At 39.4% G+C, this 144,179-nt stretch overlaps 1 long non-coding RNA gene across 2 annotated transcripts; it reads right to left on the bottom strand.

Moving 5' to 3' along the window:
* Positions 1-30,701: 30,701 nt before the first annotated feature.
* Positions 30,702-92,409, bottom strand: LOC113956997. Of its 2 annotated transcripts, XR_003531047.1 has the most exons (4): positions 92,384-92,409; positions 32,571-32,720; positions 31,644-31,709; positions 30,702-30,791 (listed from the first exon to the last, which is right to left on the bottom strand). It is a non-coding gene; the product is annotated as an uncharacterized LOC113956997 (long non-coding RNA). The 2 variants fall into 2 exon arrangements; XR_003531046.1 differs by lacking the exon at positions 30,702-30,791 and having other exon boundaries at positions 31,563-31,709.
* Between the last annotated feature and the right edge of the window lie 51,770 nt (positions 92,410-144,179).

The following is a 144,179-nucleotide window of genomic DNA, read 5'->3' on the forward strand; positions in this document are numbered from 1 at the left end:
GCAGTTGCTATAAATGGGAAGGGGTCTCCCTACTTACTATTGGAAAGCAAGTTCAAAGTGGAACAGAGATGGATTAATGATGAGTGACAGCTGGAGAATCACCAGCTTTCTGAGGTGTCTTATTGCCAGAGCATGTGTCACATCCATGTGTGCGGTGGGAGAGTTTAGGCAAACCAGCTTTCATTAATCGAATACTTAGAAACACTTAAAGAGCCCTAATTGTAGAAGAGTTTCTCCTGCCAGTTAGTCTGTAGGCACAGGGTCTCTATCCCAATGGAACAATACAGGTGAAGACAGGAAATATCAGTGTTATTAATGAATTATTCTGAAGTATCTGTAAATTCTCCTTTATGTGCACAGGGAAAATGATGCAAAAATATGTAAATGACTTGCTCAAAAGTCAAATGGGAAATGAGTGGAGAAGGGAAGGACCCAAATCCCATGAATCAGTCACATTCTTCACACTCAAACCATTTATCATCTTTCAGATATCATTGTTATAAGAAGAAAAAATATCTGTACATAAAAACCTCTGCATAAATTAAACACCACCAGTGGATTCTTAATTCTGAGAAGAAGTATTTCAAGAGTTTGCCCAGCATTTCAGGTCAAGTTATCCTGGGTATAGCAAAACAAGCTGCAGACACACCTGAATAGTCACCAAGGGACAATGATTACTTTTTTCTTCCAGAAAAGAGCTCAGGCATCCCAGCCCATGGAAGAAAAAATGTGCTAAAAATCACCAGGACTAGGAGAGAAAGAAACATAATATGAGCTTTCTGTTCTAAATACCTGATAAAAAGGCAAGAAAAGAAGAAATCAGAAGCTTCCTAAGCTTACTGGGCAGCAGAAGGTTGTGATGATTTCTGTGCCTGTGATGCCAAGGCGGTTGCTTTGCTTTCTAACAAGAGAGTATTATATTCCAATTAAGACAAGATAAGCTTATTCCACCTGTCCTTTAATGTCAATAACTCAAAACTGTAGTGTATGGCAAACTCCATCCACACAATGGGGAAGCTGCACCTGCTTAAACATCAGGTCGTTAGGCAAAAAATCTTTCAGAATGCACCTCAGATCTTGTTTCAATAAGATGACTGCATACTTCACTGGGTGCTAACATTTCAAATATATTTGCAAAGCAGAAAAGTGTAATATTTCAACACTTAATCATGTGTCTTAGTTATCAACTCAAGCCTTATGTTACAATATTTTAAAAAAATAATTAATTAAAGGTAAGGAGTCAGAATCATGTACTTTTTTTTTTTTTTTATTAGCTGGTATTCAATGAATCCATCCACCTGTTCAAAGCAGAGGCTGAGCAAAAATTTCCTGTTGGAATAACAATTATGTCTGTCAAGGAAACAATGGTTCCCCCTCTCCTCCTTTTGTTTAGCCCATGCTTTCTGTTCTGGAGTGAACGTGTACTATGTAGTCAACAAGTCCAGTAAGTATCATTTGCAAAAATTATGCCAAGTTAAAAACAGCAATAAGAACAAAAACTAATTTCCACTTCAACAGCTTGAAGGTTAGGTCGGAGGTGAAGCAATGCAGACACTTGTGTTTGTAAATATTACTGAGCTCTAATATGTAATGAAGGTTGTATTTTAAAACTCAGGTAAACACTGTTCAAGAGAATGTCCCACTACATAACTGTTTGAAATCCACAAATAACGAATGTGGCTTTCAAAATGGAGAAGAACACAATCTATCTGAGGGCTGGCCTGTACCTTTGTTCAGTCCTCTATAGATCTATCTCTCTCTGTTCCTCCAGCTTTGACAATCAGTAAGCAATTTTCTCTTTCGCAGGAGGGTTTCTTCATGGCAGTGATAAACATCTTGCCACTTATATCAGTGAGATTCTTCATAAGGAAGAAAAACCTTATACACCATTCTCACTAAGCCTGTTTCCATGTACTAGGATCCTAAGGACAGTGGTAGTGGTTGGAGACTGTAAACAGCCTGTAATATTTAGGAGCAAGCCCCTGTGATAATAATTTAATAACTGGACCATGTTTTCAAGAGAAAGACCAGAAACTCGCAGTAAAACATGGTAACTGACTTTCAGCTCAACATCTAGAGTTTCTACAAGCTGGGTATCTGCAGGCTTTGAATGTAACTTTCAGGAGACCTGAAGTCTGGCTCTGTGTGAAGGGTGCCTAAATGAATTCCTGAGGATCATGCACACTGCGAGACAGAGGATCATGGGCACTTTTCCTGATTGTCCTCCCCAGCCGCGCATGTGTACCCCCTTGTTCTTTGAGGGTTTCCTTTTCCCAAATATGTGCTACAGGTACAGCTCTGCAATTCTGCCTCAGAGAGTACCATGGCCAAGGTCTATAGATTTTGCTAGGCTAATCAAACAGCCACCACACGAAGAATTTTTGCTGGTTAAGGCATGTGCAGAGGTTACCATGCTCTTCCTCTGCCTCAGAGCAGTGTCTGCGGGCTTAGTTTGGATCACATTAGTGGTACCTTGAGCTAATGCTGTACTCAGAGGGAGAGAAATCCACTGATATGATGCTTTCAGTAGCATAGGAACAAGAAGCTCTGCCCAGCAGTAATTCCCAATGTCCTCACTGCCACTGCTTCTGTGGCTGACCGTGGCCATGGACATCTGGGCCATAGTAGCTAGGTCAGATCAGTATTTGTTACAGGCAATCTGCCTTAAAGTGTCTGAATTTTCACACAGGCTAGAAAGTGTGAGCAAACATTTGCAAATGAACCCCCTATAGATCCTAGTCTAGACAAAGCCAGTGAATGTATGTTTAAGTTGGATTTGAACAGTTGGGCAACCAGCCAAGCCACTTCTTCTCTATTTGTAGCAAACTGTTAAAAATAGGATAAGGTTCAGAAGGCTCAGATCTGCCCTGCAAAAAAATCCCTACAATTGAGGAATTTCTCTCCCCAACACGTTTCTATTTCTATTGTCAAAAGGAAAGAAAAACTAATAATGTTGGGGTTTAATAGCAGAATATCCCTGACATACAGAAGGTCCTTAGATTTTGATTGGGAGATTACAAGGTAGGCTGATGTTACCTGTGCGTAGTAAGTGGTGCACAGTAAAATCATAACTGAAGGGCTGAGGTAGAGGTCAGACACGCCACAAATAAAGAAAAAAAGGGGGACAGGAGAGCTATAACATCTTTCATTACTCTTTCACCCTGCAGGGATTTAAGAACAGCAATAAGTAAAAACGTTTACAGCTGTCCACAGGTGAAGGGTTTTCCATCACCAATATAGCTATATTTTACAGACCTGATAAGTTTAGGACTAGTGTTTTTAAATGACCAAAACTGGTCCAAATTTCAGCCTTAGTATCTCAACAGAAGAGCAAGATCACTGTCTAAAACAGCAACAACAATGAAAGTAGTAAAATACTCATTACAGGATCTGATTTGCTGCCTGGAATACTTACTATTGGTGGCAGTCAAAAACAACAAAAAAAAACCCTACCCATTTTAAAATGGCAACTGAGTTCTATAAATAACCATTCCCTGTGAGACTTTTGAAAGATAAGCATTCAGTTTACTGAAAAAATTACATACTTTTCTTTTTGTCACCAGAGTAGAGGCAATAGAGGCACACACGAACATACCACATTCTGTCTCAAACACTTCCCTGGAGAATTTTCAGTTAAGTTTTTATTCTACAGTTTTTACAGTCAGCAATGATACCTAAAGCACAGGAATAACACAGTTTAACTTAAAGCTATCAGGCTGAATATCCACTCTTGATCAAAGAATCTTGAATTAACTTTAAAAATGAGTGAATTCATATGGAGTTTATGGTGCAGAAATATGTGGGGAATGTTTGGATGTCATTTTCGTAAGGACACTTCCTATAGTAACTGAAGCCGATATAAATTGAATTATGGAATATGAAAGTCCTTAAGGTTTATGGCAGAGTTTGTGACTACTGATAGGAAGACAAAGAACTTGAGATAAGAAGTGTGTCAGCAGCACAAAGGTTAAGTGTTATGCATTTTGATGTAAAATTAAAATACAGTATTTTCTGCAAATATTTGAATTCCATTGTAGGTGAGTAAATACTGGGTTTGTATTAATTCACGCTGGAAAAAACCCCCTTGCCTCTTTGACATTGAATAGACTATATTACACTATAAAGTTTTACTGCTTTTATTTCTTTTGCCACTAATATTTTTAGAATTTCATAGCTATTACACTGCCATGCTCCTTGCACTTGAAAATATGTTCTGTGGACTGATCCCACAGAATCTGTTAATGCATTTCACTCTCCTGAGTTTGTTCATTAGAGCAGTAATTACTTACAGGAGCAGAGCTTTCCTCTTCAGGTCCTAAAACACGCTACTCTACTCTAATTAGGTTCTTTGAAGCTAGCACATTCTGTAAATAATTCAAATGTATCTGATTCATGAAAACAAATCCAAATGCCTTGTAAATGTAATTTCGTACAAAACAGAGATTGGGATACCAGTTCCTAGATTTCTTTCTCTTCTGAAACACTGTGGCTGCAACAGGAACTGATGCTCCATTGGGATCTTTCAGAGCCAAGACGTGTCCTGGTTACCCAGGCTTCTCCATGCCAGCATCAGTCAGGGTACAGCTTCAGCTTCAGAAGCAAGACAGCAACTCTGTATTAGTATGGGTCAAACAATCTCTCAGCTTTAATGTAAAATTCATACTTGTATCTAACCATTCCTGAAGGAAAAAGGATGCATTTGTCAAGCAAGAAGATTAGCTGAGGTTTTTCAAAAGGCTTTGAGATGTGTGGTGAATTTAAAGGAGAGGAATAAACCTTGGACGCTTGGAGACGTGAGGTCAAGTGTCAAGGCAAGTGTCAGCTGAATGCTAAGTATGACTACTGGTATTGCATTTAGTTACCACAGGAATAGGTACTTACTTTTGAAATAAAAGTGGAGAGATATTTAATGTTGGTGAACACAGTGCCTTTGAAAGACACTACAATGGAAACTTTGACTTTCCTTCACCCCTAAACAAATGCACCAAAGGTACCAGTGAAATGCAGCAAAGGTAGCACCCTGACTAACCCAGAAGTGTGCTGCCGACTGACCCTGAAGCAATTTCAAAGGCAGAAAAGTTGCTCATTTCTATGGCCCACCTAAACTCTGACTGGTCTATTTAAAAGGTGCTAATGAAGATTACAGTAGTGGTGCTTTTTTGTTGTTGGGTTTTTTTCCCCCCATTTTTTTTCTTGTCTTCAAGCCAGTTCCTGCACCAGTATGAAGCAGGTAATCCCAATTCTTACATAGCACTAAAATATTCACAGAAAAATAACAATTTGTTGTTGACATCAACTTGGACATGAATACCATCTGCTTCTCTTTCATGTTAATGGGACCATTTGTGTGCTTACAGCTATATGTGTTCATATGTGTCTCAGTGGATCAGTTCCACTGAAGTGGAAGATCTTAAAGATCTACCTGAAAGATCTTGATTCAAATACGGCTTTTCTACTTTCTGCTCTTCTGTTATACAGCAGCTCCTTGAGAAGGCAAAAAGTCCAAGTAGGGGTGATATCTTCTAGGTATTAAAAGTGAGTATAGAAAGTATCAAAAATTATATAGTAAAGTGGAAGTTACAAAAATTCTGATACATTGTTCATAATGAAAAGAGAAATGTGATAGCTTAAGATACCTTATAAAAATTGAATGGAATACTGCATTAAAATTACAACTCCATTTTAAATTCCATTGACACATTTTCATTATTTAGACATTTCTAAGCCTTTACCTCAGAGATATTTTTTTGTGGTCATGTCTTCTGAAACCATGCTTACCCACTGCAGACCTGGTGCTGATACCTTTTAACTGGTGGGGATCTCAACATTAGTAGATATGTGAGTGTGTTTGGATATGCTTTATGCAATCAAAGTTTAAGGGAGTAAAAGTGTACAAAACAACAGTAGAGTTTTTCATTAGAAAGACAACCCTAACAAGACAAAAAAATATTTAGTGGTTAAATTTTGGAAAACAGATAAAATGTTTCCTTACATTCGGTAAGGACCCTTCTGACTTTCTTCTGTGACCTCTTTTTGAGGTCCAACCAAGTTCCCACATGATTAGGAGCTTGAGGACTACCAAAAAAGTCCCCAGTAAGAGCTACCTGCCACACAGGCACACAAATGCACAAGAGCTCTGAAATGCATTTTTTGAACTTCTTTTACAACACTAAGCCTGTCTACTTTGTTCAGCTTCCCATGAAAAGGACAGCTGAAGCACATAGCTATACAAGAAATTCTTACTACTTACCTCATCAACAAAATCACAGGACAGATGAGTTTTTGAGGCCTTCTATTTATATCCTAAAATCCTCCTTTTATTCAGTCCAACGAATAAACATGCATGAACGTGCCCACACCTGTAACCTTGGGAATAGCTGGGGAATTTGCCACTGTGTTTGTGCTTACGCTTCTGCTGTGCTGTGGGCTGGATGCTGGCATGTGCATCAGCCATGCTTACCACAAGGAGGGGATAAGAAAGATTTTGCAAAATGGTTTGGATCCCACAACCTCAAAGCTAAGAGCTGTCCCTGCTCTGCTACCAGAAAGACAGTGGTTGGCACAAATAGTAAGGTCATCTATGGAAAGGAAAGCTTGCAGTAGAATTGAGCATTCTAAACATAATGTCTTAGAAATCCAATGTTGTCTGTTTAAAATCAGCTATGTTTAAGGATTTGGTGAAATATAAATAATTTAAAAATGAAGCTGACCAATAGCTGCAGTATATAATTTTGCCATTTTCTGTTAAGCAAAAAAGAAACCAAGTACATAATCTTGTAAAATAGCAGGAATTTAGAGTCTGATAAATTATTAAAACCAGCTAAACAGATAATGAAAAGCAATACACGAATGATCTACATTTCAAAAGCTGAAACACAGTCACACTGCATTTCTTGCAATTAGTTTTGCTGTCATGCTCAACCTGTGCAGAACTTAGGAGATCCACTTTTACACTTTCCAAGTACTTATTTTACAAAAGGCTGTCTCATTACACAGCCAATTAAAACGATTTGTTTGTTCGTGAGGGAATTTAATGTAGAGATTAGTTTTCTTCCAATAGATACCTTCTGCTAAGAAGGCAAATTGGTACAACTTTATAATTGTGCTAGTTCCACTGGGAGCTACAAAGAAGTTTGTGAAGCTGATAATTCTTTAGTGCAAACGAACAAACAATAAAGACAAGCCACTTATAAAATTTTCCACTGTGAAAATTCAGAAACACTGTAGCATCCCAAGAAAATGTAGGACATTAAAACCCCTAAGATTGTGTTATTATCATATTTATTGTATTACTTATGTTATAATATTTGTTATATTATTATATTAGCATATGAATTATATTATCAACTTTATTGTTGATGCATCAATGAAGTCTTTGTCTTGAGAATTTTAAGACCAACAAATCAATATTGCAAAACCTTGTTCTTTCCCAAGCAATATACCAATGATGCTTTGAAAGTTGTCACAGTGACAAAGTTTTGGGCTCTGTATCCCAAATCAACTTGTTAACCATCAAAGCCAACCTGGGTATAAAATTCAGTAACTTACACGACCATGTTTTAAAATTGCAAAGAAAAACCTACAGAGCCTTATAGCTTTTGCTTGTAATGAATGTGAATAGAAATTTTCTATGAGGCACACAGAGCAATATGCACCCCACACAGTGTAGCCTGTTCATCAAAACTGCAGTACATACAAACTCACAGATTAAAGCATGAGGCACAGAGGGAACAGGAGGAACAAGACTGCAGCTTTTTAAAACTTAAGCTGAAACCTAACTGTAATGAATGTGGGCACCATTTCTGAGGAAAAAATAAGGGTTTCTGTAGCTCACAGTGGAGTTGAGTTTGGCATAGAGGCTTAACTGGTGGTGTTGTTGCAATAGAAGCATTCATGAAACTCAGGTCTTTTTTTGGCTCTGCAGCTTGTTTTTCATTTTTTTTGGGGGGGTGAAAAAATAGTGGAATAGGGGCCATCAATACGATCAGAGACAGACCTGATCTCCCAAAGCTGGTGGAGAGATTAATAGTTGTTGTTGCAGACCACATAATCCCAGAGCAAATGCTGAGAAAGCCAGACATGAAGGATTTGTCATCATCCTTCTGAGCACAGGTGAGTCTGTGGCAGTGGCAGCAAACTACGTTATGGATACCATAATTCTCATGCAGCTATCAAAGGAATGAAAAAACATGGGTGCTGTGTGCAGTGCTGGGGAGAGGATGTGACCCCTGATGGTCCTGACAAACTGTATTTATGGGTGACCAGAACCTCATACTCTTCTCTCCGCGACAGTTAGCATGTTAGTAGAGACAACAAAATAAACACAAGTACTAAAAAAATAAATACTAGTACTGAAAGTATTTCCCTTTCTTCCCTTCTCCTTACCCATGCAATCCAGCCCAAAAATGAGGGAAGTGAAGGACATCTCCAATGGTTCTGAGGAAGAGCTGCTGCATACCTGGAAGCTAATCAGAACTCCAAGGGTAAGACACAGGTTCCATTGCAAGTGATTCGGTGGCCAAGACCTGAGGGTTTTCTCCACGCTGCAGTACTAAGTAGAGAATTATGTTTCCTCTTCTTGGAGGCAAAGGTTTAGTTTATACCGTTTGTTTTAGAAGATTAAAATTAGGAGCTAAAATGTGATGTATGCTCATATACCTCCAAAAGTAGGAATTTTCTTCAGGGTATTTAAATTGAGTCAAGCAGACCTCCTTTTATGGCCACAAGTGTGTGGAGCTGGCATTTCCCTTACCTTGTGACTTTATCATCTTTCAAGTCATTGCAAAGTTGCAGTCAAGTATCACAAATCCAGAAGCATGTAACATTGCATTTTGGCTCGGTAACTCTACGAGGTGCAGGGAAAAGATGGTTTGCTATAGTATTTGAGCTATTTTCCTTTGGACAATACATGCCAGTTTGAAACATCATTATTATTCTTATTGTGGATAAAATTAGAATTTAAGCTTGTAAAATATATGGCAGCAGCTGATGATATAATAAAATGAAGTTTTGGAGCTGATGAATAGTTTATACTGTGGATGCTCAAACAAGATAAAGAATGGAGTTAATGCTGAAAAAAATGAGCTGGATACATCTCATTAAGGGCTTACTGCTGTATTTGCATTTTTGTTTAATACTCAAATCCTGAAGCACTGCAAATGAGCTGTAACTTTGCAGTCTTAAAAAATGTATAAAGCTTAGATAAATGTCGATGCTATGCAAATAGTCAATCAGCAGCAGGCTACTGGGCAGCCATTAATGAGTGCTGGGAAGTTACACGGGTGATCATAAAAGACCTTTCCAGTAAGACTAAATGCCACAGTGATGTGTAAGTTCCTTCTGCTTCTTCCCTTGAATTTGTCATCCAGGATATACGAAGTAATCTGAAGTTATGCCTTGTTATTTGGGGAAAGTTGATGTATCTGTAGGTGGGGAAATACATGTAGCATTGCAGTTATGTAAAGAAGAGACAAATAGTATAATTGCACAATGCCTGAATTATTACAAGGGAAAAGAAATAACCTTTTCTATTATTTCGAGTTCTTCATCATTATCAAGTAACATATGAGTATCTCCTGCATTCATGATCATACTCAGATCTAAAAATGACTCATCCTAGATCAGATGAGACAGTTGCTCATTTACACCCCAGATTACAAAAGCATTTTAAAAATCATTCTTTCACTATCCATTTATTTGTCTTCCCTACATGTTCTTATTGGTTGTTCGTTATGAAAGAGATTTATAGTTTAAAACTCCATCTTATTTATCCCCTTCCTTTTAATGAGTAACTATAAAATAAGCATCATTTTCCTAATGTGCATTTTGAGTGTCAGAAATAGGCAATTTAAATGTGAAGCTTCAAAGGGCTATTAATGCTGCAATTTAGTGACAAAATATCTCTCAGTTTTCAGTGCCTCTTGCCACTTTTCTTCATTTCAGTGATTTATTGTATTATTTCTCTGCCTGTAATAGTTAGTGCCGTAAGTAGCTGGTTTATTTTTGTATTCCTCCTCACATTAATACATTTTGGTATTGGGTAGCTCTACCCTTGTTTGACAATCAGCCAAGAGGAACACAACATAAGCCCCACATTGTGCCAGGCCCTTCGTAACACCTTTTTGAGATTGAGTCTCCATTCACTGACTGTGTATGACTCCTGAATACTAACTTGGAAAAATTCAGCCTGCCATAAATGGCTCCAGTCTCACCAGAGAGAGCCAACCACTGCTTTCTTCCCCTGACAACAAGGGGGAAAAGCTGTCACAATGACTAACGTGAAAACCTAAGCAATGATAGAGATTAGAGGGTTTCTTGATGACTAGCTCAGCTTCATCTGTTCTGAAGACTTTGGAGAGGATGAACTCTGTCTCAAGAAAAGCACTGTTGCTCAGTGAGTTTACCAGTCTCTTCTCTCAAATATGCTACAAACACAAGGAAGTTCTTAGTACTTGGTGTGTGGCAGGCACAGTTTCGGGGTGCTGGATTATATGCCTACCTGCATGAGGCACAATGTAAATTATCCAGCATCCCGCTGCTATTTGAAGATATTGAAAGGTTGTTGCTGTTCTTAATACGTACTCGAAATCCAGACTGCACCAACCATGCGTTAGATATACACTTGTGCTGAAAATGTGTTCAGACAGCTTTATACAAATGGGTCTTTTGTGAAAATGTATTGTGGTGCTCTGAAAGCTGCAAAAGGACAAACTGTGCATGTGAAAGCTGTTTCATAGTCTTCTCTTTTTCTCTTCCCTGACTTCAAAGCCTATAAAACAGTATAGGTACCCTCATCATATACATACTCTGTATGATGCAGGGATTGCTTAGCATGAGTGTTGCTATTTAGGGCTGAGGAAATAAACCCCAGAGTTGTGAGGTACCTATCCTAGTGCTGTACAGCAGATCTATTAAAAAATTCCCTTGCTTTGTGCCCTAATCAAATATTGCTAACTGGCTGACACAAACTAATTCCAGTGATGGTGTCTCCACAGACAGCTAAATTGACTTAACAGCAACATTTTCCCCTGCAAAAAAATATCTACAAATTGCTACAAATTTGTTCCTGAGTTTGACTTTTGTGTCCCTGTGGATCACAAGCTCACTTTTGTTGAGATTTTGTCCTGTAGTTGAAATGTTAGCAGAAATGCAGGAGTCCAATTCTTGGGGATAAGTATAGGGAAAGAATAGCCCCCACCCCCCCCTCCCCCCACCTGAACATCTAAAAAGCCTGGAGGGTTATTTCTAGAAGAGGACAAAGCTGTTACCATAATGATATAAAAAACAAAAGATGGCCTTATTGGGAAACTGCATGATTTATTGTGGTCAACAACTCATTCTGATACCACAAGAGCAAATTTTCTTACAGCTTAGTGTTTCTTTTTCTTTTTGTAAGGATAACACCCCATCTACCTAGCAGATGTGATGGGCACGTGTCTCATGAGTTGTTGGGGGAGATAATTGCTGAAGTAAGTTCCCTCAAGGGAAAACCAATGCTGATGTACCCAGAAAAAACATGTGCCACTATATTTGTAAATCTACGCAGGCCTGTCAACTTTATTTCTACTTAGATGTAGGTTTGTATGATATTTAGCATTGGAACACACCTTTTTTTATCCTAAACTACCTTTCTCCCAGTAGAAGCAAGCCCATCACTTTAGCAGGAGCATCCTCAAAGCCAAACCTCTCTGGAGACTGTCTGTGTAGGAAGATCGTTAGTGTAGCTCCTAGACTATGGATTGGGCAATGCCATGGAATGGGCCTTGTGTGAATCTCCCAAAACTTCAAGATCCTGTGTAAAACTTGGGTCACCCAGGAGATGGAACACACTTGCCCAAGCACACTTTACAGATGACGAATTTTATAAGACCATATGTGCCCAGAATTCTGCCATTGTGACTCCAGGTTATACCCACCTGCTATTCAGTCTCACATCAAGTTTTACTGTGAGAGGACTTAAGTTTGCGTAGAGCCTGAAACAATATCTTGAAAAACGCATTCTCCACTTGAAATAAAATAAAAAAATACCAAAATTTTCTAAGAGAAGTATGAAATGTCACTTCACTGAATGAGTTCACCTGAAAGAACAGATCAACCAGAAAATTGTTCTCTACATGCACCTGAATGCTCTTTGATTGCCACAGTCAGTCACAGACCATCACATTAGTCTTTGAAAGAAGAAACTGCAGACTGACTGCAGAGACTTGAAGACATTAGGCCAGCAGGGCTTGGAGACACTCTGAAAGTTTCTCTCCTTGCTCATATGATGCGGCACTGCTGAGGATTTTGCAGTTTAGCTGACCACAAAGAAAACTGTCAACTATTTTTCCAAGTGCTAATCATGACACTTTTGTGGAGAATAAAAGAGGGGCATAATAGGAATGAGCAGTGCCCTGGAACAGGAAGATTAAGCTGACCCATCTGAGAGCATCATTTCAGGCACACATGCAAGGTCCATGAGTCTGGGGTGCCCAGTTCTTCAGGCTGGTCCTTCTGCACAGCAAGATTATCTTTTTGCTTCTCATTTGAAACAGTCATTTATCTTTTACTCATTTTAATTATATGGTAAATTGGTAATTTTCTTATTCTGTCATTTTAATTTTCTTTGAAGAGACATTTATTAAAGAAAAAGCTATACAAATCATCCTCCTGTAGCAGTGCCCCTCAGGAAGGGAGCAGTCTTTTTCCCTTTGAGTGAAGTTTGCACAATGTTCTAAGAGAAAGGTCTGAATAGCTCAGTCTATTGTATTCAAAAGCCACATGGACTGTTAAAAAACATTTCATATTTTTACCACATTTTCACCACATTTTTCAGTAGAAAAGGCAAATCTGGAAATAAATGTGGAATGATATAGTTCAGGTTTATTAAGTCTACTTGACCCTTATGTCATATACTGACATTTTAATTTTACTGCCTGACATTTAACAAATCCTTAGCAGTCTTGAAAAAGCCAATGATTAAAAAAAAAAAAAGACGTCTCTCTGCATAGTTAACTATATGCAAATAAAATAATTAGCATAATTTTTTGTTTTATCGTATAAAATTGTTTACTATGATGATTTTTAATTGCATATTCAGCATGTATTTATCTACAGCCTTTTGACTTGCTGCTTGCCCCATTTATTTAAACAGTGGTTGTTTCTTTAAATAGGAAATAAGAAGGAGAGACCACTATAACAATAATTTATAATATTCCTAACATGTATCAGACTTCTTCCTTCTTCACACTACTGACCTGGAGAGCCTCTATTACTGGAATGAAAGTACTATGATGCCTTTGCATTCTTCCTCCAATAGGATCGTGTCCCTCCCAGCTATTTGCAAGAAGTCCTATAGGAACAATTATGAAATACTCTCATTCATTTGGCACAATGGCATATGAAAATTTCCTGCAACACTAATTACTATGGTTGCAATCTTTAGCCAAAAATGTCAGTGTCTAGGATTTAATTAGGCTGCAGCAGGATTTTAAAACTGACCTTCTAGTTTAGTTAATTAATTCACCAGTTCATTTTTTTCTTTTTTTTCTCTTTTTTTTTTTTCTTTCAGAGAATCCTGTCATGTAAGTTTTTAGGAGATTTTAATTAAACAGAACACACTACTTCCAATGCTAGCAGGATATCTAAAAGCAGCTGTTAAAACAGTTTTAGCAAATAAAGCAATGAGGTCAAGTCCCTATTGCTTCAGAATGCCCCTCTAGCCATTGCACACAAGTGCTAAGTCTGCCACCCAGGTATTGGTGAAAAGCAGTTTGCAAAATGTAGAAGTGTAATGAAGTTTTTCCCCAATTAGCTATTCTTCCCTGTGCTTGCATCAGCACTCTTTGCTGAGATTGGATTTCTCTACAGGAATCTTTTACAATATTAATTAGAGATGTATTTGAATCAAAATATAGGAAACAAAACAGTGAAATTCTTGGAAGGATTGAATTGTTCCAATATCTCCAATGAGTGTTTGAGGCTGGTTTCTCATTCAAACTGGAAATCTTGATATAAATTCAGTTTCAGAGTTATACAGGCAGAACTGCAAGAAAGGGGGGGGTTTTTTGTTCAGTTTTATCTTGACATGAGCCAAAATATGCCTTTTATTCTATCCTCTTTCTTTGTGACAGTTACTCTGCTGAGAAGTTACACATTACTCTTTCCTGTGGAGAAAATTAAAAACAAGCTATCTAGCAGTCCCAGCTCTGTGGCACATTTCAGCTACTGAACTGTGTCATACTGTTTTAAAAGAAGAACTATAGTACATCTCCTGAAATGGAAGCAGCTATGGCTTTTTAGGTGCAAAGGAATCAATAAAAGGATGAAAAAGTACATGGACATGCCTGAGACTGCTCTTGACACGTGCACCCAGACACAATTACGAGCGCTACAGTGTACCATAATGGCAGGGGTTTTACAGCTAGGATTTAATCACCACGAGCACGGATGTTACCAGCTAACCCATGCAAATGAACCTTGAGCTTGTGCAAAATGAAAAATTTCGGATGGAGCCATTAATTTGCTTCTGAAAACGAGTGTATTAAGTTGGGTGAAACACTTTAATAAAATAATGCAGCTTCCAGTAATCGCCCTTCCCATTTTGCGGTGTTGACATACCTAGAAGGAAAGAAGACTAGGTCTGTAATAAACCTTGAGCAGTAAATTGAATTTCTTCTTTATCAGTGGTGTCACCCTGGAAGTACCATGTACCCCACTGTCAGCCTTTTCTGTTGTGCCGACACAGGCCCTTCTTACTCCCCTTTACTGGTTTTGTGTTCAGCTTCAGCTTTGGTGTGTTCCTGTTTCTTTTTCCATAGTTCTACACTGTCTTTCTGAGACATTTTATTTGGGGATTTAAGAACACTTTTCTTTATTTTTTCTTTTTTTTTCTCCAAAAAGAGAAGAAAGCAAGTGAATTCATCTGAGTCACTGAGTCTGACATACTCATGTGGAGATAGTTACCACATCCTGGGCACTTTTCCAAGACCATTTCTAAGGCCTACCTGGCAAACTCCAAAGAAAAGGATGAGAAGCTCCATGTGAGACAAGGCATATCTACCTGTGGACCGATAAGATTGACTTGGCTTTTCAGCAGCACTTCAAAAGCTGAAGGCTCCCTGCTAAGCCCTACTGCATGTCTTACTACGTTTTTGCTGTGTGACTTTGCTGGATGAGCTGATGTGTCCTCCTAGCTCTATGGTTGCATGGGTGACTGAGCATCTTCCAGAAGGTCCTAATAATCCAGTGATAGACTCCCAGAGAATTTCACTGTCACTCTTACCCAAGCCAACAAAGTCAAGAACACAGCTGAAACTATAGTTAACTTCAAGGAACTGCCTTTTTGCAAACCTGTGACAACCTTTAATCTCTATGGCAATACTGGTGGTGGATTTCTAGTCATTGGTCCGCCCTGTTTCCCCCATATCCTGGATGAGATAAAGGACTTAAGGTACGAGTAGAAGAATGGTATAATTTTCATAGTTATCACCTTGCCAAAAGCCCCAGTGATATATAATCCCAGAGCTATCACCTGGGATAGCTCATCAAGCCACTAGGATGAGCAACAGCTACATCAATGTATATCTGCAGTTCAGACTGCCTGTATCTGTCAACTTTTCATTGCAGAGAAATGCTCCCCTTACAAGCACAAAATGCTACTACATTACAGAAGCAGAAGAAATGAGACCCCATTCTTTAAAGGAGGCCAGGTTGTTGGAGAGGTGATGAATGGAGAGGAAAAAGCAGAGTTATAAAAGAAGCAAGATTTGAAGGAGGTGAGAAAAGAAAATATCAGAGAAAATAAGTTTGGGGAATAAGCCCATTTAAATCTCAGAAAAAAAGAATCACAGCTTTGCAACACCTTCTCCATTGTTAATGTTGCTGATATGAGCAAGTAATACACACTTGCAGAACAGAAAGCCCATGCTACCCTGGGCTTCATCAAAAGAAGTGTGACCAGCAGGTTGAGGGAGGGGGATCTGTTCCTCTCCTCTGCTCTTGTAAGACCCTACCTCGAGTATTGCGTCCAGCTCTGGGATCCCCAGCACAAAAAAGACATGGACCTGTTGGAGTGGCTCCAGAGGAAGGCCGTGAAAATAATCAGAGAACTGGAACATCTCTCCCATGTAAAAAGCCTGAGAGTTGGGATTGTTCAGCCTAAGGAAAAGCAGGCTCTGGGGAGATTTTTGTTACAGCCATTCAATACGAAAAGACTGAGGGAGACTTTTTACCAAGGCCTGCAGGGACAGGATAAGAGGTAATGTTTTTAAACTGCAAGAAACTTGATTTAGATAGGATATAAGGAAGAAATTTTTTACTGTGAGGGTGTTGGGATGCTGGAATAGGTTGCCCAGAGAAGCTGTGGATGCTGCATCCCTGGAAGTGTTCTAGGCCAGGTTGGATGGGGCTTTATGTACCTGATCTGGTGAAAGATGTCCCTTTCATGGCAGTGGTGTTGGACTAGTTGATCTTTGAAGGCCACTTCCAACCCAGACCATTCTATTATTCTATGGTCAGCAGTTTGATGGCGAAATGAGGGCCCACTATCTTCAGTAGAACGTAGTTCATCACTAGTGAATTATGAATACCATATCACTCACTTTCCATAAAAAACCTCTCTTGAATATCATGAAATCTCCCAAATGCAGGAACTCATTTCAGTTGCTCCATAATTTCAAGGAATGTGCTTTTGATGTTGCCCCATTATTCATTCATCAAAAGGAGCTCTCTTTACAAACTGCACGTGCCTGCTTTCATTTCTCAGCAGTGAGCTTGCCTAAAGACATGAGTTTCTCTTCAGATATATTTTTTTCCTCATGTTGCCGGTCTCTTCCTGCATCACTGTGTGATGCTAAGCTCCATTGCAAGGACTACCAAAAATGAGATGATCTCTCTCTCCTATTTTAACTGGTTTAACTACTGAACACACACTCTTGAGAGAGCTGAAGAGGCTTTTTTTCACACATGGCTGAAAGTGGCTGCATGGTTGCAGTGTTTGCTGACTCTCGGTCCTCAGCAGGGGAGGGTATTTCACAGTTCACATGTTTAGCTGAATGTTTCACAGGTAACATCACTAAGTTAAAATCAAATAATTTCTTTCCCTTTAAAACAAGTACTGCAGGGAAGTTACAGCCTTTCTGTTGCATGGTAACTGTTGGCCATTTAACAGTTCAAAGCAAGTTCTGAATAACATCAAATATAGACTTTGTTTATTATTATACAGTAAATGAATGGGTTACTGTTTCCGTCTCCGACTAGCAGTAATTACTTGTGAAATGAAATTAGGTTTACAGGGAGCTAGATTGAATACCTCATTTCTACAATACCATTAGCAATTTTGACTTTGCATTGTACAATATATGTTCCAAAGGCAGGATTTCATTTACCTGAACATATTTTAGACTCATCAAATTAAAAATCAAACAAGCAAAAGAAAGAAGAGTCAGTGCATATTTCATAATATTTTTACTTTTAGAAGCTCCAAGGCTTTGAAGAATTGCCTGAAATCATTAGCCGATTTTCTCATTACCTTCATAGTGTGGAAGGAAGTTCCCTCTCTACCACCTTTGACTGTCTACAACTTTATCACAAGGGACCCAACAGAATTCCTGTACTCATAGTTGCATTAACTTTCATATCCCTTCAGTAGCTTGAGGTACTTGTTCTGCCTTCAATAAAATCACTCCTTACCAATCAATAAAAACCACAGAGAATATGAATCTTTCAAAATCAATATTATGTACAATAATCACACAAGTATGCTAGCGACAGCCAGAGCGTCAAAGCAAATCCCAGGACCCATGATCTCAAACCCTCCAGAAACTAGCAGAAAGTGATGCAGTTTTATTCACTTGTACTTTTGTGTGAGCCAGTGTCAAGATTAGATGATAAGTGGGTGTATTAACTTCTCAGCCTGTTCCCTCAGCTTTCACAAAACAGGCTCCAATAAAATGTGAGGATTTTCAGTTTGATCAAAAACTTTCTACTGCTGTCTGCCCATTGAAATGGCAGAGTTCAGACAAGGTGGCAAAGAACAAAACAGTGTATGTGAGTGCTAACCTCTCACACTAGCCATTAGTGGTACAAGGATAATTCACGAGGCAGCCCTACAGAAGTAAAAATTACAAGGCTAGTTAGAAATGATTGCTAGAACACAAACTGAAAGCAGCTTGGAAAGTCCACATTTGGCAAGAGGTGGAGTTCTTGTCTTCTTCATAACATTTTTCAGTCATATTACAAAGTTAACTGGTGGGCACTCTAGGGACTGCACTGCTTCCTAAAAAATACATCAATGTAATGTGTTTTTAAGAAGCTTGCAATCTTCAAATTCCAAAATATCAAATGATTTCCATGTAACTGTACAACCTTTTCAAATACAGAGGCTTTTCTTAATCCGAGATATTTGCAAGCTATGGCTGGATTTTTTAAAGTCTCTCTTAGTGCTCATTCTAAGGTCCACACTCATTTAAGTTTGTTTTCCTGCAAAGAAAGTACCAAGACTTTGACAGTAGGAAGTAAGGAGAGGTAAGGGTGACTGGCACAAAAGTGTATGTTTTCACATCTGTCCTCAGTGTTCAGCAGTGCTTGTTCTAGTCTAGCCTCAGTTTCTGGTGTTCTTTCTTTCTATTGCATTGGTGCATAAAACTGAAAGACCATGTGCATAACTTCGACCTTCCTTGATTTTGACTATTTCCTAAGTACAAGAAAATGCAATGGACACCCTCAGCCACCCAGTCCTCCATGTGCTGGGGAAGCATAACTTCAGATGAACTTCTAAACTGCATTGCCATTTCATCCCTTTAAGTGTGCTCAGATCTAGGAATATAGACAAGCACCTTACGAGCAACCTGTTCCACTTACTAATCTTCTTGCCACCACCCTCCTCCTCCCCTGTTTTTTTTCCTGGCAAATACAGATTTCTACTTACATCTTTACAGAGTCACAAAAATACATGGATTACATTTAGCTATTTCAAACTGAACATGCTGCCCAGAAGTATGCTGAAAAATCCCTTCTGGAAGGTGTAAGAAGATTTACATAAACAGCAGCCACAGCTTGGTTATTCATGTATGTTGTTGCCCAAAACTGTAATGGAATAGAAGCAAGGTGAGAAATGGAATAAGAGAACATTTTAAAAATTAAAAAAACAATAAAATTAAAAGTACATCTATATTGACATTTCAAAGCACTACATTAGAGCTCAGGCTTATCAGTAGGAAACTGGATACACTGATATCAAACAGCAGCTCTAGCCTGTCAGTCAAGAGTTCAGCCAAATCTTGTTTATAAGTGTGTGCAGTTCTTAGGAATCCTTTGTTGATAAAGTGAGCTTGGATGTAGCCTGCATTTCCTGTGTCCTTGGCCTCCAAGGAGAGTGATAAACGTGTGAAAGAAAACTTTCCAGAATTAAAAACATCTGCCCTTTGATCATATTTCTAGACAATCAAGCCAGAGAAGATATAAGTCAGGTCAGTCAACAGACTAAACATGGATGCAATCAAAACACAAGAGGACGGGAATCAATTTGAAAAAGTAAGCGATAAAAGGAAATAAAACTTTAGCATGCTGACAGACTACTTTATCTTTCTAATCCACCCGAGGCTTTCTCTGCTATTTTCATTGTTCTTAGGCATTTCTTCCTATATTATCAAACCTCTGTTTGCATCTTCCCCAATTTTCCTTCTCGTTTCTTTATTTTCCAGGTATTTTTAAGGCCTCTGCCAGAATTTTACAGACAGGAAAGATTGGAAAAGATACACTAGAGAAGCCAGAGATATAAGCCTTTAATCAGCAGGAGGGTAGGTTTTTCTGAAAGAATGAAAATCCAAATAAAACCTAACTTTTGCTCAGCCTTGGACATTTGCAGTTGTCTTATTATCTCAGGGCCTTGCTCTCCTACTCAGGTTATTTTGTGGCCTGCACTACAAAAAAAAAAAAAAAAAAAAAAAAAAAAAAAGCCAGGCAAGCAGAGATGAGCATCCACAGGGGTCTTTTGACATAACCATTTTTCTCTCTCTGCAGTTTGGGGCTCCTCTGTGAAAAGTATCCCTATTCATTTCCTTGGTAGAATTCAGGACCTGAGAATTTGCCTTATTAAAAGTTCTCAATTTCATGCAACCACAGTTTTTAGTATATATATATATATATATATATATATATATATGTACTGATTTAATTTCTTCTTCAGAAATATGGAAAGAATAAACCTGAGTTAAATATGCAGGTAAATAAATCCTGAACATGAAAAAATATGAAGGGAGATCAAATCTCTGAGAACAACTGCCTGTCAAAACAATACTAAAGAACTTTTTTATAAAGAAGAAAAAAAAGAAGGATGCGAAACTTCATTTGTCTCAGTTCGGTTTTCCAGCTCACAGTCACACTTTACTGCCATATTACCATGTAGATAGAGAGTGACAGATCTGTAGACTGGATAAATAAGATTTGCAATTAAATCCTCATTGAAAAAAATGCCAAAATTCACCAGCAGGACTCTTTGCAAAGAATTTCATCATTTTTTAACCAATTCTAATGTATGAGGTGACAGATGGCCCCAGATTCAATACAGGGTTGCACTGGCTCAGGGGGCTCTGCTTGTTCACGGGTAGCAGCTGAACTCGCTGGGAGGTGCCTTTTGTTTTAGTGGGTAATGCTTCATACTTGTGTGAGTGTGAGTGTGTGTCCCTTTTTTTGTGTCACACCCACGTAGTGGCTTGAAAATGATTCCTCACTAGGTTTCCTTTTTGTACCATTGGCAATGGTTTTGTAATCCACCAGTTCTTTGGGGAAAAGGCTTGCATAGCTTTTCCATAATGACCTTCTTATCTGTGCAGCCAGCAGCAACGTTGGCAATGATGGAAATTGGGTTTATAATTAAACTAGTGCTCCCTCTATTGGCTGGATGTCAAAGCCCCAAATCAAGGGCTTGCATAGCCAGGGAATGCATTGATTGTGGAAGAAAAAAAAAAGTGCGACAGTTGTCCTGCAAATGAAAATTAGGTCTCAAATAAGCACTTTAACTGAGTGCAGCCCAGGGACATTTAAAAAAAAAAAAAAAAAAGCAAACAAAAAACCCCCATCCAAGACAAAGAGATGTATAATTCTGACTCTTTATAGAATATGATTTCTCCTTTTTCGAGTGTGTATGCCAAAACTCCTTCCCCTCCCTGTACATTCACATCAGTTGGAAATAATGCAGAGATTTTAAAGTTTACCTAGCAAAGAAGAGAAATAATTCAGACCTTTCATGTCCTAATGCTGATGAATATGCAGTGAAGTATGAGAACTGAATTTATTCTATGTCACTTCAGGCTGTGCCCAAATTCAGCTCAGAAAGGTTTCAGAAAAAAACCTCAGCGACTAGCTGGGCTTTCACGTAGCTCCATAACTGCCAGAGAATGCGGATAAATAATACATACAAATAAGGTTAAACAGGAAAAAAATGTCCCTCATTCAAGTTGAATAAGGCCTGCACATACAGTCCACTTTGCTTAGGTTTGAGGGTTCTACTGTCTCAGTGGTTTCCCTCCACAGTTACAGAAGAAGAATGAAGAACTTTACACCAACCAACTAAATAACACATCTGGAAACTGATGGAGTATTTTGGATCCCTGTGTTTATCTCACTCACATTGATGGAAGGTGAGTCAAAAGAGTGTAATGAAGTTTTGCCCTCTGTGTCCTATTATGACACAGTGACAGAGAGCCTCATTATTACCTTGTTCTGTTTACAAGGATTGGACTAGACTTTTGAAAAACTGTGATTAACCAGGTTTTCCACAGAATGCTGAATATCTTCACTAAATTACAAATCTTATGTTTCAGAAATAATGCTGTTCTCTATTTCAAGAAAGCCAGTATGTATCAGCTCTTTAATTAATTACTTACCTGGTGCTCTGTTGCAAGATAAATACATTTGGGGTTGTATTATTAGCAGACAACATTATCTTGCATGCAGCCCGTTGGGTTGTCAAGCACTGCTTGCATTAGAGGAGAGTGTTTCTACTTGTTTGGCACAATGGAGTTTAGGATATTTTGAACTTCATAAACCAAAGGGGAGGCAAGACAAACCAAACAAAAATGCCAAGATGTGCTTCAACTAAGCTCAGGAATTCCTTTAATCTTACCTCTCTGTAGGACACTGCCACCTGCGGAGGTGTTCCTTGGCAGGGTTCTGGCACTGGTTTCTTTCCAGAACCTCTGACCTGCCAACAGTGTGTTACACCTCATTGGATCTTGCTGGACACGAGCTACATTCTCAGCTAAATCCATTCTTGAAGCTTGTTGACCCAGCTAGCGCACTAAAAAGATGTCCTTCCTTCTCTAAAGACTGTTAAATTTTTTTCCCTTACTCCATATTTTTTTCCCATTTCTCTCCTATTAAAACTATTTATCACATCAGTTTCAATCTCAGACTGTTTTGTACTTGCTCCCCTTATAAAACCAATTTTCCTTATTTGCTGCTGAAGCCATACATGCTGCCAGTCCCTACCCCTACCCTCACCACTGTCTTTGGTGTCAATCTTTTTCTCTGTTCCCCATGTGTTACCTCAAATACTGCTGAAATAATTTCTCACATTTCAGGTACCACAGGGAAGATCAATACCAATTAGGAGATCATATTATAATAGAGATGTATTAAAATTTTTCATTCTTATAGGCCAATTTTATTCCCACTGAAGGGTAAAACAAGGCAACAATTTAGCGACAATTTCCTTTTCCTGAAAAGGGCTATATATCAAGTTAGCTAAGAGATTAGCAGGGAATGCTGCATTTGCCTACAGTGAAAATCGTATTCCTTCCCATCAAAACACTTGCTCTTAGTTACTTTTGGATATAGAACAGCACATTAACCTGACATTGGTTATGAACTGAACATAGGAAATGGCTTATGTAATACATGGCTTAGAACCCTGAAAACCTTTGAGAAATTATTTTAATGAATACCTATGAGGCTTTTTGTTATCTTTATTGGAAAAATAATATAATCATAGTACTGTTTTCTTCCTTCTGCACAAATGCAAAAGTCCTGTTTACTTCCTTGGGGTGCAAATCCTTGGCACAGGATTTGACTCATATTTCTGTCAATATGGGCAGGGAAGACAAGATACATAGTTACTAAGGTTTTAAGCTTGGATATGATTTCAGAAAAGTGTCAAACTCTGCATCAAAATGCTCAGTCAGCTCCTCTTGGAAAGATACTTGCCTTGTTTTCAGTAGGGAAGTCATCTGCGGAGATTACACGAAAAAAAGGACAAGGAGACAGGTATGTCTTCCACCACCAGGAGGGGCCATAGCTGCAACCAAGAGCATGACCTCGACTAGTACCACAGCCCTGTCTTCCTACATCAAACCCAAAAATGACTTAATTTTTCTTTAATCTCCTTTCCAAAACCCCAAACCAACGAATTTGCCTGCTCTCTCTCCTCAAACTCTCTTTAATGGAGAACCTAAAGCACCCAATACTATCCCTCTGCTACTAAGAGTGCCTCAGAATGCAGAATAGAGTCATAGCCCAGAATATGGACAGGGGATGCTGTTTACTGGAAATGAAAGAGGGGGGCTGGGCTGGGGGGTGAGCTTTTCGCAGCCTGGTAATAAAAGGTAACTGCATCTCCGCTGTTATCAGGAAGAACTATTCTCTAACGCAGATGGATTCCTGACAGTGTTTATTCTGGCAGTTTGAGTTTAAAATAATGATCTCAGACTTTAGTTAAGTATTTAACAAACAGCAAATTAAGATTTTCATTCTCAGAGAAATTGCTGGAACAGGCCTAATTTCTGGTCTGCCAATCAGACAGAGCAAAAACATTGAAGGAATAAATTGCTTTCTCCCATACTCCTGCCCGCCTTCAGACAGGTAGACCCACCATTCCAGGAGAATTTGCTTCACCCATGTGTGTCCTCCAAGATGGGCACTATACTCCCAATAAAGGCCATTCTTTTGTAACATACAGTACCAGTTGTACATGCAGCCATGTTTGCACTAGCCCAGCAGCCCCCTTTCCCTCTGCTCCTAAACTGGAGCTGACTCCTTCCTCTGGAACTTTGTTTTGGTACCTTTGCCATCATCACTGCCCATGGCTACACCAAAATAACAGAACAGAGACTTAGTTTCTGGTTTACTAACAATTTGCATTCTCCCTCTTGAAAATCAGTTCTTTATCCCTTGTTTTTGTTTTGCTTGTTTCTTTTATTTTGTTTAAACAGCCCTGGTGGCAATTTTGTCAACTCACTTGTCTCTTTCCTCAGAGCAATTCTTTCTTTTGTCTCCCCTTCTACCCCCTGCCACAGCAGCAATGTGTTGCTCTTCTCAAGTTATCAAAACATGTCCATGTCACAGATCCGGAACTCTGTTCTCCAAAAAAATGCTGTTGAATTTCAACTGAAAATGTGCAGTGGGCAAGGAAAGAGCCTGGACTGCGGTGTCAGAAGGCTTGAAAGCCTCATTACATTTTCATTGCATTTCGTAAAGCTACTACGCTGGGAGGGCAGAGCTGGGATGGGGACAGAAGTTGATGAAGTCTGAGCCTTAGAAAAGTGCAGCATGTCTGGTGCTAGACCAGTCCATCTGGTGGTTCAGCTTCTTTATGGCTTGCTGTGAGACAATCATATGGCTCTGTTTAGGCATGAAAAAAAGCAGAAGACAGAGAATCGCTGCTGTGCTTCAAAACATGGTGCTGCCTGACAGTCTGAGTGTCACCCCAACCTAGCAGGGCTAAAGGTAGAGGTCAGTGAGAGATGGGCAGCAAAATCTGAGTGGGGGTGAGAAAGCAATGTAATTTTCTTCACTGAGACACAAGATTCCCAGTTGTCAGTTGGACAGCTGTTTTCCCCCTGCAAATGACTATTAACAGTTGGGGAGAATTCTCGTATAAAAAGAATATAAATGTTGATTCCCGCTTCGGCTGTGCTTGGAAACTCCATGTCTTCTGATTCCTTGTCAGGCCTCCTCTGCACAGGCTCCCTTTTGCCCCTTACAGAGACAGGGGCAAGGGGTGTGATTGCCATGCTCTCAGTGCCACTGATCGCCTCTTCATTGCTTTACCCATGACTTCATCAGTGTTCAAGCCTTTGATTTGCCATGCAATTCCCCACAAATATGCAATAATCAAAAAATCCAACAGGCTTTGCAGAAGTTTCTAACCCCACTACTCTGACATATCGAAGTTGCACAAGAAATAAATATACACTAAAATGTCTAACTCCTACCTGCTTCTTTCTGATTCAGTTTCCTTACCAATCTAATGTAACAGACTCTTTAAAGCACTCAGAAAGCATCTTTTCTTCCATCCCTGGGGCTCCTTCTCTTCTTGGGCTATTAAATAAACCTGTCCTCCATAGAATCACAGAATGGTTTGGATTAGAAGTGACCTTAAATATCATCTGGTCTCACCGTCCCTGCAGTGGGCAGAGGCACCTTTCACTAGACCAGGTTGCTTGAAGGCCCATCCAGCCTTGGCCTTGAACACTTCCAGGGATGGGGTATCCACAGCTTCTTTGTGTCTCATCTTCTTCATGGCTTCCCAGTGGGCTCCTTTGTTCTTAGGAAGACTCGTTTAAATCCCCCACTGTGTTATGAAGCTATAAGTGGACTGACTTTTTTAAGCTGGCTACCATCTGACCAAGAATGCTTCATTTTAAAAATAAGTTACCAAAATGTAACCTTTCTCCACAGTCAGCCCTCTTCTTTGTCTCTGAAATGTTCACAAGCTGAAGATGAAAACTCACTGGAGAAGGTAAACAAGGCTCTGACTCAAAGCGTGAGTTGCATGACGGTTATATATAAATAATTATGCTATTAAGTTTGCAAGCAGTTCTGACTAAGAAACAAAACAGCAGGTATTACTAGAGCAACAACAGAGTAAGTAAATATAGAGCATTTTGTTTAAAAAATTATATAGAATAAAATAAGAATTAAAACCCCCAAATTAATTATGTTTCAGCACTTTTCAGTAGGAAAAAAATTATTAAAAATGTCCCAGCTATTCATTGTAGTGTTTTCTGTTGTTTATTAGTATTTGTTTTAATTTCTTTCAAATCACAGAATGGTTACTATTTCTAGAAAAAACGCCTTAATTTCTTGGTAAGTACTTTTTTTTGCTGTTAAAAATGTCTGACACTGACAGTCTTGTTCGGTGAGTAATAGAACTAAAATAATTGATAGGGCTGAAGAAATGATCTTGCTTGCATATCTCGATTTTTTGTTAAAGGTATACGCTGTTTTCCAAGAGCACTGATGTAAGGAATAGAAATGGAAATACAAAATGCTAGACTAACACTTCTAAAACCATCATTTCAAAGACAAGCCTTTTGGATTTTATACATAACTTTTAAACTCTGTTCATTCATCAATGACCTCCAGGAGTCTGTGTTTTTAAACTATGGAGGGATGGTAAAATATCATAGGCCTTAATATCATTCAAAGACTGGTGGGTATAATATGTTACAGAAACTGAAAGAAATTGAGAGCGAGAGAAGAAGAGAGAGAAATACAGCTAGGATCCTTGCCCAGTTTTGCACTGATTATGTGAAGGACCAAGAGCTCCTTTGGGTGCTGCCTCTGAGGTAAAGAAACAGTCAGTAACTGCCTGGTAACTATCTGGAGAATTGACCAGGACAGCACAAAAGGTGTCATCTTGCATCACGAAGGGAAGGATTTGTTTGTGATAAGGCCACTGAGAAGAGGGACAGAAGAAGAACACACATCTAAATCTCATAGAGACTATATAAACTCTATCATGGTAGGGAGGAATGGACAGGTACATTCAAACCTCCTCTAAGTCAGCAATTAAGGAATCCACAGAGATGCATTTGTTTTCATTATAGTTCTGTGTACACAGAGATTTTGCAAGGGTGGTGTCAAGCTGCAAATGAAGAGAAAGAAAGAAGTTTCTTCTGAATCTTGTTTCCCTGTTCCTGTCATTTACACAGTTTGAACCAGCTTTCTCAGGGGGAAATTGTGCTCAACAGAAGAATGGTACACTCTCTTCCATCCCACACTTCTAAAACAACATGTTAGATGATAGGGATTAAAAGGGTTGAAACCCTGAAACTTTTCTATGTGTAAATACTCTTCAAAATCTAGAATCCAAGAAAGGACTGAAAGATATTTTTCTTTTCTTATTTTTATTCCTTCCAAGTGAGTTCTCTCATTAATAGACCAAGTATAAATAGCCTACACAGTTGGCTCTGGCAATTTTCAAAATATGATATAAATAAATTTAACTTCATAATCTCATGATAAGTATGACTGTATGAAGAAATAATAAATTATGCACTCTGTAAGGCATCTTCAGAGGCTGTTGAAATATTTTATTGCTGTAGAAAGATTCATACTATCTATTATGTGAGCAGAAAGGGGAAGATTCCTTTTCTTCTTCTTCTGTGCCCTACAGAGAACACAAACCATTTGCAACAGTCCTTTCTTAGGTAGCTCAACTTATTTTCTCTGTCCACACTGGGGTCGAACACTTTGAGTTTGGCCTGGAGTGGGTAGGGACAATTGTCAGGGACCAAATGTTGTTGGTTTCACATCTATGATGTCTCAGAACCACATGAGAGAGAAGAGCATGAAATATTCTAGAACCACATGAGAGAGAAGAGTATGAAATATTCTGATTAAGACTGAAAAAGTGTGACGAGGTTCATTTTAAAAAAGAGAGGTATAAAAGAAAACAAGGGGGAAAACTGGCAGGTTAGGAACAGAGAAGCAATGGGTATAGAGGTAGGATGCAGAAGATGAAAAGTTGCAGAGAAGTCAGTCAATCTCCACCCAAGTTTTCCACATTTCATGGTATTTTTTTGTTCATTAGCAGAACTAAAACCTCAAACCCAAATGTGTACATCCTTGTGATTGTTTTCTTCCACAGACACTACTGTGACTACTGTCTCCAGAGGTATGTTTGAACATATTAAATAAGTTAATATCGGGTAACACTGTTTAATTGGGGCAGCAGAAGCAGCACAGACAACAGAATGGCACAGACAACTAAGCATTTGCACAGATTTTCAGGCAGGATTTGCAGCTCGTAAAGCCCATGTTGCTGTGAATGCCCTTCTGGTGGCTTCAAGCTACTTCTCATGAGCATCAGTAGGGGTAGCCCAGGCAGTCAGCCCTTAGGCTTAGCCCTGACACCACAGCAGAGCTTCTGACTCTTCTGAGTACAGTCACACAGGTCTGTAATGCAAACTGCAATGCTCTAGACCTCTTGTCCTCACCCAGCACAGCTAGTGAGTTAGGATTTTTTCATCCCTTACCAAAATTAACAGATTGCAGCGACCTCGGGGTTAAACTGCTGCAGTTTTCAGACAAATTCACAGGATTCTTGAGAGGTGGGCATGGAGGGGGCAAAGACTTCTCCTATTGAGATAAATGAGAGAAAATATCCTGATTTGATCAAGAGCTGTTATGATGGAAAGTCCCACACGATGGACTGCTTCCCTACTGTGTTCATATCTACATAAAAAGTCATAAACATCCACAGATCTACTTGCTATTGTATGATGTTATATTAACTATATTTCTAGACATATACATATATATATACACAGAGAAAGAGATATAAATATATACATTATGTGCATGTTTCTTTCTCCTCAAAATGATTAGAACCAAGGAGTGGACAGATGAACAGCTGGTTCTTGATTAATCCAGGATACACGTGTGATACTTACAGGGAGAGAAAATAGCACACAAAATATGCCAGAATTCTGACCTTTCTCAGTTTTGTAGTATCTTCTAGGTCTTTTGGGATGCCTGGATGGAAGAAGTGTGGTGACGAAAGCCTTCTGTCATCTTCGTCTGGCTGACACGCTTTTGTTTGGTCATCCCCAAGAAGACTTGAAGTTCATCCTTTTGCCTGCCATGGAAGATTCTTACTCTGCTTGGAGGTGAATGTGACTGCCTCATATTGGTTGAGTCAAATATCCCAGTAATTCAACCACCCATATGATCTACAAAGGACCCAGTGAACACATCTCATGTTTCTTTATAAAATTCTCCAATTACACATTCCTTCACACCAAGTTCAATTCATGCTTAATGAAAAACATTTCCAAAATCAGGACTGATCCATCTAAGAAACACATCCACTAAGTTTCTCATCAACCACTAGAACTGTATGAGTGAAAAGCCATAGTTTTAAAGTGATATAAATTGAGGATACAAGACTATCTGGCCAACCACTGGTTGTAGGACCTGCTTCTGAAAAAAACCCAGACTGAGCTGTACTGCATTTAAATTTAATCTTTTTAATACAGTCTTTTGTGAGGGACAGTACTGGTAAATAAGGCAATCAAGGCCCATGTATGGGGATGAAGACAAATGAAAGAAAAAGTAAGAGAGAGAGATATTCACACATGCAATATTTCTTTCCTTGCATCAGGAAATAACAGGGGTCTGTTATCATGGGAAAAGCTACCCACCTCACAGTAGGTATCTTAAGGCGGGATTTGTTTCTTTTCATTACCACATGTCCCATCCATTTCTCCACTCCTAATACAGTTAAGTTTTCTGTTTCATGTTGAACACATCCTTATTTTGTCACCTCAGAGCCATTTTGTAACATATGGTCTATTAGATGCAGATGTGCAACAGCTTATATAACTTAAGACTTGCTGGAGTACAAAGACCTAGGTATACAACAGATGTACCAATGAACACATGGATGAATGTGCTGTGGATACAAAATGATGATGTTACTTCTCAGAATCACATTTATTCTGCTTCTCCTGTGGACTACACACGTCTTCTGCTGGCAATACATGTGGCTCCAGCCAGCAAGGCTTCCTCATCCAAAACTAAGCTTAGATCTTCTTTCCCCCATTACTGCAGTGTGATTCCCCCTCCTACACCTCATTTGCACAGGGCATCTACATGTTTGTCTAAGCATTTCATTAGCATATTCAAGACAAACCCCTAATAGACTTGAATGTGATACACACAGATGTAAACAAATAAGCCTAGACAAGTAAACACAAGTATACCTGTGCGGTTTGCAGCAGGTTTTAAACAAATTCCCAGAAAGAAGATTAAAGTTCATGACACCTTTAGCTGTAAGAAAGTGAATCGTGCTTGTTAATCCCTTCTAGCAGTCCACTCTCCCCTTCAAAGGCTGCCATGTTACTTATGTCATGAAGAGAGCTTCCCCAAAGGAGTCTCAACTGTAGCCTTCTGCCAGATGGAGCTATTCCAGGAGTCAGATATTATCTCCTGGCTTGTGCTCCTTCACTCAGCGTGGGTAGTGCAAAGGTGATGGAGCTACTCACATCCAACAGGTAATTGAGGACTCTCCATGTGGTATAATTCTGCTATGAATGAGTTTACTCCATCTGCTTTTCCCTCTGATGTAGGTATGGGGGCATGCTCAAGGCAGTCTGAGCACAGAGCTTGGTATGTTGGGCTCCAGCAGTCTGGAGGGGACTGAAACTTACAGAAAAGCTTAGACTGGTAGAGAAATGAAAATATGCCATGAAGCAGAATGTCCAGGCAAGTAGTTGCAAAGCTGTCTTGAATATTTACTAGAATAAAAATTATTTGTTTCATGGACTGGGAAACCAAGGGTCCTTTCACCCCTTCATCCAGCTCTACATAGCATGACGCCCATAGGCCTACCAGCCTAATACCCCACCACACACAACACTTGCACCACTCCCATCCTTCCTCCAATGGCGTCATACCTCATGTGTTTAAGATGCTTTGACATCTCTGAGACTGCAATTGCTGTGTCAAAACTGGTTCACAAGTTCTTAGGGAGCAGGGGCTGACAGATAATCCAAACACAAGGGCATGATTTTCTTGGGACTTCTTACCTGCATGAAATCAGAAACCTTTCTTGTTGTCTGCAGTTACCTTGCACATAGTGTGACAGAAAGCAGCCTCTGAGGCAGTAGTGAGTCTTTTGTGAGCAAATCTTTCCTATTTAGCATCCTCAATGGCTTTACCACCAACAGTTTAATCACCTTAGAAAGCCATGGATCCCTCTGACAGTAAAGGACACTACCTAGAATTACCTCATCTGCTTCTTCCTGTGGCTATATTGTCAGACATTATCAGCAAATATTTGCTTGTTATAGACTGTCATTTGGGGAAAAAACATGCCAGTCTTCCTGCCTTCCAGGTAACTAATGCTTTGTTGTTTATCCAGCAAAGACCATCTTGCTCAAATTGTTCTTTCTGTGTATATTGCTCATCCAGACAGGCTGACAAGTGACAAGCTGCACTCACAAGCACAAGTAATTCTGAGTATATAAAGGAGCAAAACCTTTGTATTTCAAATGGCACGAGTTTGTTTTCTCATTGTCCCCATCTGCTTCTTCCCATCTCATGGTTCATACAGAGGGTAGGGTAGGATGAATATTTCTGACAATGAAAAGCCTTATTGTTCCTAAAAGAATAAAACCTCTGCTGTACTTTCAGACAATGAGGGATTTTGGAGCAGGAAAATTCCATGCATTTCAATCACTCTTTCTCAGGTTCAGTATAAAGTGGTAAAAAGGTTCTACCTAATGCTTTAAGCTTCAAGTGCAAATTCACTTTGAAAATATTAAGAAACATTCTATACTTTTGAGAAAACATCAGACTTGAAAACGGGCAGAAGCCTTTATTTTATTTGGTCAGAGTAAAGATAAAGGTAGGTGTTCCAACTGAAATGCAGACAGTACCTGCCAACTTTTATGCCGCTCTCTGAAAAGCACTGAGGGATCACAGGCTGAGACTGCCATGTAAAGCTGCAAAACAATGTTAAATATGCATTACTAGAAAACAATATTTTCAGTACAGTAATGTGTCTAATGAGTGGTTTAAACATAATTATGAACTATAACAATAATAAATTATACAAGAAATATCAGTTCTTAATTAATGGCCTATTATTTTGGTAAAAGTGCAGCTGCTTTATACTTTAGGTGTATAAATTAAGTCTGTCATAAAGTATGGTTACATTTTTCTAATATTTGAGCATTGTAAAGGAGCCTCCATGGCTAGGTGTTATTTTACTTTTTCTGTTCAAATTTAGATACTTTTTTTTAAAGCAGCAGATGAAGTAGGCTCACTCTTAAACAACAGAAACCTTTTATGTTCATATATATGAGACATAAACAACTGAGAATTTGAAGTCTTTCTAGCAATCAGTATTAATATGAATCATGCAGAAAAGTGTCTGAGTCTATTACACACTGTTCCTCTAAACACCGACCGTGTGTTAGAAAAGCTACTTCAACTGCATTTCGACCTCAAAGTCATTTGCTGAAAGATAAATTATTTTGTTTCAATCCTTAACAACTAAGAACCAAAAATTTATTTGAAAGTGGTTTGTGCTGGCTTAAATACTGATGTTTTCTCAAAAACATGAAAACGCATGTTGTGCCTTTCTCCCATAAGGTTTGGCTTTCTCGTGCTGTAATTCACAGCAACATATAAGCCTTTATTTCTTTTCCTATACAGGGAGTCGTGTAACTCAGAGTGTTTTCCTGTTGTGACTGAGAAGATGAGGAATTATAAAAGACTAACACTACAATTTAACGCTTCAGAGAAACAGTGTATATCATTACTCCTCTGTAGCCAAGCACACTAATTAATATTTATTGCACCTGTCAAACCAGTAGCCGTGGTCAATCCATTGCTGCAGCAGTTCAATGGGAGGCTGGGCACCATATTTCTCCTTGGCAGGCATGTTTAGGTCATCAACAAAGACAAAAGCCCTTTTCCCCAGCGGAGCACTATAAACCCTCTTCTTTCTCCTGCAAAATTAAATCATTAATTTTATTCATGTTAATTTTCATCTTACTTTGAAAAAGCAGCAAAAGAGAGAGAGAGGGAGGAAGAAGAAAAGAAGAGAAGAAAGAAGGGAAATCACACACTTTCAGGGGAGCCTGCCTGACATTATTATTAGAACCAAGTCTTTTGGAATCCATGACCTTTTATTTTTATCAGATGTGCCGTAAAGGTCACAGAAACATGGGGAGGACATAGTTATAAATCCACATGGAATTTAATCAAAGGTGGCACGTTGTTCTGAAGTAAACAAGCTAATAAAACTATTCCAGTTTAAACTAAGAAAAAAAAGGAAAAGAAAAAGCCTTTGTTAAAGACTGTCAACAAAACTCTGATGAACTTGAATGTATCAATGGAATTAATTAGGCAAGAAGGACTATAATAAGCGAATTTTGGTGTTGCACCTACAGTAGGCTCTTTGGCACCCCGAATAAAATGCTTTTATTTCTAGTCCTGGACCTTGTTCCAAAGCATGTTGTGGTGCACAGTGTGCTGCTGGGGAGATGCATTCACTCCAGCTAATTACAAGACAGTGATAACTTCAAGTAAAGGTAGCTACAGAGCAAATTGCTCCAGTTCTGCCTGCCTGTACCCTGATTACACCATGAACACTTGTAACACTGTGAAGTAACAACACAAAGGGAAGAGAGCTGAGATATGACACCCTGTATTTCTGCAAGTACTATGACAACAAATTTTAATTGTAGGCTTGGTTGGGGAGTCAGAAAAAGAACAGTGTGCTCAACTGTGGGTACTGTGTAAACTAAGGAGTCGAAAGATATTTGTTCAACTTTTTTTCAGGCTGGATTTGTGCTTAGTCCCTGGGAAATGTCTAACACACCTAAGACATGGGAGGATCTGGCAATGCAAGGACAGGAGGCAGTGTTGAAATGCCAGCTACCAAGAGCGAAAGTGGTAAAGCAACCTGAAAACCTATTGGTTAGAAGAGGAGTAAAACATTTGCTGTTTTTGGAGATGCAGCCCAGTCCTTTACGAGTCCTTGCAAACACTGAATCAGATGCCAAGACTTATAGAATACATTATAAAATGGTCAGTGAATAGGTGTTTTAATGTTATAGATGTATATTAATAGCATCATGCTTCTCCCTGCAAAACACCGTGAGCTGGGTTTTCAGTAGATGTACAATACTCAGAGAAATAGATAAATGCTTTGAAAATCTTGCTGGCTGTCTAAATAACTCTTTGAAATAAGAACTGGCTGTCAAAGCTACTAAGGTACATTTGAAAATCACTTTAGCAGTTACATGACTCAACAGATGTCTACATACCTTAGGAAACACAATCCTTTATGATTAGGTATACAAGTACAGATGTATAAATATTTTGTCTCTTACACTAAGGCTTGTTATTCAGATGGGTCTAGATCCACCAGTAAGATTTAGATCATGCGACACAGCTTTTAGGCACTCTACCTTCTTAAGGAAACCACAACCCCAAGCTGGATGCTTGAGGCTTCTCCATATAATGAGAAAAACAGGTTCAGAGCCACCACCTGCCAATGCTTCTATACAAGGACCTTGTCCTCCAGGAGACTGCAAGTATCAGAGCAAGGCAAAATCCCACTTTTTAAAGGAGAGTTAGGCACCCCTCTGCTCTCTTTCCTCATAAGCCCATCTAATGGCTTACTGCTTAATACAAGAAACAGGAACTGTGCCAACCCCAGGAAAATGCCTTGGGTAGGCATTTCTCAGCTCTCTTGAGAAATGGCATAAACCCCTGTCTGGGTGGAGGAGTGTCCTGAGCCTGGGCCCTCAGCTCCCAGGAGGTAGGCATGGGCATTCAGGGAGCCAGACTCAGAGCAGGGGAGGCAGTCTGCACATGCTGGGGGTGCTGAAATGAGCACTAAGTGCCGGCATCTGTCTTGTGAGTCTAACCTATATTTCTTGGCTCTTTAATTCCTCTGCAGGGTTTATTACGTGAGGCTGGTGAAATGTATCAAGAACTACACTGTGATCTGACTGTGGAGAGAAGCCATTTTCCCTGTGCAAATAATTATAGAACTAATTCTAGGGTCTTTTGTCAGCTGTCTCGCCTCCCTTAAATGCTGTTTGATGGTTGTAGTGCCATAAAATGGGTCCAAATAATACTTGAAATTAATACAGTTTGATTTAGATGACCATTTATTTTACAGCCCTAGTTAAAGTGTCAGGGAGATTTAACAGAAGATAAACTTTGTATTTGGCCCTTTATGCTAGAGTAATTCTAGCAGCTCAAAGCCATGTTTTGAGGGCCTAGTGTTAACAGTATTTTCCATTTTTCCTGACAAATGGACTGTAACTTAGCCATCAGTTAATTACTGACAGATAGAGGCAATACATCAGATACTATTTGTTATCAGAGAATCACATGAATTGGATGCAGAAAAGGCTTCTTATGTCATTCACATACCTACCAATATGGAGCTGGTTTGTATTCTATATATCTGTACAGTTCATTTTACATGACCTAAGAAATGCTGTCTTCATTGTTTCTCCTGGAGTCTATTCATTAACAGAAGTTTTTTTTCTAATACGCAGCTTCAATGTTCATTATCTCATTATGCTTCACAATGAACTGAATTCAGTGCTTTCAGCATATAGTCATAATTTTTACCTATCAGCTGGAAGTGTACTCTACCATATGAAAACGTCAGAATTATCATACAGCTACTGCCTGATAAAACATTACTCAAATCCTGTAATGTTTTCAAATCTTGAGCTATTAATAATTTAACATAATTAATTCAAAACACTTCACTCAGTGTGAACCAGAGAGAGACGATGGGGAAATGATGCATATTCCATCTTTCAAGGGTGGAATTAAATATGGAAAACAAGGAAAAGATAAAGAGCTGCCAACACTTACTTGGAGTGTAATTCACCTGTTTTGAACTTGCTATAAATTTCACGTTTCTAAGATTTTCAACTAACTTCACAGGCATAAATAAAAAAACCTCTTTCCCCTATCACAAGCAAACAATTTAACATGGTTAGAGCTGTCTGTCAGGCATAACAAGAAAAGAAACAAATTAACAAATGGGGGAGATTCTTCTACAAAGAGAAGTAACAATTAAGAAAATGAACATTTAAAATGCAATAGATGGAGACTCCTTCCTCTTTTTGTTAATGCTTATCAACAAAGAGTATTGTATTGCTAATGCTTTTGCTTGATTAAACCTTCTTTAAAAGCATATTGTTGTTGCTCTTTTCATGATGGGGTTGCTTTTTAAAATTTTATTTATTTAAATCAAGGCTGGACCCAACCTTTGTTTTCCTGGTTGGAAATTCTTGTTCGAAAGAACTGCAGGTGCTAAATTATGGCACAATACACAGCAGCTGCAGAAGTGCACCTGGAAAAAATTAGGCTAGTAATGAAAATTTCACCTGAAAAGTGCCAAATTGGAAGTCTCAGAGATTGAATACTTCCATTAAGCCACCACTCAGGAACAAACCAAGTAATAAATATTGAAACTTTCTCTCTTTACTTTGACCATGAGGACTTATTTCAGGTGTATTTTCCTCTCTGTTTGGGGAAAGAAGGGTAGAACAGAGAAAGCATGTTCATCTCTCATCTCGATTAAATCCCTAGCCAACCTCCACTGCCAATAGAGGTACCAATTAGTGCTAATTGTAGTAGACAATAATAGTGTAGACACCTGTCACTATCTGTTGAGCTGGAAGCATCAGTAAATTCACAAAGGCCACCAAAAAAACACCTGGAATAATAATGATTATCATTTTGATACCCACCCAGCCTGAAATTAAACTGTTGATTCTGAGGTAAAAAGCTGAGCAATGCTTTCTGAAGGTACAATAGTCTAATAAAAATAATGCACACACACATATATAGTTTTTTATTTCTGAAACACATGAGAAAGGATACAGAACTGGTTACCATAGCAACAGTGCTTCCTGCACTGCATGGACCAACTATCCTCAATATTTTGGAGCATTACAATGGATTCCTGCTTTATAAAAAGAAGTTAAATACTGTCCCCCTGCTCCACGACAGTGGCAGGACCTGTGTGGGTAGAATGATGAACTCCAGTCTGTCCTGATCTCTTCCACAGCTGACACATACATCACTCATGCCCACATAGGTCAGTGTTCAGGTTCTACTATTTCACATGTAATAATGTTATAATTTTTATGCAATATGTCACAACGTGATGAAAGGTAGCCACCTTTCATTCTGACAAAAAGCATGCAGAGTCTGTCAGCTTCAGCACAACAAGGGCAGTTCAAGGGCTGAGCCTGAGTGCTGTTTCCAGGACACCAACCAATTATGTGATGTAAGGCATTCCATTAAATGCTCCCTTCCCTCAAAGTGGTTGTGGGAAAGACAAAACCCCTATGATGTGAATCATGCTAAACCAGCCATTCAGACACAGGACATGTGCTGCCTGTCTTGAGAACGGCAACCAGCACCTGTTGGTCTTGGGGGAATTTGTAATTCCTGCAATTATTCTGCAAGCACTCCAGGCACACACTGCAAACACTACTAGAGTGATAACAAGCCCATAAAACACTGAACGGTACAGATTACATGTAAGCATGATAGAGAAAAATTAAATCCATTAAAAATCCCTGCCAGGCTGTGATTAGCTATTATTATTTTTTAATTCATTATAATATACACTGTGCATAAGAGAAAAGCTAACAAGTATAAATGAAAGGGAAGTTAATAAACACATTCATTTCCATTTTAACTTAGGCCTTTTGACTGGAATAAACGGAAGTGGTAACTCATCTAGATGAGTAAGATATGTTCTAAAACCCACTGGGTGAGGGAGCCCTACAGAAATACCAACAGGATGCCATTTGTGCATGGCTTTTCTTTGGCAAGGGAACTGCCTGCAGTACTCAGAGGAGGTCATCTTTCCTTGCTATGGAACATCTGGACAGCCATGGATTCTCAAGCAATTTCCTTGCATTGAAGGAAATGAGGGATTGGGAGTTTGGAGGATTCCTGCAAGCTGTTTTCTGCTTGAAGCTGAGCACAAAACAAATACATAGGAATATGGAGAAGCCCTTGGGAAAGCCTTTCCCCAAAGACAGATATGTTTCATTTTCAGTTCACAGAGTATCTTTTTGAATTTCTGCATGTTGGGAAATCTGCCACAAAGCTTCTCTCTATATTCTGATCTCTCCTAAGGCTGCATCTTGGGGCCAGCAACATGCATCAGCTCCAGCAGTGCCTGATGGGACCAGTGATGCTCATAAGCATGGTTTTTTAATTCATCCCTGTCTTGGAGGAAACACAGGGAAGGTTTGTGTTAATCACTAACTCTCCAGGGAGAACTTGTATCTGGAGTTCCCTTTGCTCACCAGAGGGCCATGCAGACAAACATGAAAAGGTGCTAGTTTGCTCCTTGCCTTTCAGTACAGCACTTCATATTACTGAAGCAGGCATGATGAAGCGATGTGCTTAACAGTGCAACCTATCTACATGCTCTGTGGAGAATACTGCTGCAGGCAGCTAAGTTTCTACTCAGGGGCCTGAGTGTACACCCTGAAAAGACCCTGTCTGTGAGTGAAGTTACTTGGCAAAGACATCCCTCTTCATTTCAGGAATTAATTAAATGTGGTCACCAAGGCATGGTGAAAGAGCTCAGCAAAGAACTTCAGAGCAAAAGCTGTAATCAAACTACGGAAATCACTCAACCCACATTTACTCCAGCAGGTGAGGAAATATAATCTGCTCTGAGACAGAGGCAGCACAAGAAAAGCTCCACAGAAAGAGATGAAGTTTTTTCTCCAGCCCCTGAAGAGCATCCTCCCCCATCTCATGTTCCAGGTCAGAGTATTTTGACTGACACAGAAGAGGGTACACTGCAGCCCTTGTCTTCCCCTCACTGCCCTTCAGCAGTGAGAGTTTGGACAAGTTACAAACCAAGCAGACACAGGCAAAGAATTGCAGGGTGTCCTTCCTCACTTATCAGTTGAAAGAAGGGAAGGCCAATCTTTGGCATGAAGGATGAAAGAAATCTCATTTTTGAGAGCACACTGTGCACTGTTAGACCCTTTAGGTATTTGACTGTTTAATTCAGCATGTGACTTCAGGAATGTAGTCAGACCTCTGGTGTTCATTTTCAGTCAGTTGACAAACTGCCTGAAAGTTTGAGTCATTTGATCAAATACTTCATTAAATAATCACTGGCTGAATCACACTGACAGATCCAGGTTGGGTTCTCCTTTAGCTGATTACTTTGTAGACTAGACTAGACTAAGAAGTTGCTTTGTGTTTAATGTAGCTTAAGTGTCTCTTTAATCAGGCAGTTTGGCAGTCCTTATTACACTGAAGGTACATCATGCACCTGTGAGACAGTGGATCAGTAAAAGTATTATTACATTATTTTGGGTTGGAACTAACTGAAGCGTTTGTTTGTGGAAGGGTGCATAGAACACACATGGCAGCCTGGGAAATCACATGGCAGAGCTCATGGAGCCTGCATGGAGCAGCTGTCAGTCAAAAGGGCAGCCTGGGAGCTGCCCACACCACACCCCCTGTAACCTTTGACTCAGTCTCTGATTGACTACATCACCCCTCACACCCGCCTGGAGGCACGCAGTGCTCAGTGCCAGGGGTCCGGTCTGGGAGGATTGGCCACAGAGGGCCAAGGCACATAAATACAGGAGCACGTGGGCTCCAGCTTGCCTTTTCACTAGGGAGGTGCCATCGCTATGTGCAGCCAGACTTCCATGAGACTCTTCGGTGGTAGTTATTTTTCTCTTAATATCTTTTGTTAATCACTTTTCTCTCTCTTTCTTTACTCCTGTTTCTTCTCTTAATAATTTTCTTTCTTTGGTCTTTTCTTACTTACTTGTTTTGGGTAACACAAAACCAGTGGGTGGATTCTGCTAAGTTATGTGGTTTGGCGTGTGCTGGGTCAGTACTTTGAGGAATGCACTACTTGGTTGTATGTTACCCCTTTTAAACTTTTGCCAAGATCCTTATTTCCTTCTAAAATTAAAAGTATCTCCTGAGAAAAGTGTGTGGTTTCTTTTCTTTAGGCTATTTTAAGGTATTAAGAATGAAAGGCTCTGCAAAAGTTCATTGGCAAAACTTTTGGAGTCTTGTATATTTTTAAAAGTAATACTCTCAGTTAAGCTTGGGGCATCGGGACTGAAAACCATGACCAACTCTCTCCTGTCCCCTCCTCTGGGGCCACCGTCTCTCTCTTCCCTGGTCTCGGTTGATGACTGTCCAGATGGACCTATATTCATTTGGCTTTCTTCATCTTACTCCAGTATTTCTGTGCCCCCAGGAGAGTCCTGCACCCTGTGCAGGCTTACTCTTGGACCTTACCCCTGAGTATCTGCATTGGAGATATTTTGGGGGGGTTTCCCTAGTGCCATGTTCATCCACAGCATTCTCTTAATAGCTAGACTGCATTTTTCCAGTTGTTTTGACACATCTAACTTTCACAGCACCCACCTCAAGACGAGAGCCACCGACACCGTGTGGATCAAGTTAAGTGCTGTGTTATTCTATCATGGGCTTTTAGAACACTAGATTGTGTTGATTATTACATAAACACAACATGCTTTGTGCTGGGGCTTCCAATTTAGCCCCATATGTTTAGCAGTTAAAAAGTCAATAAAATACAAAAAATGACCTTTATTACAAAAATAGTTTCTCTGTTCTTTGCTTTCACAAGTATTTGCAGTCAACTAGAAATACAGTTTGATTTCATTCCCATGAAGTGCTTGTAGATGCATATATTAAGGATTTGCTTACTGTGAGTAAATATTTCTGCAGTGTTCACTATCTGCTTCAGTTGAGAGGCCTGGGAAACTACCCTACCAGTTGTACTACTATGATCCTGGCCTCTAACAAATAATCCAGAATGATCCCAAGCATAATCAGGGAAGAAACCTCTTCTAGTCCAAACTGGGTAGTTGGTGTTTATCACTTAGAAAAGTACATTTCTTTCACATGGTTTTGAAACACCACATTGCAGGTGCTTCAGCAGCTTTTGGCTCAGAAGCAGATATGAAAAGAGCATGAGAGGCACTTTTTCAAAATATTTAACAGTTTTACTAGATGTATATTACAATTTTCAGAATCTATGTGTTCTCACTCATTTCATAGTTGATCCACTGCAATCCATCACCCAAACAGGTGGACTTTTCAAGCACTTTTATGAACTGGAAAACCCAAATGCTAGTAATCAAAAATTGACAAGTTTTACCATTACTGTGTTGAACTAGCAGTTTGCTAGAATCTGTTCTGCTCTTGCATATGTACTTTGATAAATTGACAACAGTCCTCTCCTGAGAATTTTTCTCATTTGAGAGAAAATTCTTATTTTAGTGTGGGCTAAAATAATGCATCTGCCTCAGAGAGTTTATGGTGACCTTGTCAGGATTGGGAGTGATCATTTTTGGATGTCTAGTTATTCCAAAACTTCTATGTAGAGTACCTTAACAGTCTTTTTAATGATGGACTTTGAAAACACAGCCTATAGAAAAATACAAATATAAAACAAAAATATATGGAGCAAGTGGCTTTATCTTGACTACCCAGAGATTAAAATGATCATGACTTGTGAACCCCTCAGTAAGTAGTCTCATGGCATTTTATAGTCCTTTGTATTGTTGGTAGGATACATTTCTCCATTCACTAGAGTCTGTCAGTTGTCATAATAACATTTATCAAATGCCAGTGTGGATAAAAATGTATTCTTTATGTAGTTCATTTATGTTACAGCTGAGTCAAATTCTTAGTTTTGTTTGCGCAGGGAAGCTACAACTACTACAGTAAGTTTTAGCACCAGTAAAGACTCACGCTTGCACTGACTTCCAGTACTTTCTCTTAATTTTTTTTATTAATTTATTTTTGCATTCATTGACGTGTGATATTGCCCATGGATCTCATTTCTGGTGCTTGCAAATACAAAATTTGAGGTTTCTCTAGGCTGTCTGGCAAACTATGCTCTCCGTATTGAAAAGTGAAGAACATGGTATGAGCTCCCTTTTATCTTGCCAATTAATGTTTGACTTGTTTGTCTGCCATGTGATGAATTAACAATGCATGATTTAGATACTGAAGAGATAACCATTTTCTAGATATAATCCCCTGGGTGCTCCCATTCTTCCAGTTGATCTTTTTGCCCTCTATGTGTTGGTGAGTACCATATATAGCCTACTGCTCAGATCTTTCCCTAACAGATGGCTCTCTTTACTAGTTGGGACTCAATCTGGTGATTCCCTTTAATGTGCTTTAGACTGAAGAATATCCAGGGATAGGCAGCTGATTCACCTTTCTAAAGCAAAAATGGCTAAGATGGTGAAGTTAAACAGATGTGCTTTCTGGACTATGTGCTGTTCTATATACCACATAAATCAGAATATTTGTCAACATCAATTAAAGTGTGGTTACCCCAGTAATAAACATTACATAGAGAAACAAATCAGCTTTCATTTATTCTGTCAGAAACGGAAGGAAAGCATTTCATAATATTTTGTGGATAATCTCTGAGGAGTAAGCTAAGCACAATTACATATTTGATTTTAATTAAAACTCTGGATACCCTTCGAGTTTCGTTAGGAAGATGTCCTGGGTATGATTAGCTGAGACTTGTGCTGAGAAGTTAATTTGACATATAACATATTTTTCATGAGGTAACAGTCACAGAAAGTTATGTGTAATAGCTATCTTTCCCAGGCCTGTGGGGGCAACAAAAAGTAATGGCTTATCCTGAAGCAGCAACTTCTCTGGTAGGAAGCACATCTGCATAACAGTCCCAATGGTGCTCACAGTAATGTCATTAAGCTGAGAGAATAAAAGAAAGAACCAAAAGATGCAGATAAAGGTGTTTCATTATACACTGTACACAAAACAACAATAGAACTCAGTCATAAAATAATTTCAGGTCACAATAAAAGCAAAACCCACAGAAAATACCTGGGAATGACAAAGGAGTTACAGTTTATGAGCACTGGGCTGGCTGGAATTGCCAAGCTAGAGACTTAAGCACAAAAGAGCGCTAAGAAATCCTGTTTGGTATGAGGGAGAGAGGCTATTATACCCAGAGCTGGTAATGAGAATGCAGTGTCGTTAACTGTTTTCTTTTACAATATTTGACACCAGGATGGCTTAATGCTATGTTGTTTTCTCTTCAAGCTACAGTTTTCCTTTGCAAGAGTGTGAGAGCAGAATTCTAATGTGAGTATACACTGGGAAAAAGGGCCTTGCTGCTCTGCTTTGTCTTTTTCAATCTCTTACACTTTAACTGGAAGGTCATTTCATTTATTACACACAGAAAAGGGCAGGAGTCAGGCTTAAAACTTGGTATGTACTCGTATATCAAACTGGCACTTATTTTGTTCTTCCCTATGCAGCTTACCTTCCTGCCCTCATCACTGCTATAGGTGTGTGTGTCTGGCTAGAGAGAGGTCAGAATGATCTCATTGCATGCAATCCTCCTTCGCACCCTTCCAAAAGAGTTACCTTAACTTGGGGTATTGGTGGCAGAATTGTTCTGCTGTTCCACAGGACATTTTCTAACCTCAGCAGCTATTCCTCTGCATGAGAAAGCTACAAGGAATGTGTGCTTCATGCAGCAGGTTCACAAAGCAATTTCATCTGTTCACAGCTGGCTTATTAAGGGAATCTAGCAAATGACAGTATCACTGAAGCATTATGTTTCCTGCCCTTTTCCTTTTGAACATAGCTTTGATAATGTAACCACTATAAACTGATTGAAACCAATTGCTGGGGTTGATAGGTTGTCACTTATGTTTCCTGAAAACCAGAAGTTATTCACAGTCCCCTCTACTGGGGTCCAAATATGTACTTTCAGCAACCACAGCTGCAAGTACCTCATTTTCCGTGCTTGTCCAGGGCTGCATGTAGTGCCTTGTCTGCACTGCCTGCCCCAGTGTGTGGGCTGGCAGCTCTCCTCCCAGCTCAGCCTGGCCACAGCACAGCTACCAAACTGCCAAGCAGCCAGTGGTACAGTACTGTACCAGGCTCTGGTACAGTAGCTCAAGGTGTGGAAGTGCAGAGAACTGAAGAAAAGACCCCTCTTATGTAATGCTGTATTTTTCATATGAACTCTCTCTTTGAACCACTCTGGTGTCCTCCCTCCTTTCTCCTGGATTAGCACTGACAATGCATTTGCACCACAATGGGTATATTGTGTGCAGCAACATTTTGCTAGGCAGCATGCAGACATACAGGTAAAGCTACCTACCTCCTGCGAGAGCCTAAGTTATGAACTGCCAAAGCAGCTAAATGGTGGGAGGGAAAGTCAGAGAGGTGATATGATGACCCAGTATCAAAACAGCAATTCTGGAGTGAAACAGTTAACAGTATCCCTGGCTGCTTGTGACTCACTCCAGGGTCCCTTCCAGCAGGTTACTCTGTTCAGCAGCATAGGTGCAAAAGACCCACTATCCTCTAGTGAGGGTATTGGTAGACAGCCATGGCCAAATATACAAAATACATCAGCGCATAGGGAGCTAACAACATCCTTCTGAGAAGCCTTTGAAGCCTTTTAAAGCTACAGATTAAAGAGGAAGCATTTGGCCAGCGCTTCTGCAGTAGAACATGGCCTTTCCTCTGGCTTTCCCACCCGTTTTTGTAAAAAGACAAATTAGTTCTGTTTGGAGTGTGTCCTGAAGTACTGTTGCTCTAATCAGCCATCTTCCTGACCAGAAGCTGACTCTGGGCCTGGCTGTACATTACCAGTGGGTTGGAATTAGACATTCTTGCAAGGGATAATCCTTTTCAGGAGTGCCTCACCCCTGCACAGATCACATGCCAGGGGACCTTGTTGTGCCCTTTAGATGCAGAGCTCAAGGCTGCTGTAGAAAAGGGGAAAGAGAAGAATCAGAGAAGACCAAAACACTCCAAAGACTATTTAATAACTGCAGAAGTTTTGTGGCTCCAGAGATGTGCACTATATACACCTGAGGGTACAACCACAGGTTGACCTGTAAAATATTGGTAGCTGTCCTTACAGATTGGTTTCATTCCAGTCCAAATTCGCAGCCTAAAAGGTTAAATGTATAATACTTCATATTGTCAGTAATCAATTTTTCCTGCTTTCAGCAGTAGGAAGAAGGTGAGCATACAGCTAATTAAAATACATTTGTTGAAAAGGTCATGCAATGAGCTACAGTTCAGTTGAATAGAAGGATTATGATCCTATCCACACAATCTGGTGACAAACATACTGAAAATGGAGCCTAAAAGACAATTAATCTGTTTTGCTGTCACAGAATGGAAAATGGCTCAAACTTAGCGGTATTCAGGTTCTCAAAAAAAATCCCAATCCTTAGTGTTCCCAACATGCTCTGCTACAGTGGTAATGGGCTATGACCTTGCTTTTCACAAGGGATTTAAGGAGTCAGCTGCTATAATTCTATTCAAATGCAGTTTGAGCATCTCATTCACATTCCTGTAAAAATACCAGTTTATTTTACAGAAGTAATTTGTATAGTGCAGTCACATATTAGTGACTACTACCTCCTGGCAAATAACTGAGCAATTAAAATCTATGCTCTGTTTGAAATCACTGATCATCTCCTTTTTCCTGGGAGAAAACTTACAACAAACAAAGTTGCATGTGCCTACATCTAAATGTTCTTCTGTGGAGTCTGATCTCAGTTCAGGAGTCTGATATTTGACTTTATCAAAGACAGGAACTGTTTTATATTTAGATTTTACCATCCACCAGAGGAATCTAAAAGTATCTCCTCTGCATGAATGCACAAAATAAAGAAGTTGTGAACATCACATTTTTCATGCCACTCACTGTTCTGAGTCAGACACCTCCATGACGCCATAGACCAGAGAAGATTTTTATGCCAAGGATAGTTGAACATTAAAGAGAAAAAGATTACATTCATCAGCCTCTCACATTACCGAGAAGAGGTTTGAAAAGCCACATACTTGTGCTGCTTGTGATCATTATTCACTCTGGGGCTCTTTGTTGAAGTGCCAGCTCCCTTTCCTAGTCAAATTTTATTACCAGGGCTCCTGCTGGAACTGAAGGAGCTCAGTAGTTTACAGAGCCTCTACACATGTGTGACCTATGAGGTGATGTCGTAGAATTGTATGACCCATGCATTCTTGAATGGTCATCATGTAGCAGGGAAAAAGATGCAGTTACCATTTGTACTAGAGGGAAGACTCTTCCATGCATAGAAATGCAGAACACCAGCAGAAACAATAATAAAGCCAGAACATGGTACCTACTTGATTATACTCAGAGGTAAAAATGTAAATAGGCAGACAGCAGTTAGCCACAGACAGTGTAATTGCTGAAGATGAAAGGCAGCCCAAAGCAAAGTCTATTTTTAGGTCTTCAGGTTGAATTACAGGAGATTTAAATTCATTATACGACTATAAAGACTGACAGAATTTGGAGTTTCAGAATACACAATTTAATTCATGGAAACACAGGTGGTCAACGACTAAGACTAAAAGTTAGGTTCAAAATATAATGGACCAAAAGCCAGATCTCATGGTGCTGAACTCTTAACTTCCTTCTCCTTCTGAGATTCCAGACCTCTTATGCAACCTTAAAGGTTGCTGGTATTGGTGATCTTTTACATCATCATCATGAAGGGCAATACCATGAAAAGTTTTGCCCAGCTATCTCCAAAATTTTAAGTAGCATTGAGAAAGAGGGCAAACTAGTACGAGCTACAATGCTTCTGCACTGCAGTGGGTAAACAACAGATCCAGATCCAACAAGGCACAATAGAGACTCAGATGGCCATGGAGTGCCCTGTACAACAACTACACCCTAATGGCATGATGGCATGATGCAAAGTGACATTTCCCCAGCCTGGAGTCCAATGGCCCCAAAAAACCATGTGTCACACAGGCATTCTCATATGCAAAATGGGCTCACAAATAGCCAGCATGCTGGGCAGGAAGATGCCTAGAGCTAATTGACACATGCAGCTAATGACAACAATAAGTCTTAAGTCCTGTCCCTCAGGCAGTAGTTGCCACCAGAACTCTCTTGAAGATCGACATCTGTACTTTCTTTCTTCCCAAGGCCTAAGCAGGATCTCAATTCCACTGCCAAAGTAATTCTTATTACTTACTATCCTCCTCATTCCTCACGCAAAGACAAAACTAGGAAGCTGTAGGCTAACATGAAAAAGGATGCTAAGCAGCTCCTATGTTGGAATTATCACTGTATTAAAATAATGCAAGATAGGTACAGGAACCAGGAAGAAGGGGTTGATGAAACATATTTAAAAAGCAAATTTTATTATATTATAGATTTATAGATTATATTATAAATTTGATTATAGACTCCATAGTTTAAGGAAAAAAACGTTCAACTGTGAGAAGAGAGGCCTGGTTTCCAGTATGGTTTAATCCAACGCCCTAAAACAAGGGCTAAAGTGAGGTGTTTGTCATCCCAAGCTAGTCTCTGAACTAGTATAGCGTACAGCATTGTATTCAGTCTATTACATCATCTCTGAACTTGTTCAGTGCACACTGGCACCGCCCCAGAGGCATCTCTGGCCTTGCCCCTGGGCCTGAGGGTTAGAGGATTTCAGAGGGCCTTTCAGGCAAAGCAGAATTGAGCAGTGATCAGTTGACCACTTGGTAGATGAGCACAGAAATCACAAGCAAAGTCGGTACACTAAGAGGAAGAGGGGGCAGGTGTTCTCAGAGCTGTTCTGAAGGAGGCCACAGCTGGACCGGCCTCCCCAGGGAGCCCAGTCTGGCTGCCCATGGCCCCCAAAGGCTGGTCAGGCTGCCCTGTGGATGACTCTTCAGAGGGAAAGTTTCCACTGGGTTTGATGTCGTGTTGGATATGAGTTGCTCATCTCTTTTAAAACAGAGGGATCAAACAGAGTCTTTAGGGATTTTCAGAATGAAAATAATTAACTAAACTAAAAATAGAGTAAAATGAGAAATTCTGCAAGCAATGGTACAAAAAGCCCTTTTTTTCTTCTTAGTTTATCTACTCTTACAGAATATGAGTTCTGACTTGCAATTTCTGAGACCACAGCTGGGATTTGTGATTCCCTCCTTCTCTCTCATAGAGACTTCAGTGTCTAATAAGGATTAAGCTCATGCTGCAGGCTTTATCACAGTGGGCACCCTAATTACAGTCTTACTACTCTATACAGTTGTTTATTTTCATCAAGCTTGTGGAATTTAATATATTTAAGACTGTTGTTCCACTTTCAAATCTATTTGAAACTAAGTAATGAGTTAAAAATGTACTCATGGAGGATCTGTAGGTAAAACAAATGTATTCTGGATGATGACATCGGTCTTACTTAAGAAACCAGTAAAAATCTGCAGTACCTATGAAGCTAAGGTACTTCCAAAGGTAGGGAGTAGTGAAGGGAAGTTTTCAAAGGTATGTTTTGGAATCACGTGCTCAAGTTTGATAAAGTCCCACTCGATGATCTATATCTGGGAGATTTTTCTTCATTAAAAACAGAAAAACACAAAACAAAACAAAACTAACAAGCACTCCAGAGGAAAGGACTCATTTGTTTTCTTACTGTGTTGAATAGAAACATTCTTCTTTTGACCCACATGACCCTGCATATTGTTAGCTGTACTAATTGTAAACAAAAGTCACACTGTCAAAATAAAAGGGAGATGAATTAGCAACTATAGAGTTCATTAAAGCTTGTTAATCTTTAAGATGATGGGTGCAATATAATTGGAAGGAAGGCTAAGAGCTATGTGGATAAAACATTTCAAGGGAATACATTTCATTTCAAATGACAAAATATAATTAAAAGTGAGCTGTTAAATCAACTGTCAAAAGTGCAGTTACAGCTGTCTTTTTTTTTCTTTACATTTTAAATACAGTGATGTTCTCTAGCCAGCTTCCCCAGCCTGTCTTATCTACTGTGCTCTGCTCTGGTTTTAGCTGTGGGCGCCATCATGCTGCTTCTCATAGCTCCAAGGGAGACTGTACCCCTCGTGATTTTTCCACTCTTTCCTCCTTTGTTTCCCACCCCATGTACTTAACTATCAAGTCATCCTCATAACAACATCTGCTGCAGCTTTCCTTTTTCTCACTGAACCCTACTTTCCTTCTCTAGCAAAGCTGATACTCATTTTGACAGCCAGCCACAAAATCTACTGTTTGCAAGTGACTCTGTCCTGTCTGTAAGCCAGACATCCAGGGATCTGCAGTCTTCTGCTTCGGTCTGTGAGAGATCCTTCTATATCAAATACCTCAGCCTACTCTCCTGGACTCTTTCTATTTTAACTCTTTGCCCCACGGTCCTTGTCTTCTTCAATGCAACTTTGCAGTCATAATATTTTACCAAATATCAATTCTTATTCATCTTCCTATTTGAGATGCCTGAACTTTTGCTAACAGTGCTTTTGTAGTGCTCTTCCGCTGGGCATAGTAGTCTCATAGTTACGGTTCAGGTCCTCTCAGCCAGCGCAGTGCTCCATTGCCTGCACAACCTCTGCTGTCACTGCAGTGCCAGATTTGTCCATCAGCATATATGAGGAGAAACCTGGGAAGTTAAGCTTAAAGCTGCAGCATCTGTACCCACAGCATACACTAACCAAGAGGATTTTGCTTGTCTCCCTTTGCATTACTGCATGCTATCTCATCTCTCGGTTTAATGCTGCATCCTCTGGTACTGCCTATCTCAGCTAGACAGTTAGCTCCTTGAATCACAAGCTTTTATGTGTAAGCTATCTAAAAAGCACACAGACACTAAAGGTGTCTCTTCCTTCGAACATAAGCCCATTATATTACTCTCACAGTCAAAATAGGTGCTTCCCAGGGAGGGAGGGAAGAGAGATGGGACTAAATAGTAGTATAAGATGATTTCCCCACCATATCATTACTTCTAAGTCCTCTGTTGTACTTCTGAGGTCTGGTTTGTAATCAGAGACTGGGTGCTTGCACACAAGCACCTGCCTTTGTCTGAATGTAGACACAGAGAGTTGCTGGTGACTATTGCCAGGACCCTGAGGCACCTCCCACACCAGTGTCCCCACCTGAACCCCCTGGGTTTCCCCCACCCTGCCTAGATCCTAGGTTGCCATTTCAAGCATCCATCCCTGTCCCATCAAGGCCACTGCTGGTCCGGTCTCCAGCTACCTACAGGAGCTCAGGGGAATCCTGAGCCTTAGCCCTTCCCCACGCCCTGTGGAGTCATCCTGGGGCTTTCTCTGAGCCCATATCCTGACCCTCGCCCACATATTGGTGTTCTGGCCCTGCTTCAATCTGTCCCCAGGGAGGTGCCCGATTGCCAGGGCTGAGGTTTCCCTGGTGACCTCCATCTGCTCCTGCTTCTGGCTGGGGTGGTGGGGTGAACCCTGGCTCTCCCATGGAGAGAGAGGGCCTAACTCCCACAGGGCCCTGGCAGTTGTATCGTATGGTCCAGCATTTTCTACAGGCTTTCACAGAGAAAATACTGGGAATGGTTGGATCTTTTCTGCAAGAGCTGCTCCTGGGTCACCTCCACGTCTGTGCCCACACTGAAATTATCAGAATCTGTCAGATTTTCATGTAATATACAGAATTGTTGTGCTTATATTTGTGGAGGGCTATTTGTAGTGGCTTGGTGCAAAGAAGCAATCCACCCTATATCTTTTGGCATCTCATATTCGCCTGGCTGCTAGGCTTACCACACTACCTCCTGGTCGTGGCTGCACCTGTGTGTCAGATTCTCCCTTCCTCACACCAGTATCACAGGACACCTCCTAGATGTTGAGTACCGATAGCATTTACTGTAAACAGTAATTATGGAGGAATCACTTGATAAACAATATATTGTCAAAGTGCCGTTCCCGCAGATGCTAACTTTCTGTCATTTTTTTACAGGAGTCACCTATTACAAGACACTTCCAGGTCTTTGAAGTATACCCCATTGACCACCAGCAGCCAAAAATATTGTCTCTGAAAATAAAGTAAATGTCAGACTTCCTGACTCTTTCTCTTCTTGGAGTAACCAGCTTCCTCCTAAGTGCTGGGAGATACCTGAGCACCTCAGGTCCTCAGGGCTCTGTAGGTGAGCATCAATCTACCTCTTCTGCACGCCAGTGGCATTGCTTCATCTCCTTGGCTCAAAGGAACTGCACTGGTAGACTTCAGACTCAGTCTGCGCTAGAAATTGTGTGAACCGGACATAAAGATGTACCTCTAGACTCTGCTGTGAAATCTAGTGCTGGAAATGAATGGTGATCAGATTCCCTAGGCAGGGGCTGAGCTCCTGCCTCTGATGCGACAATCTGAATTAGGTCAGCATCTCCTGACAGCATCTGTTAAAAAAGTATCATCCCATAGGACGCCCCAGAACAATCTCAGAGCCTTAAAATCACTCTAAAGAGCTGGGACCAGCAGTGCTATGTATCTGCTGGCTGCTTTCACCAAGTATGGAGGTAGTTGTGGGCACAGCTGGTTGTAAAATTAGCTGGGATGGGGAAATGAGAAAATCCTGAAAAAGGGAAAAGAATCAGCAGCAAGTACTTCAGTCATGAGTTTGTATACTTTTATCCTGTCCCAGTCACCTCTTACTTATTAGTAATAACTCCTAAAGTCAGAATAACAACTCTGACTTTAGAAATGGGAAGTAGTCTGATTATGTGCATATAAAGTGTCTAACACTCTGTGGATGCTGTATATAAATAATTCATAATGTTCCTAATAACATGACAATACTATTCACAATTTTCACCATTGTCATTTTCATCCTAGCAATACAGGCAGAGAGAAGCCTCATCTATACTAAATGAAAAACACCTAAAAAAACCAAGTATAAACAGAAACCAAAAGAAGCAAAAGTATCCTTCTTTCTAACATATCTGAATCTGTGACCCAGAAGCTGTAAGCACTTCAGTTTCAGGCTCAGGATTAGAGTGTGAAATGAGTGGGACCAAAACTCTGTCTAAACATGAAGATTTAAGGTGTCCCCAAAAGTTACCTGTTCAATTTATAGGCGAGAAATAGTGTACCATCTGAGGTAAATCTTTTAGTTCAGTGATGTTTATACTGTCAGCTTAGGTCATCTTCCAGATGAGGTATGTATAATAGTAATAACAAAGATGATTACTGCAGGTTAATTGCATAACTACAAGAGTATACTACAAGGGTAAAGGTTGTTTAAATAACACTGCTGTGAACACAGATCAGTTTGCCCACTGTCATTGTATTTTAATATGCTTTCTTGTGGTGCGAATTATGATTAATGAATTTCTAGGTGAATGAAATACCATATTGTGATTAAATATAATACATTAAAATGTCTCTACTGGTATCTCTGTTCTGGAAAGAAATTAGGGTGATTCTTTAGTCTTTGCTTGTGTGAGGTATTCTAGAACATATTTTAGCAATGGCATGTGTGATAATTTTTGAAAATTGGAATAATTTTTGAAAATTTCTTCCAAATAAAGCTTATCATTAAGCATGTAAATAATTAATAAGGAAGAAACTATACCATCCTTTTAGAGTTCTGAACTGTGACCTTTGGCATGGGTATCTTTGGGGACTTAATACAGATTTTTTTCATTTGCATTCTTTAAGTCAGACCTTGTATAACACCAGTTCAATAAAGTGCTTGAATAGCATGTATGTCCACTACTGTCATATACATAGTTTTGGATAGCATTGATTTTCTCACAAGAGCAGGGAATTTATGATCATTTTGAGCACACTGAAAAAATGCCTCATTTTAAGAGGCTCATCATTAAGTCTGGCAACAAGTCTGACTAAACTCAGTCACAATTAAATACTATTGAACTATAAATAATACATAAAGAATTCAATTATTTTAAATACTTAATATTTTTATAAAGCAAAGAGTTTAATTTTGTATGAAGCCATGAAGTTGTCTTTGCATTACTGTTTTAATGAAAATATTATTGTTCACCCTATTTTCTGATTAGAAGTGTGTAAATGAAGCATACACATCCTTATTTTTAATGTTTTTTTTTTCTTTCTGTCTGATTGTAAGAAATGAATGATATTTTCCCTTTGGCTTTTTTTTTGGTTTCTGTTTTACTTTGGTAGGCATAAACCACATAAAACCAAAAGCTCCAACAACTGCCGCAACTCAAGGATATAGACTAAAGACTAACAAAGAAATTATTCTGATTTTGAAAGATTTATATTTCAAAGGATGATGTGCTATGTTGAAAGTACAGTTGATGCAGTATATTCTCCTTAAATACTGCATTCTCATTCTAAAACTCAAAAAGGTGCAACCTCTTTGCCAGATATTGACGAAAAACTCCACTAAATTGTTTGTGCCACCTTCAATTCCCTGAACAGTAGCCCTTTAATATTTTTTCTAATAGGAATCATAGACCCAGGCTGCAGCATACTAATGAGCCTAAGCTTACCAATTACATTTTGCTCTCCATTTCAGATTAAATGACTGTCTACACACTCATGCAGCTCACCCCCTCCCCACACCATGGTGTCCTGGTTTTCAAAAATAGAAATAATAACAATAATAACATACTGTATCTTTCCAGTTAGCTACAACTCTATATGCTTTGTTAGGCTAATGATAAAGAAAATGCCTGAATCTCAATGTTATGGTAGCTGCTTCATGAGGATAATCAACTTGCCATGCATCCCTGACGCTTTGCACAGCAAAACAGAGAGATAGGCTTTAAGGAATCAGAAACTTAGTAGAGAACAAAGAGAAAACAAAAATAACCCACAGATGAAAGAGCAGAAGAAAGTTGATGGGTAAAGACAGTAGAACTGCTTGGAATTTTCCACTTCATTCTTTTCCTCTGGAGAAGAGTTTTCCCTATTACATGCCCTTTCCATTGTTTTCCTTTAGAAGACGGTCCCTTCTGGCAATTCTTGTGTCTACATTACTGGCTAAGAAGGCAACTAGGATAACTGCTGTCTGTACTCCATTCACCCAAACAGTGGTTTGGGGTGCTCAGCTTCCAGTAACACATGGAAGATTGTTCCCAGTCTCTCTGTTTGCCTGCCAGATGCAGGTGGACACCCAGGCATGCAAAAACACCTCCTTGGAGCTCAAACATCAGCAAAAACAAGGAGACTGAACCAGACCCATGCCTCTAATAATCTGCCCTCCACTTCTGTATGTCTGGCCCCATCTTGGACATCAACAACGTACTTGGTATTCTATTAGTTGTGCCGAAACCATAACTACAGCAACTTGGGACTTCTGAAATAGGCTAGCTGTCAACACAAAAATGCTCCCCAGCTCAAGGCTTAGCCTCTTGGATGCCAACAGATTGGGAAGAAAGAGAAGGAGAGTGAGGCTGCAAATATAGGCTACTTTTATGAGAGACAGGGATTGGATTTATGTAGAGTAATTGTAGGAAATGTTTGACAGAGACTTGTAGGACATGGTTATAATATTCCAGAATTTGATATTCACATGCATCCAGGAATACCACGGACAGGGTCCTTCAAGGGATATTTCTCGCAGTTCTTCCTCATGTGTAGTAGGCTAGTTCATTACCTCCATACTGGGAGGATGTTTTGTGCCAGGGGGATAACTATAGTCATATGGAATTGTAGCGCTCTGGAATTTTAGAGGAAACAGAACAGTTTGGGGAGATTTGGTGTGCTCATCTTCATAGTGGAGAGGGTTACTATTGCCCTCTGAAGCCTACAAACATGCACTTTATATGTGGTAGCTGGACAAACTAGTTTTAGGTTGACAGCTTCACTGTTGGCCCGTAGGTAGTTGAGGTCTGCCTTGACATTTTGCTGATGATTTTTCCCCTGTGTAGCTAGGGACCAGAGGAACAAGGAACACACTGAGCAAAAATTATCCCCATTGCTTGGTAAGATGCTTATCTATTGCTGTGCACAGTAGGAGGATGGAACTATTCTGAAAAATTCTTGTTGCCTCTAAGTGCCATGGCCTTGCATGGCCCTTATCTCAGCCAAAAATCCCTGTTCATCGTTAATTAATTAATTTCTTCTGAGCATAACATAATTCCTTACTTTTTCCTCTATCTCACCACAGGTGGACTCCTGTGCTGTGCCAAACTCCTCTGCCCTGCTTTCAGAGCAGGAAGAAAACCACTTCTCTTGAACCTGATAGCACATGCATAAAGAGAAAAATGGGAAATGGACAACGAATTGGCATGATGCCTGAAGAGTGGATGCAGCAGCCCTCAAATTGGCTAAAATTAATGAAGGAGGATGGTTGACCTGTACTGTAAAGCCATTCCTGGATTGCTTAATGATGATGAGAGAAGGTAACAAACTTGCTGCATAAACCACGTTTTAATTGCCTTGTCCTGAGCCTCTGAAACATTGAAAGATTGGATAGAAAGGTTGATTCTTTTTGTCAGTTCTTTCCTAAGGCTGATTATATGTTCCCAAACTCCTTGCTGATTGTTGTAAAAATGTGCTGGCTGGTCAGAAAGGGCCAGGTACCCAGTTTCATCCCCATCTAATTTTCATATGGCTAGTCCATTTAGAGGATTCCGGGGCCATCTTCCAGAATAGATTTGTACAAAGAATTTGATTACCTTCTCTGCATAGACTCCATAAAGAGAGCAGAATTTCCTCAGCTGACACACAGGAGGGTGCATGATTACCCTACTGAAATGACTGGTAAAACTTCACATGCGGGAGCCATGAGTGAGTATTAGAGAAATCACTGTTACGTTACAAGTCACTAAATGACTCCCACTGGTTTGAATCAAGCACATATTGCGTAAGAGAACTAAGGGAGTTGACCTACACTGCAGTTGTTAATTTTTCCTGGTAGGCACAACTGAGAAAAAACCCTACAGCGAAACATAAAAATTACAGGTATCCTGTCTGTCCCTTTGGAGTTCAACAACACAAACTGCTGAACTGGCACAACTACGGGAGCAGCAAGACCTCACAGGGGAGGGAAAGGGATGGAGGTTTGGGGGTTTGCATTGGGAGTTTTCTAGGGCAGATCCATGGCTGCGGAGGAATACTGTTCAATTGAAGAAGATCGCCTTTTATAGTTCTTGATTAATCATGTTCATCCTCCCCTCTCTCCAGGGTGCCAAATGTCAAATCATGCATTTTGACACCTATGGAGAGACAGGATTATGAGACCTTCAAAAGAATAAGTAAAAGAAAAAGCGATTGTTGTTTTTGAAGGTGATAATTAGAAGTCAGATGCCCACCTAACAGCCCCAATTTGGACATGATGGAACATTGCTGAAAAGAAGAGTCCTCAGAGGCAGCTTCACTTTGATTACAGGTGCAAAGAAACATTATGGCCAGTTGCACTTTGTCTTTGACTTCAGTGGGATTTAGATTTCACCCTGCAAGTCTGTTTAATTGACATTAATGTATTCAGATATATTTGCATCTCATTCCATTCAAATCTACTACTGTCAGCTTCCAGTCAGAAGTATAGCACCAGCTGCAGCCTTCATCATGGTCAACTCTACTGCAAAACCAATTTTATTCTTGGGTAAAGTCTTACTCAATTGCATCAATAACCTATCTGGAAGAGGAGTCATTTGGCAAGAAAGGTTAATGGACAATCACAGAATATTCTAAGTTGGAAGGGACTTACAGGGATCATCAAGTCCAACACTTAACCCCATACGGGGATCAAACTCACAACCTTGGTGTTATTAGCACCATGTTCTAACCAACTGAGCTAACCTCAGGGTCAGTTAGAGAGTCTAACAAATATGGAAAGGTGAGAAACCTAAATATGACTAGGTTGTCCAAGCACCAAGTATGACTGGGAGAATACATGAACCCCCAGAAGTACCAGAAACCCCTGAACACCAAGGATGGAAAGGAGTTGATTAAAGTGGTGTCACTGCAAGAGCAGTAGTAGGATCATCTTTTTAGAAATGATACATTCACAGCTATATATAAAGCCAAGCTTTGACAATATACAGGAGAACAGTTTTACAGTGAGCCATTAAGCCCTGTCTCCTGAGACCTTAAACCTAGACTGAGAAAGCACCTTAAAAGCCAGGGACAAAGCTGCCACAGCCTGCAGTATGGAAAAGATGACCCAATATATCTTTTTTGTCCATAATTTTTATAATTCTATGAGCTTTCATATTTGGAAAATAAAATTAATTTCTGTTCATTGAATGCTGCCACTGTCTTTTGCTTTGTGAAAGTAGAAACCTCTCTCCCCAAAAAGTTTCAGCTGCCCTTTATTGCAGTCTTTCATCACTGTCACATCTTCATCTTCAGGCTATCTGCACCAGAAAAAAATTGTTTAGAAACTAAGATTAATAACAGGTTTATTGGAAGTGGTGAAAATACAGTAGGATGCATGATTTTTAGCCTCTAGCTGTTAATGCAACATCTTACATACGTTGACATTCTTCGCCTTTGGAAAGGAGGAATGCTGTTTCTGCTGATACTGGAAATGTGGCATGTTCCCAACACCGCTCTGAGAAGACAAGTAATTGTTGACCAGTTGCTATTAATAAACGAAGAAGCCCTGACTTGGAGTATAGCTGTGCTTTCTGAGGACATTTTTTCCAATTTATCTAAGTTACCTTTTTTTTCTTCCCAGCATTCCTGAAATGCACTGTGTCATTTTTTAAATTAATTAAGGTTGAAATTAAGTAGAACAGTAAAAGAAACAGTGGGAATGGAAAGGAATTTTTGATTAAAACAGGGATGACTGAAATTAGATGTATTACTGTGGAAGAAAGCTGCGCTGTCTGTAGCAAGTGACTAGCACTTACTATGAACTCAGAGAAAAATCAGAATTTCAACAAGACTCAGTAGGGCCAGAAAGGTGACACAAAGGAAAGCTGGACAATCAACTGTGAATAAATTCTCTGAATATTTTCTCCTTCCCTCTCTTACCCTCTTGGTGACAATAAATCTTTGTCTTACCTATTTACTCACTCTTGAGTATCATGTGCTAAGTAGTTAGTCCAAATTTCACGGAGTGAAACTTGTTCTATTGGGAAATATTTGCTCAGTTGGGGGTAAGGAAGGGGAATGTTTTATTACATATCTTGGAGAATGAGATGTGTTTGGATCATTAAGCCATTCTTTTCTCTCTGGATAAAATCAGATCAGAGGGCACTGGAGACATGACAGCAACGGTAGCAAAGATAGATGGACATATACAGAGATAAGATGGATAGATAGATATGACACATGCTGATAACAGGATTTTAATATATGGTGTAGAAAACATTGAAAAACTACAATCTTTCTCTGGTCAGATGTGGAAACTGTTGTCTGGTATGTTACATGTGCTGTTAAGAATTCTATAAAAGCATTAAAGTGATCTGGTGTATATGATTTATAATAACTATAAAGAAGTTACCAACCTGTAAATGGAAAAATGGAAAGGCTCTGAGGAGCAGAAAATCGTGGGACAACAGAAATAATTTGAAAAATGATATCCTCAAGTAATATAGACACTTTCTCACAGGTATCTCCAGAGAAGAAACTTCTTACTGAAATACACAGCAGTCTTGTATCTAGTCCCTGTAACCGATTACATCATCTGCTATATTTAGAATAGCTCCAGTGTAACCATGGAAACTGCTTGTGCTTAAACTCACATTATTCCATTCAACATTAGTTGACAGTACGGTAATACTTTTGGAAGCTCACAAAACAATCTATCACTGTTATTATATGCCTATATATATATAGCAACATGGGTTTTGTCTTTTCTTAAGAATGCATTGTGCAAACCCAGAGATGTCAGATTTCTGACAAAGACTACAAAGAGCCAGATTCATGGCATTGGAGTGCACATACAAGACTTCTGGAGAATTCATAGTACATCTCTGTAATTTGCTATAGGCCAGCTGCCTAATGAAAGGGTTCATGCTGTCACACTGCATGTATATGTCTGTGTGTCTGTCTTTCACATGCAACTTTTGAACTCAGTTTCAACCAAATTGGACAAAGACAAAAAAAAGGAGGCTTTAAATCTCCCACAAGGTCTGCAAAGGTAAGCAGCTATGCCAAAAAAAGCCTTACCAGTGGTGCCACTGAAAGGCTACCAAAGGCAATCTTTATTAGACAAAGGAAAATCTAAAAAAAAATGAGGGTCTATGATTTCTGCAGGTCATGGAATACTTATAATATTGATCATCATATTAGAAACCAAATAAAAACTATACCTATGCATTGCGTTGCAGAAACACAAAAAATAATTTCCATTATCTCTCTATAAAAGGCAGATTTGCAGAAATTATTAAGAAATCCCAAACAAGTATTAGAACTTCAAACAAATACCAGAAATCCTGGAGAGCAATTAAAAAAATTACTTAGAAGCAGAAGTCTCAGACTCAGACTTCCAAACTGGACTCAAGGAACCATAATCATTGCGAAAGGAAATTGCTTTAAATTTATGCTAGTGATTATCTGAGATTGAAATGTAAAGTTAGTACTAGGGAACAAAATACTACAGATGCCCAGTTTTCACTGGGCAGGAATGTTACTATGAGGTTCCAGATGCATCAGTACTCTTCAGGGTATTTAGAACTGAAATATAAATAGGAATGAGGTGACTACATTTTCAGACTACAGTTGATTGCAAACAATTTCAGAAGGATCTGCTGCTATTTTGTGGCTGAGTGATAAAATGGCAAATATTATACTATGGTAATAAATATGAAGCAGAGTATGTGTATGGAAAATAACCCCAATTATCCATGTAGAGGGATAAGCTCTAACTTAGCAATTGTTCCTCAGAAATAAATACTGGATTTGTAGGTATCTAAGAACAATGATGGGGAAAACAGGCAAATCAGATATTTAGACTTACTGGAAAAGTTATCAGAGTAAGATGGAAAAGACCTTATGTCACTTACACACATTTTTATGACTGCAGGTGATTTTAGTCACCTCAGAAGTGATGTAAGAGAACTGGCTTACACAATGAGGAAGAAGAAAACAAGAGAGCCAGGCTATGGCATCCTTTCAAGAAGAGAAGAATAGATGAGAATTCCTCAGCCTGGAAGAGAGTCAGCTGAGGGGTGGTAAGATTAAAGCCTAAAGGCACATGAATTGTATGGAGAAGATGAAGGGGGAGTGACTTTCTTCACGCTGGGGAGAGGATGAAACAGGAAGAAGGGAAATGGCCTTGACCCCAACTTCCACTTCATTTAAGAGTCCTGTCAGTGGTGCATCTTTTACATCTGTCCCAAGTCCTGTATCCTGTCTCTGAGTGGTTCTTGCCAAGAATGCACTGTCACATAAAGACACTGAAGGAAAGCAGAGGGAATAATTACAGAGTTTTCTAGCAACTATATATCTAAATGACCAAAATATTCACCAAAGACCTTGCTTTTAATCCATTAGAGCTTCTTGGGTAGCTTGCTGCCTCTAGCAATATCCCAATTCTGCAGTAGCATCATGGCAAGACCAGCTGAATACTTTGAGTGGCACAGCACATGCTGTGAAAAGACTACAATTTTTCAGCCTTTTCATCCTTTTTCTCAATAACAGCAGACAAAATTTTTTGTTAGCTACACTTAAAATTACCAAGTTGGGCCATGAGACCAGACCATTACAACAAAAGGATCTGATGTATTCAGTTTGGGGAACTAAAGGTACCACAGCTCAGCTCTAGTCAAGTACCATGGTCTCCTCAGCCCTGCTCCAGGTCTGTCCTGGCACCTGTCTTTGTCCAGCCAGGCTGTAAAACAAGTTGCTGAAATGATCTGAACTAAAAATAACCAAGCAGAAAAATCTATGCAAAATACTTCTCTGCTGCAAATGATGGCCAACAGCTTTCCAGCTGTGGAGTGGGTTTCGTCCATGTGACTTCTGTGGGAAAGCAGTCAAATGGATTTTCAGCGCAGTGGCTGAGCAAAGGAGGACAAAATGAAATGGTAGTGACAGTCAGTTCCTCCAGCATCAGAATGTCCCCAAAATGGCTGGAAAGAGACATCTAAAAGTCAGTCCTCCATGTTGAGTGTTGAGGTCCCTTACATAGCATGGATCAAGGAATGAATCCTTCCTGCTGAGAAGAACTCTGCAACTCCTTGATGGTGGCAGATCACCAGTTATATTCTGCAAAAGCTTCCATATTGAACACATAAAAGCTATAAGTACTTCAATTTGAACAAAAATTATCACTCATATGTAGTAGATTGATTTTCAAGGAAAATTACTCATTCAGCTTTTATGCTTTTAACAAACTTTTCTCAAAGCCCCAATCCCTATTCAATCTTATGAGTCTCAAAGATCTTAGCTTGAAAAGCATAACCTTCCCAAATATTTTGCACATGTTTCATGGTACGTCCACTTTTAAGTATTCCAGTGGAATTCTTAAAACAGAAAAATCAGATTGTTACCAACATCCAGAAACTAATTAGGAGGGGAAAGTACATTTCAAACTGCAAATATTCCTTTTTATATTCCCAGTGCATTACAAGTTGAATGACAACTTGATTTTCAACCCCCACCTCCTTCTGCAATGTTAAAAATGTGACTGGAAAATATTATATCACCAGTCTGAAACCTTGTTTTACATTTCCAAGTTGTAGCCTAAGGCAATAGTTTCAAACACTCAAGTGGGAAATCCTGAAACTGGAGGCTGGAATGTCCTCTTAGAGTGGAGAGGCACCCTGAACTAATGCGTTGTCTGCATGTTGATGTTTTGTAGCATCTTATTTCATCTAATGGGGTAGAGATTATTTCAGATCTACATTAATTTGCCAAGCAAAATCATTAGACTCCTTCAAATCATTTGCATCTCACTTTTATCTTTCAGCGTAATAGAGACACATAGTCCCCCATATCCAGCTGAATGGATTCCAATTTATCAAGAAATTGTAAATTGCAAAACATCAAGCTGAAATGGCAGTAACAAATCCAGTGATCATTGTCCCGTACATTTTATATTGTTATTTAAGACCTCGTGGGAGATCAGTGCTGTATAACCTATGCTGTATAACCTATTTCTCAGGATTCTTGTCAGATATATGAACTCGTTGCAACTGTTTTCACTAATATATTATGACTTGTTTATGATACTGAAGAATAAGTGATGGGATCGGCATGGTCAGAATGGAATGGGAAATGATGTGGAAATCATCTGGAAAAGGTATATTTTTTTTCCTGTCTCTGTATGCATATACTGAAGGATTATTATTAGCCTATTCCACAGACCTCCCATTTGCATCCGTCACACATTGTTTTTGGACCTAGATGTACCCTCTTTGTGAAAAATACAATATCTAGAATACTCACTGACTCCTTAACAATAATCACAGAACTTAGACTCAAGATTTAACTTTAAAATTAAATTTAGAACTTGTTGAAAAGATATGTCAGCAAAACTTTAAATCTGTGGATTTCTTCACAGATTATGCGGCTGCCAGGCAAGCAATACCCTACTTTGACAGCAACAGATGTAACAGCTCATTTTGTCCTCTACTGCGTCCCTGCCTGCTCCTGCTGGTGCCTATGGCTTCCAGGAACCAGGAGACTGAATCTCTCCAGGAGAGATTTCCTGCTCAGCTGCAACAGAGGAGATGGATCCAACAGGTCCTTTAGGGGAAGTAACACACCAACTACCCACCAGGTAGATTTGTGATTGCATCACCTTTACTTTTCTACTTCTTCAGCTAGCACTTCTAGTGAATAAGCCAGGCCTTTTCAGGAAGACAATGGAAAGCGCAAACAAAAGACGAAGTTGGTTACCCTCCCTCCCTTCTGGGGGAGCCCCTTCTGATAACGAGGCTTGAAAAGCAGTTGTGGCTAAAAATGTCAGGGAGAACAGCCCTAGGACCACTGCTGGAAAATTTCATACTCCTTTCTGATACATCTTGAAGCCAGGCTCCCTTGCTCTGTGTCCTATTCCTGCGTCTTATGTGTTCATATCCTCATGTGCAGTCCCCGGTGTGGTCGGCACCTCAGAGCACATCTTTCACATTGACAGCAAAAGGAATCATGTCCCTGGTGAGGCTGCTGTATGCAAGCTGTTTTCAACATTATATCCTGGATTTCCCAAAAGGCTTGTGCTATCAGTACAATTACTCCCATTTTACAGAGGACATAACTGCAGCTGAGAACTTACCAGTCTTCTCAGAGATTTCTCATGTGAATTACATTTTTAGCTCAGGAATACCTTTAAGTATATACTTAAGTCCCTTTACACTGCTTTCTAGGACTATGCTATTAAAGACTTATTTTAAAGCCCGCTTTAAATCCTATTGATTAAACTCCATGCCTATATGGCTTTCTGAGAAAGAAAACTTCAGCAAATTGGAGTCTCATGTATAAAATAGATGACTAAAAATAAAATGCTATTCACTGTAGGTACCCAACAGAACAAATAAATGTATCAAGGTCTTTCCTGCGTGTTGTCAGGCCTGATCAGATTCAGTTTGGTCTGTCCTCTGAGCAACGAAAGTACCAGTAGTCTGAAACTGTAACACATAAAATAAGAAAAATAAACACAACAGTTTCATGTGATAATGAGAATGCAATCTGTTTTCTGTTGCCTTCCTTTCCTGCCCTGACAAAAAAGTCTGTTTGTTTTCCAGAAAGCATTAAAGAATAATAAAACCATTTGTCTAATAATGGAAGGTTTAAGTTCCCATTGTTTGCAATGTCTTAACATATCCTGCATCATTCTGACAAGGCAGTGAGTTTTGCAATCAGTATGGTCCTATAACTGTGCTTCTGTGAGAGGGTGCTTTAAAAGGTTGTGTTCTACCATAATTTCTCATGCAACTCAGATCCTTCCTTTTTCTTTCCTCCCTGCACAATGATTTGCAGGACACAGTCAAAATAAGCTATTTGTAAAGCCATCACTTCTTTTCATACACACCGATACATAGATCTCTCACAGCAAAATATTGTATAGTTCATTGAAAAAAAGCTGTAATGGGAGGAGTAAAATTGTAGGATGTGGTGCAGTTGTCAAGGAGAAACTATTAAAGCCTTTCTCTTTTCTGTCGTAAGATAATATGTACCTTCACAGTACAAACAAATAACTTTACAAATAACTTTACAAGTAACTATTTAATTATAGTAGTCAGTTTCAAGTTCTCATTCTTAATCTAGTTAACCGTGTCTCATGCCCATCTGTAGGTGGCATCTCTTCCCTGATGACCTGAGGCACCATGGGCCCATCAAGCTAGAACACCTTTCCCTTATGCTGCCTAGATCTACCTGCAACACTTTGACTTGTGCAGCTTGGTCTGCCTGTTCGTTGCTGTGATGTTCTTCATTTGCTTGGTTTTTCGGCACGTGTGGTGGACTCTCACGATCAACTTCTCTACCTGGGCCACAACGTCTTGCCACATTTCAGAAGCCCAGATGGCTTTCCCTTTGAGTTGCCAGTTGGCCTTCATCCACGTCTAACCATCCCCACAGAGCATTGGTTACCATCTGCAAGTCAGTGTAGAGGTAAAGTCTTGTCCACTTCTCCCATTCGATAATGTCCAAGGCCAGCTGGATGGTTCTGAGCTCTGCAACTTGACTCGATCCACCTTCTCCTTCAGGGGCTTCTGCAACTCATCATGGAAGGCCCCATACAGCTGCATTCCATTTTCAGTTTGTCCCTACAATGTGACAGAAGCCATCAGTGAAAAGAGTGTATTACTTTTCATCATCTGACAGTCAAGTTGTATGGTGGAGCTTCCTCAGCAAGCGTCACCTGCTCTTCTTCCCCTTCATCTTCTAGACCACAGTTCTCATCTTCACGCCAATTTGTGATTATCTCCAAGATCCCAGGCTGATTAGACTTTTCTATCCCAGTGCATTGTGCGATCAGAGTAACCCACTTGCTCCATGCAGCATTGATGGCATGATGCGTGGAGGGAACTTCTCCTTTGAACATCCACACCAGCATGGGTAGTTGGGGTGCCAGGAGAAGCTGTGCTTCTGTGCCAATCATTTCTGAGGCAACTTGAACTCCTTCATAGGCTGCTAGAATCTTCTTCTCTGTTGCGGTGTAGTTGGCTTGAGACTCTTTGTAGCCTTGGTTCCAGAATACAAGCAGTTGTACTTGAGTCTCCCCTGGCACTTTTGGCCATAGGGTCTGGGAAGGATCATTCTCCCCAGCTGCAGAGAACATGTTCGTCAGCTCCTATCCTGTTCTGACTGGCCCAAGGGCTACAGCATGAGCAATCTCCTGTTTGATCTGTTCAAAGGCTTGTTGCTGTTCAGGGCCCCACTGGAAATTGTTCTTCTTATGTGTTATGAAGTAGAGGGGACTTACAATCTGGCTGTATTCTGGCATGTGCATCCTCCAGAAACCTACAGGGCCTAGGAAAGCTTGTGTTTCCTTCTTGCTGGTCTGTGGGATATTGTTGTTATCTTGTTAATATTTCTGTTGGGATCTGACAGCATCTGTCCCGCCGCCTCACTCCCAGGAACTGGATTTCCCAGGCAGGTCCCTCGACCTTACTTTGTTTGATGGCAAAACCAGCTTTCAGGAGAATCTGGATGATCTCTCCTTTCTCAAAGAGTTCTTCTGCCATCTTCCCCCATACAATGATGTCATCAATGTACTGCAGGTGTTCTGGAGCCTCACCCTTCTCTAGTGCGGCCTGGATCAGTCTGTGGCAGATGGTGGAACTGTGTTTCCACCCTTGGGGCAACTGGTTCCAGCTGTACAGCATGCCCCTCCAGGTGAAAGCAAACTGTGGTCTGCATTTTGCTACTAAGGGAATGGAGGAAAGTGCATTAGCAATGTCAATAGTGACATACTACTTGGCTGCCTTGGGCTCCAGTTCATATGAAACTCCAGCATGTCTGGCACAGTGGCACTCAGCAATGGGGTAACTTCATTCAAGCCATGATAGCACACTGTCAGTCTCCATTCTCCACTGGGCTTACGCACAGGCTGTTGAAGGGTGAGTGGGCCTTGCTGATCGCCCTCTGGCTGTCCAATTCACGAATCATCTTGTGGATGAGAATCATGGAGTCTCAATTTTTTTGGTACTGCCAGCGATGCACTGTCATGGTAGCAATAGGTACTTTTTGTTCCTCCACCTACAAGAGTCTTACAACAGAAGGATTTTCTGACAGAAAAAAAAAAAGCCCCGGGTAGTGAGGGAAGCTCTGAAGCTCAGAGTTATATAAGCTCATATTCAGGTGGAAATGCCTCCAGTACTTTCCCTGAGGCAGGGAGTTTTACACTGGATGATATACTACTGTGAGTCATGGGACACTTTGGGAGTCTTTGACACCCTCTAAGATGAGTCCATTATGGCCCATTATGGCTCATCAAGAAGAGAGGAATACCTTCAGTCTAGGTGTGAATGTTCTGGGGAGTTATCACGGCAGAGTCGTCTGTGTGAGGAAAAAGAAGCACTACCCCACTTTGCAGAGTTTGCCTCTTCTCTTAGCTTGTTCAACACCCAGTTTGTAGCCTGAGGTGTTGGACGTGCACACCTTCAGCCCCTGGCCTGGATGGCCACTCTGCACATTGCCAGCAAAGCACACTGCTGACTGAGCCAGGAGCACCAATAGTCCAGTCTCTTACAGCACCTGGGCAGTCACTGTATGTGATCAAATGTTTGAGTCATTAATCAGTAGCAGTTCAGTCTCTTTAAAGAAGTCAAAACACCAAAAAGCCAGAAAGACATATTTGGAGAAAAGAAAAGGTGGGATATCAAAATTGTTGTGTAACCCAGGACACACTTTTATCATGCTATCATAAAGGATAGTGTTGCTTTGACCTAATGGAGAGAGATTAGCTTTTTGAAATTTTGCTCAACACTAAGGTTATATCTTTCTCACAGCACTTCATCATAAACATATGCATGCCCAGATGTGCATACACACATTGCCTAACTCAAGCTGCAACATAAATGCCCTGTCTACTCATAAAACATGACCTTTTGAGGGTGAATGCTAGTAATGATTTAGTGGCATGCAGTCACGCACATTGAATGTAAGTTGGGGGCTTAGCTACAGAGGGAGCTGCAAGGAGCAAACCAGTCACAAACTGGGATTTGGCAAAGCCATCAGGATTAATAGGCAGAGGCTTAAAGACAAGGCTGTCAGCAGTGCAAAAAGGTGAGGAGACCTTCAGCTTCATGGCCTAACTAAACCAGAGCATTTCCAGCAGCACAGTCTCTGCTGCCATCTGGACTTGGGACTGATGCCACCTGGACCTGAACTGATACACCATTTTCTGCAGCATGAAGGTCTTTATTCTATATGCTTATGCTTATGAGGAACAGAACAGTGCACAGTGTACCTGAGCCAGCTCTGGTTGGGCAGGCTTAAGAACAAGAAAAATCCTACATGAACTATATATTGTTCCTCTCCTGCCTTGCTGAGAAGCATGTGGTATTGATATAGGCTTCCCACCTAAGCAATGCTTTACTTTCTCCTTGCTAAGCGTATCAATTTAGACAGGATCAAAGTACTTATTGACATGGCTGAAAGCTAATAAACTTATAATTTGCTCAGGATACCATGCCAGTATTGTACATCATTAATAAGTATGACAAAAATCAAACAACTCTGCTTGCTGATCATTCACATAACATAAGAAATTGACTGAGAATGTCCTTAAACAAAAATTTGTATTTGCTCAGAATCTGGAGTACTTTTTCCTATTTTTCTTTTCAGAAGTTTTCCAAATCTTTAAAAATATAACATAAAGTTGCTTTGATTTTTTAAAATGTCGGCTATCCCTAAGTGGCTTTTTTCTAGATTCTGAAAAGTATTGACAGGCTTTCTCATTTGCAACTCTTGGAAAGTTCTGCAAATAATTTTTTTTTGTCTGATTTTAAGTCAATAAATATGAGACTACATGAAGACAAAATGGGATGAAAACTGAAGCATCATAAAGTGAATAGCTTCTTTTAAAAGATCTACTAAATTAGAACAAAATTTTTGAGACACTGGAAATCATCACATTCCTCCAACAATAAATATATTTTGCAAAAGGCAATATGAAGAGCTCATCTTTCACCTCCAACTGTATGTATGAGTGGCTTTGGAATATTTTAGCAGGGGCAAAAGGCCAACCTAACAAACCCATGAGTTTCTGGTGAATACAGCCAGTAAACTAAACCCAACAGAAGATACAGGATGTTGTCAAAGCACAACTCAAGGGTTGTGCTGGATGCTGGGTCTCTGAGACCACTGTATGGTGCCACCAGACTTCTACTTTTGTGTTACTATCCCACTGTGTTGATCACCTATGGGCTGATCTCAGGAGGAATCTCCTGCTTTTCATGAAGCCTCTTGCCCCTCTGCCATGCTACCGAGTCCTGTGCCACACTAGTCACTTCCTCTGCACAACTGTTTTTCCTTTGACTGCCAGCCAGGCCTGTGTTACTTTCTGCAGTACCTGGAACTTTGTAGTGCATCTCTCCTGGCTGACTTGGTGTGATCAAAGGCAGTTGCCTGTCTGACATGCTCGGCAGTTTCACTGCAGACAGGGGGATGTATCTCATAGTCAAAGTGAAATGTGGGGGTTTCAATGATCATGTCTGGCTAGTCTTTGTCATTAAATTAACAAATATCAGCAAGGGGAAAATAACTCAGAGAAATTTTAGGGTTTCTAAAAGCTTATTGTTACACATAATTTTTTTTTAAAATGTTTTGTCTTAGGAAAATGAATTAGCAAAAAGAATAGGCTAAACTGATCTCAAAGTGCAAGCATCATGGAAAGGATTGAATGCTTAATAATTTCAGGCCATGCCCAATAATAATTGAGAATAATGCTTGTCTCAAGTATAATAATACTAAAGGATAGCAACACCATTTTAACTGGAAAAAGTGGAATAAATGAGTTTGGTCTGCTTTGATATTTAGGATGCAGTCTTTGACTTTGTTAAGATAAAGTTGAAGATGGAATGACTTATTCATACAAATGTTACTGTAGTAACAAGCCAGTAAAAGAAATAATGAAAGCGGTTCCTTTGTTTTAAGTGGAAACTACAAATTTCATCCACTGAAAGTTCAATAGTTTGTACACTCCAAGGCAACTCTAACTTACATCCACATCTGCAACATACCAGTTCTGCATGATCCCGAATTCCCCCTACATACGGTCATTTTTAGCATTCAGAGGAGTGCAGGAGCAATTGCCTCAGTGAGCCCCATGCTGCATGAGATGGGTATTTCAGTGTCACCCAGAACCTAGTCTTGCAATGAGCGGAGAAATTTTTTTCTTTTTCTAAAAATATAGATAGTTTCATTCAAAATTCTTTGTTAAAGGAAAACTAAGGTCAAAAAGCAAAGCCCACAAGGTCAGGAAATGTCAGCACAAAAATGATAATGAGAAGACTTTCAAAAACACATTTGTGGAAACGGATGAGGATACAGAACTTTGCATGTCCAAAGCATTTAAATCAATTAGTGAGAAACCAACAAAAGGAATAGAGTAGGGGGTTTATAATGCCTGGTGAAAGTCAGAGCCCTGTGCCTAAAACATGGACTGCCATTTGGTGCCTGAGGAAAATTCAGCTCCTAAAACTGTCCCAGCTGGCACAGTGAGACAGGGTTGCCTGACTGAAGGCAGCAGACCAGAAGGGAAAAACCCAAGCCTACTGGCATGAGGGACAGAGACATGCCAACAGGGCATCCCTGGGCCAAGGGTCTCTGTCCCTGACACCCAGCCAGGGAGCACTGTGGGTGAGGCAGTGGGCAACGCCTGACCCTATGTGCTGCAGGGTGTCCCTGTACACTGGCCAGGGGGCAGGGGAGACCCACACATCACTCGGAGCTGAGTCATTAACCCCTCAGAGCAACTGTGGTGCTCAGGACACTCATCTGGGAGTGGGAAATTCAATATTTCAGGCATAAATAAGAGCATTGGCAAGCTGCCTAGTGGTCTCGGATGTTCCTGCTGGCTGACAGAGCCCTCTCTGACCCTCTCTGTGAGGGAATGAATGTATACACAACTGCCCCTTACACGTGTGGGTGTCTACATGCACACATAGACATTTTCTATTCTATATTCAGTGTTTAAAATGGGATTCATCTGGAGACCATCAATACAGGTGGCAACCAGGGTGCCAGAGGGAATGCTCACCAGTCGGGATGAACAACCTGTAGAGTGAGACTTGTTTTCCTGAAAGCTGTAGTTTTAATCATAGGTGCTTTGGTTTATTTGGCAAGTCCATTTCTATTCAGTTTTTTCTCATGACATTAAAAATCAACTCATCAACAGTATTTGGTTCTGTAAATAAACCCAAGGCTAGGCTAGGAGCAATACCAGTTTATGCCATCAGAGAACCTGGTATATATTCTTTCATATTCTCTCCTTTTTTTTTTTTTTACCCCCTTCAGATTTTTTTTCTGGAAGTATTTATTTTAAGCAACTGTACATAATATCAGAGAAGACAGAGTGCAATGTGATATTTTTGTAGCACATTGCTTAATGTCCTGGGTGTAATCAATTGAGACAATCTCTAACAGTGGAGAGTTTAAATAAGGGTCAGATTCTCATCAGGAAAAATTTCACTACTTCTTCTCTGTAAAAAAATTAAAAATATATGTAGTTTGACCAAAAAACGTATTATGGATATCTTCTTTCAAATAGAATATCCTCTGTGTCTGATGTTTTTCCCTTCATTATCATCTAAGCTGGGCTTTACAGACTACCTTACATCAGATCATTTCAAAGCAACATCTGTTGTTTTCAAGGTTAAGTTTGCTGTTACAATAAAGTACTGTTAAAATGCTAGCTCTCTATAGGAATACCTTGGCTGAGGTCCACTTTATGCACAAATTATTGTCTTGTAATTCTGCATTGAAACTAGAAGACAATGTAAACTAAATGACAAGGATATTTGTTTGGAGCTTCAGCTTGAGCGCACTGAAAGACCCCGGCTTTACACTATTTTTGAGTCTGTGTTCGTGAAACAGAGGGCTTATCCTCACATTCTCACGGTTCCCCAGTTAAAGTGCCAATAGATTCCTCCACTGGAGTGACTGCATCTCATCAGCCAGTGCAAAGGATAAGCAGGGCTGCAGTGGGGCCATAGCTGTTGCTCGTAGGGGATCCCCGTCAGTGTTCCATCCTAAAAATAGTGTTGATGGATTATCACAGATCCATTCCAGGGACAAAACCTCAGTTGGGGCATGATTGACTGAGCATACAAGTCAACAAAATTATTTTTCTTGCATTTATGGTGGTTATTTTAATTCTGCTGAATTTAATAAACTAAGATTAGACAGACTTCTGGTAATTTTCTTGTTACCAATGGACCTTGTTTGTTATACTTAAAACTGCCTTTTATTTCACCTGAGCTATTTATTAGATCAACTTGTGTAGGTGATGATGCTTGTGAAGTACGTGGCTACACAGGCGCTGTCACTGCTACATTTTGGTTTTGGTCGACAGCCTGAAACCCCAACATCTGAGTGGGGCAGATTAATGTTTGTACCAAACAGCTCCAGCAGGATCATGGGTCTCAAAAATTCTCCTTAGCAAACAGAAGTTTCATTAGAGGTTAGAAATATAAATTGGTGAAGTGACAGATTCTATGGTATGATGGAAGTTCAATTATAAGTGGATAACATAATATAACAAGTGCAGATGAAATCCTATTAAGGTCTGAAAATCCAATATCTCATCTTCCTGACTTTTAATTGATCTTTACACATATTGTCATTGCAGTCAAATATTTGAAATGATTCCTGTACACATAAACAAATGTAAGCACGTTAACTCTGTTAATAATTTTAACAAGTAATTTGTATTTCCCATTAGAGTATCTTACAATTTGCTTTACCATAATTAAAGATATCATCAGTGATAAGCTTTAATGTGTTATTTAAACTCTGCTTGTTTATAAGATTTGCTTTTATCATTAACTGCAGGTTGATAAGACCCACATCTTAATGAAGATACCCTCATTAAGAAATTAGATTTTATGTCTAAAGCAAATAGGATGTTCAGGAAGGGAGGGACTGCTGATTTTTTTCATGATCTGTGGTAAGTCAGACAAGTTCATCAGACCATGGCTTTCAGTCTGTTTTACCAGAAAAGCAACATTTCTGTCAAACAGCATATCCTTCACTTGCCATAAAATTACATGTCTCTGTGATATCTAGAGTACTGATGGGCAAAAGAAGTTCTGCACATAAAGACAGTTACGGAAACTTGCTCTGGATCAAGGTCACAGGTCACTTTTCTTTTGAGTAGGATGAAAAGCCCTAAAGAATGGAAGTCCTTTTGCCTGGGTTTCTCAAAGCCCAGACAGCAGAGGTTTTCAAGGACCAAACTAGAGAAACAAATGAGATGCATGCGATATGGGACACCAGTTAAATCCTTTGCAAATATTTTGCTTCTTATGCACTTCCAAATCAGGCACAAAACACCCTTCCTTTATTCTTGGCTAACAGAATGGGAATAAACAGACTATTTGCCTCTGCCCCTGCTCTGTCTTGTGCAATTGATATGTCTCACTTAACAGCAGCATTCTGAACAGCTGTTCAGAGATGATTTCTTTTACGTTATTTGCCAAGAAGAGAAAGAGAACTAATATGTATGTTTCCAGCTTGAGGTCTGAACTGTTTGCTTGTGGTAAAAATGTGACTTTTGAGAGTCTTTCTTTAGATATACCCTACTCTGACACTTTGTAAACAAAAACAACTTTTGTCACCAGCTATGACTAATCCATTGCTTTAGTTCAGTAAGTAGAACATACGTTCAATTCATAATCAAATAGCTGAAATTATCCTTCAAGGCTGAAAAACAGATGAGTGGTTTAGCTATTTTTTTAAGGTTATAAGACTTCTAGATAGAGGTAAATAAATGTCCTAGTGAATAAACTGGCAGAGTAGGTGGAGGTGAAAGTAATTTTCCTTAGTTTATTTTCCACTTGTGATTTGCTTAGAGGAGTTTTTTTGTCCTCAATTTTATTTTAAGAAATGAAACACTTATTCCCCAGCCTCAACACCTGCTGCTTTACTGTTCTTATTTTTGTGTAGAGAGCTGATTTGGACCTTAATTAAAATTGGAATCACTTCTTCCCATGGAATGATGTTAAATATTTTGCTAGCAAGAACTAGCATGCAGTAAAAACTTTTGATGAAACTTTCAACATTCCTTCAAGAGATGTAAAAAGACTACAAAGACATCACTGGCAAGTAATAGATTGATGCTCTTCCATTCCACATATCATTCAGAGTAGCAAAATAATTTGCATCCTCCTTCTCCAAGATCTCAACTACCCTTCCTCTGTAACTTACATTTTCTGAATTGTTGAGAACAAAACAGATTCAAGCATAACATTAACTGAGAACTGTTTAACTATGCTACTATAATTTCGTATTGATTTTATGTAAACTTTTAACCAAACACAGATTGCACTTCTTAAAGAAGGCTTTTGGGAGTTCCTAATAAATTGCCTTTCCAATCTCTAATGGAGCATTAGTAATTATTGGAAACAATTGGATTTAAAGTCACTTACAAACCACAGAACAGTAGCTTGATACAGTATATTTCTGTTTCACTAAACAGCTGTGTTAAATGAAATTTGTATCTGACAAAAAATACCAGAAAAAATGTTGGCAAAAAATTATCTTGACTGTAAAATTCTATGTGATCTTCATGATATCTCATATTCCAGATAGTATGTTCATCACCAAAAACTACTGTAGTGATTTTAGCAGACAGAAGCAGACAGAATATGCCAAGTTGGAAGGGACCCACAAGGATCATCAAGTCCAACTCCTGACGCTGCCCAGGACCCTGCCCAAGAGTCACACTATGTTCCCAAGAGAATTGTCCAAATGCTTTTTGAAGTCTGTCAGGCTTGTTGCTGTGACCACTGCCCTGGGGAGCCTGCTCCAGTGCCCAACCATCCCCTGGGTGAAGAACCTTTTTCTAATATCCAGCCTAAACCTTTCCTGACACAACTTCAGGCCATTTCCTCGAGTCCTGTCACTGGTCACCACTGAGAAGAGATCAGTGTCTGCTCTTCCTGTTCCTCTCACAAGGAAGTTGTAACTGCAGTGAGGTCTCCCCTCAGTCTCCTCTTCTCCGGGCTGAACAGACCAAGTGACCTCAGCTGCTCCTTATACGGTTTCCCCTCAGGGCCCTTCACCATCTTCATTGCCCCCCTTTGGACACTCTCTAACAGTTTAATATCTTTCTTATATCGTGGGGCCCAAAACTGCACACAATATTCAAGGTGAGGCCACCCCAGGGCAAAGCAGAGTGGGACAATCCCCTCCCTCGACCGGCTGGCGATGCTGTGCCTGATGCCCCCAGGACACAGTTGGCCCTCCTGGCTGCCAGGGCACTGCTGACTCATATTCAACTGGCCATTGATCAGGACCCCCAAGTCCCTTTCCATAGCACTGCTTTCCAGCATCTCATTTCCCAGTCTTTAGGTACCTATGGGCTTGCCCCATCCCAGGTGCAGAATCCGACAGTTTCCCTTGTTGAACTTCATATTAGTGGTTGCCCAGTCCTCTAATTTGTCAAGGTCTCTCTGCAGGGCCTCCCTGCCTTCGAGGGATCCAACAGCTCCTCCCAGTTTTGTGTCATCTGCAAACTTCTTTAGTATTCCTTCCAGTCCTGCATCCAAGCCATTTATGAAGATATTGAAGAGCACAGTGCCCGAGATGGAGCCCTATGGAACCCCACTAGTGACAGGTCACCAGTCCGATGTCACCCCATTCACTGTTACCCTCCATGCTCAACCCACGAGCCAGTTGCTCACCTACCACATGATGTATTTATCCAGCCATGGGCTGGATATTTTATCCAGAAGGGTCCTGTGAGAGACAGTATCAAAAGCTTCACTGAAATCCAAAAAGATTACATCAACTGGCTTCCCTTGATCAACAAGGTGGGTTACCTTGTCATAAAAGGAAATCAGGTTCAATGAGAAGGACTTTCCTCTCATGAAGCTGTGCTGGCTGTGATCGATCACTGCATTGTCTTTCAGGTGTTTTCCAATACCTTCCAGAATACTCTTCTCCATAGCTTTACCAGGCACTGAAGTGAGACTGACAGGCCTGTAGTTTCCTGCAGGATTAATGTGCACTTATCTTCAACAAAATCTTAGCCAAGAGAAAATAATCAGGACCAGGATAGGTAAGAAAATGAGTGAATAAAAACACACTCCTGCTTGCGGCAGTCAAATTATAACGGTTTGCCCACAGAAAGATGAAAACAGAGATATCTGATTATTCAAAGTTAAGATAGAATTTCTGGTGATGACCAGATCTTTAGACTTTCCTTTCGGTTATTGGTTAACAGCCAAGGAAACCCAAAGAACACACACTGCTGGCTAACAAGGATCTTTGAGTGACCAGAGGTTGCTATGATGCAGCAACTGGACATGAATGCATTGTAGCGGGACACATGAATGGCCTAACAAGTCCTCTGTGTCTTTTCCTGCCCTCACAGCACCTCTGATGCTTGCTTTAGATACAAAATCCTTCAGTAATATTTTGGTAGTCCTCCTACTGGTCATCTGGCACAGCTGGTTTAAGCAGGCTGACTGTGCAGTGAATCAAAGATGGTCCAGAGAGAGAATTCACTTCTGTGTGTTGCTATTGCATTATCTTTTGCTGCTCACAATCCCCAGTTTTCAGCAGTCTGTACCTAAGGCAAGGACTTACTAGTAGGCACCATATAGCCATGGCCAAGGGCCCCATCACCTTGGAACTGCATACAGGCCTGAGAGAAAGCTTCCTACCCCTTGTACCCAGCATGTTAAAGCATGCTACACTGTCAGTTCACGCCTCTGTTCTTGTCACAGCTCACTGCATCCCCAGCCTGCTCACAATACTCACTGTCCCTGTTCATTCTTGCTTCTTTTTTCAGTGCTCATCCCCACATGACCCTGAAGCCCACACGTATGTCCCTCTCAGATGCCAATCCTCTGTGTCCCTGTCTCCCATTCCTGCCTTTTGTAGACCCAGCTCCCACCTATACATTTTTCTCCATTCAATGTCTGAATCACCTCTTCAGTCTCCTTTCCTCATTAGCTGCTTCCACTTTGGCTGTTACTGCCACTCAATTCTCCTTCATATTTCCACTCTATCCACAGCAAACACTGCCCAGGTCTGCAATAAATTTCAGCTAACCCATTTCTTGTTCCTTCCATCAATCTACCCTGGTGCCTTTTATCAGTTTTCTCCCTAGAGAATTACTTGCCCTTTACTTGGCCCCTATAACACTGTTGAAGCAACTGTATTCCTATCATGTCCACTAATCTATCTTCAGTATTTATGGTCCTCAGGTCATTACAGAGCATAGGTACTGCTACCTTTCCTGAGATCACCAATTACCATTGGAGCCACTGCCTTAAAACTCAACCCATTAATTAGATATTCTTGCTAGTAGCCTCATCCCCTTCTCACTAGCTCATATATACATTTCAGTACCTTTGCCAATCTATAAACAAAGGAACAAGACTACAGGACTTGTATTTGTACATACTTTCTGCCAGGCAAAGCTCAAAAGGCTGTTATGAGTAACAATGCTCCCCTTCACCTTTGCAGATTGCCAGATTCCCCAGCCTGGTGCGTGGCCCATGAAAGTTCATCTGTTGACTTGAGTGGTCAATGAATAGGGTCTGCTGCCTTATTTCTTTATTTGTAAGAGCAGACAGAAGCAACACGACCAAGTAAACATTTTTAAGATTTAGGAGAGGGTTTTTTTTTAATCTGCTCATTTCATGGTGTACCATGACTCATGGAGGTCACGGGTGTGACTCAAGAAAGCAAAAAGCCCACATATATTCTGTGCAGCACTCTACTGGTGGAAAGAAATGCAAATGTTCACAGCCAGCAAGCAGTTAGCTTACCTCATCCATTACTTCAATCTGCGTATTCTCATGTGTGCAGGAACCTTCTTAGATAGGTCTAAAATGAGACAGTGATTGATTATGGAAGGAACTGTTACGTAACTTAAACATCATCTCTGTTTCCACAACCTTAATCACAAAGTTCCAAATGCATTCAAGTGACAAACCAATTTAAAAACAATTTGACTCCCAAGACAATCACAACAGGGAAAGACTTTAAACCAAGCAGGTATTACAATGCAATTAGCACAATTAACCCTTTGTCACAGCAGCAAATCAAGAGTTTCCACCTCTTACTGTTTCTTTAAATGTCTTCTATTGGAAAAGTGACTTCCAGCAGGGAGGAGTTAACACTACGGCAATCTCTCCCTCACAGATTTTTAACAGTCACCAGGTGGCAAAATCTATTTATACACCATATGTTTGTAATAGGATCTCAATTTGTAAGATACAACACTAAATTTCTCAAATGAATATACTGAACAAAACAGCATGGCAACTGGAGCCACAATAACATGATGAAACGTATTAAAATCAGTGTTAATATAATAATCAGCTGTGTTTTGTTCCATACGGCAATTTATGTTAACAGTTAAGCTAAACCCCATCTGTTTCTTCAAAAGCTGAACAGAATAAAAGAAGAAAGGTCATGATCATGAACTTCTGCCTCCAAGTCACACTGTGGTGTATTTAATAATAAATGTATAGCTTACTGGTTTTCTATATGATGTGTGCCAAGTTAAAAGGCAGGGTTTTTACTGTGCGTAAAAAGTAACGATTTTGGAGAGAAACTCGCTTCCTATTTCCTAGTGTATTGAAGAGCCTTGTGGAAGTGCACAGAGGGCAGCAGAATGGTCAACGGCAGTGTAAAGAGCAGACCTAAATTTTTCCTGCACCGAAGATCCTGTCATCTCAAGGTATACCTGATTCTGCAGCTATGACAAGACAAATGGTATATTCCACACATCTAACAGGTGTGGTGTGCTACTGTTCTGCTTGTACTGAAATGCGCTGACAGTACAGCAATGGAGAACATTTGTCTTTATAACAACTGACAAGATGCATGATTACCACTGTAAGGGTATCAGGGATAAAAAAAAAAAAAAAAGACAGGCCCTGCCATGAGCCTAGTTATAGTCACATGCTGAAATGCTGACCAAGTCTAGGAGAGCAGGAATTATTTGCAAAATTGCCTTTAAATAATATTACCTCCCTCTCTGCTTCCAGTAAACACCTCAAACATATCTCACCTGCACTGCATTTTCATATGATTTTTGTGAGATTTTCTGTCAGTTTTGTAACTTAAACAAGTTCAAACTATTAATGGCCACCTGAAATTCATCACATCTGTGGCTTTATTTCTTCAGCCTCTGAAAAAAAATACATTACTATAATGGATTTTTATCAACTCAAATATGTCAGAAGAGCTGCTACCCATGAATTTGCCCACTGTGGGCAAAATACATATGTATACTATGCTTGTTTTTGAAGACAAACCTCTCCTGAGATACCTTTGAGGGAAATATAATTATCAAGCCCATGCTCAAATAGGCGATCCTTGCCTGGGCATCTGCCCTACACCTTTTTTATCTTACATCTTTTATGTAAAGAAGGGGTCTACTTTGTCAGTTTTGCCACACACATGAGAAACAGCCTATCAAACACTTCTTAATGTCAGCCCGTTAACTAGAACATCATTTCTAAATTGCCTAAAGTGTAGGATTCCCCACTTGCTGCCTGGAAGTTAACCTGGAGTGTAATTTCTATGAATACACAGATCTGTAAGTATAATTCTGTCACTGATGAACAGATGCAGTGCCCTCTGCAATGCACAACAAATTCACAGTGTAAACAGCTCTAGGTTTCCTGTTTGGAAGCAGGAGTTGACATACAGAACGGTAAAAGTTTGTGTAACCTGGGATACCTCTGTCAGCTACACAAATAAAGAGGACTAGAAACAGAGTTTATTCCTACCAGTTATAATTTAAGCTTCATGAATTGCCTCCCAGGGTAAATGTGGTTTTTCCTCTACCTGTGAAAGCATTGTTTCAGCTAAACCTTTTCCCACAAGGAAATTACACATACAGCACTGCTAGCTAGTATACAATTAGGATATCCTCCTGTTCCTTCAAGTATGTGGATTATGAAAAGATTAAAGGTCTCTTGCAAGATCTCGTGCAAGATCTCCACCAAGTGAGGGTAACGTGTTCCGCAGTGAAGACAGTCAATATGAAAAAGTTCAGCTGCCCTGACTTTTTACAGCAGCAAACTGGACACAGGGGTACTGGCAGCTGCTGCTCAAGGTAGAGAACAATGTGAGAATTTGAGTCTCCAGCAATGTGGGTGTTATTTTCAAGGTGTTCTCCCCCAAAAGATATTAGTAAAAGGGATAACTGGAAAACAAATCTTCTGTCTTTGAAAAAGCTCTAAGTCCCAGCACCACTCAGAGTCACACTCACATGAATTTGCCGATCTTCCTACCAGCCTTATTTTTATGTTGCCTGTCCTCTTTGTAAGCTTCTTGACCAGGTATTTTGTCCTTATATCTGTCTGGAAAAGCTATCAGTCAATTGTTTAACCAGGTAAACATGCAACTAATAAAAAATAATCGATTTAGAAAGTAGGTCTTTAAACAAGTGGTAAAGAGTCCTTTCTATCGCACACAGGTGACAGGAGAGCTGTTGTGGCCTCTTTCCACATTCAGTTCTGCCTGTCCTTTTTTATTTATGATAACGTAAAACAAAAATTAATTTAGAAGGAAATGATATGCCACTTCTATGCCATTAAAATTGAGATATAAACCACAGAAGCCAAGATATGCAAAGACACGACTGTCATTTTTCCTGACACCATGCAGTTTGACATAGTGTCAGACTTAACTTTGAATTTCCTGACTTTGGTGGGTTCTTGTTTTAACCCTGAGACATCATTTTAATGTAGCTTGTCGTTTCTGAATATAACTGTAACTCTTATATTATCAGTAATAATAGGGTACCTTCTGCTCCTTAGGGGCAAACTCTCAAACAAATGGGTTGTGAATCAATAAATACGTTGTGTGCTGCAGTTGAATTTATTTATTCATGAGATGCTTATCTTTCTGTAAATTCCTTAGGAAAAATCCTTAATCCCACCACACTGAATTGACTATTTATCAGTTTTAAATTGGACCTTATTAATTTTTTTCCATGATGGAAAATGTCTTTCACCATTTATCTTTGGACAGAATTAAATTTCTTTCTGTCTCCCTTTTCTCTCCTAGGGACAAGACCCAGTGGTTAAGACTGGGAAATAAAAGATGGCAACAATCCCCCATATACAAATCTGCTCCGTCTGAGCATCCTGTAACCTCTCTTTGCAATACACTTGCAGAAGCCTCTATGCCATGGCATAAGTACAGTCATATTTGGCTTCTCACTCATCAGTGACAGGCTGAGCTGTTTTTTCCTTTGTTTTATTGCTGGCTCGTTGGCAGCTGTTGTAAGTAGAGATCAGCTCCATCACAACCGAACACAATTATATTTATAGGGTACTGAGGTATTTACAAACCCTTAAGCATAAAATGGAATTCAATGCTAAGGTTGTGATTTAGGTTTTACCTACTGACTGTGGCGGGAGATGTCTTCTCAAGATCTAGGAACTAAGAAAACAATGTTCTGCTGTGGGCTCATTTGAATAATCTCACTACTCATTAAACACAGCTGCAAGTCAAGGAATGACAGAGTTCAAAGGCAGACCAGGGGAATATATTAGTAACAAAATTATTGTCAGAACCTTTAGGTACATTTCCTCAGTATTCCACAACGTAGTGCCATTAATTACAATGGGAACAATTTTGTCATTTCCAAACAGTTGAAAAGGTTAGCAGAATACTCTATGCTGGTAGCCTAAATAGTCTATTTTTAGAAACACTATAGCTAGAGAATTTCAAAATGTTATACATTTGGATGAAAGACCAAAAGAGGGCTTTGGTTTGGATGTTTGTGGACTGTTTCACATTATGTGATTGGTGAGCTGCAAGTCCTAGACAATGCGTTCTTTTCTGAAAATGGTTGTTGATGTGATTTAAAATATATTGCCTAATTCTAATATTTTCAAGAGGCTGCAGACTGCAAGAATAAACCCTGCATTCAGAGATTCACACAAGGTTATGTTTTGCTTGTGTTTTTACATATTATTATCATCCAGCTACTTTTCTGGCCAAATGGCTCATCTGAAATGCACCATTCTCCGCCTTTTTGGCAAACGTTCCCTGATACACCTGTCAGGACAGGCAGTGAGCATAGCAATGGGCAGCCTCTCTTGATTCAATTCCTGTGATTGAGGGGTGCCAAAATGCTTCAGGGTTATCAAAGTGTTAATCTCTCCAGTACAATTTTCATCTTTGCTAAATAAAATAAACTTTCCAATATGGCTCAGGAGATTGGAGTAGTGTCTTCTTCTTCTCTGCAAATAAGAACTGCTGCCATCCTTTAATATTTATCAACCCAAATCCAGAGGGAAATATTCAGTTGCTCATTTTCCAGAATACTTGTTTTTTCTCACTTCCAAAAAAAACCCTCCTGGATTCTATGAGGCAAAGAAATTCAGATGCATTTGATTTGGGAGAAGGGGGATTACAAGTGCTTGGAGGCCTATGTGGCAAGTGGCCATTTTTCAGATCTGCTACTGTAATCAGAAGCAGAGTGACTAGAAGGTGTTTTCCATGAAATACCTCTCTGGAGCTAAATCCAGGGACTGGGGCATTGTTTGTGAAAACACTGTCGTTTTTAAAGGAAATGTACTTGTTTATACATCATAAAACATTTAATAGATACTTCTCCTTCAGGGACAAGTGCAGATGACTAGAGCTGAAGAAAGTTGTTTTACAGATTCTTCAAGTGAGAAGGAACACTGAAAACTAAAAGACTGTAAGTGCTGCTTATGGAGTATGCACTTTTGTAAAACTTGTAAAGCAAACTCTTCATACTGAAGAGATACAAGAACTCCCAATTAGTCCTTAGCTTACACAGCACTTAGGTACCTGCTTATATTTCAGCCAGTGAGTAGTAATGACTCCCCAAGGACATGCTTACAACTGAGCATAGTCTTTGGCCTGGACAGAGAAGAGGACCTGGCACAGCGGCAGTGTGCCCCGCCATGCCTTGCTGTGTCTTCTGTTGCCTTGCTGTGTCTTCTGTGTCCCTGACTCCCCTTCTTTTCCAGGTCAGAGAGCAAAGGACCTCTACAGGCAGTGAGGGTTATTCTGCAGTAGAGATCAGTGGGCAAACAAATGAAGTTTGATCATATTCACTGTTGTTTTAAGTCTTGTTTTGATCTGCAGATGCTTTGCTCAACCCTGCAAAGTCATTCACAGGCAAATTCACAGGCTAAAGTCCTTTGTTAACAGCAAGCCAACAGCAGCTGCTTTTAGCCTTTCTGTGTGGGAAAAAATGTCATGAAAAAGAAGGAAAGAGAATACGCTTTTATTTTTTTCATGGGGAATTAAAAGCACTAAAAGCCATAGGCCTATCTCACTGCACATTTTAATTAGACTATTTTTCAGTGGTTTGTTTAGTTCTCTTATTCATATTTAATGTGGTTGTAAACAGCAAGCAACGAGTTTGGTTCAGCAGCGTAATGATGCATTATGCTAGCAACTAAACTCCTGAGACTTTGTGATCCCAGCATCTATGGTCAGGTCAGCTCCTATTATTCAGTTTCTGGAGTCACATGTGAAGAATATTAACATTTGTTCTTCCAGCCAGGGGAGGAAGAGCACATGACCAGCATATTGGTGGATGCTGTTGCTAGGCAGGATCCAGAGTCCTGCAGTAGGGTCACGCTTGCCCCCCTCTTCCATGGTGTCTGGTGTCATCACAGATTACTGGAGATGGATTGAAGAAGGCAGATCCATATTCTCTGGAAGGACAGAACATAAAGAGCAGATGGAAGAAATATGGTGTTAAGAACAAATTGTTGCCATTACTTGGCACAAGGGCCCGTGCACATCCCTGGCTTTCATCATGACTTGTTCTGCTGAGAGGACAAACAGCACAAAAGGACAGATGGAGCTAGTTGTGTCAGCAGTCCTGCAATGCTCATTACTCCCTTCAGCCACTGGGAGAAAGTACTGAAACTGAAACATACACTCAAGTGTTTAGGTTTCCAATAAAAGAGAACTGTAGGTAGTGAGATTTGGAAATCCTTGCCCTCGTCATTCCACATCCCTATTAAAGGGGTCTGCTGCCCTGGAGTTTTTCTGAGCCCTGAATGCTCTTCAGACACCGTGCTCTAGGGTAATGGTTTCACCCTCTGAGAGAGAGATAGCAGAGCTGCCTGGGGCATCTGCCAAAAACACAGGAACATGACAAGGAGAATTTATGTTTTGGTTTCCTGGGCCTTTCTTTTTAGTGATTTTTTTTTTTTTTAAACGAAGTTTTGATTTTTAAATCAAGCTTTGACAATCTAGTGTATGTAGTACTGATCAATTCAATTTTTTCAAGTTGGTTATATATTGCAATTTCTAGACCACGTTTCTGTGAGTACATATAACAAATGCTAGATTTCATTTAACAGGAATGGATATTTTTAGTAATTTTTTTGAGGATATGTAACAAAAAGGCAGAGTGTTAATGGCATGGTACCTTTGTCATGGTTTTAGAAAGTTAAAAGACCTATTGAGAAGTCTCAAATATTAATTCACACTTCTAGCTAATGAAAGAAATACACTTGGAACACAATAATAAGGAAAACTAACTAACTACTTCTTATGCAGAAAAGTTCCTAAATCTTTGTCCCAGAAAAGAAATAACTCTTAGGAAAAATTAATATTTCAAACAAGTCTTAGGTGTTATTGCAGTCATATCATACAGCAGTGGTATAATGGATTATGAATGATGAATGAAGGACATAAAATCAGATAATCTAAAACAGCTCAACATGTACAGGGCTTTACAGCCAAAGCTGGTGTTGACATACTATACAGTCTCAACTGAAAAAAAGGCAAACAACTGAAGTCTACTGATGGTCTTGTGCTTTCAGGATTTTTTTCCCTCTCTACATGTCTGAAAAAGAGCTATCCTGGATTTGAAATCAGTTCAGAAAAATAGAACAGTGAAAAAATCCATGAAAGAAACTGAAGTTGAACATGAATGCTATTTTAAGTAGAGGAAGGTAAAAGTCTCTGCATCGAATATGGGCAAAGTTTCTTAAGAAGGCTGATGAATATCCTCCTGGTGCTTAAGAGCAGTAAAACTGTCAGATGGAGACAATACTTTCATAAAATGACCATGTCGTACTTTAAAAACAAAGCTACAAACAAATGCAGACATTACATGTTCTGGGGTCAGAATACATGTTGCAATCAGTTGGTCAATGCTGGCCTAAGGTGGCTGTAACCTGTTGGGTTTTGTTTCCTGCACCATCTCCCTAAGGAAGAGTAGTGTTGAAAACACAGCCTTGCCCCAGTGGCAAAGAATGGAAAAATTAAGGTATTTGACCCTATGGAACTTGTCTTGTGATTAGACAGGCCAGTCAAACCTAGGAAACTGCACAACAGAACTACTGGATATGAATGCACCAGGATCACATGTACAGTGTTTCATTGATGCTGGCGCATCTTGTCTGGAGAGGACCATCCAGCAGAAAAGGCAGATTAATTCAGATCTTACGGCTGCTTTAATATGAAAATGAAGAGAAAATTCTCAAGAGGTGCTCAGAAATTTGTAAGGACTCTGCCTAAGAGTCAGAAAAACAATCACATTTATTTAACTCTTTCTGTCTGTTTGCAGAGTTTCCAAAATAAATGTTACTGAAACACGACCTTGACATCTGTGTATATAATCAGTTTCAAGTCCAGGGTGAAGGACTGACATTTCACAGAGCTCCTTAGTCCATGCAGTTAGGTATGAACAGACATGATAACAATGATAATAAACACAATGAAAAGAAATGCAGGAAATGCAAATAGACAGACAGACTATACTTTGCATACAGCATTTGTATAAAAGGATTGCTTCCCTTCATGGCTTTACAGTGGCTATGAAACAAGCCTTTGTAACTCTTTAGCAGCATCAGCAGTGCTGAGTGAGATGTAAGCATGATTTACGTTACACAGCTGAAATGATGGAATTTGGGAAATGTGGTCTAGGGTAAGCCAGGCTGGACTGCAGCCAGGACACTCAGTTAAGTAACACTACTGGAAGCTTATGGAAAGCAATCTTGGGATCTTTAATGGCTGAAGAGGAGCAAGCTAACTGCTTTGCAACTCATCTGAAAAGCTGTTTCATCATCACAGTGGAGACATTCAGTCTTACAGCTAAGGCACTGTTGGTCATTTGGGAGATCTGGGTTTATCTCCCCACTCTGCCACATGCTTCCTCTGGAACAGAAGGGAAGTAGGTCCATCTTTCCATGACCCCACTTCTGCCATGGCACACATGGCAGCAACCAGGCACTATTTCCTCCAGCCTCTGCCTGCTTTGTCAAAAAAAGCAGAAATGGGATGAGATGGGGTGTGTTTGTACACATCTAGCCCGGTGTGGCCCTTCCATTTGTGGGAGCTGTTCCTGCTCTAGGGAACCACTTTCTGAGGCTGGGGAAATGTTCTGTGCATATGGGAAACGACAGAAAATGACAGGTACCCCGGGGGTGACTGCAGGGTTGACCATGACAAAGCAAGGGTCCTCCTGCTGGAGGCTGGAGGGCTGTACTGATGTCTATTCCATGCCAGGTATGCTTTGGTAGAAGACTGGGGCTCCACAGCCATTGCTGAGTCTCAAAAGCAGAAGAGATGTCTCAGCAGTCCAACGCAAACATGAGGGAGAAATATCACCATGAAAGAGAGCAAGGCCAAGGTCAAAAATAAGTGACATTTCATGGATCTGGTCTGGAAGTACAGACAAAAGAAACAGAATACAGATGTTAGAACAAGGGCTTGTGATGAACAAGTCAGTAATACTGAGGGACTTGCTGCTAGACATATTAATCTGGTATTAAATAATGTTATGTAATTTCAAAGGAGGCATAATAAAATCCCCAGATACATTACAATAAATCATCTAATTTCAATCCCCTAAAATATTCATATTTCTAAAGTGGTCTGATAGTTAAGTCTAGAGATAGGGCATTCAAAGATTTAATTAGCTATAGAATTACAGGCGTTTAGTCTAAATCAAGAAGGACAGCTGTAGTGGTTGCCTAAGAATAGCCTTTAAACTCATTCAGATTAGAATTTTCTAATCACAAACTATCAGCAAGCTTTGAAGAAGGTGCTGCTATATAATCTGAGAAACGAAATAAAATTAATCATATTAAATAATAAACTCAGCAGTTTAAGGAAAAGAAAATGTAAATAAGCAGGCGCTGTTAGGAAAATGAAAATACAAAAGAGTGGACCAAAAGGACAAGGAAGCTGTCCCACACAAAGTCTTTATCAGGAGAAATGCAGCCAACCAAACTGTTACATAAATCTGAATTGCTATGCTAAGATGATACAGACAGAGAAATATAGCTATCTGAGTTCTAATAATTAATATCATTAACATAAAGGAAATCTGATTGGGTTATTTCTAACAACCCATTTGAAACGTTTGAATAAAGAAACTCTCAAATATCTACAGAAAATATGTCCACAAGGTCAAATTGCCTGTAGTACATTGTTATAGTAATACAATTAATTAAATGAATGGTTTTTTCACTGTTACAATAAGAATATCTGACAAATATATCAATATTTCTCCCAGGCTATGAGAGAAGATGAAATATTTAAGTTAGACATCGAACACGTGAATCTGTACCTTTTCATTCTTGGAAAAGGGTCAAACTGAAAGAATATCAATCTATGTGGAAAAAAGACAAGCTAGAGAAACCAAAACCAGTGTAAAACTAAGGTCCACAGTTTTTAAAATAAGCATTAAGTAATGGAAAGTGCATATTTTTAGACAACTTGTTATGTGACAAGTCACTGGATGCGATCCCTCAAGGGCATAAAGGAAGTGCCTTGGGATACTGCTGCTGCTGCTTCTGTGCTCAGGTGTAAGGATCTGAGCTGATAAGAGTGAATTCAGTATTTAAAAACCCCATTAACATTTCTCTAATAGTTTTCCCTGTCCTGCTGTGCTGGTTTTGGCTGTTTTAGATTTGTGCTGAAACCAGTGTTGATTATACAGAGACGTTTTAGTTACAGCTGGGCAGCATGTGCACAGACCCAAAGCCTTTCATGCTTCTAACAACATACCACCAGCGAGTAAGCTGGGGGTGTTCAAGAAGCTGGGAGGGGACACAGCTGGGAGAGCTGTCCACATTGACTAAAGGGATATTCAATGCCATATTGCATCATGCTCAGTATGTAAAGTTGGGAGAAGAAGCAGGAAGGGAGAAGAATTTCGGAATCATGGCATTTGTCTTCCCAAGTGAGGGAGCCCTGTTTTCCTGAGATGGCTGAACACCTGTCTGCCCATAGGAAGTATTAGATGAATTTCTTGCTTTCCTTTTCTTGCACACCTTGGCTTTTGCTTTACTTATTAAACTGTCTTTATCTCAGCCCATGAGTTTTCTGTCTTACACCCTTACTACTCTCTCCTTCGTCTCACTGGATTGGGGTAGGGAGTGAGTGGCTGTGTGGGTCAAGGCAAACAATGACACCTCCTTGGAATTCTCCATTGTGGTGAGCATCCAAGGGAAAGTAATGCATAGTGTCAGAAAAATGTCACAATTTGGGTACCAAGCGGAAAAAATGGATGGACTCTAGAGCGAGAGCTTTTTCAGAAACCTGTTTCTGGAGCAAGAGCTATTTCAGAAAACCGGTCTTGGAGGGAAGAGATTAATTCTGTGGGACAGCAATGGATAAATGGTCTGTGGGCCAGGAATATGTAGACATATCCCCTTATGCATTTTATACAGAAAAGCAGGGATACCTGTGGTAGCTAGTGGAAAACTCACTGAAGCCAACGGCTGTATGTCTAGATTCCCTCTCAAGTCAATGGAGTGAATAAGCTCTCCAAGGGTAACTTCGTTTTATCCTAATGTAGGTGACTGGAAAATAGGTCAGATTATTCACACTTTAAAAACTGCTTATTTCATTCATGTGGATAAAAGAAATCTGGCTGATGCATGGATTTCCATAAGTCATTTAGCAAGGTTCTTCCACAGAAGTTCTTAAAGTATCTAAATGGGTATGGGATAAAAAGGAAGGTTGTTGCATGAATAAACAATTGATTAAACAATTGGAATAAAAGGTAAGAGTAAATGGTCAATTTTCACGGTGGAGGGAGGTCACCAATGGAGTCCCACAGAGACCATGCTGGAACTCATGCTGTTTAACATACTCTTAAATGCTGTGAAACAGAGTGTGGCCAGTGAAGTGTCAAAGTTTTCTGAGAACACTGGGTTATTCAGGGTAGAAAAGTTGAAGACCAACAGTGGAAAACAGTATAAGGACCTCTAAAACCTGAATGACTGGGCATCAGAACTCAATGTAAAGAAATGTACTACGAGGAAAAACTTCTGATATGTAATTGTCTAATACTACCTGATATTACCCTTCAGGACAAAGACCTTGGCCTTCTAATGGATAAGTAGAAAATTTTTTGAAAATGTTAGCAAGGTGGAGTTAGGATCAAAAAACCAAATTGCCAACGTAAAGAACTATCAAGAAAAGAACACAGAACAAGCCAGAAAACAACATGATGCTTCAAAAAGCAGTGAGTGAGGGAGGCAGAAGATTATGAAATTGTGAAGGCCAGGGAAAGACATTCGGGAAAGAACTTATGATCTGTTCCCATATAAGAACAAGAAAGCATCAATAGGCATTCAGGGGTGGTATGTCCATAAAACCAAAATTAAAGTAAGTTGCTTTTCACACAGGTGTTACTATAGCTGCAGAATTTCTTGTCTCACATAGCTATAAGTACTTACACAGATTCTAAAAGCGACCTGTCCAATTAAGAGAATCAAATTTTTTGAGGTTAATTAAATGAAAAATAAATAAATAATATAACCATCCCAAAATCCCCAATGTATTGGTTCATGAAACCACTGTATTGGCTTATGAAACCACTGTCCTGTAACTTGTAAAATGCTTGGAGAATATTTTAGTATTAACATAGATGGCCAACAGCCATCAAATTCACCTTTTGGCATCTTCTGTTAGCCATTGCCAGGAGTAAAGCACTGGGCTAAATATACTTTTTTCTCAACTCTGTCTGGCTGCTGTTATATTATATAATATGAATAAAAGGAGATTCTTGACAAAACTTTGTCTTTTGTGCCACAATGATTTCCATGCTAGTGCTAGAATTATGAAAGTAAATCTCAAGTGAAAAATAAAAAACTGAGGAATTTCAAAGATCAAAATGCAGAACACAACAAAATGAAGCAAAAAGCTAAAGAAAAGTATTTGGAAGAACAAGCACACACACGCACACACAGATTGCTGTAGTGGTTATCAGATCTGCAAAACATGGGAGCTGGAAAACGGAGAAACTGAGAGTGACAATGCAGTGAGTCCTTTAAAAGAAATAATAAGCTCACACAGGGTTGCACAGAAACTAGTTCCCTTGACTACCGGAGACTTTTAGAATGGAAAAAACCAAGAGGTGACTGAGAGAAAGAGCAAGTGCAGAAAGAGGGGAAAACAGAGGCTCCAATTAAAATGCACCGAGTCTGAAAAGATTCATGAGGACACTTTAGATGACGTTATGCAAAAGACTGGGCAACAAGCAGACTTTATTGGGCCAAGATGAATACACAGAAAGGAAAAAAGGTCAGAAATCATTGCCACTGTGCAATGTACCAGAGACAGAATCCCTGGGAGGCTATGACCATTTGTGATGCTCCCAGCAGAGCTTGGCAGTAAATGGCAATTGATGTATTTGAACATGGAGGAAACCACCGCCTGCTGATAATTGATTATTACAGTTGTTCTTTTGAAACTAAGAGAAGTAAGCAACACATTAGCCAGCATCTAGTGAATCACACTGAGGTGATAGTCACCAAACACTGTATTTGTGATGAGCTCATTTCAGATAATGGGTCACCATACACACTGGAAGAAATTTGAAGGTTTGTAAAGTACTGAGGCTTCAAATGCAGCTGGTAGGTCTTATAACTGATAGCGTAATGGACTGGTCAACATCACAAGTAGCCAAAAAGGCATTAATGTAGACAAGATCTTCCTCAAGGTTTACTGACATGCCCCTATGGAATCAAATGCTTTACTGGCTGAGATGTTAATAAGCTGAAAACTCTACTCCTAAGTCCCATGGCATGCTCCTTCTATAGTCCAGGGCTGCAGATAACAGCCAAATAGAATAGATGGGAGCAGACTGGGGAAGGAGAGAGCAAGTACAGCATGGTCATTCCAGAAACTACAACACAGTTCTGGTGTGGTTGGTGACACGTTTGTGTGGAAACAACATTTGTGGAAAAATTCACTTTATCTCCAACACAGGTAGAAAATGGAGAGAACCAGGATTAACCTCAGATGTTAGAAGATAGCTCTGGTCATGAAACTACTCTTCTCCTTTGAAAAAAATCTGGTTCATGATCCTGAAACTACATCTGAGAAAGCTGACAACTACAATCCCACCATGGCTTTAATGCCACTCACTGTGCAGAAAGGAGATGACTCAACCTGAGCATCAAGCGATACAAGTGAACTCACACCATGTCGCTCAAAAAGTTCAAGCCCAAAGAGCTGACATTCTAATGCTGTGAATTACACAGAAACATTTGTAAGAGCATTTCCAGTTTTATGTCATATTCATGCATCAGCAGCTAACTGGTGTAACATCATTTAGAGAAAGGCTCCTAAAATGACTCCAGGAGATTGTTTTCTGCTCACGCGATCAGCACTGGTTCTGAGAGCAAAGGGTGTTTTGGAAAGTGCAAATAAAAAAAACCTGTTTAAGTTTATATGTGTGGAGTGCCGTTCAAGTGAGCAGTCCAAATACGATAAAATATAGGTCAAATAAATAAAAATGAACAGTTACATTCAAAACAGAAATTAACAGCTGTGCTGTGGAAGGGTTGGGGAAGATTTGTGTTGCTAAGCTGAATCTCTTTCCTCTCACAAGGGGAGAGGAAGGCCTGTGATCCTGTGGCCATGCCATGTCCTCATACAGACATTGCCTCAACTAAGAATTAAGGTAAATTAAGAGCATTGAATGTTATGAAGCAATGCATTCAGGTAGAAAGGTGATAACCATATTTTGTATAATGGTTTACTGGAAGAATAGGTCCCTTATAGTGCAGGAGTAGGTTCCTTTCCATGCCCTTAGCACCGTCTCTGGGAGCAATCTGGCTGATAAACCATGTGGTATGTGAGCTGAATGGCTCTTTTGATTCCCCTGTCTCAGCTAAATCTCCACTGAACACACTACAAGCTTAGGCAAGAACAGCAGATGAAGATACTCATGTAGCCACATAAATTTAGGTATTTTAAACTGAATACCATGCACTATGACTTTTTCTCTTATCCTTTGTGGTTGCCCTTACTCCCTTGCCCTTATTCAGTCTAGATAAAATGAGTAAAATTGTAATTCATGTAAATCAGTAGAAATCAACTATCCTTCTTATTTCTTTGTTTGCACAGCCTATTTCCAGTCCCCTTGACTCTGTCTGACTGGTAAATCTAGGGACAGTTTCTTTTTTATGCTTACCAGATTCTAGCATAATGCGATCCAGGAACCAACTGCCTTGTTGGATGGTATCACAATAAAATTTTATATCGCTGATCTTAAACTACTAGTTACATGTAAGATTCTATGTGATGTCAAAGTAGGAGAACTTGGTTCTTCTTGATGTGCATGCATATGTTTCCAGTGTGACATTTTCACCTGGCAAATGTCAGACTGGAAAATACGAAGCTGATCATGTACATATGTATACACACACACACACACACACATATGCAAATGAAGTAATTGTGACCATGTTTATAAAATTTCTGTTCTTCTTAATTACAAAGTAATAATCCACATTTTGCATAAACATCTGTAATCACAATAATTTTTTGAAAACAGTATGGTCAATTTATTTTAATTAACAGTAATAAGTTTTTCTGTTGTTACTATCTTTTCCTAATAACGTGGTGTTCTCAAAGCTTTTTTTTAGCCCTCAGGATTTTATTCAGTTCTCTATTCAAATATTGATGAAACTTAACCCTGGTTAGGTTTTGCATCTGACAAGATCATAACTTGATGTGTACAGTTATCCATTAAAAATCACTTAAGGCAATTGCTGTTACCACTGTAACATGATAAACCTGACAATAGACTGTTAGTTCAAAAGAACCCAGTAATTTCATTTATTTCCTGTTTCTCAAAACATCTGCATTGACGTGAAAGAAATGTCAAGTTAAAAATAACAATTCATGGGTCATGGTATCAACTGCGATTTCATTACATTATGTCTGTGAGCAGATGAAAGCTGCTGTGGCATTCAGACTTTAGGTGAGCTGGTAAATGAGAAAAAGCGCAATCTATTTCATTTTAAGATTATCAATTATTCAAATACCTACAAAGAGTCTTCATTTTCTCCACATTCCTAAAATGAGAACCAAGGTTGATTGCTCCCCTGTGGGGGGCAGGTAAATGCTGGTGAGCTCTGTTTGCAGTTTGAGCCTACAGCATCTGTGTTAACCCAGGGTGAGAGGCTGGGAGTGCATGGTTGATGTGGTGCTGGGGATGGCTAACCAGCCAGCTGGGGAAGCTGGGACATCAGTTCAATTTCAGCATCATGCCAAGGTGCCTTCCTGCATTTGTATGGGAACTCTGTTGCACCCCACAGAGAACCTTGCCTATGCCTGCCTGCTCTCTACTGTGATGGTGTGCCTCGGCTTTTGGAGAACTGCTGCTTAAAAGAAAGATCTTCCCGGTTCCTTCTAAACACCTTTCCCCCTGTGTTGAAAGTAAATTATTACGAAGCATCTATCTTATCATTTAGAAAAATTAATTTATGAATACAAAAATAGAAAGAGCTGGCAACCTGACAAAAAACCCAGCAGAAGAAAGTATATGTAACGCCTTACCCCTTCTATGCATTTATGGCAGTTATATTGCAGCATCTATGACTGATAGGATCTGGTAAGCTCATGTTCTGGTCTGAGATACCTGTGTCAAGAAAGAAAGGGAAGTTTTTTCCCTATTTCAGAACGACATTGCTTTAAACTAGCAAATCTTCAGGGCTGACCTTACTTTTAGGGAAAAAAATTGCCTACTCCTAAGTGAGACAGACAAAGATGAAATCTAGTAGAAGAGCTGATATTTCAAGACATCCCTTGCTTTAAGCTATCTCCAAGAAAAATGAAGCTTAAATGCAAGAGTGATGTAGGCACTTTAGAAATCCCTGTACAAAAAGGGATAGACACTCAGAGATATGTATGGCTATATGTGCCCATTTCAGAATGTATCCACCTAATGACACTGCCCAGCATTTGGGAAGAATGGATCTCATGTTTAAGAATGACACAGATAATAAAAATTTAAAACATTCACAAGCAGAGAAAATCTATAGACAGAGAAGCATTTCACCAGGGTTATTTTCTTTCCTGAAAGCACCATGTCTGCAGCTAGTGGTTGAATGCATGCACAAATTAAGTTTACAGATTTCATATAGCAATTTATTCTGGTTGAATGTAATAGCAGTAATTTTTCATGCAAGTCAGCAAAATACAATCCATAAAGGAAAAAGTACTGCCATTATTTTAAACTCTATTGTTCTTATTCAATTCAAATGTGAATTGAAGCTAAATAATTTACTGTGTAAATTTCATTTTTAATTTTATGCCATTCCAAAAGAAGAGAGTGAATGAGAGAATGACGGGGAAGCTTCAAAGCTCTAAATCCTTGTATACTAATGTCTCAACAGTAAAATAATCTAAGGAGCATGCTGCAGCAAAAATGATTGCTGGGATCTATAATAGGATTGTTTTAACTCAATAGTGTTTTATAATTTTTTGATTCACTCCGAATTTTTGACAGCTTGCCTAGTTGCAGTTTTTATCTGATCATCTTTGCATTAATAATACATTACAATAAGTTTCATGGAAAAGTGGCCATTTTTTTCTCACTGAATACTTTACTTTTGCCAGCAAAATATTGACTTGGGTTTATAATCAATTCCTGTTTGGCTTGATCATGCTTAGCATGAAGCTAAAATATTTGCTGCTAGACATATGCCAATACAAATGTCATCATTGCCATATTATAACAAATTCGTTCAGTTGCTAAATAATCTGCCTCGCAGGTTGCAATATATATCGGACTGAAGCCCAGAGCTTCAGAGACACTGGGATATGAGTAGTTGTACTTCCCTGAGGCTCCCATTCCCCTGCTTCAGAAAAACTTCCTCCCAGCAACAGCATCCATTTCCATACAGTCATCCTCTGAGTCACCTGTGGCTTGCTCACTGACTAGATTCAATCAAGGCAAAAATACTGAATAAAAGAAAATATGTCAAAAATTATTTTATTTGCCTTCTCCCATCTTCTGAGGCATGAATGAAAATAGACTTTCAAGCAAAAAAAACCCCAAACACTAGAAAAAGGACTTATTTCTCAAGAGACATTTCAGAAAAAAAATTTCAGCTAGGTGCAACTCATGTATCCTTATCTTCCTTCATAATTGTAATATTTATATACAGATTAATTATGCTTCATTGGTATCAGGAAACAGAATAGTCTGAGAAATACTACTGTTTAACCTAACTCAGTTAACTTACTTCCTGAAGACTTAATTCAAGCTATCTCTTCATTTGTATTGGCATGCCATCTCAAAAGCCCCATCCTGTTCTGGTACATCAGTCCCTGACTCTGAGTTTCCCCTCTGCAGTAACAGAGCCAGAAGTCATGTAGTTCTCTCTTTCCACCTTCTAAGTTGAAAGCACAGCACTTGGAAGAGTCTGAGATTGGCACTGAGCCAAAGATCTGCACTGTTGGCAAGAGATTACTTTGCCACATCACTTGACCAGAGAAGGCAAGCATGCACACCTCTAGAAACTCCATGATGATGATGGGTAGCATATACTCTCCAAACAGGAGAAACCTTGCTGCATCCTCAGCTACTTCCATTGTTAGTAGTGGTAGCGAGAGTGATCTTTTTCAAGCCCCAGGACGATGACTGCAGAGAGTGAGAACATACCTGGAGAATATAAATGTTGGAGTCTGGCTTAAACAAAGCTGTGCTGAGGTCCATCTTTCTGAAAGGCAAAACAAGCATGCACAAGCAGCACAGGAACAGAACAAATGCTGAACACCCTACCTGATCCCCACAATATTGTCTTTCCTGCTATAGATCTCACTTGACATGTTTGAATGCTCTGATGCTTTGTAACCCTGGGGGGGATCTGCAATTGATATAATGTGTTGTTCAGTTCATGCCCAACTTAGATATTCAAAAAGAGTTAGGAAATTAAAAACAGGCATGTGCAGGCATTGTAAACTAACAGATTTTGTCGGTCAAGGCATGCCTTACAATTTCATAAAGTCACTCCTGATGTCCAGACATTATTTGTTATTAACTATTACTTTCAGTGCGATCTGTCAAAAAAAAGAAAAAAGAGTTTATATTTAAACACAATTACACATTATATTTAGTGCTTAATATAGTAAATTTCTTCTCTCCCCCAGGCAACAGGCAATTACAATCGCTCTGAGAAATAAAATATATGTGAGCCACTAAACTATGCAGGCCCTTTAAAGCACTGCATACCTCTATAGTGTCCCAGTAGCAGTGACACTGCAAATTGTAACATAGCAATATTACTTTCATGAAAGTAATTTTGCTAGATCTGGTCATTATAAAGGTATTTTCAGAAATATGTTTCATCTTTCTGAAATTTTAAATTCCTTTCAGAAAAGTATGTGAAATTTTGTCTCTGAAAATGTCAGGGTTGGCAGTCCTCTGACACATGAGAGAACAGTGCCCCAAGTCTCAGTGCTAGTGATCTCAGAGAATAAACTCCCTTTATAGAGTTTCATCTCACTTGGGGCAAACAAGGAAGACAAGAATGTGAGTTTGCTGCAGCTGATATCTCCTGCTTGGAAGTGACTGTCAATCAGCTTGAAAGGCAAAGAAGATGCATTCCTCTTGTTGCAAGACACAAAGAACTGAGTACGGTATGAGCCCACTAAATCAACATGGTAAAAAGTGTCATTTGAAATTAAAATTAGAAACAGGTGGGCACAGACCTTCTTCAATGTCTGTGATTAATCAATACATCTATAATTTATCTATATCTATTATGCTATATCTATTATGGAGGTTAAACAACAGAAACAAAATTCAATTGAAATAAATAAGCCTGCACATATACATCACTGAAAAAATTGCTCTGGTATACTACAAAACAAGTGTTCATTATTTTTAATGTATGCTTTCCATTTGCAGACGTGGGCTTCCCAGTCCTCACGCTGGGTGAAGGTGGCAGATGGATGGTGCTGCAGAGAATGCTGAACACATGTGAATGACACATGGGACTGAGTTAAAAATTACCTTTTGTCTTACTAAACAATAAAAAGATGGCAGTTTCAGATTCATTCACATCACTGTCTTTTTGCAAATCCACAACCGCCGCTCCATCACTGATACAGTACACAACACTCCCCATTCCAACACAGGCAAGCATAACCTACACAGCAGCAAAGGATGTCTGAAAGCAAGAAATGCCATCCTGATTTCCCTTTTGACAGTATAATTTGCATTTTGCAGATTTGAGAGTGTCAGTGAATTCACTGAGACAATGGATGGGAAAGAAAAAATTAAATCTCTCTCTCACTGTCATGTCTGTACAAAAGGAGAATTATCAACCCAATGCAATCAAGCACACGAAAAACAATTTTATTGTTTATACAATAAAAGTAAATAGGTTCATTCAGCCGTGGCTTTCCAAACTCTAATTTGCTATATTTTCTTCCAATAGGAAGGATTAGTTGGTTTTGGGTTTACTTTTCATTGAAACATCAAGAGACACATCTCATCGGTGTCCCTTTGTCTGTGAACTGGTATCATGACTTGAGCTGAGGTAGAAGGTTGGTATTTTGCATTTTCTTGGAGAGAGGTAGCCTTTTGGTTTCATCTCAGTGAAGAAAAATGACCAGAAATAGTAACTGGATGAAAAACTGTGTCAGATATTAGCTGGAAATACATAATCAGGAATCACTAATAGGAACAACACCGGTAATCATTTCATCACTTTGCCAAAGAAGAAAGACACTTTCTTTTTTGAGGGTTGTTGTTATTTCCCCCTGTTGAAATAATCATTCTTCCATTAACACTGGTCATGACATCAGTGGTTTGTTTATGTGATTTCCTAACACTGTGGATATCTGTGATGCTTTATCCAAGCATCCTGACACCTCATTTTCTCTGACAGCAATCATTCCCATCCCAAATGTCAGTGGAGAATGCTACAATGGAAGAAAGTGAAATTTGGTGCTTTCATAACCACCCGTCATTGTTACAGTTATTGAAGGTCAAGCAACAGGAGTACAGAGGGTTTTGTATGGCTGCAGCAACACTGAGTGGCTGATGCCCAGGAAATCGCCTTTTATTGTTTTCTTTTGTGTTACACAGACCCATGAGTTTTACTGTATGCTGACTTGACCTGTGGTGAGGTACATGTCATCTGAAAATCAATATCATGGTCTTTTCTCCTTTCTCTGTATTGCAGGTCAAACAAAAGGAAGGTGTATTTTCTTGTCTGGTTTTTTTTTTTTTTTTGAGGAAGGGTTCATCTGAAGTGATCCAGTGGGTAACAAAGAAACTCGAAAGGAAGCTGGTCCATTAAGAAAAAAGTATTCAGAAACATGATGAGTTTTTCTTTTATTAAATGAGGAGCTGACTCACATAAATGAGGAGGCAATCAAAACCCAGGTACGTCTCATAAGAATATCACAAGTTCTCCTCTTTGGCCTGAATCAACATGGGCATTTCATTATGTCAGTGCATCTCATAGTGTTTTGTTTATAACAACGCTCTCATATCCCAAGATCCCTACTTGGCTCTAAATCATGCCTCCTCCAGCTTCTGAGTAAGACAGCAGTCCCTGAGCACACAGGAGCAGCAGACAGAAACCAAAGTGGTTTTGTGGTACATAATTTTGTATCTTTAGTTGCAGATATCGGCAAAGTCTCTTTTTTCTAATAGAGCCAAACTAGTTTGTCCTCTCCTAGTGCCAAGCCACTCACATGTAGGTCTTTCATTTTCCATGTTCACTATGTTTTCACCAGAGGTGCTGGGAAACAGATGATTCTCTAGAAAAGCTGCAGAGGCTATGTCCTTTTCTTCTCTGTATTTCTTGCTCAACTTCTTTGTTCTCATAGTTTCCTGTCACTGGTACCAGCATTTCCACTTTAAATAGAGCTTTAACATAGATATTCCACCCTGTCTGCCATTCTTCCTTGGCCTAACATTTGCATGGCAGATGGTGCAAATGGCCCAGTAAATATTTACTGGATCAGTGTTAGAAAAGAAAAGCAAAGCAAAGCAAAACAAAACAAAAACACCCCAGCTGCCAGACTGATGACTTTCTGGCAACATATCATGTGCCACCAGTCACCAGGATGGGGAAGACACCACAGAAAGATAATTGATGTTGAGCTTGCTGGATTTTTAGGAGTATTTTCTGAATCTTGTTGTTTGGAGCACCCCCAGAAGGCAGGTACAAGGACAGGAACCTTTCCCCTTCCTTCTCAGAGTCTTTTTCTCATTCCTTAGGTGGAAAAAAAAAGGTATTATGTCAAATTAACGTATTCCCCTTTCAAATAAAAAACAGTCATATCTGGTATCAGAATTGTATTAATTACAGATAATAGACTGATCTCATTGCAAATGGAGTCTGCTGAAACTCCATTTCAGCAAAGTTTGGGACAAATATCTTACAGATTTAAATAGTGATAGAAGGAGGGGAAGGTGATCAATGTTAAGAATGACCTATGGTTTTGGAGGCACTGACTTGCTAAGGTGTATTGCAGGAAGAGCAGAACAGCGAAATACCTGTGCAGTGGTAGTTGCTTTTTAATTTCCGTGTTCCTGTCAACCACTATTCCTCTATTTTGCTATTTTTTTGATAGCTGAAGTAATTGGGTGTCAACATCTTTGATGGTGAAGAACAATGAAATGCCAGGATGTCTTATGGAGCAAAATCCTTTTTCTCCACCATACCAATACTCTATATTATATTTAACAGTGCAGAATCAGTGCAAATTATATTACTATCCAAATGGATGTTATTTTCTAAGCAGGTTATATATGCCAAAACTTAAAAACAGTCTGTTAAGATTCCAAGGAGAAAAGAAAGGAAAACAGGAAAAATAGAAGCCAAAAATATATGGGCCGCCATTCTGAAAAGTAGTTCAGCAGATGGTCAAGGAAAGATTTGTACAGAATAGGACACAACAGAAGGAGATGGAGCATTTATTCTACAGTTAATTTTTAATTTTAATTACAGTCTAAAAATTTTTTAATAAAGTCTTTGAATACAAATTTTTTTAAAGGAAAACATATTTTCCTTTTCCCATCAGTCCTTTCCCTCAGGAAAGATTCAATTTCTCTTTAAACCTAGCAGTAGGAAAGATAGAAGGAGAATATACACACAAAAAATATGAGTCAAGAGAAGAAAGAAAATTCCATCTCCCGCAATTGTATTTTGTCCATTTATCTTGCACTGTAAAATGTGAACTACGTGAGAATATGCCATGAACTGGAAAAGGGAAAAACAATAGAGTCCTGATTAATCTAGTTCATCCAAAGTTCTCTTCTTGATCTTATGGCATTTCAGAAGACAGCGTTCATTAGTTACCAAAGCTAAAAAAATGTCATTGTATCCTCAGTGCCAAAAAAGAAGTGAAGAGGTCCTCTACTAGAATACCAAAACGACTTCAAAATCTTTGCACAAAGGCCACAGAGGGTAGGGCTAGCTTGGGGTCCTCTCTCCAGGATTTCTTTTATGACTTTCAAACAAATCTTGCTTTTCAAACTCATATGTCCTAATACTAAACCTGAAAATGTAAAAATTCACATCTGAACTCGGAAATACTCAAAACTGCAGCATCAGATATAGGCATTCATGAACAGTGAAAAAGTTTATCTACAGTCACTATTCCATAACCTAGTGGATCCTACTCTCCAATTAGGTAGATTCATATAGTCTAGAAAAAGAACATATTCTTATACAGGGAATGAAGTTCAGAAAATCATCAATTAAAGGCATAGATACACAGACTGTCATGATGAATGCAGAGAAGATGGATCAGGGTATTCAAGCGCTTGAGCACCCTGAGTAGCCAAAAGGGTAAAAAAAAAAAAGAGAAAAGAAAAATAGCAAAGAGAGGTTGGCTTTGATCCTTATGCCTGTCTCGCTGCTTACTAAAAAAGGTCACCTGGTTCTGGAGGTTCAGTGGTTCCCATCTTGTATGCCAGTAATTCTCCAGCTAATCTCAATTTGGCTGCTGGTGATTTATTCCATAAAAAAAACCCAACCAAACAAAAACTTACCCAATTGGTTGGTATTTTTATATATACAGTAAAAAAAATAATCAGTGCTTGAGTAATTTATCAATGTTTTAATCACCTTCCAGCTGCACAGCAAAGAGATTCTTTCTGCTATTGTTTCTACCATTTTGTCTCAGTGATTCCTAGAGAGGCTAATCTCTCTGAAGCACCTGCAAACTGCCACCTTCTTAAGCCAAAAAATCCACCAAATGATATTGGATTTCACTGGCCCAGGATAGAATATCTCCATGTCCTTATTTTAACTCACCGTTTTTATGTGGTAAACAGAAGAGGTTAAGCAAGGAAAGACCCAATTTTTTTGCCCACCTTCCTTTTCTTTTTAGAAAAAGGTAGGTTAAAACAACTCACATTACTAGAAACAGAGTCTAGGGTTTAAAATAAATTTATTTTCTAAGGATTAGATTTTGTAAGCAAATCTGTTCATTATATCATTGAGGAAGAAGCCATGAAGTCACTGACCAGCTCCTCAGCTGGAGGAACTGTACAAAGGTGCGCTGAAGCCCAGGGAAGGGCTACTTGGGGAAGGTTTGAGCCTTTTTTTAATATATACCCCTTTTTGTTCCTCTGTACATAGCAGTTTCTATGTGTATCCCTGTACACAGAGGTCTACACGTCACATATGTCTTGTGCACATGCACATAAATTCTCACCTATATAAATACTACAGGAGGGGCTAGTCACAGCTTCCATAACTGGGAGTGACACCTGTCACTCTTTTCCCTTGTATAGACAGCATTGTGTTTTCACAAAGCTTTTTGTTCTGTCAAAGGCACCGAAATTTTCCATGTGGGACTGCTACCCCAGATTGCACTGCTTTTTAAAATTTTCAACCACAGCATTCAGCAAATAAGTTGTGGAAAACATCTTGTAAAAGGAGTTCTTCTCTTGAAAGGAGGGAAGAGAAAGCAATTCAAATGAATGTTAAAATCAGCATAAGTGGAAATGTTGCAGGTCTGTATCTATAAATGGGGGTCAGTGGACCCTGCTCTTCCTAGAGTATTGTAAAGATTCATTAAAGTTTATAACGTGTTCAGATAGAGTGAGAACTGCAGTAACAGTCATGTAGGGAATGAATAATTCTGTCTTTAGAACGAAGACTGAGCAGTGTGCAGTAAATAAGGCCTGAGGCCAAACGCCAAGCAATGAGGATAAAAGAACATATTGAATAGCTGCTCATTAAGTGAGCACCATCCATCCTGTGCCCTGCTGAAGCAGGTGTCCTGGGGAAAAGTAATAGTATGCAACCTTGTAATTAAAACTGTATCATAATGCATATTCACCAGGAGGCGAAATTAAGGATGCCTTGAGAAATTCAGTCTGACATTGCCTAACTTCTGAATGCTGGACTTTGCAACTTTTATGCCCTTTTTGCCATGTATATATATGTATTATTTTTTCTCTTTTCTCCTGTTTTCTCAAGAGGTGGAGACATAGTAGAATATAGTCTTTCTGGTCACACATGCAGACAAGAATAAGAATGCCTTCAAGCCAATGATCTGAAACTAAAGTCACTGCATGTGTCTGAAGAGCCCAGAGCAGTGCTGAAAGGAGAGAAGGGGTAGGTCTAACAATCTGTAAGAGAGGTAAAAAATGTCTGAGGGCCAGAGATCATCAGCCTGTACCTAATAGACACTTCTGCATGTCAGAGCTAGGTCTTGGTACTTTCCCTGCTTGCAATCTGGTTATATTTCATTACAAACTTTATCTAGCAAATCTTCTATTAAATAAATTCTATGTTCTTTGACACTCTCCTACTAATTTTGCATCTTTCTTTCTTTCTTATTTATAAAGAAAGAGGTGGTTTAATACTCCAAATTCTATTTTATAGCCCTTGAGAGAAAAGAAAACTTATGGAAGCTAAGAGAAATATTTATTTATATATATATATATAAAATAATTCAATAAATTCAACTTCTAATATCTAATTCTGGTTCATTCTATCCCTTTGAGAGTCTCCCTTTTCCTAAGAAAACATTGTTTGAGGTCAAATCTCCAGAGCTTTTGACTTCCAGCCTCTAAAACATTTATAGTCTCTAACAAAATATTGCACAGGCTGAGGCTTAGGGCTAGCACAGTGAAAAGGTAAAATCCTATGGGTTGGAAGAAAGAAGGAAGGAAATGTGCTTTTATGCCTTCAGACAAGTATTTGTGAACAGCAGAACTAATGAACATGAGTTTCAGACGTATTTGTGTCTTCTGGTTGGTCTGCCTGGTGGCTAACAAAGCACAAGATGCAAGCAAAGTTTTCCCTGCATCAAGATACAAATCACACAGTCGATGCCCATCCCATAGTCTCTTCCAGCTGTTGGTAACAGCAGCATCACCAAGAGCTTTTAACACTGAGTGCAAGAAGCTGAAAGAAACCAATACGAAATTGCAGTACTACCTTTCCTGAGCACTGTGGGGAGAACAAAGATTTCACAGGGGAAAGGCAGCTTGAGTTGAGCAACTGCAACACAGTAAAGGTAGAGAGAAAGGAGCAGCTGAGTGTCCTATACTGCGGAGGGATGAGCACACTCTTTGCTAGGGTCACTGAGGACCCAACTCTCTGAGCAGCTGCTGCTGAAGGGACAAGGAGGGGAAGAATCAGAGTCTGCAACTGAGGAACTTCCTTGCCTCTTCACTGGCTTTATAAAGCCTACAGACAGAAAAGAAAGGAGCATCTTGATAAGAGTTGAAGATGTCCCTGCTCATTGCAGGACAGTTGGACTACATGACTTTTAAAGGTCCCTGTCAACCCAAATTATTCTATGATTCTATGAATACCAGTGATCAAAGATGAGCAAGAAAAACAGCACACAAGTATGTGATTGGGTCCTCTATTTGGCATCCCAACCTCTTCTTCCTGTGTTTAGAACAGTAAGGGGAATTTTTCAGCAAAGCTGATGAGAAGAACATTTTCTCACAGCTTGCTTCACCTTATGCCAGCTGTACAGTGGTGCTTTCCTCACAGATCAGCCAAAATTGCTGCTGACAGCTCTGGAAATCCACAGAGACAGCAGCAAAGAAACAGTGGTGGAGACGGGGGTGAGGGAGTAAAAACTGCAAAGCATCGCTGCATTTACCCAGAGAAGGGAACTCTCACCTGAAGGGGTGACGAGTGACCAAAGGTCACCCTGGCTGTGCAGTCCTCAGACATACCTGAGCTCTGAAGGTTCATACTTTGTTGGTCTGCAACATCCAGAGAACCGAAGAGGTGTTTAGCCATTTTTTGTTTACAGTTCAATGTCATGGTAATTGTGTCACTTCTTTTGAATATAAGAAGAATGGGAGGACAGAGGGAGGATTTTGAAAGAACAGCTCAGAAAGTTTGGTTGCGTGCACTTACTCGTTTGTTCTTTTTCATGAGAGACCTTTCCAAGAATGGCTCTTTTGTGAAAAATATCTTTGTGCTTTATAGCACCAAATTCCACTGAGAGCACATTGAGGTTCCCATGTAACACAGCTTCTACATACCTGCATTTATTTAAATCTCATCCCTAGTCAGCAAAGGATTCAAACTGCTTATGAGTCTCAAGGACTTGCAATTGCTTTTCAGACTAGAGAATAATACATCAGTGTAGGAAAAAGAGACCTTGAAAAACAGCACTGTGACAAATGGAGTCAGAACTGAGCCTGAAAGTTGTGTTTTTAAATATCAACAATAAAAAAAAAAGTTATGCATAGTATATGAGAACTGTCTCAGTACAGAGTACTTAGTTATTATTCTTCTAACACATTAATGACACCCTTGTCACCTGGAAAAGACATACTACAGCTCTATATAGACCTTTTAGCTCCAGGCAACTGGGCTATGTGGAACAGAAGCCTAAAGTGTGTTGCGATTGCTATTGCCAGATTGTACTCACTGTGTTCATCTACAGAGTCAGAAGAGACTTTCCCAAATGTGGACTTGGCATTTGCCCCATAGTAATGAAAATTTACAGTGTCAGCAAATGCAGCAAGTGCAGAACACATCTTGCAGACTTTATTAGCATTCTCAAGGTATATAATTTCCTGTGTTGACGAAAAAAAAGACAGAAGAAGTATCACGGATGATTTCCACTGGCAGTCCATCCTGTTCCAAGGAATGAAGTGAAGCTATTTGATTAGCATTATGGCATTTTAGTTTAGGTATTAGGCACCTCATGGAAGCCTGTTATATATTTATATATTTATATAAATGTGGAGTTGTGTAAGTTGTGTACTTTATAACATGAGAAGACAAGAAACAGAGCAACATCTGAATCAGATCTTAAATATTCTAAGTGTTTTAAAGAATGGTTTATGTATTAAAAGAAACCTGAATTTTGGAAACGAACAACCAAATTTCCAAAATGACACAAAGTTAGTCACTAGCTGATGAACAATAGTTAGTTTACCTCTCAGTTAATTTCTCTTTCTTACATGAGAAATAAGTTAACTTACACATCCATTTGGAAAAAAAATTCCTTTGAAAAAAAAAGTAAATCACAAGTCCTATACCAATGGAAAAAAGCTAATAGAAATTAAATGAAAACACAAACTACATAGGGTTTGAACTCAATATCCTTGAAATATATGGCATCTATCCCCCAGACTAAACAGCTTTTGGTACCATCTACAAATAACGTGCATGATTTTCAAAGGCTCTCCTGAAGAGCAGAATTATTATCATACATTAGATTTTGCTTCTTGATTAAAAAATCATATTAATTAAATGCAATTAAATTAAATTAAATTAAGAGTTGAAGATGCAGCAATCCATTTATTATTATTTTCTCACAGTGTGGGCCACGTTCTAATAAAGTGATCACCCTCCCTCCCAACCTCCCAGTCACAATTACCCGACATCCCTGGAGCACTTGCAGTAACTGCTTATGCAGAAGTATTAACATATTTTAATTCTCTTCCATGAGACTTTGTCTTTGCAGGAAGAAAACTGGTTTTGAGACCCTCTCTTCATCTTTGGGTTAATCTCTTCCTTTTAATTGATATTTTCTTTGTCTTGCTGCTTCTATTTGGTCTTTTCTTTGTCTCATTATGTCATGTCTCCTTTCATTGTCTACATCACTGTATACACTCAAGAATTCCTGGAAACCTTGGGAAGGACAGACATCTCTGCTGACAGTTACTCTTACTGCGCTTGAATTGTACAATCACTGAGTACATCTCAACGGTCCTTGAGAAGAGAGAAATTAAGAAAAATGGGACAGATGCCTCAAAGTAAGAACAAATTAAATTTTCATTGCTCTTGAAGGCAGGATCTATCATCCAAAAGGTACTTTTGGTTCCAGGTACAAAATTTCATGCAAGCTTTACTCAAGTCACTTAAATACTAGAGATCTAGATTATGTGCATGTGTTTAGGGGGGAAAAGCTCCCATTCTGGCAGGATATGTTGGCACTGAGGAAACTGCAGCAGCCAGAGTGCACAAATTACTGTGTCAGGTCTTTCTACTCTACTCTACATAGGCTGGCAGTATGAAACACGTGGGCTGTCCTGCTAAACTGGAGCTGAACAAACATGTTGGGTACCCTGAACTACGACACAAGAAAAGGTAAGCCACTTTGTCCAGCACTAAGGAAGTGGGTAATGAAGTCTCATCTGGCTGAAGAAGTGAGAGCAGATGAGGATTCTGGGGCAGAAAAAAAAGACCTGCACTAAACAAACCATTTCTTGCCAGATAAGTCTGTAAGCAGTCGTGCTGGCAAACCTGTGACCTCGTTAAAAAGAACATGTTCTCCATGGATTTTTATCTTCCTGAAAATATGAGAAAAAAATTTTGCTTATTTGCAGTTCTTTGTGGGCAGGCAATCCTCATGTGGGAGAACTACTGAGATCCTGAGCAGCTGCCCCTACAAAACTAAAACCTGGGTCTTCATTGATGACTGGCACAGACATGACATAAATTACACCACAGCCAGTTTTTTAACAAGCATATAATAGAATGTGGAATTATTCTCTGCTGTTGTGCTTTCCTTCTTTCCACTAAGCTAGCACTACCATTCCTCCTTTTCTGAAATTCCTGCTACTCTCAGGAGCATTCATCTCCCATCCTTCATGCTCCCACCATCTGCAAGAAATTTCTTCCTATATCATTCTCATCTATTTTCTATCTCACTTCACTTCTGGCAATGTGTCCTCTCTCTTTCCCTCCTTAATTCCTTTCTCTCAGCAATATAATTTTATATATTAATACTTTTATTTAATATTGTCTGAAGTAGTTTTTGCCACAGTATCTTTACACATTACGTTTTTATCTCATATGGCAAATTTGTTTCAAGGACATTATGAAAATGAGTCTTTTCATGATTATGTACTGATGATTCAAGACACAGTTTTGTTTTCCTTTTGGAAAATCATGGTGGCTAGATATCTTTCTTTTTGGTATCTCTGGACAGTTTCTGCATTTTGTTTCCTTATGACAGAATCAGATTAAACTATACTGCAAAATAATCTCTTTATACTATCCAATTTATGGAAAATACTAACAGGGACTCTACTGAAAGGAAGATACCTTCTATAAATAGCATGAGTCCATGATAGTTTTTCCTTCAATATGTATGTAGTCAGAAACATGGGTTTAGAATTTATTCTCCTCCCCATATCCAGATCCTGATCTTCAACTCACTTAACTCAGGGACACACCAGCCTGTAAGTCAGAGCAGGAACTATCCAGAAAGGTCAGGTCATTGCTTTACAGACAGACAGTTATGCACATGCATGCTTACAGTCATGCTGTCCACTTCAGTCTGCACTGCAAAGACATTTTCTGAACCAAAATGAACTGTAGCCAGGCACTTCATCAGAACAAGCTCCTCAGCCTTTTGCAGTTCACTTACTAACATTGAACACTGCTGGTTAAGACTGGCCTTTAATTCAGTATCACTTTTGAAAATAGTTTTAACTGTTTATTTGTAAAGCTGATTTGTAACATATGTTCACACATGAAGCACAAAAAAAAAAAAAGGAAAAAGAAAAAGCTTGCCAAGTGTCCATTAGTTTCGAAAGAAAACCGTAACCTAACTAACCTCTTGAATCTGAGAAATAAAATTGTAAGCCTTTCAGGAAAATTGCGCTATAAAACAGGTCATGCATGAAAATATAATTAAAGTGGTTAGTAGTTTTCACTACAGGAGCCCTGTTCTGCTCTCTGAAACACCAGCCATCACTCCATTCATGTGAAATTGGATCAAATCTGCTATACAACTGCTCCACAGTGATAGTTCTGGGGCATATGAAAACATGCTCTCCTCTATGGTCACTCATTAGACTTATTCCTTCCTGCTGTTCAAGAATCTAGCAAGTACTTTCAAAGCAGAGGTTTTTGCATCCTAGAGAGCTTTCCACAAACATAAAACCAAGCCAAACTAGCACTTGTTCATAGACTTTCAAAGACAAAAAAATTTTCACATTTATTTATTTATTATGCTTAACGAAGAGATCATCCAGTTTTCCATGACAGAAGTTGCTATGCATAGCCTAAATCCCCTTCTAAAAAGACAAGATCTATATTATGTTCTAAAAAAAGTCTGTTCATTTGTTTGTTATCTAATGCAGCATGACAGAAGGACAAGTAGTGCACCTCTGAAGTTATAACGTGATATATAAATCTGATTCAATACACTAAAAAATATACAGAAGTAGTAATATCACAACTTTCCTAAATAAAGAGAGTGGGATATTGGGTAAGGAGGACGGATTTAAAGGTAAGGTTGTTTTTTCACAAGATACTTTTTTTAATTTCTAAAACTTTTGCCCTGGAGGTCCATTTATCATCTTGCTTAAACAGTGCATATACATGGTTCAAAACAATAACTATTTAAAGATATGAAAGATTATGTATGATTCCACAGGAATGCTCTCACGTTATTTTCTTAAAACAAAGAATTCTACATTCACATTTTAAAGCATTAAACAGAAAGATGGTTTTATTATCTAACAAATGAACCAATGAACCAAGGAACCAGCTGCAGATTCATTTTCTGTATGATTTCCCTGATGGATACATTCAGGATGCCATGGTCAGGAGGTGATGAAACAACCCCTGGGAAGAGGTCAGAAATGATGCTATCAGAAAACAGAATACTGTGGGACAGGCATAGAAAATTAAAAAGGAAAACAAACCAGATAAGGAATGTGCAGCTAGGGCCACAACTAACGTAATAATTTTAGCTTCTCTTATTCAAATCTCCTTTAATCCTTCATCTACAATTAATAAGATTTGCTATTAAAAAGTAGTTCAGAGGGCTCCACACTTATTGCTGAAACATAAAAGTAAAGTTCTGGCCTTTCATCATCTAAAATATATATAAAATTTTGTGAATCAAAAGTCTCTTTCAAACATCTCTGAGGGTGACAAGTTAAAAAACTGCCCAAAATGAGCATTTTATTGTCAAAATTCCACCACAGAGTAGCAAAGATATAAGCCAAGATGATACTCGGTGGTATACTGAGCTGGCATCAAAGAGAATGAGCATTCCATCTATTTTGGAAAATAATTTTTCATTTAAAATAATGGGTAGCCCATTAAAGATGCAAAGATTATCTTTCTCATACCTAATAAGGGTCAGACAGACTGGGAAGACATAAGCATATAGAAGCAATAAGCACAAGGAAATGACCTCAAATTAGAGTTAAATGTGGACTTTCATAACAGCAATGACAGCAATAGGAAGATAAAAAGGAACTGTACATACACATATTTTGTGTTCTTTCAGACCCAGATGAGATATCTGTACAAGTGAGTCACACAAAAAGGCTATTTTCATAGCCCTGGATTGCTAAACAAAGTCCTGTTTGATATATAGAGATAAGCCCGATGCGGTGTCTAAGGAAGGCGAGCTCCTGTGTGCCTTCCCTTCATTAGTGTCACACAGACCAGCGTTGGGCTCAGCCTGCACTGAGAGAACACAGCCACTCCCATCTGCATTGCACCCTCTCTTTTTCTTCCAGCCCAGATGTAAGGTGAGGCAGTGCACCATGGCACAAGCTCTGCTTGGATATTCCCAGCTACCAAAGAGCTCTGGCCAAGGGGCTGGTGCTGCTCTGCCTGGGGTTGGAAAGGCGGCAGTGGGGTGAGTAGGGGGCATGTCGGCACAACCACCCCTGAGGGGCACAGAGCCCACTCTGCTCACTAGACTGCCCAAGAGATACTGAAGGAAAGCAGAGCAGGGAAGAGACAAAAGAACGAGAAAATGCAATCCACCTTCTGACCAAAGCCAGAGACTAATGAGAGGACACTAGCATGCTACAGGCACCACAGACCAGCTCCAGAGCTACACTGCCATAGGAATAGAGATCTTTTCCATTCTTCTCTACATATTTGCTTTTGATCTGATTTTTTTTTTCATTTATTGCATAGGCAGGACTACCTCTTCCATCTTTGAATGTCTTGTATAGTAAGTGTTTCTAGAAGAAATACTTCAAAAAATCAAGACCAAGCAGCTTAACAACAGGTGTAAAAGACATCCTTTCCTGATTCCATTTCAGAACTGAAAAAGAACCTGTGCATCTAAAAGTGTGTCGTGCTTTTTCGCCTCATAAAGGATATTTTTTCTAAATTTGCTGCCATCAGAATGACCTACAGTGTGAGCAGTAGTGCTGCCTTGAGAGATTTAGGACATGGCATTGCTTCAACATGAGAGGAGACATCATTACCTTTCATCATTTCTAATGTTCTTAGTGTATATATATATACATGTATGCACCTAGGAAAATAAATCAATTTACTCTGGATCAGTCCTCTTACTCAAGCACTTCCCTGTCTTTCTTCAACAGAGTGTTTGGAATCGACACAGGTAGTTTCTGCAGTTTGGAGAGTTTTGCTCCTGTAGCTTTGAAAGCAGATGACACCCTATCTGGATCCAAACAGCCAACCTCCTTTGGTGCTCTTCCAGCCTCGCCCTCCCAATGTGCAGCATCACAATGAGGTGATGAGGTAGAGGTAGGGCATCAGCAGTAGCTCACTCCTGCTGACAACTGCTTGCACAGAGAGGGACCCTGACAGAAGTGTCCCCTGAGATCATTAAACAAACTAAGGATACTTTAGTGATAATAATTGCAACCATGGAAGATGGCTGACACAAGAAAGTTGTTGGTTTTCAGCAGGATACCTGAATAGGTATGTATCTCTCTTGTTTCTACCACTGCAATACAGAAGTATATGCTGTGTATCTCTTTTAAATGACATACTTTTATATAGAATCATAGAATGACTCAGGTTGGAAGGCACCTTAAAGATTATATAGTTCCAACCCCTCTGCCATGGGACAGAGACACCTTTTACTGCACCAGGTTGCTCAGGGCCCCATCGGACCTGGCCTGCAAGGAGCAAAACACAGTCGTGTGGGTAGTATGTTGGATATACAAGCCAAAGATTTTGAACTGTGAATTGTTTCTGGTTTTTCAGTTTAGCAGCATTTAAATAGATCTGCTTTGAACAGTTAGCTTTCTGAGATGTCCTAATTTGGTCTCCCCTCTTGAGCTAGCAGAGCTAGGTTGGTTTTCACAAGCAAGTAGTTAGAAAGAATGCTACTATTTTGGATAAAGTATGTAAAAATGACATTATTCACATTTCTAAGATCAAAAGTGTCTTATTATTTCAAGACACAAAAATCTCTAAAATCCAAATTTCAAATGGTAAAAAACATCTTGTTTGTCAGTGTGTTTTTAGTCCTATCAGAGATTAGGTTGCAATCATGCCCAAAAGAAACAGTTGATAACTACTGTGTGATCAAATTGCATAGATATATTAAAGTCAACTGCTCAATGTGACATTTAAAACACTCTGGTCACTACAAGGCAGTATAAATACACTGAAGAGAGGTTTCAAACCATAAAAAAAAAAAAAAAATTATCACTCAATAAACATAATTCAGATCAACAAAGAGAATGGCAACTTCCAGAATAAAAGCCTGTCAATCCTCCACCCCCTCCATACACATACAGTTGTGTATCTAAGGGAAAATAACATCTCATAGCTTCCATTAAAATATATATTTAATAACTCTCCATGGCTGTAATGATGCTTTCAGGTTTTTCAAACAATAAAAACATTTCCAAACGCATTTCAAGGAGTAAAGGCTACTAGCAAATTCCCTGCCAAAACAACTTAAATTACCATGCCACTTTTCCATGCATGTTCAAAGGAAAAATGGAGATGAATATGAAACACCAAGTCTAAGATCTATTTTTCAAAGTGTTGAAGCCAACACATGAAAGTGAAATATTTCTTAGTCTCCGTAACTATAGATCCAGCACATTAATGCAAGACAACGACTAAAAGCTATACCATAGCATTTAAAGGCTAAAACCCAAGCAATCTGGTTTTCTCGAAAAGGGCATAATAAATTAGCTGTAGAAGAAACAAAAGTGTTCAGAATTCTAAGACAACTAAAAAACTGTCTGTTAAACACTAAGAAATACCTAAGTGTGAAATTTCAAAACCTGAAATATCTAATTTATTTCTATTTTTAAAATGCCTGTTCCTGTTAGGAATATGAAATAAGGTACATGCACAATAACCTGAAAAACCTCAAGAAGATGCAGAGACAGATGGAAATGTAAACAAGTTTGAAGGATCTCTGCCAAAACTCTGCTCTAATCCACTGTCCAATCATTAAAGAATAAACACCACACAAACCTCTTTGTTTTGAATGAATTACAACCTGGAATTACTTGGCAAATACATAATGCAGAACATCATGGAAATAAAGAATTAGAATCTAGCATTGAGGGATATATTTGCAAGTCATCTCCTTCTGTGCAAGATCACAAAAAGGTAAAAAATACATCTTTAGGACTCTGTTGGCAAAGGTATAGAAAACAAACTTTTCACTTTTTGCTCCATGGACTTGGCAGCAGCAGGTTGGAGGCATTGCAAGCTGCAGAATCCATGGTAAATAGGACTGTCTTACAAAAACTGCCTTGGAGCTGCCCTTGAGACTTGTTTTTTTCTGTCCAAGCAGGCAGTAAGATTCTGGGGAGGCCAGCATATCCTATGGCAGCTAGCCTGACGGGCAGCCAGCAATCCAAAAGGGACCCAAGGGCCAGCCTGTTGTGTCTGTGGGTGCAGGACGCACAAGGTTGCCATTCTTGTAGCTGCATCTCAAATGTTGCATCCTCATAAGGTGTGTAATAAAGAGACTAACTTTAATTCCTCCTCAGACCAAGTCCCCTGGTAGCTTAGTTGGCCAATTTCCCTGCTATAATTTACATCTCTCTCACAGTAAAATACTTCTCATTTTAGGAAGAGAAAATATCCTTAGCAATTTCCTGTTCACTGTCTCTTAAATTAAGGGTTATCATCAGAGAAGGCGCCCAGCATGAAGATCGCACTTCATAAAAAGTAGATGTCTACAATGCAGAGAACTAGATTTGCAGTGAGGCCATCAGTATTCAGTTCCTCTCTAGTTTTGTGCTCCCAGCAGTCCCCTTCATTTGGTGTTGTCAGCAACACCTACCAGGACCTGTCTGGCCAGACAGGAAAATGGACACGTTGCTTTTAATCACATGACTCATTAGCTAATGAAATTAAGTTTGATCAGCAAAGAAATTTTTTGTTCTATTTGTCTCATAGATTAGTCTGACTAGATTCACATAAATAAAACATTTCACTTTCAAATTCCCAATATCTGCTACAGTATCCCAGTCACTCACCATCCACATTTTGTAGCAACTATGAAAGAATTATTTTTTGTTGACAGTAGGCACAGAAAAGGACAAGACATCCCCTTCATCAATGCCACCATAGATTGAAAGTAATTCTATTAAGGACAACATGGACCTGTCAGACATTGCAAATCCATGTTTCACAGGGAGGGAAGAGAGCAGGAGTTGAAAGCAGGAGTGTAGTAGGAGATTAATAGTTAATTGTTTTAGGAGAACTTGGCATGATAGAATATAAAGTTTTGATTATATTTGTATGTACATACACATAGACAATATATATCTGAGTAAGAAAACAGATTCTCTTATTAATCTGTTGGGGTGATCTATTAAGGACGCATTAGTATAGACCTGTTTTCCTTGTCTAGATTCATCACAGTTGGTTCCCCCTTTTTCAAGGAACTTCACCTCCAAATAAGGCAAATATTAGGGTCCTCTTTCTGCAATTAGCTATATTTAAATACACTTTTCTTGCTTGGCAGATGTGGCTAAGGCAACAAAAAATAGATCCTTCCCACTGTTTCCCTTCTAGCCTTTTGTGTCAAGAATGTACCTTTCTGTGAAGAGCCACTATCTGTGCTCTCTGATGCAATGGCAATCATGTCTTTATTTACCAAACACATATACAACTTTGTCTTTTGCCTCTTGGCAGGGAAGATCCAAATACAAAGGGGTCACTGGAGGAGATGGGTGTGAAAGAGGACAATGCCAGTTTGTTCGGAGACCCAGTAATAAATTTCCAAGGTTTATTTATTTTTCATGCAGTAAATAGGCTGAGACAACTAAAATGTCTTCCTCCCCACACACATATCCCAGAAGCAGTCACTATCAGAGTGGCTGATATAAAGAGATGACATTTGGATGCCTCATACAGCCCACCCATGGAGAAAGGCAAGTCAGATCAGATACACAGTCCTGTTCCACCCCCACCCACCTCTCATCAGCCTCCGTCTCATGTCCCCTTTCCTGCCTCTTGGAAAATTTTGCCCCTTCCATTGCTATTTCTGTAAAAGCAAACTTCTACAGAGTTTCAGGTTTGTTCAGCACGATGTCTTTGCACATCATAATTGGGAAATGTGTTAATTCAGCTGTTAGCTTTAGTAATTGAAACACGCTGCTTGGGGCCCGTGAGGTGTGGAGTCATCCTGCTGAGACTAATAGCAGCCTTGGAGCTGGAAGTAGAAGCTGGAAAGAACCAGAAAAGCAGGCAAGTAAGGTGCCTGGAAGAGGTGAGAAAGGCTCATTGGGGGATTTGGAGAACCTTGTGCAGGGACCCCATCGTGCCATCATACAAAACCCAGTGCAGAGCCAAGTGCAGCTGCCCCCTCCCCAGTTGCAAAGACATAATTGTACCCATAAGTTTCACTGCAGAGTAGTGATGAGTGGACTTCTTGGATATTGTTTGGAAATTGTTTTACTGCACGATCCGGGTGATTAGTTGAGCCCTTTGAGCCTTCAAGACCAACATTAAATCTCATGTAAACCAGCTTAACTGTGAGATGGTGAACATTTTTACTCCCCTTCCCAGACAGCACATGATGCTTTGAAAAGGCAATGATGATTTGAAATATTTCACAGAACTGAAATTTTCAAACCTGGGAAAGATTTTACTTCATTTTCTTCAGCAGATGAAAGCTTGTAACATTTCTGATTTCATCAGATATGTTGGGCATCCATATGCAGCAGTAAGTGCAGTATTCCCTAAACTCTGCAGGCAGTCATTTGGGGGGCAATATTATAGCACTGGGTATAGGTGTCCATGTATTAAGGGAAATTGTTTTGCAACATTTCATAGAATCATAGAATAGATTGGGTTGGAAAAGACCTCCAAGATCATCAAGTCCAACCCCTGATCCAACTCCAATTACTATATCATGGCACTAAGGGCCACGTCCAATCTCTTTTTAAAAACCTCCAGGGATGGTGAATCCACCACCTCTCTGGGTAGGCCGTTCCAATGCCTGATAACCCTCTCTGTAAAGAATTTCTTCCTAACATCTAACCTAAACTTCCCCTGGCAGAGCTTGAGCCCATGTCCCCTTGTCCTGTTGTTGGTTGCCTGGGAGAAGAGACCAACCCCCACCTGGTTATAACCTCCCTTCAGGTAGTTGAAGAGAGTGATGAGGTCACCTCTAAGCCTTCTCTTCTCCAGACTAAACAACCCCAGCTCCCTCAGCCTCTCCTCATAGGACTTGTGCTCAACTGCCTTCACCAGCCTCGTTGCTCTTCTCTGGACCCACTCCAGCACCTCAATATCATTCCTGAACTGAGGGGCCCAGAGCTGAACACAATACTCAAGGTGTGGCCTCACCAATGCAGAGTACAGGGGAAGGATCACTTCCCTGCTCCTGCTGGCCACACTGTTCCTGATCCAGGCCAGGATGCCATTGGCCTTCTTGGCCACCTGGGCACACTGCTGGCTCATGTTCAGCCTCCTGTTGATCAGCACCCCCAGGTCCCTTTCTGCCTGGCTGCTCTCCAGCCACTCTGTCCCCAGCCTGTAGCACTGCAGGGGGTTGTTGTGGCCAAAGTGCAGGACCCGGCACTTGGCCTTGTTGAACTTCATTCCATTGGAGTCAGCCCATCTCTCCAGTCTATCCAGATCCCTCTGCAGAACCCTCCTGTCTTCCGGCAGGTCAACACTCCCTCCCAACTTGGTGTCATCTGCAAATTTGCTGATGATGGACTCAATCCCCTCATCTAAATCATCGATAAAGATGTTAAAAAGGACTGGGCCCAGCACTGACCCCTGGGGGACACCACTGGTGACCGGCCGCCAACTGGATGCAGCCCCGTTCACCAGCACTCTCTGGGCCCGGTCCTCGAGCCAGTTCCTAATCCAGCACAGGGTGCCCCTTTCCAAGCCGTGGGCTGCCAGCTTTTCCAGGAGTATGCTATGGGAGACAGTGTCAAAGGCTTTGCTGAAGTCCAGATAGACCACATCCACAGCCTTTTCATCATCCACCAGGTGGGTCACCTGATCGTAAAAGGAGATCAGGTTGGTCAAACAGGATCTACCCCTCCTAAACCCATGCTGGCTGGGTCTGATCCCTTGTCCATCCTGTAGCTGCTGTGTGATTTCACACAGGATAATCTGCTCCATAACTCTGCCAGGCACCGAGGTCAGGCTGACAGGCCTGTAGTTACCAGGGTCAGCCTTGCAGCCTTTTTTATAGATTGGGGTGATATTTGCCAACTTCCAGTCATATGGGACCTCCCCCTCTCTGTGTGTTCAGCTGTTTCAATCTAGTGCCTAGATTGAATCAACTCTCTCAGCCCCAGACACCCAATTTCCCTGGCATTAATAAAAAGATTAAGATGAGAAATTCTCTTGTTATCCAAGAAACAATTCTGATTTCTTAATTCTCAAGGCTTTTATTCTACTTGAATTAGTCATTTACAGTGACCTTGCTTTCATATATATATTCCTGAGTAAAATTTGTGAACAAGGAGTCTGTAGCACACTTAGGTTTTCACCCAAATCACTACTACACTGGCTTGTCTAACCAGCTGCACATACTTTACTGCTGAACTCCTCTGGGTTGTTCTCTGCTGAGTTTCAGTGCTGAATACAACCTGTGAAAGTTAACATCTTACCTTGTTATCTGGCTGTCAGCCCTGTGCAAGCAGATGCTTCCACTTTCTTTAAACCTTCCCAAATCGTGTGACCCTGCCATTGAAATCTGCTGGAGTCTGCATTAGTACCTGTTTTATGTGTGTGGGGAATTACTTCCACAACTTAGTGGGAAAGGAGCCATACAAAACTACCCTGATTCTTAAGGGGTCACAGATTTCACAGGCAGCAGTGTGCTAAAACTGGGCTTTACAAGCCTCACCAATGAATTCTTATAAGCCAGTTGTTCCCCAGATTTTAATTGATACATTCCTGGGACTGATGAAGAATAGAAGCAGCGTGTCCACCCACTGCAGCAGTACATGGCTGGGAGTCCACTCCTTCAGTGCAGCTGCGTGCAGTGCTGCAGATTGCTTAGGTAGCCCTGAAACATAGACTTGGTATAAGTCCATCCCTTACAACACGTGTCATCACTATGGGGAATTTTCCCACCCCTTCACAAACCCCATCCCCAGGACTACGTTGGGAATGACGCCTCAGGGGGCAGACTCTGTGGGCTATCCCAAGGAGAGCTCTTGCTCGCCCTTGCACCATATTGACAGGGACAAGGCTTGACCAAAACAAAGGGTCCCACACTTCACGCAGAAATCATGCAGTTAAGCCCAGAAATCCTGAGTGTGCAGAGAAAGTCTTAACCTTGCAAAGCTGGAGAGCTTCTCTGACAAGTGAATTTCATTTTTAAGTTAAGACCAGAAGCTTCTCCCCTGCCGGGGAGGTGACTTTTTGAATCCCATTAACTGCTCATCTCTCGCGGCTATCTGCAGGTACTATCAATACACCTTCCACTACCTCTCCTGGGATAGCTGAGACACTTGGCAATTAATCTGCAGGATCTCAAGCAGAAAATTATCTCTCTGTAGAATGAGCAAACCCTGACTGGTCTCCATTTTAAGACAGATAGTACAGAAATGGCTGCTATTCCTGCTAAATCCTGAGTAGGCATCCCCTCTTCCACTTATCCCCTCTTAATTCTCCTTGGAATTATATAGGTGATAAAGGACAGTGCTGTTGTACAAAAAAAATCACAGCCTGAGTGTTCTCAGAACTGCACCCAAAACTGAGCAACAGCTCTTTGTGGAGCCATCTGACTGTCACTGCCTGCATCTGTGTGAAAATGCTGGATCCAACTGGCTCTTTGGAGAAGGCTTAAATAGCTGGGGATAGAAAAAATGTTTTTTTGTTAATTTTCGCTATGGAAAACAGCATCTTTAACACATAAGAATCAGGAGCTGCATGTTGCATTTCTGTTTTCTACAAGTAGAAAAAGCATTGAAGCGAATATGTGTTGTTGATTATTTTGATTGTGGATCTGGAGAACAGGATCTATTCCAATTTAAACCTTAATCTATTTCTATCAATATATTTTCCAAAGCTACCAAAATGTGTTCCAGAGTAGATAGTGCCCTCCTTGGAATTTAAAGTACAGCATATTAAGGTTCTTTCTACATACTTGGAATTTTCTTGCAAAATTGAAATCTGTTGCTATGAGTGCTCATGTTCAATACAACTAACTAGACCTCTTACCATGTAAATCAAGAAGAAAACTGAATTCCAACTGAAGGAAAGTTTTTCTTCGAACAGCTTCAAAGGGATATAAAAATGGTAGTAAAATGGTGATATAAAAATTAAATAAATGTGTACAAACTGAAATGTTAAATACTACTCTTTCTATTTAAGAATTATCTAAAATAAAATTCCTAGCTTTCTGTGAATAGCACAATCTGCTTTCAGTTATTATAAATCAGATAACACCTATTCAAGAGGAATTTTCTCTGGCTTTGGGGTTGGTATTTTGTAAATTGATCAGGTATGTGAAGAATAAAGAAGATGAAGATCAGTGCAAATCTGGCAGTACTGATTCATTTTCCCCACTTTCAGATGAGTTTGTTCACAGCAGCTCAGCAGCTTCAGACCTACACTCTTAACGGAAGTGTGAACATTTCTTTAAAGTTCCTGCAAAAGTTAATTCATAATCAGGGCATGAGCAGTAAATTTCTTTTCTCTCCCTTAACATTAAAGTAACATTAATTACTCAACATTAATTAAAGTAATGTTAATTATTTTACCTAAGGAGCTTTATTCTCCCAAGTTGCCACTCAGTTAAAGCCTCACTCATATTTTGAACAAACAGACCCTAAAAATAAACAAAAAATAAATCCCAGAACCCCTGGAAGTGCTCTCCTTTCTGGGAATGTCCTGGCAAATTCTGTCTGTGTATTCATCTGAGATATTGATATTGCCTCCAACAGCAGGCTTCCTGAGTACCTCTCTGTATTAAATACGTTTAGTGCCCAGCCTATCTGTGCCATTATCCTATGAGTCAGAGAAAAAAAGCACCATGTTTTCCTGCCCTAATTTAAGTGTCTTAAGTTAGATGTCACCCCAGGCTCATCCACTGAATAACCCTCTGGAAACATCCCTATCTCTGTCTCTCCTGCCTGGGCAGTGAAAAGTCATCGGCTCAAACTTAGATGTCTTAATCAGAGTCAGGTGAAATGTAGCCCAGCCCAAGTGATTTTCCTGAAGTGCGATACTGGTAAAAAGATCTCATCTCTAAGGGTGACCATGCACTCGCACAGGCTTCCTAGACAGGTTGTGGAGTCTCCATCTCTGGAGATATTCAAAATCTGCCTGGGTATGACCCTGTGAAACCTGGTCCAGGTGAACCTTCTTTAGCAGGGGTCTTGGACTGGATGATCTCCAGAGGTCTCTTCGAACCCCAACCATTCTGTGATTCTGTGATCTTTCAAGCCCAACTAGCTACTATTCTTTCTCTTCTCCTTCCCTTATTTGAAATGGAGCAACAGCCATTGCTTCTTTTTGTTTTTTCGTACACAATTTACATTTTTTAATTCTCGAGGATTGCTGCCTGGTTAAATAGACAAAGATTTCCCCAAATGGAAAATCAGAGGGCATTTAGCAGAAAAAATGTACCTGATTTCCTGATTTACATAGTTTGTGGGCAGTTTGGGATTTTTTTTTTTACATGATCATCACAATTTTTCTAATGCAGAATTTACAGTATCTTTCAAGATTAGTTAATTATATATAGGTGGTATCATAATTCTATTATTGCTATAGAATTATTTTGGGTGACTCTCGGGGAGTGGAATTCAGTGCATCCCATTTTAATATACAAATCAGAAGAGATTACCAGAGTTTAATGGCTTATTGTACTTGATGCATGAGCATAAAGTGCCCCACATATTTAGGAGGTTGAAGAAAAAAGGAGCTACAAAGTACAAATGGTCACAAAGACATAAACCAGAATCAATATAAGTAACCTGTCAGGAGGCACACTGTAAGATTTTGTTACTCACTATGTAAAAAAAGCCTTTAATCTCTTATAATCTATTTACAAATAGAACCTCCTTGCAAAGTCTCACTTTAACAGTTTATAAGGATTTAAAGAGGTATCACATAAAAAAAGGTCCTGTAGATAATTAAGAATGCTGTGCTTGGTGTCCGTGGTCCAAAAGGTGCACTTTTCCAAGTCTGGCCCAATTGAAACCAACCAATAGACATGTATTTGTAGCTAAAATTGTCAATAGATTAAAAAAAACAGCTGTATTTAACTCAGAATTCTTCTGCTTCTCATGGTACAAACAAGTAATAAACATTCAGCAAAGAGATCCCTTAACCACACACAGTTTATCATGCATGCACTCAAGGTTAGGGAGATCTGCAAGTAACAAAAATCCTTTGGATAATGCCTTGCCTCTTCCATGGACCCCATATTCATTTGCTTTTCGGCCTGGATAGAGCTACTTTCTAGTCTGCTGGCTAATGTGGTAGTTTCAGGTCACTCACCAGCAATAGTTGTTGAAAAGATGGTCCTGAAAATACAGGCTTCATAAGCCTTCATAAATATGGTACAGCTACAACTGTAAGGGACAACCTCTTTTCATCATAATTGTCATCTCTCAATTTCAAACTGCAAAACAAACCAAAACCATGAGTCCTATTAAAAAAAACCAAAACAAAACCTCTCATATTTAGCAAATTGCTACTCTTCTACGATTACACATTCAGAATATAGGATTCACTTTTTTTTCCCCCCAGAGCTGCAAAAAAAAGAGTGAAATTTCTCCTGCTTTACTATTTACAACATAAGGTGGATCTGAACTGGTGGTTTCATGTCAGGAAGATGCTTGATTGATTTTTAGAATGGAATCTTCAATGTCTAATACAGATTTTTTCATACACTAATTGAAGTTAAAAGTCAACTCTGATTGTATAATTGCCTGCTAAGAAGAAAAAGAACAGAGAGGGGGTTTTGCAGACATTTATTTCTAGTCCTTATGAGTCTCCTGGTATGTCATTATAAACTGCGGAAAACATGAACCAGAGATACTAATGGCTTTGTTCTCATTTTCTTGCCTTAAAAAGAGATAAGACAGAATGAATGGTATTCAAACTTGCTGTGAGCCTCATGAATTTACATCCAAACTGATGGTAAAAATAAATAAAATGAAATGTTCCTACTTTGATGAACTACACTGTTCATCTTGGATAGAATTGTCTTCTATATCTTATTAGACATTTTTTTTTTGTAAATTCCTGCATTAGGCTGTTTCTTAAACTTTTTCATTCAGTAGCTATGAAAGTAAGAAAACATAACATACTATCTGATATGTGAGTGAGAACACATAGTAAACAAGATATAAACTTCAAAAATCTTCCTTTGGGGACTTTCCAAGCCCGGCAATGAAACTCTGAGTCCTTTATTTCCTTAGCTTAAGATCCCATTTTGAATATATCACTTTTCATTTCCAGCAACAAATAGCCTGCTAAAATAATTTTAAGGGTCATATTGCTAACCATAATGGGCCATACCAAGTATGTCTGCTAAAGTCTCCACTGAGATGTGATTTCTGATATGCAGAGATCATAGCTTGTTTAAATACAGTGGAAATCCCACTTCAGGGTTTGGCTTACACAAGAGGCAACTTGCTAGAGGTGACTTGCTAGGATGGTTCTCCTCCTGGAAAACCTTGTGTAGGTTTTCCTAGAGTAAAACATCAGGAAACATATTCTTGATTGGCCAAAACCAAGAGGGGGAGTGACTGGTGAAAAAAAAAAGATATGAGGGTAAAGAAACCTCATACGAATATAGTAAGAAACCATAGCATTGCACAAACATTCCTTACTCAGCATCCGCAAAACAGGTGAGTCAGTTCCTACCCACCCACAGCAGCAATGACAGGTATAAGCTTACATGTAAACAAGATCAAATTATGAGAGTTTAACAACTTACTGCCTCTCACCTGAGCACCCAAAGCCCAACTTCCATTTGATAGAGCCTTCCCGCCGTGTTTTATCTCCGCCTGGCAACCAATTCCCATGCGGCTGCTCGCTCACTCCCCCTGGTGGGATGGAGGAGAGAATTGGAAGAGTCATAGTGAGAAAACTCAAGGGTTGAGATAAAGACAGTTTAATATGCAAAGTAGAAGCCGTGCATGCAAACAAAGCAAAACAAGGAGTTCATTCACCACTTCCCATGGGCAGGCAGGTGTTCAGCCATCCCCAGGAGAGCAGGACTCCATCACACATAATGATTACTTGGGAAGACAAACACCATCACTCCGAAAGTCCCCTCTTCCTTCTTCTTCCCCCAGCTTTATATGCTGAGCACGATGCAATATGGTATGGAATATCCCTTTAGTCAGTGGGATCAATTGTCCCAGCTGTGTACCTTTCCAGCTCCTTGTGCACCCTCAGCCTCCTTTCTGGTGGAGTGGTATGAGAAGCAGAAAAGGCCTTGATGCTGTGTAAGCACTCCATAGCAATAACTAAAATATCCCTGAATTATCATCACTGTTTTCAGAACAAATCAAAACCACATCTGTATATTAGCTACTATGAAGAAAATTAACTCTATCCCAGCCAAAACCAGCACAATTCCTCAATTATGAGCCAAAACGCAGAGTCTGAAACTTCTAATTGCATTAACCTCAGTCTATTTCCCTGAGGTTTGGACTAACCCACTGCCAGTCCAGCCAGGCTCATCCTGCACCCAGGAAAATTAGGGCAGCCCCTCTACAAGATGGTCGCACCTTACACTGTCAGTACCTCTGATTACACCTCTGCTAGTCCCATCTCCAGCCAAAGCTTAATTCTTCTCTTCGTTAGATTATTTTTATTGTGTGGTCTTAAATCATCCTGACAAAACATGTCCCTTTTCTGTTTTTAAACAACATATCATACTATATTTTTAAATAATAATGCTACCCTGTAGCAGAAATAGGAAATCAAACGTATTGTTAATATATACTTATATGTATAATTTTGTTGTATGCTATGCATTTATATTCTTTATCAGTATATATTATAGCTCTTATAAGCATACCCTCCAGCCATGTGTTCAGCAGCACATCTAATACCTGCCATTTATGTTTTATTCCCTCTCTGCTCTGCTCTCTGGGAGGGAGAGCAGGGAATGCAGTGGAGCGCTCAGTTTTGTCAGGGTGTTTGGTCTGGTTCTGGTGTTAAACATATGTGTTGCTCGGTGCTTGTGGAAGGGGCTGAGATGGCTTGTGGAAGGGGCTGACGGTTGAGCAGCATTTCTTACCCTGGAGCAGCAGGTGATGAGGTGGTCAGTGCTCCTTCAGGAGGGCATTGGCTCCCTGCCTCCCAGTCCAGCACCCCCAGAAACCCCAATTCCTGCACAGAGGAATTTTGTGAGCTAAATCTATGAATTCATATGTATGAATGCACAAATTTGCATTATGCAGTGCAGAAACAGGACATAAACACTCAAGGAAGTTTTTTATTTTAAAGAAATAGTTGATGTCTCATGTTTGAGTGTGCTAACACACTTGAAACAGAATAGTTTGACTGAGTTATTTTCTCTGTAATGGTCAGAAAAGATATCTGGGCAACAAGGAAGGAAGAAGTTGATTCTGTCTCTCCACCAGTTCCTCCTGAGAACAAGCAGACAGTAGGGAATGTGAGCATAAAATAGATCCCTCTGAGGAAAATGCCCTCTGCTACTGTCAGGAAGAGTTAGTTTTGGCAAGCTGACATCTCTGGTTGTTTTGCTGAGAACGAACACTTTCGGTGTTTGGAAATTAACTTTCAGATTTCCAGTGAAGATGAGGACTGATTTTACCCTTGTCACCCATGGGTTGCAAAGATAGATCTTGTGACAAGAACTAAAAATCTGGAACTCATTTTAAAAGCATATTTCATACAGCAATAGCCATTGGAATACATCCAATTTATAATTATAAGACTGGGAAACTTTAAATTAGGTCAAACTTCATTTCCAAATTAAAATGAAAGCATTCAAGGGCTTGATACATACAAACAAGACACGCAGCATTGCATCTGCTTTCACACTGGCTACTTGAAGGCTAAATTGATATTAAAAGCAAGAATGTAAAATAAGTGAATTTCTTTTTAATCAAGAGTTGCAGTTTTCTTTGCTCATCACTTTGTGCTAAAGGGCCATGAAACTATCTCAGCAAAACTGTCAGTGCTTGGAATCTCTGTAGCCGACTCCCCAGTGAAGCTGAGCTCCTTATTTAGCTATAAAAATGTTTCCCCTAGTTGGAGTTTCTAAAATTACACACAGAAACAAGAAAAAGGTTTGATAAATCTCTCCTGAATATAATGGTAATTCTCAAGAAAATTACCTTTAAAAAAATTATTTACCAGAGACAATTCAAGTTTAGATGAAGATTTTGTTATTCCATAATTTAACAACAAGATTGATTGGTAAAAAGAAAAGCTGATAAGTTGCCACAAGTTACATAATGAAATGGTGGTTTTGTTTACAACAGATACTAGAGCTCTGCTGATTCTCACATTTTCAACCCTCACAGTGGACCATCTTGACATCCTACTGGAGACTGGTAGGATCCCAGTAGGAGGCATACTGTGTCCTTTTCTTCTTCTTCCAGCCTAGAGTGTGGAGAGTATGCATAGTGAAGTAGCAATGTGCCTTGCACTCTGTACTAAGCTGCTGGACACAGCTCTGAAATGAGACAGTAAGAACTAAACTAAACTAAACTAGTCAGGAAAAGTAGTGTAGTTAATGGGAAAATGATTTATATTTGGGTTATGGAAGAAATCTTCATGCTTTAGAATGAAACAAAACTTTCCCTAAGTGTAAAGATCTGCCATTCTTGTTTCTTTTAACATTCCCATTTATATGACAGCAAGACTAGCAAACTCTCTACTGTGAACCCACCTCTCAAAGACATTTCATCAAAGTAACAAGGTTACCTACTGGAAATCTAGCATCAAAGATACAGTGCTGTCATACAGGGCAGGGACAAAAAGTACAGGGAATAATGCGTTGTTTCCAACTTAACTGCAGGTAGTCAGGAGGAAGTTCAGTTATTATTTTTTTTCCATGTATGTGTGAAGGCAATTACTCCAGGAAAAAAAAACCCTACAAACCCATCAAATCCAAATAAAATAAACCCCAAACCATAATCTCTTCCACTCCTAAAAGATCGCCCTCCTAAATTATCATTACATTGCTTCAAACACATCTCTGTCTTTTCCTTTCACCCCTTTTGAGAGCTGAAAAAGGCTGCAAAGACAACAGAGAATTTCTTGAATTAATTAATGCAGACTTATTTTCCACTCTGTCCAGGGATGCAAAAACTAAATGTATCTAACAGATGGGCAAAATAATAAATATTCCATTTTATTTTGACTTGTAATCACTTTCCCCAAGTTGTATGAAAAAGAACATAGATAATCAGCTCCTTTTTAATATGAGTATGCTAATTATAACTTATTCCTTAAAACTGCAGTAGGCAAAAATAAATGACTTAGTTAAAAAGGAGCTACTAATTTATCAAAATTGGTGTTGCAGATAGAAAATTTACTCAGTGGTTTGGGATTTTGTTTTGTTTACTTCTGTGTCACAGGGTATCTTGGTTAGTAATGCAGTTTAAAAAAAAGAATTAAAATAATCAACAAGCAAACAGGAAGCAACCATTAAAAAAAGGGAAACACGTGATGACTTAGTTTGAGCTGAGGCATCTCTGTAGGTGGTAAGTCTGCAGCCTCCAGTACAGTATCACACTTTCCTCCTACAGCCTAAAGGATGTAATTCCTCTCCCTGGTGCCATCAGCTGTAGCTGCCTCCATGCCATGGGAAAGGCACCCGTAAGGGCAGGGAGTCATCCCCAAAACTGTCCTGCACAGAGTTAGGGGAGAGGGCTCAGCCACCTGCCTTGCTTGGGGATGCAGCTTGGGGAGGCTGCTCTGGGCTGAGGATGGGTACAATCCGTTCTTGTTTTGCACAAAACCCCAAGTCCAAACACTTCTTTTGCTCTCTCTTTCTGGGGTAATGATTTTTGTGAGGGGCTTTTATTAAGCATCAGACCAGTGTTTCTAATGCATGCTGTGTCTCTGCTCTGAGGCGAGGCACTGCAGTAGCTGAAACACCCCACCCCACCATATTTCTGTCCTTATCACTTTGCTCTTCGAGATATGCATCCCACTCTCTGTAAAAGACAGTGCAACACCTCCTAATTACCTCTTACCTTCAGGGTTGTTTTTTCCCCCCTATTTTAACTTTCGAGTGGTAGTTTGTTCAAAAGGGTTCTTGCAAGTCTTTGATGCGTGAGGAAGGAAATCATCACACAAGCAGTGTAACTAGAACCTGAACTCTGATTTTGACATAAAGCAACATTAGCTTTGTGAAAAGCAATATTGTTTCTACTTGCAGTTTAGAAACCTTTTGCCAAGGCATTCCTTATGTTTCTTTAATCAACAGTCCTTCATGAAAGGAAAGAATATAGCTTCCTTCCTTCAGAAGTACACTGGCCAGACAAATCCTCCTCACCCTAAAAATCCCTATTTAGGGCCAAATTTCTTTGTTGGTTACTTGATTAGGGACTTCCAGAAAAATCAATAGGAGCTGCTTTCAGGCCTTAAAGTCTGGCCCTGCTGAAGTTAAGGAAATATAAAATTCCAGCAGAAGAATCCAACATTTCAGAAGAAATGCTTTAAAACATTCAAGTTGAGTAGAAGGTTGTCTTTCCATTTACTCCAAAGAAACAGGGCAGTACACTTAACTACGGCAACCTAGCTCTTCTTTTATCAAATAGAAAATAAACATTGGCTCTAGCTCTTAGTTTAAAAATAAAAAATTCCACAACAACTATCTCAACATTAACTCCATAAGGCAATGTAATATGGCATGTATTTTCTTTGAGGAAAATATTGCAACCTTTCACCAGGATAAAATATATACACAGATGTGTGGTCATCAATTGGGGAAATTTATATACTTGAAATAAATACAAGCATAGCCAAGCACATTGTTGAAATGCAAGTGAAGATATTACATGCTATAAACATATTAGTCCCATTACTTGAGTCCAACTTTCATGTACATTAAATGACAAATAATGAAAAGCTTTAAAAAAATTAGTGTAGAGTTAGATCTAAAATGGCCAGGGCAATGAACAGCTCTTGTTATAATATCATGTTTGGGGCATTCAGAATACCTACTCCTCCACGTAATTAAACATGCAAAAATATAGTGAGGGAAGAACAGATTTTAAAGTGGATTTCTGTATAAACTTGGTAATATGTCCATGAAGAAAGTACCACTCTGACATGTGGATGATTCACTTAAATACAAGATCACTGTCCTAAACAAAACAACTGTCCAATAAGATTCAATTTTTTATAGGACTTTAGTCACAAAGAAAAAAATTAATACAAAAGAACGGATATTCTATGTGTTTTGAAATCTGCACAGATCCAAGTCCCAGTCAAGTAAATCAACTGCAGTAGTTGTTTTCATTAATCAGAAGCCAACATACATTGCTAAATTAGCAAGAGAGTATATAATGCCTTCAAAGTTAACGGCCACACTTTCTTTGTGGTAAGGTCAGGATTTCAAGTTGTTTCACTACATAAATGTTAAACATTTTTACCAAGACTGCTACTGCAGAGGTAGCACTGTAGAGCTTTGGACAAATGATCTAAATCCTCTCCTGCCTTCTGAATTGTTAACAAGGGTGCTGGCAGGCATGTCCAGTGCACAATCTTTGAACTGCATTAAATTTTAAGTAGCAGAAAAAAAGTCCGGATCCATCTTAAGGTTTAAGTTTTGAGATGCTCTATATGCAGTCTTCTAAAATGCGCACATTTGATGTAGAAGATAGTGAGAGATACATTGCATGAGGATTTTAAGAGGGTATAGTGAAGGATTATTTTTAATTATAATTACCTTTAAGGACAAAAATAAATGTTTTCATACTTGAAAAAGAAAAAAAATGTAAACAGCTGACATTTCACACCAATAGTTATGGATATCAAGACAATCCATAAGAAAAAATGGGATTTCAGTGTTTGAACTAATCATCCAGAGTCTTCTTTGAAGCTTTCAAAGAAAAAATATTGAAAATGTTAGAAACAGGATAAATGAGCTTAAAAGTCTGCTTAAGGAAATAAGGAAATAGAAGAACCTATTCACAATGGTTTCAGTGGGTACAAAAGAGCTGAATTTATAGAGTGACATTTGGAAAATGGACAGGCAAAATCAGGTATTCCTGTCACTTTTAAGGAAAAATGACAGCATGCTGTTCAGAAGGCTGCTGTGTAAACAAACGGTCATTAAAATAAGCTAAACAAAAAACCAGTAAAGTGATACCTTGCACAAGAGAGTATCATAGAATAGTAGTGAAAATTGAACAGCCTTGTGAGCTACCATAAAATAAAAAGTATTACCAAATTATCATAAAAAGATAACCATAATTGATATGCAGAGATACACACCAGAAGATGTTTGACAGATGGGAAAAGAACATTTTTAAAAGAATTATTACACAAAATGTAGAGAATCAGCATTGGGCAGTATAATGCTACGGTACAAGATTCCCCTAGCACTCTGTCTGTTCAACTCAACACCTTCAATAGCATTCAATAGTCTTATCCTATACTTGGAGGATGTCACACCTTTTCAGGGTGGCAGAAAAGCTGGAGATGGTACTGAACTCTACCAGTATTTTGAATGCACAGAGATCAATAGGTCAGAGTGGGTTTCAGGTGAGGGTACTGGTTACAGATCAGGAAATCACACTTGAGAGGAGGATGGATCTTCCCTTGAACCTCTCTCAGGGAAGTAAAAAATACAAACTGTCTTGCTCATGTTGATTTTGGTCTGGAAGACATAGGCTGGAAATGAGCACCTCCCAGTAAACAGCATTTCTGTTTCTAAAATTTAATGTTTTCAAAAGTGAGAGATGATCTCGTAATACAGAAGTCTTTGTATACAACACAGGTCACTACTGTAGACCTCAGTGTGACAGTTTGAATCACAGTCCTGGGAGTAGACATTTGCTCTGAGGCCACTGAGAAGATATGTTCCATTAGGCAGTGTCTGTCCTTCCCATGGATGTGGGAGGGAGCATTAGTAAGTCATCTTTTGAGGACAAATTAACGTTTCTGTCATTGTGCCAAAGTAGAGCATGTGTCTATGAAGACAGTGTTAAATCTGGACCTGTGTGCATGCTTCAGCTTCCACAAGATAATATGGAGACATGGAACCCAATTCAGACTTTAATCAGTGGCAGAGAATGTGCAAAGGAGGTTAAGAATCTGGGAAGAGAAGAGTACTGCTGGTCAGGGAATACAAAAATTGGCAGTGAGGAAAAGTGCATGCAGTAGTTCAAATCAAGCAGATGTAGGGAGGCAAATAATAGAGACTTACTTCCTCTTTTACCCCATGTGGGTTGAAAGTAAAGCTCTCCTTTAAGATAATTCCATCAATTTCCCTTATTTATAAATGCCAATAGCAAAGCAGATATCAGCTTCCTTGAGACCAGCCACTAGCTCAATGGCAAGAAGAAATTTTTGCATTCTTCTTCAAGTACGCATCATTACGTGACCATCTTTGCACTAGCTCAGACAAGTGTATGTGAAACAGCTTTCACACATATCCTCTAGTTCTTCTGGCTGCCTGGAGAAAACCAGATCCATCCGGCTCCAGTGTCTTCATGGTGATTGCATGGCCTGATGCAATGGCTTCTTCCCATTCACGTCTGAACAGGGTATCTGGGCAGGTTGCACATTTAGGGTGGGTGCCACTGTATGGGAACTCCAGAGGGAGAATGACAAAGAAATACAATTGATATATACTATAAGACCATGCTGCTGGTTTCTCTACAGCTCCCTCATAGCTACTGTTTCCACACTTGAAATCGTGTTACTTATTCAGGCACTGAAAAAACCCACAATGGAATACAAACTAACAGATTAAAGAAAAAAAAGGGAAAAGTAGCTGAGGCTAGTAATCCAAATACTTTATTATGAACAACAAATACTGTTGGGGTCAGAAAGCGAAAGGTTGGATTCTCTCTCTTAGAATATTTATTACAGAAATTAAATGAGTTTTTATATCTAGTTCAGAGAATATACTTCCAGAAAAGTTGAGTTCATTTCTTTTGCTATTTACCAGCACAATATACTGTCCTATTTAATTTTCCTGTTAGAGTATTACTTTTCTTGTGATTATAACTGTGTCAAAGTATACTTTCTTTAAGCACACAGAAGCAGCATAATATGAAATGAGAGAAATTCTAAAGCTGTTTGAATTGTGTGATCTATTATAATGTAATATCTGGCCTGATGCAGTGGCATACCAGCTAGCTTCCTGCACAGTCTGAAATTCTTGTAAATACTTACCCCTTACAAAATTTCAGGCCTTGTAACATGCCAGTGGTGAACCTATAGTCATTTAGATCTTAGTACTCAGAATTCTAAGGCACTATTTGATTTCCTAGTTCTCCTATTTATTCTTTCCCATAGTATGTCATTAAGAAAGTGTTCAAGTACGTTACTTTAAAAATATTTAGAAATTTCCAACTCCCTACCACGTATTCTGAATATTCTTGTGTGTATACTTAAACAAAATTAAGAGCGACAGTATCAGAGCTTTTGAAGAGCAATTAAAGATAATGAGACAAAATTTTGGATCTACACATTTTAATGGTGAAATTCCCAGTGGAATTCCCAATGGTTCTCCCTACAGGACATTTGGAGTCTCTGTGTTTTAATCTAATCCATTTTGACACTTGTAAAGGAATGAATAACTCTGTGAATTTCTAGATTCAGGAGTGGTGATAGCAGAAGAGTCAGGCTTGTGCAGATGAGATCAATGTCATGGTATTGGACTGAGGGAAGAAACCAGACATGTGGTAAAGATATTTTTTTAAATTGAATTCTATAGACTAGGAGCTGCATTAGACCTGAGCTTTTTTTCAGACATGAAAAAACCTTAGGAAACCCAAAGTCTTTTCTGACCCACAGCTCTGATGTTAGTACTCCAACACAGATCTAACTGTATTACTGCCAGGCAATTACTGTGATAACAAGCAGTGGCTGGGAGTGGCTGTGGGGACTGACCAGGAACATAAACCAGGATAAAATACCTAATAGCCCCTTAATGATTTCCAAGCACTGGTCTACATATGCTATAAATGCCTTCAAATTATATCAGACTATTCACATATATGTGTGGCCTCTACCAAGGTTATCCCTTACCAGCTCACTCTATCTGTGGCAGCCTATGGGTGCCAGAGGCTGAAAAACTCCTTAATTAATATTGCCCTCTGGTTAGACGAAATTCTTTGCCAATGGTATGGTACATTTGCTTTGGAAATAAATTTCCTTAGCAGTTTGAGAACCAGAAATACCATACAGGTAATATTTAGATCTCCTAATCGTTTATTTTCCAGTTGGAATACATCTAGAATTCAAGCTAGGTCTCAGAATTAAAACAAACAAAAAATAATGATAAAAAGACAAGTAAATCAACACTGGATAGCTGTAATCCCCCAGTTGAATGTCATCAAGTATATATCATCATATCCAGTGTATGACAATATATTAATTTAACAGAAAATGATAATTCATTATGGATCAAAGAAAGGCTAAAAATTACAATATATTTAGGACTGCACATACATGCAGTTTTACTCTAACTGCACCCTAGCCCAAATTTAAAGTAAGAATCCAGGTTTTAAGTGACTTTGCATTAAAGGAATTAAAAAAGAATATCACTTTGCAAGCATGAAGCCCATTCAAAAATGCAACTATTTGGGATGAGCTAAAAGAAGGTTAACTACCAGCAAGAAACCTTTTATAGAAAAATAACTTAGTTTTTAGAAATAAAATAGAAAAAAGAGAAGTATTTTTTTGGTTGTTGATTAGTGGCATGCAGAAATTACAGTGAATGGTGAGTATCCTAGTCATCCATTCTAATTAAAATTTAAATTGAAAACTGGTTTCTAATGAAGAGCAGCTTATTGCTGGTCTTGAGGGATCTCCTGTCAGTGTGCGAAGGAAAAAAGTGCACAGAGGCAAACGAGATTTCACTTAGGCATTTATTTTGTGCATGCTGCACTCGAATAGAAAAAGGAGTGCACAGTGCCTTTTTATTGGAAAAGAACCAATGCAGGTGCAGTTGCTCTTCATGGTCCTGCAATCTAGGAAGAAAATCTCTCTAAGTCTAGCAGAGGATCAAAACAGCTATAAGGAAGAAATGATCTTATAATTTTGTCCACCCTAGCCAAGTTGTTATGCTATGATTCCTTTTGGATTGTTTGACAGCTCCACTCCTCTAGCTCACTCAAATTGCTGATAACAAACTTAGTGGGAGGTGAGTACAGACATATCTTCCTACACCTACATCAGCCTAGACCTGATGTCTGAAGGGTCAACATTTGCAGAACAGCTGTAAAGAAAATTGAAGTAAAGTGTAAAGCAAGACCTTCAACACACTTTTGGTTTGAAAAAACAGTACACTTGTTTTTAAAATTTAAAATGATGGCTTAATGTGCTACTGAATGTAATAAAACCAAAAATCCATCACACCCTTAGGCTAATAAATTTTCCAGTGGACTGAAAAATTCCCTATGCATCAAATGATAACCTGCTAAATGAATGAAAATGCTAAGGCTGTATCATCTTCCAGAAACAGCAATGTATCTCTAATGGTCTAATACAAGATAATGGAAAATACAGCAAGTATATTGTACTTTTAAAGCCTGTTTCAGTGGTACCTCAAAAGCAGAAGTTTAAATGAATGGTTATAAACTAATTCAATATCAATACCTTCTACCAAGGGTTGCCAGTAGCTGTGATTTAAAAAGAAAAAAAATCATAAGAATTTAGGAGCTATGTAAGACCAACCAGATCAGTTTATACAAGAAAATAAGTTATGCAGCATTTCCCAATGTGGACATTTAATTATGCTTTGTGTATATTATATTTGTGCAATAAATTAGTTTCTTAAAACCCAGAGCTCTCATTTGCCGCACATCTCTCTTTGCAGGGTTGGTTTTTTTGGTTTTTTGTTTCTTCCCCCTCCCCAGCAAGGTAATAAATGTGGCATTAAAGCAGTCTCTCCCCCTGGCTGTGAGCTTTCTGAAGATGAAAGTTAACTCCTGTCTTTCAAAGCACTATGAGTGGCAGGTTGCATACCAGTGCAAAAGAGAAATCTCACCACTAATCTATCACGAACAGAATACAATGTCTCCCCACAAACCTCTTTCTGTCAGTGTGCTCAGAAGGTTGCAACAGCAATATCGCTGTGCTATATTTACACTAAAGAATGCAGAAAACATAAAAAATCACAAGGACAGATTTGGCATAGACAACCAGTTGTGTTTTATTAAATTGTACTAAAGTTGTAGTTTTTTCATCTAACAGTAAAATTCAGTCAATGTTGTTTAATGTCAGTGCTGTTAATGAAGTTGTCAAGCCTGTCACTTTCGCTGAATACCAACTTTGCTAAGAAACTGGTACTACAATTACCTCCAGCTCTATACGATTAAATTCATCAAAGCACACCAAGGCTCCAGATTGTGCCAGACCTTTGAAGAATTTCCCCATGGCTTTGTAGTCTCGTCCATCAGAACAATTCAACACAATACACTGAAAAAAGAAAAAAGCTCAAAAAGATCAATTTTTTTATTTGAAATGTATAGGATTGGGCAACATTTATTTTTACTGCCTGTATTTCAGCCTCCCCTGCTGTCACTCCCCAGCCCCTGAATTTCCCCTTATTTATCCAATCTGAATCTGTAATATAAAGGCAGGTCATGCAGTTCTTAATGAACTCCGTCTTTCACAGTAGCATGTGAAATGCATTTACACACAATTTAAAAAATAAATCCCTAACAGCAGGAAGGTAAGGTCAAAAGAGGAGCAACAGTTTCATACCCACCCAACTTCTCCACTTGAATATACTTCTCAGGATCCCCCAATGAAAAATCAATTATTTTAAAGAAAAGAAATAACTTTAAGGAAAAAAAAAACCACAAACAAACCTCCAAAATTAGCAAGCAGATGAGAATGGAATGCTTCTTGCTTGAAAAAGTCCATGGGAGAAAAGACATTCCTGGATTCCTTTCCTCTCTCTGCTGACACAAGGAAACCCTGCCAGGGTGAGATGACTGCTCTCACCAAGATGTGCTTGGGTGAGAGCTAGCTTCCTCCTCCATCCCCATGTCTTCCTCTCCCACTAAACTGCCTGGTAGCCTGAGGAGGACCAAGCATCTGAGAAGAGCCCAATAGAGAGACTTTGACACTTGTGGAGACATCAGGCTGCAGCTCACGCAGAGGTGGAAAACACCAAGTAGAGTCTCACCTGCCACTACCAGGAACTTCAGCTCCAAAGTGTATAGTGATAAAGGAGATGCAAACATATAAGAGATGCAGGAACCCAGATGGGTCACACCAGTAGCCCCTCTAATCCACCAGAGGTCAATCTTTGCACATGAGACTGTATAGCCTATATGAACTGTCTTAGGAATAAAAGGGAGAGCTGACAAAGGAGGTAAGTCACCATCAATAAGCATTAACAGGAGTTATTTGGTCAAGCCACAAAAATTTGGAAGCATGAACCTATTCAAAATAGGATTAAAGACAAGACAAGGAAGAGAATAGTGGATCAAATTCAGTGATTATCTTAGACATCTGCATACCAATACACAAGTATATGGAATAAACAAGACTGAAGTCTTCAAACATGGTCAAATTTACTGCTTACTTATGATAGAGGCTGAATCCAACCACATTCTCAGAGCTAGCGTAAGAGGTAGTACAAAACTTTCTCAAGAAGTAAAGATTGAGTAGAAAGGAAGGATCTGATATTTCAAATATGAAGTACATATTTGTTTGTTCTGAGATCCCAGAATGCAGAGGACTTTTGAGCAACTGAAAAGCTCTTGAGTAATGAGTAAAGGAAATACATGTGGTGGGCAATGTATTAAAGTTCAGCAAAACACGATGATCTGGTAGAAGATTATTTTATGAACAGAATCACTTAAATGCAAGGACTTGGTGTCACTCAAGCATTTCAGCTAGATAGGCAACTAATGGAAACTGGATATACCAGGACACAGAATCCCATTTTCCTTCAGATGCTCCGGCAACAACTACTCAATACAAAGAGCAGAAAAGCTTCCAGAAAAAAAAGTATTTCTGTATTTGATTCTAACTAATGATAAGTCATTTGAAAACCTGAATATAGAAAAAAGCTCAAGTGAACATCATTACAGAGAAAGAACAGAAAAACATAAACCAATGGACTGCAAAATACTGATAACCTCAAAAAATTGAGTGGTCATCTCTTTAGGAACTAAATTGAAGGTGAAAAATAGTCAATGAGAAATGGCAGTTCCTCAATATGACTATACTAAGGACATAAGTGTAAACTATAATAACGAGAAAAGTAGAGAGAGAGAGTTCAGTAAACAATAGTGTTTTCACTGACTAGAAATACTGTAAGACATACAGGAGGCAAAAATCATGTTCAGTTACAGACAGGTTTACAGAAATAGCAAAAGATGAAAGACTCACAAAGGCATGAAACAAGAAAGAACTACAAAGTGACATGTTGCCTAATTGGAAATCGTTCAAGAACATTACTTATAGTAGAAGATGAAAAAAAATGTTGGAACACAAATTGCAAAGGAAAAATTATCAACAGGTAGTGATGAGAAGTCCAAAACTCACTGCTTTTTTACATCTCTTTACTAGAGCGATCAGCCACAATACGGTAGCAAACAATACCAATGGCAGTGGGATAATATCTCAGGTTAACACAGCTAAGAGGTTAAAAAGTAATTAGTTCAGTTATTGTATTTAAGTATCTGGCTGAAGCAAAGTCAGAACCATTACCCACTACCTTCAAGGATTCCTAGGTGACTGGTGAAATATTAGAAAACTGGCAAGGGCCAACAGAAAGCTGATATATACAGGAGAAGTTAGAGAATGACCAGCCCGATTTCAAATCCCCTAAAAAGCACTGAAACAATTAAAAAAGGACTGTCCATAAGCCCTGAAAACAAATAAACAACACTCTGAGCTGATTTCCTGGGAACAATCACATCAAAAAAATCTAATTTCTTCCTGTGACAGGAGACTGATGAAAAGATATGGAAGCTACAGTAGACGTCAAATACCTTCTCTTCAATAAGGCTTTTGACACCATCCTAGGAGAAAGCTAAGGTAAACTGTTCTGGGTGGAATTTTTTTCAGGTTGGGTGTAACTGCTAGAAAAACATAGTTTAAATGTAGCTACCAGCAGCTGATTATCAAACAGAGGACTACATCAATCATGGCTCTGCAGTGCATTACACCTGAGTCTGCTGTTCTCTGATAATTCCATTAGCCACCTGCATGACAGAACAGAGTGCAAAATTTAAAAAGCATACTACCTTACTAATGTGAATTAATAAAGCCCTATTTCTTCAAAAATGCTGTGATGAGAGGTCAAGAAACACAGAGAGATGCTCAAAAAATAATTATCCAGCACTGGAGAATCTCCAGCTAAAATGCTGTGCTGAGTTTTGAAGAAACTGAACAAAACTGTCCACCAATGGAGAATACCTGGAAAGAGAAATAGGAATGTTCTACAGTGGATCATTTCATCAGACTGAAAGAGACAATAAGAATCATCAAAAATAAGCTTTTTAAAAAACAGAGAATAATCCTTTTTTGTCACAGTGGCTGGTGAGCAGGCTGTGTAATGTCCGTTCTTTGGTCTTAAAGATAGACAGTTCTGTATGAGGACGCACAGCTTTTTTTGGTCTACTTCTGTTGAGGAGAGACAGGCTAGAAAGATCTTGAATTCTTCTCAGTCTATCTTTTCACGTGATTTTACAATTAGAGAAAGGTGTGAGACGTATGAGCTAATCTCTGACGAGAAGTTTATATCTTGCATTTTCAGTTTTAAGGTAGAAGTGCTACAGAGACATACCCAAACTCTATAATTAACACAGCAATCTCAAGTGCCTAGAGTGACAAAGAGTGCAATTTGGGTGAGACCTCTGCCTCGCTTCTTGCTCAGTTAATTCAATCAGGTCTGCACAGCAATATCCTTTCTGCAATGGAAACATACACCTGGCAATTAGCTCAGTTTTTTCAGAATTTCAAAATTTCAGACTTCCAGCAAATTCAGTTTTTATAATCCCGATTAATAAGAAGTGTGTGGGGGAAAAGGATCCTATCTGAAGAAAGAATGGAGGTTTTCATTGCCCATGCAAATGTTCAATTCTTGTTTCAACTCCCAGGATATGGAAGTGTCTTTATCAGCTGGATATATTGGCTACAGTTTTTAATTTATTTATTTATTTTCCAAGGTCATTGTTTTTCATGTTTACTTTGTCTTCTCCCTTACGTTGCTAAGCAAAAAGTGACCTAGAAGCAAACTACCTCTTCCGGGCAATGCCCTTTTCACATATAACTGTCCTGATACTTTTCAGCCTCTTCTCATTTCAAAATCATAGACTCAATCATAGAACAGCTCAGGTTGGAAGGGACATTACTTGTAAGATCATCTGGTCAACCAAAATCTCTCTCTGTCTTAAAATATGCCATAAATTTGTTATTTGCAGCTCCTCCCTCTTGCTGTTACATCTTCTCGAGACAGAAATACTTTAGTTCATTAGATAACAGTTTGACTGGGTTGCTTCTTAATTGACTGCTTCACATTTGCACATTAAGCAGAGGTTTACAGTGATCTGTCCAGAGTGATATCCTAGTCTTTTTCCTTACTAGTTACAGCGAATTTCAAAGCATCAATGTTCATGAAAACTCAGTATTCTCTCGGAAGTCCATCAGCCTGTATTCATCAGCAGTGTTTTAATTTGCCGCCGTGTTCCTGGAGCTTTCATTTTGGTCTGCCTGAATTTCCCACTTTGCTCCACCACAGTACAGGGTTGGGGACCAGTGGGGAATGGCAGATGCACACGAATCTCCCAAGAGCAGGGTTCATACACCTACGTCTAAGGAAAGACCAGGACCTACTGTAAAAGTAAACTTGGGTTTGCTCCCCTCAGTGGGTCTGACACGCATGCCCACTCTGATAAAGTCACTCCGAGATACCTACAAAATCAGTAGAGCTACACTGAGATATCTGGCCCAGCATGTGTTAGCAGCTCTTCTGAGCTTTTCATATTCCTCAACTATCATTTCTCTGCATTTCATTTTCCTCTTTATTCATTCCCCTACTTCCTTCTGTTACTGTGTGAGAACAGAGGTCTGGGTAATCCATTTGTCATTTTTTAATTCTAGGTCTCAGTTATTCTTTCTAACCTGCTTTTCTTCTCTGTCAGCATTCACTCTTGCTCCTAACCTTTTGTTTTCTTCCATCTGCCCAAGACTGATTTAAATAAATCTGTGGGAAATAAATGTGAATGGAACTTTTGCTTGCAAAAAGAAAAGCAAGTGCTCTACTGGCACTCCATTTCTATACCTTATGCACTGCAGAAAGCTATATTCACATGGTCAGAAAGTGCACATATCTGGAGACAAGGAGGGAAGCTGACTGGAGTTTCTTTGTGTTTCTCTCAGAAGCAGCAGCCTCAACCATACCTATGAAAAGTGTTCAAATGACTCCTTGGAAATATCTCATCCAACCGAAGTATTTAATGGTGACCATCACATGACAAATAAAACAGGAAATCTCAGAATTCAATCTCTTAGATTTTTTAATAAAGTATCTTTCCCTGAGGTGTTCCTATGACTGCATTTTCTGAACCAGCATTATATCTCAAACCTCTTTCACTGTATATTTATTTCCCTCTCTCAACTTTGCTTCCTATGTTGTGATCACTTCTCTGGTTTCTTAGCTTTTCCCTTTACCTAAAACCTCTAGTCTCTTTCAGCTTGGGAAGACTGAAAAGTTGTGCCATTTTGCACTGCTCAACAATTGACATTCTCTGAGATGTTAACACTTTGCTGTTGTTGAGCAAAAGTGTTGAACAGCTGAAGGACATCTTCCAGGAGCTGGGAGTGAAAGGCACTGAGCACAGGCATTCATGTTCCTTAGTAACACTTTTTAACTTTTAATTTTCAGCCATTGATCTGTGACTCTCTTGCACTTCCCTATAAAGCACAGTCTAAGAACAACTGCAGAGCAACACAGACAAGCCAGGAAGATCCCTTCCCTGAGAAACCAGCACTGACCTGACTGAATAAATCTGGACTTGTAACAGGGATTTCAGTGGGCAGCTCAGGACACTGCACTAGTAGTTAGCCCAATAGCATTTTGTTTAACCAATAGATAGAAACATGGTCCTCATGTTAAGCACACTTAATGAGTCAAAATTAGGTAGAAATTAGAAACCAGCCATGGGATGTTTTGCTATTACATATATATCTATGTCGGGACCTGTTTATTATCATTTGAATATGCTTACGTATTTAAGAGATATTCATAAGCAAATCCTCCCTCTCCTACATGCTTATTTTTTTTAATGAAAATACGCTGTAATTTTTGCCTTAGAAGCACTGAACTTTTATCTGTCAGATACAAAACTTTTTGATCAGTCTTACTTCCTTCTTTCTGTATTTCCTTCTGCTTTCATTTTATGATTTAAGAAGATGAAAAACTATCAACAAAAGAAATCTAAGTGCCAAATGAATAGATTATTAAGAAAGGAAGAAAGCTACCAGTCATCTTACTTTATGTTCCCAGCAAATGCAAATGACTGTTTGTATACATAATAAATATATATATATATAAAACATTGTATATAGAGCAATACAGCAATGAAAAATATCCCTCTGGGACTTACACTGTTACTGTATCAATGAAATTCAGATCCTCTTTTCACCACTAATTTAGCAGCACCAAACCCAGAATTCTTCCAGTCTCACACTGTGCCTCAGAAATGCCTGTGTACACACACGGTGTTTCTTTAATCAGTGTAAATTCACCCTTCAATTTTCTCTCCCCACTGCTACCCCCTTGAGCAATAGCTTAATAAACAAACAAACAAACAAACAAACAAAATCCGCTTAGCTACTCCCCGAGTCGAGTGCAGCCAGACATCCTCTCCAGGTCTTAAGGTAGATGAACAACTGTGCTGACTCCAGTGACTCACATACTTGTAATTATGTGCACACAGGGAATCTACATCCTTAATTTGTTTTTTGCCTCCTGTGGTGTTTAAATCATGGGTTGTGGGTTTGGATTTTTTTAACCTGCTTGTTGTTCTAGTCAGGTCTTGGCAAGTTTTCCTTTTCTCTGTTCTAGCTGGCTTTTCAGGTGCTCCAACAAAGTATAAGGTTCCCACCAGAGTCCTTAAAGAAGAAAGATTTCCAGGGTGAGTATGCTATATTAATAAGTGAAACACAACCTTTTAAAAATTACACTGTCAGAAAAACTCATTAGGCTGTAAAAGAGTTGAAGTAAACATTAGATTTTAATATCTACTGCTGCTTAGATTTTTCTGAACTGAAAATCCCCAGTGAGCACTTAAAACTTCATTACTACACTGAAAGGTTGTGAAAGGCTATTTAAAGGTTTTCAATTTTGCTGAAGTCTAGAGGTTATTACAGCTTGAAAGAATACAAACCCTAATATTACATGGAATGAAAGGAATCAAATTTATGTTCTCATCTCCCCTGTAGTTTAATCCAGTTCTATTAGATTCAATGGAGAAAATTAGGGCAGGTTGAAACTTCTTAGAGGGCTGATGAAAAATAATATTTGGTCACTGTAGAAAACATTTCTGTCTATTATTCACACTCCAAAGGATATTCCTATCTCTTGATCCTACAGTCACAACTTATAGTGTTATCAGCCTCCTGCTCAGAAACCCATGGGCTATAACCTGTGTCAGAGTCATATCAAAAAGTCCAGAATTATACAAGAAAAATGAGGATATCTGACTCCATCTCGGAAATAAGGTTATCTATAGCTTGATAGGCAGGGTTGCATTATAAATATTTTAGGCTCTTTTCCTCCTTAATTTAGGAGAGACTATTGTGTGAGTCAAACCTTATTGGCCATCTATTATCATATTAGACAGCTATAGTGGAAGCTGACCAAACAGTGCAGCGCAAATTATGATAAAGAAGAACTTTTACACTTGTCTACTGCGCAGTACATCAGATTCCATGTTTGGTCAGTCCCAAAGTGTTAAATGAAGAGCATGTGCCTGGTGCACAGCTGTGGCTGTGTGAAGAGCTGTTCATCTCCAACTCTACTGGGACTGGAGAGATCAGCAGCCCGTTTCTTTTCATTTTGCTACTCTAGACATCTCAGGGTCTTGCAACTGAAAGAGAGAGGTACCTAAGTACAGAGATTTACCTCAATTCATGTTATTTTACTATAAAACAGTAAAAAGACCTTAGAGTTCTGCTTGGTACTACCCATACCTGCATGTCTTTATGCTGTCATTTTTACCTTGAGCTAACATATTGCCATTTATTTTAAAACATACAGAGTGCTAATTGCTTAAATTCTTGCATGACTATAGCTGTGTTGGACTATATCCTTAAAGGCAAAAAAAAACCCTACAAAAAAACCCCAAACAAAAACACCCCAGTACTCTGCACTTAAAGAAACACCTTTAACCAACCTGTGTTTTAAAAGAATACTCTTAGCAAACACTCCATTCCTGTAAGAGGAAATAAAATAACTAGACTGTCTTTTAACGGCTGAAGCATATCACCCTCTAAAACACAGTGGTCATGGTGCAATTGAGAAGGGGAGAACAAATAAAAGTCTTGGCGATCTTTCTTGCTTTCATTTACCTGTTTCTCTGGGACATGGCAAGAAGCAGATCAGTCCATAAGGCAGCTGTGTGATACGCTCACTCCTTGAAGGACTGCTCTTGGGTATATGACACATATTCAGTACTCTCTGCTGCTGCTCCTCCACCAAGCTCTCAGTAAGACCAGTCCAGAAGATAAGCAGTCCCCATCAGCCAACTATCCTGAAGAGAGCTTCGTATATCCATATTACACATCTTTTATACAAGGCTGTTCTTCGCTCTGTTGGAGACGTTCAGTTCCAAAATTTAGTCCTAATTAAAAAAGGTTGTAAAGAGGCACTGGAAGTATTGACAGCCCTAACCCTAAGTAATCTATGCTTTTGGCTTCTTTCCTCACCCCTTTTCATCATCTATCAGCCCTTTAACTCCTTCAGAAATCACACAATTCTTAATGCCATGCATGCAGGAACCAGCAAGGAACCATAAAGTGGTTCAGGGCAAAGTAGCCAGAAGGGATCTCCAGAGGTCTTCTGGGTCCAGGTTACTCAAGATCAGCTCAGCTTGAGTTTTGAATCTCTCATGATACCAATGTCTCTGCAGGCCTTTGGATGGAAAAGAGTATTTCTCTATATTTTTATATGGTAGTATCTCCAGCTGTAAGTTCACAGAAAGACATATTACATTTATTTCCAGCAATTACTTCCTATCTTGAAACCCAGAATCATAGAATCATAGAAGCAATCGGGTTGGAAAAGACCTCTGAGATCATCAAGTCCAACCCTTGATCCAACACTGCCATGGTTAGTAGACCATGGCACTAAGTGTCACATTCAGTTTCATCTTAAAAACCTCCAGGGATGGAGAATACACCACCTCCCTGGGCAGCCCATTCCAATGTCTGATTACTCTCTCTGTAAAAAATGTCTTCCTAGTATCCAACCTAAATCTCCCCTGGCAGAGCTTACGATCATGCCTTCTTGTCCAACTGCTGGTTGCCTGGGAGAAGAGACTGACCCCCACCTGCCTCCAACCTCCTTTCAGGGAGTTGTAGAGAGTGATGAGGTCTTCCCTGAGCCTCCTCTTCTCCAGGCTAAACAGCCACAGCTCCCTCAGCCTCTCCTCATAGGACACAGAAGGCACATGAATGGGCAGAATGCTACCACCAAATGTACTCAATGAGGCATAGTGATTTTAAGATGCAAATTGCTCTTCAAATTCAAATCTTAATTTCATTCACTTGGGAGAATCACAGCTTACACTTAATATGTGGACAGAAACTTGTATTGGCACTGGTTGTTACAAAAATCACTTATTCAACACAGCATTGCAAAATATTTATCAACATTTCAGAATTAATGCATCTTCTACACCATTCTAATACATCTTTAAATTTTTATTAAGTAGGATTTCTACCCCTTATTGGTAGGAGAGTTAATCTTCATATTTTTGCCATATAATAAGTGCCAGAGCATAGAACCTGCTCTTTCCTTTATGTTTGTTTAGAGACAAGATATAAAAAGGCATTAATTTCTTAAATATTGGCATGTGTGCAGTTTTCACCATTCCTGTAAAGGTCAGCGAGTCTGTTGTCAGTGGAGTAGAAGAAAATAAGTGCTCCTTTGCCCAGGAAGGCAGGTGTTATTTGAATCATTCTTGCTAGGCAATTTTCATCTTCCTTTGAATTTATTACTTGTGTCAGCATCACCAACAATAAATCAAGCACTAGTTGCTTGTCCACATGGACACTTCTGTTGTCTCATATTGTAGGAAGCTAATGAAGAGGAGGAAATGACACTGCATGGATGATGCAGGTAAGCTTGCTCGCCTGGGGAGGGCACAAGGACGCTGTTTGTCCCAGCTTCTGCCTACTAGAGTGCAAGAGACACTGGTAATGGATTGCTTTGGGGCCATGGACTTCTCTTCCCAGAAGCTTCTCAGCTGTGGAGTCCAGGTGAAGCTAGTATAAATAAAGATCTTAAGAGAATCTAATTTATAAACAGCACCTTGGGATCACAGTAGACTACAAATTTTATATTACCATATATTAAATGCATGTCCTATAATACCACACAATGATCACATTAACTTTCAGTCCTCAAAAGTACTCAGGTCTTTAGGGAAGCCACAGCTTTGCTCAGCTAGATCTGAGTCTAACCCCACACCATGTTGTTATCAGTGGCTGCCTAACCCACAACAAGTGTTCCTTTAGCCTAACACTGTTTCAGGTCTCTGTTCTTTCCTTAGAGACATCAGTGAACACAAAACAAGTTATGAGCACAGTGACCTTCGAGCCCTTAGTCCTCTGAAGTAACTGTCTCTTGTAGGGATGTGATGGCTGGCAAAATCCAACTTTGGATCCAGTGGGGCTCGACAGTGTTCAGGGAAAAGTGGATAAGTGTAATACATACAGATGCAACACACCAAACTGAGAAAAATGTAAAAGATTTTCTGGGGAGTGGGAAGGTTTATTGGTTCTTGTTTGCTGGGGGGGTTTTGTGGGTTTTTTTGCTTGTTTGTTTTTATGCCTACAGAAGGCTTACTTTCTTTAAAAAAAATAAGAAAGCACTGTCTCTACTGAAAGCCTGTAACAATTTTCAAGTAAGAAACTTTGTGTTTTATGCTCATATCTCCTGATTAACCTGAGTTGAGAGACACACAGTTTCAGGCTGTTTTCCCTGTCACTTACTGTATTTCCAGAATATGGTCCCAAAATATGTGCTTCAGAATTAACGGGGGATGAATGGTTAATAAATGCAAAAATGTGTCCCAGCCTTTTAGCCATAGACTTTGGCAGATACTTCCATAGCTTCCTCAGAGAAAAGTGGTGCATTTTATAACACTTCAAATATTCTTCAAAGAATTTAAAAGTGGGATACTTATACACACACAGAGAGAAAGGCAAATACAGTCAGCATTACTGGGTTGACTTTATAATACAAAAATCCATCAACATTAGCTTTATAAATACCCTCTACTGGGGAATCAGCAGTTTCTTAAGCTACCAAATGCTTTGGAAAGGGAGCTGTTTCTCTCATCGGTGATCAGATGGTTCTTTAT

This window comes from Corapipo altera, unplaced genomic scaffold, assembly GCF_003945725.1.
Source record: "Corapipo altera isolate COAL_440 unplaced genomic scaffold, ASM394572v1 1, whole genome shotgun sequence".
Lineage (NCBI taxonomy): Eukaryota > Metazoa > Chordata > Aves > Passeriformes > Pipridae > Corapipo > Corapipo altera.